The sequence below is a fragment of the Mustela nivalis genome (assembly GCF_964662115.1).
Source record: "Mustela nivalis genome assembly, contig: HAP1_SCAFFOLD_143, whole genome shotgun sequence".
Classification (NCBI taxonomy): domain Eukaryota; kingdom Metazoa; phylum Chordata; class Mammalia; order Carnivora; family Mustelidae; genus Mustela; species Mustela nivalis.
In genome coordinates this window covers 1,299,823-1,444,001 of record NW_028136478.1, presented here as the reverse complement: position 1 = coordinate 1,444,001, position 144,179 = coordinate 1,299,823, and positions in this window count along the sequence as shown.

Below are 144,179 nucleotides of genomic sequence, written 5' to 3'. Positions count from 1 at the left end.
ATTTAACAAACTAAAAGCTTTCTGAACCCAGTCCTTTCAGGTTTTCTGTGGAGGCTTCATGACATAGTCATGACTGACTAAATCATTGTCATTTGCTGATCTAATCTCCAGCTCCTCTTCCCTCCCCAAATAATCCTGAATTGGGAGGAAGGGGAGGCATGTTGGGCAAAAAGTTATAAAGGCTTTCACCAAGTGGTTGGTCCTTCAGGCAAACAGCCCTTGCCTTGAGTGAGGTCTGAAGGTCACTTCATTAACATAACAAAACACACCTCTCTCACCCTTATCACAGGAAATTCCAAGAGTTTTAGGAGCTGTGAGTCAGTAGCCATGGTTGAAAACCAAATATTCAGATGACCAAAATATATTTCTTGTAAACCACTATATTACCCTACATGCTTAAGTATTTAATTAGGTGATCTTTTAAACTAATATTTTTCTAAGAGTCTAAACTGTTCTGTCAGTAATCTGGATTGGGGAGTGATGTGTTGCCAAATTTCTGTCCTTTCAGTCCAGGAAGTCAAAGAGAAACAACAGGAGAGCCCCTTAGGGCAGAAAGTTCAAAGTAACAATGTTGACTACTACTCCCTTTTCTTGATTTTTTTTAAAACAAGCAAAGCATCTCTTCAGAGTTGCAGTTTAAAGCCAAGAACATGCGGAATTGGGAGAAAAAAATAGTTAAATTTGGAGACTTGCAGAGGTAGAATCAGAGTAGTGAAAGCCATTACAGTAACGGAACTAACTGAGGTCAGTCTTTGGTGAATCACAGAAACAGGTGGAGTTGTCAAACAAAGGAATCTTTGTTTACAACATACAAGGAGATCACAGGGAATAAGTTCCAAAGCCTTGACTGTTTGAACAGGAGAGAGATTTTTATTTAGTATTTAAGATGAATACTCAGAAGGGAGAGTTTTATTATCCCGTGTATGGTTGGTCATAAGGTTGTGGATGCATGCACATCCACATATGTATTTGTGCAATATGTATTGCATGTTCACCTGAATGAAGCTTGTATTCCACCGAGGGCAGAAACTTCAACGTTAGAATAAAGCAGAGGTAACTGTTGGACAAGGGAAAGGGACTCTGCAGGCTTCAAGAGCAGATATAAACTAGATGGGGTCTTGGACTCATTTTCTGGGACAAGGAATGCAAGGCCTTGATTACTTTTGAAATAGCACTAGGAGTTTTACCACTGTTTTATTGTCTCAATAGCTTAGGCTATTTCCTGGTCTGGTGGTGACTGTTAGTTTTCCCATTGCCTTGTTCCCTCAAAATCCTTAACTAGTGAGGTTTTTGCATTTCTTTGTAAGAGCCTCCCAGGAAATTTTGGAAGAAGTGTGCTTGGGCAAGTACACAGGTGGGGTATAGATCATTGAAAATAGCTGGGGACAAAAAATGACTTTTCTTATGTCAGGAAAACTATATCTCATCTTTAATTTTCTGGGAACCTCTAACTCTTTCTGCTGATGTTACCAGCAGGCATCTGAGATATTACTGATTATTCTCTTGAACCTAAGGAAAAGGAAATGTAGAAAGCAAATGACAAAACTTTAAAATCTATCCTGCAACTCATAATTCACTGCAGCCACCTCTCTGTCTTTCCCTTTCTCTTTTTCTCTCTTTCTATTTCTCTCTCACTTTCTCTCTCACATACGCACAACACACGCAAATCAACTTAAAACAATTTTTAGTTTTCCCTATTCCATTTTAATATACTTGAGGCATGATCATTTTCTTAGTAAATACAAGAAAAAAAATCTAGGATTCCATCATTCTGTGTGATTAAAGTATTGAGGAATTTACTTCCAATAGCACTTATAAAAACATATTTTATTTAAGAAATATTATATAATCAGGTGCCTGCATTTTTCTTATTCTCCAACTAGTGTTATTTGGCAATTAATATTTTGTCAATCAATATTCCCCTATATCTGAATGTGTGGGCAGTGAGAGATGAGTTAGAGGCAAGGATGGTGAACACTCCCAACAACTGCAGACTACATATATCTTAAGCCATGATTTTCTTTGCAAAGGTCAACATTGATAATGTTCTAGTCATACCTCCGTGTACCAGGAAAGAAGTAGCATATTTCTTGAAAGACACAGCTATCAAAGCTCCATTGAGAAACCGTAAAGATGGAGAAGGGATTTGCAAATTATATATCTGATAATGGACATCTATTCTGATTATTAAAAAATGAATAAAAATAAAAAACCTTACTAATAACCAAACTGAGTATCCAATTTTACATGTGAAGGAAATAATGGAAGAGACATGTCACCAAAAGGATATGGATGGCTTATAAGCACATGACAAATTTCTCAACATTTAGACATTAAAGAAATACAAATTAAAATCATAATGAGACATGCTTACATATCTATTAGAATGGCTAAAATTATAAAGGCTAATTGTACTTCGTCTGAGCTAGATTGAGAAGCAACAAATAATCTAAACTGTTGTTGGCATATATCATGATACAACCACTTTGGAAAATAGTCTGAACATTTTTTTAAATGCAAAATATGTTGCAGTTACACAAATAGCCATTTTACTTCTAGGCATTAAACCAAGAGAAACAAACCCTATGTTCATACAAGGACTTGTATATGAATTTCATAGCAGCTTTATTTTTAAGAATTGAAAACAATGGAAATGTTTATCAATGTCCATCAATAGAGCAAAGACAAATTATGATCTATTCATTAAAGAGATTACTATTCGGGGCGCCTGGGTGGCTCAGTGGGTTAAGCTGCTGCCTTAGGCTCAGGTCATGATCTCAGGGTCCTGGGATTGAGTCCGCATTGGACTCTCTGCTCAGCAGGGAGCCTGCTTCCTCCTCTCTCTCTCTCTGCCTGCCTCTCTGCCTACTTGTGATCTCTCTCTGTCAAATAAATAAATAAAATCTTTAAAAAAAAAAGAGAGATTACTATTCAACATCAAAATGAACTATTTACAGTTGGAGATTCTCAAAATAATGATGCTGAGAAAAGAAAAGCCAGGCAACGAATAATATATACTGTGTGATTCCATGACTATAAAAAATCTAGAAAATACAAATTTATATATAGTCACAGTCACCAAATATATTGGTGAGATTTTAGTGCCTTCTTCTGTGCTCCCATAGCTTCCTACACTTGGATCTACGAGCATTTGTTACACCATGTGAAAATATAAACTCTTTTTCTTTATTCTGTCTTACTACAATAAGAATCCTTGAAATTTTATGGACATTTGAACTCTCAGTTATTAGCAGAAATTCTATCACACAGTAAGTTTCCAAATATAAAAGCCAGAGTTTTACAATGACTTCTAAGCTTTTACATGATCTAGCCATTCATTTAACCTCTGTGACCTCTTTCCCTGCTACTCTTCAGTCACTCACAGTGGCCTCCTTGCTATTCCTCAGATATGCCAGGCATGATCCAACCTTATGGCCTTCAAGATAGCCAATTCCTTTGTCTGGAGTGACCTTATTGCTGATAGTTCTGGGCAAATTCATCACCTTTCCATACCTTTGTTCAATTGTCAGCTTCATTGTAACTACCCTGATCTTCCTATTAAAAATTTTCACTCCCCATCCCCTGCCTAGCAACCTTGATTTTTCTCACCCTGATCGAATTTTTCTTTTTCCCCATTATACTCATCAATTTTGAATGCACTATGCAATTTTTATTAAGGTTTATAGCTTTTAATTGTCTCACCCATGAAAATAAAAGTTCTACAAAGCCAAGTATTTCATTTACCAGTGTAGTCTGAAGTAATATCTGCCATATAATAGGTTCAATAGACAATTGGTAAATTTCAGAATAAATTAATGTTGAGAGTATACTGAATTTCATAAGTCATTTCAATAATTTTTTTCCAAAATATAAACTATGTAAAACATACCTTAAATTTACTTTCAAAATATTTTATAGCATATAATGGACAATATACATAAGCCTTAAAGAAACAATCATATAAATAACCATTTCATACCTACTTAAAAACTGCATAATACCGCACTCCTAGATCCTCTCTGAACGTTCTAAATTAACCCTTCAAAGGAAATACATTTTTAAAAATAACAGATTTTTTGTCAAATAATTTAATAAAATAAAAGTTTCATTCATCTATGTAGATCATAATAAATGTTTTTAATAAGCATGAAATTATAACTCTGAAGTGTGCTAAAATGAAACCACCTGTGAAGGGTGAGAGAACAAAAATAAACATCATTTTTCCAAATAAGAGGAATTTATTACTTTTGAATCCAAGCATGTGGATTTGTTCAAACTGGCAATAAAGGAATATGGAAACACAAACCATAGAAAGTCATATTTTAGATTTCTAAAAGACTTCGAAGTGAAGAGTATACATTTTTTAAATGCTACATAATGCTACATAATGACAAGATGACAGGTTGTGACAAATAGCATTTTAAAAGCTCTACTCATAATGGAACGGAAGGTGTCATTTCCCTATAATTTTATATATATATCATTAATTTACTATATCTGGATACAACATATTAACAAACAGATTTTCATCAAAGACGAAATCATTTTTAATGGAACATAATAATTTGAACCTACATGTATTAATCATTTTTTTCGATCTAACATTTATAGTCTCGCTAAACATTTTATCAGTTGTCGACAAAATTAAAAAAAAATAGGATAAAAAGTCGTGTTTGGAAAAGTAGATTTTTTTTCAAATTTGCATTTAAATGAAAATATTTGCTGATATTTTTAAAACTTTAAATGTAATTTTATATATATCTGACCTATCAGATGATATAAAATTTTTGGAGAAAATATGACATATTTTTTGATCTTGGTTGAAGGTATTAATAAAGAGCAACTGTTTGTATTATTTGTATTGTGATATCTTAGTTAATAAACATGAATAACTGGTATAAAATATGTTTTTTAAAAAATTTTATTTATTTACTTGACAGAGATCACAGGAAGGCGGAGAGGCAGCCAGAGAGAGAGGAATGGAAGCAGGCTCCCTGCTGAGAAGAGAGCCCACTGTGGCACTCAATCCCAGGAACCTGGAATCATGACCTGAGCCGAAGGCAGAGATTTTATCCCACTGAGCCACCCAGGCGCCCTAAAATATGTTTTTTTTTATATATATAGAATTATAGTTCTTGCCAAAATATGGAACTAGCTGGAACTGAATGCCTCCTTCAAAGTCAGCTCTGGAGAAATTATGCAAGTGTAATATGGAACTATTTCAGATATTAACCAAAAACAAAGAAATGATGATAAATTCCTTAAAAGACTCAAAGTTGCTCTTGACTGGTATGTTTCAAGCTCTATTCCTGGTTTGAAGACAGGTTTTAACAGGCCTGTCACTGTAGAAATCAGCTGGATGTTTAGAGGCTATCAGAACTGTACAAAAACCTTGAAGGGGTAAAGACTTGAAAATTCTTTAGAGAGATTAGCTCCCTAAGGCATTATTCCTCCACACGTTTTCCTCCAATCAATTAAGACTGATGGATGAGGGGCACCTGAGTGGCTCTCTCATCACGTGGGTGGTGGGTTAAGCCTCTGCCTTCATCTCAAGTCATAGTCTCTGGGTCCTGGGATCCAGCCCCACATCGGGCTCTGCTCAAAAGGAAGCCTGCTTCCCTCCCTGCTTGCCTGCCTCTCTGCTTACTTGTGATCTCTCTCTCTCTCTCTTTATCTCTCTCTGTGTCCAATAAATAAATAAAATCTTTAAAAAAAAGGCTGATGAATGATAAATTATGAAAACTGCTCCCTCCAAATGATGCTTTTTCATAAGGATTTAAGAATTTAAAATTGTAAGAATTTAAAATTGAAACTTGATCGTAGGATTTATCTTATAGAATAACATCAAGTGAAGGCAGTTATTATTAGTTTTGAAGTATTTGTGATTCTGAATTCTTGGCCTCATTAGTAAATTTATTTTTAAATTCTCCCATGGAGTGGTGATTGGCCTTCAGTCTTTCATTGATGTACATCATTGGGTCAAATGAGATGTGTGTGCCCAGAACTATATATAATCTTCTTTGTATTTCGCTGGAGATGGCATTTCTGAGTTTTGTTCAATTGAATTTGGACAGATGTTTTAATAGTCACTTCTAGAGTTGGACCTGGAGAATATCCTTTTTTTCTCTTCCCGATTCTCTGAAAAACCCTGACTAATTCACATTATCACAGTGATATCACAATTCAAGTTTTTCCAAACACTATAGCTGCAAAATAGAAGGAAGCTACTCAGAATGTAATACTATTGTGAATGATTGAGAAAGAAAACATTATTATAATTAAGCTACCAGGTTTCAATGTATTTTATTGTTGCTTAGAAAATCCTAGCATACCCAGACTTTACAGAGATTTGATGATCCGAAGAGGAGCTGAACTCATGGACCAAAATAACTATGCATATAAAAAGTACAATTACTTACCTAAAAAAGATGATGTGGTTAACTTTATATGGCAATCCAAGTGTTATTGGAACAGGAATTAAAAAAATAGCTTAGGGGCGCCTAGGTGGCGCAGTGGATTAAGCCGCTGCCTTCTGTTCAGGTCATGATCTCAGGGTTCTGGAATCAAGCCCCACATCGAGCTTTCTGCTCAGCAGGTAGCCTGCTTCCCTTCCTCTCTCTCTGCTCGCCTCTCTGCCTACTTGTGATCTCTCACTGTCAAATAAATAAGTAAAATATTTTTAAAAATAGCTTAAAAGTATATGATAAAATAATGATATACATATACAAAGAAAAGATACTATACTGTGAATATAAATTAAGTGAAAATTGTTGAAATAAAGAATACAATAAATGGAGCCTAAGATGAATATAGCTGTAAAATCAATAAATGAGTTGGGAAAAACAAACAAACAAACAAACAAATTAATGGCTTCTGCCCAAATGCAGCAGAAAAGAAAAAAATAAAGAAAATATATAAATAAGTACTGAGATAAATTTTGGAGAATTAAAGAAAGATAAAAATTACCAGAGTTAAAATGATGCCAAACATGAGAAATCAGAAACAAAACAAAATCCACACACACACACCAAACCACTCATATACATTATGATGAGTTTTACGAATATCAAAAACATAGAAGAGCATAAATGATGCCCAAGAGAAGAACAGATCACCTAAAATGTACAAGAATAATACTGACAGCAGAATTCTCAATAGTAATAGCATATAAAGGAGACAGCTGGGGGTTTGTATAGATGGAAAAGATATTTGAAACTAGATATTATACATCAAGCCAAATTATTGATTAAATTTGAGAGTACAGTAAAAATACAATGAAGCATGTTAGGTCTTAGAACATTTATCACACAGAGACACACATTTTAGAAAACTACCTTGGAGGACAGCTCAATTTAGATAGAGAAAACAGAATTATGTACTCAAAGGCACATTTTGAAGGAAGGATTGAATATAGTCTGCACTGCAAATATTCTTTAATCGTATGTTCTGAATTTCCTAAATTTAAGAAGTATTTGTTCAAATATTTATCTTTAAATAAACCCTAGGAGACTTTTTCTTGGATTCTGGAAAATCAGTCCATTTGGATACAAATCTTTTTGTCACTGATGGAAATTTTGATATCCCTTAACAGTGGAATGCCTAATGTATTGTTACAGCAATTGTCATTTGTCAATACATGGGTGATGTGTGTGTGTTGTGTGTGTTTATTATTATTTTTGATGGTTTTACTCTTCTATGAGATTTTTAAGTAGACATAATTTTAATAAATTATGATTTGTTGAAATTTATCTGAGGTTATATATAATAAAATGAAATTTATGTGAACTAAAGAAGTGCGTCTCCATTTTTTTGTTTTAAGAGTAGACTGGTCTTTAAAAATTGTCCAAAGAAGTACATTATATTCATTATTAAATTTGATGATATACAATAAAGTATTTATGGGCATATGGAACCATATCAAATTCTACTATTAATTCATATTAATAATTACCATAAGAGGAAAAAGGGAGATTTTTCAAAATGAAAATTAGCGTATTTTTTAGAATATGATATAGTGTTATTCACTGAACAGAGGGAACAAATGTCAAAGTTTAACACAGTTTACAGAATGTTTTAACATAAATTGAAATTTAAATCTGACCCAATTTCACAGTTTTAAGTAAAATGGTAGCACTTATAGTTGGGGATGCCCAGCTTGCTCAGGGCGGAACACCACCCCTTCACAGAAGCTGGGCAGCGGGGGATACCTCGCTTGCTCATGGCGGAATGCAGCCCCCTCACAGAAGCTGCGCTGGCTGGAAGCCCAGCCGGCCCAGGGCGGAATGCCGCCTGCTTCAGGAAAGCGGAGCACCCGGGAACGACAGGTTAGCTCAGGGTGGAATGAAAACCGCCTGCCTCCCTTATCCGCCATAGAGCCTTTCTCTTCCCAGAAGTGCCTGTTGCTAGTTAGAAGAGTTCTTTCAATGTGCTTGTTTAACTATAAACTTTATCCTCCTTCTTGCTTGTCAGCAAGATGGGATTAACATTTGACCTTCCTCAATCCTTCTATTGGCTATTGTTTTCTATCCAATAAAAGTGAGACTGTCGAGTTGCTCTTGGCAGACGTCCTTTTCGACTGTTGTCCCCTGCTCCCAGTCTTTTCCAGCTGACTGGTTCGTGCCTAATTCTTCTCTCGTCGCCATCTGGAAGCGGCACCCAAGCTTTCTTGGGCTTCCTGTTTTTGGTGTTCTGTTCCACTCATCTCTGCCACCGCCCCCAGGTCCTCAAAATGGTTTTCTATGGTATCTTCCAGAAAACTTCTGATGTCCTCTTTAGTATGTAGGCTACATCAGTAGGGAATAGCGTTAAAACCTCTTCTGTTCCATGTGGATATTCACGTCGTTGAGCACCGCTTGGTCAAAGTCTGCCCTTTTCTGTTGGTCTGTTTTCTCTGGTCACTTCAGGAGTCCTTTTGTAAGAAATCCTATCCCATCAGATGCTCCTCTCACTCTCTTTCTCCCTTACTCTTGCTCTGGCTTCTTTCTTCAGATTTGCCGGGGAATGACGAGTCCTTTTCATTCCTATGAAGATAGAAGAATTGGCTAATCCACAGGCACCATTTTTAGTGATATACAAGTGTATATATAATAACTGATATGGAGATGTACATGTGCACCTACGTATATATTCTATAATCTATAAAGTATGGAGGTTGGATTAAGTCTGAAGTCTCTCATACAGCTTGATAACCTGTGACTCTTTGATCAATAACTTCCATTTTCCCACAGGTCAGAGAAATGGGAAAAAATGCACATATGAACATATGTAGCACGTTAAAAAATGATCACAAATCCTATGACTCCCATTTCCCTTTGATTCACATGGGCTATGTGACTGTGTTAAACAGTGAAATAAACGTGTCAGTTTCAGGCCCAAGTCCAAAAGGAACCCCTCTCTTGGAACATTTGCTATTGGAGCACTGAGTGGACAGGAAATAAGTCCAACAACCTTGTTACAAAGACTGCACGGAAGTGGAGGGCCATCTGAGCCTCATCTCCCAACTGTACCCATCAAAGTGACAGGCATGTGCATAATGTCATCCTGAATCCTCTAGACCAAGCAGCCCCCTGCTGAAGGCCACCACCCACTGACCTCAGTTAATGCCGTATTAAGCATAAAAATTGCCCCATGAGATCCTGCCCCAATTTCTGACCCCCAAAACATATGTAATATGACAAAAGGGTTGTTTTAAGCCCCCAAATTTTGAAGTCATTACATAACTAATTGGGTAACATGGCAAATACGTATCCAAACTAATGGAAATCAAGGAATATGTTTAAAGGCACCAAGTTATCTTAAAAAGTTCTCTGAACACACAGAAAAACAGAAAGAGACCCATAACTACAGAGAACAAATTGATCGTTTCCAAAGAGGAGGCAGCGGGTGGACAGGCAAAATGCGTGAAATACAGTGGGAGATAACAGGCTTCCAGTTACAAAATTAATAAGTTGCAGGACGAAAGGCACAGCATAGGGAATATGGTTGGTGGTACATTACGGGGATCACAGCATAACATACAGACTTGTCAAATCTTGTTGTTTTATATCTGAAACGAATGCAACATTGCGGGTCAGCTATAATTCAATTAAAAAATCAAAGGAAGTTTAAAAAAATTAAAAGTGAGCTCTGTTATCCAAATAGGACATACGAGATGGATTTCCCATCATACCATAAATTGAAAACGACTTCTCTTGATAGAACAATGCTTTCCTTAGTCTTAGTCCCTACTCCCTCCACAAAAACAAAACAAAACAAAACAAAACAACAAAAAACAAAAAAACAACTACTTTTGAAAAACATCTTGGTATTTTGAAAATTATAACTGCAGTGAGTGATGAGAGTGAAAACAAACTGATAATCCACGTTTCCTCATTTCTTATCCCTTTTATGAAGATGAACAGTAAAATCATAGTGTAAGAATTAACCAGAGAGAGGTCCATTTTCCACTCACTATAATCAAGCTGGAATTCTCAACTATTATTTAGATTAGTTGATTCTGGTGGCAAATGCAAATATGGTTTCACTTCTTGGGCACATGAGGAAGATTTGGTTGGTGAAACAGACATACCAGGTTGGCCCAGGCCTGCACTGCTAGGGTTCAGAAAATTGCAAGATACAACCTGACACTTAAAACTTCCCATCAACAACTACCGCTGCCCCCCCAACATCTTGTTTCTTCCCACAGACAGCTCATACTGAGACCTGTCCACTGTCAGCGTCAAGCTAAAGGGGGATGCCCACAAACTAGGTGGGAAATGAGAGGATGCAACTGCAGCTCTCTGGGGATGCCTAAGGCCACTGAATGCCCCGTCATGATTCTCCAGCACAGATGGGGGCAGCCTGCACCACATGGGTGGAGCTCGAGGACACAGAAAGTACTGGAGTGGCAGTCAACAAACAAATGTGTTTGTGTAATATATAAACCCCCATAGGGTTGTCAATTGGTGGGATTCACTTTTTCTAACTGTTCACCCCATGACATACAACTTCAGGAAACCCAGAGCCCATGGATTATTGTTGAAGGGCACATTCGGACTCAATCAAAGTGTAACTAAGCGTAATCATACAAATAAATACAAATATCATTAAAAAATCAATACCACCTCAAACTTTCTTTTTCATTCCCAAATGAGCTTTTATGGATTTTAATATCAATTAATGTGCTTATAGAACTGGTAAAAAAAAACAGTCAATGATGAAATTTTAAAATTACCACTCTGCTTTCCCTTATTTCTGTTGATGTACTTTTTATCTCACACAAAAATGAATTACTAAGGAATAAATCATACTTCACTGAACACGTTTTAGCTGAAATGATGCACCAAGATGTACAGCTTTGGTCAGGCTTATACTGTTGTTGTCAACATAGTATATGGGGTGTAAGAGCTACTGTCTTTTCCTTCTCCCATGAATATTAGTCCTAACAGATTCTTCACGTGGAAAGAAAACTTAGTCTAGAAGATACACTAATTCCTCTCCTCCCTGGTGAAAAATACTGTTAGAGGTATTAGTTTTAGATAGAGAAGCAAGTTCACTTTGGAAAAAAGCAGACACACACAAAACCCTCCAACATGACCTTTAATACAGTGATAAGGATGAAAGTGTAAACTTCATTTGGAAACAGCACTCAAAATACTGTTTTGAAGGGCCTTTACAACAGCGGTATACTCTTTGAAAAGATTTTTCAGATCAACTGATTGAATCATATTTAATTTACCTAGGGACAATTAGATAAAATTTAAAATTCCAAACAAAAACTTTTAGGACACAAATAAAATTATATGTGCTTTTATTCCTGCAACTATCTCCAAAATCTAATATTCAATGGTTTAAATTGCTGCATTTCTCATTTGCAATGCAGATGAAGAGAGGAACACAGCAGATACATGTGAGATGAGGTGTGAGGCATAAAAGGGAGCACAGGAGGCAACTGACCAGCTGAATAGCGACTGCCCCAAAGATGACCATATCCTGAGCCCAAGAAGCTCTGAGTACTTTACCTTACCTGGCAAATGGGATTTAGCAAGCATGATTAAATTAAGGTGTGAGGGGGGAGAGATTATCCTGGATTACCTCGGTGGTCCCAATGTAATCATGAGGATCCATAAGGAGACAGGAGTATCAGAATCAGAAGGCAATGTGAAGTTGGAAACAGAGGGATAAAAGGTGGTGCAATGAAGGGCCACAAGTCAGGGAATGCAGGCAGCTTTAGAAGCAGGACAAGGCAAGAAAGTGGATTCTCCTCTAGAGCCTCCAGAAGGAACACAGGCTGCTAACACCCCGATTTTACCACACTGAGACTGATTTTTGAACTTCTGACCTCCAGAACTGCAAGATAATCAATTTGTGTTGTTTCAAGCCACTGAGAATTTGTCATTTGCTACAGTGGCACTAAAAACTACTAGAAGAACTCACTGAGACATATTGAGTCTGTACAATGGCAGGGACCATTTCTAGGTAGGAATATCTTCAGGGTGTGGTAGTACTGGATCTGGAGAGTTGACTGCCAGCATCCTTCTTCCCTCCCCCTCCCTGAACCCCAGTGCACTGTGTGCCTCCTCCACTGCAGCACAGGTGACTCACAGTAAGCTGGCCCCATCCACACTACAGGGAAGGGGTCTGTCATGGAAGACAGTCATGTTCCTCCTGGGCCATTCACACAGCCAGCTGCACGACAGTCAGTGCCTTGTTACTGTTCTATGAGAGACAGTAACCTAGGTTGTCCCACACACACAAACGGGAAGGGCTTTACAGAAATATCTGGGTTGTCTCTGAATGTGAACAAGAAAAGCAGTGCCCCCACTGCGGGCAGCCATCACACAGTCAGCAGGGGGTGGAAGACAAACTGGCCAGAGGGAAAGGGCACAGTATGGAAAAATGGAGAAAATCATGGAGACAGTGTGAATAAAACACATTCTCTGCAAGCACTGCCATGAGCTGCTTCTTCATGAGATTGAAGGTTTTTTTTTTTTTTTTTTTTTTAATCTTTAAGACAGTTTGAGTTAGGATGAGACAACCATCCAAACTGATTCAGGAGGTCAGACTTTACGGAAACTAAGAAATCCAGATAATAAAAGTAGATGACTCACATGTGTGAAAAGTTTCCTTTCCCACTAAGGGCGGGGGGAAAACTAGAACCTTGAATTTGTGGCTATTCCATTATTCTTGCTATTTTTCATCACTCAAATGTATTTTTCAAGAATGAGGAAATTATTCTCAATAAATACAGTGATGGTTCCCTGAAAATTTGTAACCAAGTAGGGAACAGTCAGAGTCTCTAAACAGATTGTTTTGAATTGACTTAACAATCACACAAAATAGACTGTAAAATTTATCAAAGAGTGGGGCTGAGTTTCTTATATATGATTTCATGCAAATTTTTGTCTACCTGATGATTTTTAGTTTTTGTCTACAGGGTGAGTGAATAAAGGTGTCTCAGCATGGTCCAGAACTAATGGTGTTCCCTGGCTCACTATGAAATCCAGGGTCATTTCTGTTTCCTTTTCCATGAACTTCTCCTTCCTCTCATTTGGTCTGTTTTTCAATAGGACTGTTTGTCTTCTTCTCAATTTGTAGGCACGTCAGAGACATGAACTCCTTGAACAGCTGATGTTACAGATGCTTTTCACAGCCTGTTGCCCACATGCAGCTTTACTCTTTTTTGATATACAAATCTTTTTCAAATTTTTAAAATAAAGAGGCATGTCATTTCTTCTATGGTCTGTGGGTCTTATCTCTACCTAAGGTAGTCTACCACTTCCCAAATTTTTACATGCCCCTAGATTGTCTCCAAATTCTTTATCATTTTGTTTGTAGAGTTAGAACTTAAACCAATTTACAAGGTTAATCAACCTGAAATCTCCTTACATATGTGATAGGAAGCAAGAGTTCTAAGAAAGAGAGTTCTTTCAGCTCTGGGGGATAGAGCTTAAAGTCAATATTCAATGATAATCTGTCTCATTTTCTAGAAGGAACTGGTGGTTTCTGTTTGGAACTCTGACAATTTTTTCTTAGTCCCTTAAAGTCAAATAGGTTTACGTCTGTTTTGGTTTGAGTCTGTTCAGCTAATTCTCCCTGGGACTTGAAGGCTTTATGAACTGAAGGCATGACTGTTTTTCAGCTCAAGTAAATGCTGCATTAGTTCAGTTATAACTTCTGTTATTTTCTCCTTTTGTCCTCAGGGAACTTGCAAGGTAGATTTGGACCTGACCTCAGATCTTACTTATTCGTTTCTCATTTCCATCTCTTTGAAATTTTCCTCAGTGTTCTGGGATATTCCTTTGGAAAATCAATTTTGTGGGGCACCTGGGTGGCTCAGTGGGTTAAGCCACTGCCTTCAGCTCAGGTCATGATCTCAGGGTCCTGGGATCGAGTCCTGCATTGGGCTCACTGCTCGGTGGGAAGCCTGCTTCCTCCTCTCTCTCTGCTTGCCTTTCTGCCTACTTGGGATCTCTCTCTGCCAAATAAATAAAATCTTTAAAAAAATCAATTTTGTTCTCAGCAGTGATCATTACTGTTTACAGGGTTCCTATTACATGTTACAACTAGTGAATTTAAGTTTCAAATCTTTCTTGTATTTTTATGTTTTAAAAGATTTATAAAATTTATTTGACACAGAGAGACAGAGAGTAAGTGAGCACAGACAGGGAGAGTGGCAGAGGGAAAGGGAGAGGGAGAAGCAGACTCCTCACTTAGCAGGGACTCCCCACCCCCCACCACTGCGTTTGATCTCTGGCAGACATTTAACCAACTGAGCCATCCACGCACCCCAAAGCTCCCTTTCAAAATCTTCAGTAAGTATTTTGCTGCTCTTTACTGTAACTGTATCCCCCTCAGACTTCTTGACAATAAGTTTGTCTAGCTCTGTAGTCAGTTCTTAATCAATGAGGACACGTGCTCTGGACCTCAGTTTGGTGCTCCTCCACCAAGATGCTACCTGCCACTCAGGTGTGTGAACTCTTGCAGCTCAGGCCTAGTCACACTTTTGGGAACTCTGGGGCATCAGCGAAGCTACTCTAAGGGGACCATGCTTTGTGCATAAAAGCAGTCCCCTGCCATGAAGCAGCCCCTCTCAAACCTCCCCAAGTTGTCCTTCCTTACACAGCACAAAGTTTCTAAGAAACTCAACCTGCTGGGAAAGCCCATTTCTCTATGACCAAGGACCACAAGAGAGGGAAGGTATACCATGGGCCCCACACAGAAAGAGGTCTCCACTGAAAGCCTTCTAAAGAGAGTCTGCCTTTTCTTCCAGGCATTCTATCATGGCACCTCAAAATCCTGAGATCTCTTCCACTGCTCCCTCTGAGATGCCAAGAGGCACTTGGCAGTCAAATAGGTCCTTCCCACAGCCCACCTACATGATTATTGAGGGCCTGCCTGGTGCTGGGGATGGGTGAAGGCAACACAGGCCCCTGGTCTTATGCTCTGATGTCACTGGCTCTTGAGCAAAGAAAGGAAAATGAGAGGGTCCAGGAGACTGCACACAACATCATGTTTTCAGAACATCTCCCTGGCCCCCAAGATCACCTTGTCATGGCAATGTCAGCAGGGCATGGCAAGTGCTATCTCAGAAGTCCCTCTGACGCCTCAGCAACAGAGAGAGAGCCCACCCATAAACATAATCCCTAGAACCAGCATCCTTTAGGAACCAAAACCCCTATGAGTCAATTACTTTGGTATGTGTTAGTGTATTTTTACCTATGTAAAATATAAGAAAAAGAGGAATGACATACCTGTATGATTTGGGGCAGTACAGCAACTCGATTTTGAGTGTTTTGGATTATAGCTAGATACTTTTTTCCAAAAAGAAATTTATAATCCATTTAATAAAAACAATGTGAATTGCCATGTATGGAATTTTTATACTATAAATGTTTTCATTGTCTTGAGTTGTAGTAATGTACATACACTGGCGCTGGTCTCAAATGGGGGATGTCTGGAAGGAAACAGAATACATGATTAGGGGAGTGAGTGTAAGCCACCACCCTAAACAGTTCAATTTCTCACAAACATATACGTCAGCTCTATATTTGATTGGATGAATATCAACTAAAACTTTAAAATTAAAGTACCAGAAATTATTAGGGATGACATTTTTTGGTAGACTTGTTTCTTTTTTTTTTTTTTTTAAAGATTTTATTTATTTATTTGACAGAGAGAAATCACAAGTAGATGGAGAGGCAGGCAGAGAGAGAGAGGGAAGCAGGCTCTCCGCTGAGCAGAGAGCCCGATGCGGGACTCGATCCCAGGACTCTGAGATCATGACCTGAGCCGAAGGCAGCGGCTTAACCCACTGAGCCACCCAGGCGCCCGGTAGACTTGTTTCTGATTCTGCCTTGTGACCTGACAAAGGTGGGATGGTGACTCCTGTTACTGCTTGCTTATTATAGCTATGGCATACAGCGGTGGAAGTACTAAGTACTAAGCCACTAGAAAATTTGAGAAAGGATAAGCAATTCTAATAGTAAGGATATTTTCACATACATTATAACTAATTTAATATTTTAGGACTGAAACAAATCTAGAAGAATGTACAGACATTCTTCATCATTTCAGGTACTTTAACATCCAATACTACCCTAATCCAATCCATGGGACTTTAGTTTTATAGCCTTTTCCTTGTCGATGAATCTGAAGAATAGAATCAGTATAAACTACTTTATGTCTGAAAAAATTCATCTTTGAATTTTGACTTGACCAGCTCCACAGAATTAATAACAAGTCCCTTTCTTGGTGCAGCCACATTGGGAAACAGTGTGGAAATTCCTCAAAAAAATTAAAATGGAGCTGCCCTATGACCCTGCAACTGCACTCGGTATATACCAAGAAGATACAGATGTAGTGAAAAGAAGGGCCATCTGTACACCAATGTTCATAGCAGCAATGGCCAAAGTCACTAAAGTGTGGAAATAACCAAGATGCCCTTCAATGGATGAATGGATAAAGATGTGGTCCATATACAATATGGATTATTATGCCTCCATCAGAAAGAATGAATACCCAACTTTTGTATCAACATGAACTGGTCTGGAAGAGATTATGCTGAGTGAAATAAGTCAAGCAGAGTCAATTATCATATGGTTTCTTACTTCTGGAGCATAAGGAATAACACAGACGACATTGGGAGATGGAGGGGAGAAGTGAGTTGAGGGAAATTGGTGGGGGAGACAAACCATGAGAGACTGTGGACTCTGAGAAGCAAACTGAGGGCTTTAGAAGGGAGGCAGGTAGGGGGTTGGGTGAGCCTGGTGATGGGTATTATGGAGGGCACATATTGCATGAAGCACTGGGTGTGGTGCATAAACAATGAATTCTGGAACACTGAAAAGAAATAGAATAATAAAAAAAAGTCCCTTTCTCCTTTAAATTTCATAATCAATACAAAAAGTTACATGGTATTGGACTTGAGCTACTACTTGCTGTATGTCCAGCTCTCTTACATTCTTTTTTTTTTTTTTATTTTCAGCATAACAGTATTCATTGTTTTTGTACCACACCCAGTGCTCCATGCAATCCATGCCCTCTATATTACCCACCACCTGGTACCCCGACCTCCCACCTTTTATATACCTGGAGGCACTTGCATGAGGCAGACAAGTTCTCAATAAAGAACTTTAATTCAATATATTAAAGTATACTATGTTTTCCACAGTGAATATAGACTATTTATCAAATCAGAATCAAGTTCTGAAAAAAATACCCATATACAGATAGCTAACAAATACACAGCCCGGTACCTCTAAAGGTTAGTACTTCTACATATTTCAAAAGGCATCAAGTTTTTGCTGCTTTCCCCTGATCCAAGCATGCACATTTGTGTGTATGTAAGTAAACACCCAAAGACAACTGAATTAGTAGTCCACATTCACCACATGGATTAATGCCTGTTGTGATCTCTTTCCCTCCCAAATTGTTTCTGATTATTCACTTTAACTAATTTTGCCTGCTTTCCAATAATAGGGAGAAGAAAATTTGCTTCCCCACCCCAGCACCAATCAAAGGGATACTTATGTCCTGTGAGCCTTCATTTTTCATAGGGGAAAACAAACAAACAAACAAACAAAAACCCAAAAAACCCTGAGCAGTGAAACTAGAAATTCCCTCATGTTTCCTTCCTTTCTGGAGCTTACTGCCCTTAGGTTGCACAGTTGCCCAAATATTGGCCCCTCCATAAGAAGCTGTAAGTAGCACGTAGTGGATGAAAGATCCAGGATATAAGGAAGGGCTACTCTGGGCAGTTGCATGGCCTGGGATGGTCTGCCTCACCACTGGGCAAGGTCTGGGGCCTGGGGTCACCGTACCTCAACACCGTTAAGAGAAGACTTCAACGAGAATGTTTATTTCAACATCTTTGCATGAGAAAATAAACACTGCCTTCAATAAACAGTTTCAATTAAAAATTAAAATTTTAAAACTTAATTTTAAATATAATTATACCAAGAAGAATCATGACACATGTTGAATTATTTTAGGAGCCACAGTCTTCCTGAGGTACAAATAAATAGTTTGTACAAATAGGTAAAATCATTTATTAGGAAACTTTAAACCTCTTACAATAAAGTTACCATTAAATATAAGAATAAAGTGACTATTTTGCTTAAAAATAAACAAAGGTCACTTTGAAAGAGAATGGCAGCTTCCCTGTGGACATCCTCTATACCCAGCCCAATCAGTACTTACCAAGTACAAGTTTGTAGATTTTGCTAACATGGTAAATGATGGAAATAAATGAGGAAGACAATATTTTCAAAACAGTGTAAAAAGAACTTTAAAACAAGTATCTTGATTCTCCTTATTCTTCCACTCTAATTTGTAGCCTTTGGATAATATGTGGGAAAGAACATATATACATTTAAATTTTAACTTAAATGTCTACTGAAATAAAATGCTATCTTATTAAAATTCCTATCCGAAATTTAAAAAAAAGTCATGGTGACAAATAATGTTGACAATCCTGTAATGTAATCCTATCTTAAAACTCAAATTATGCTAAGAATGAATATTTCAAAACTAAATGGTTCACTTTGTTAAAAATATTCTTACTGAGTATTAAAAAAATCACCCAATGGTATCATGTTTTTAAACTCATTCTACTCATCATGCCTGTATTTTATCCTACCAGTTCTCTCTAATGACAGCATTCTTTCTTGTCTGCTCTCCTCTCTCATTTCCTTTCACCAGCACCAAAAACACAAAGACTCCAAAGTCCTGAGAGCAGACTGGAGTATCCCTTTGCCTTCTAGAAGCTGTGCATTTTGACCCTACTGGTCCATTCCACCTGCCCAATAGGCAAGATTGCCCAATAGGACAGTGCAGTCAGGAAGGGAGGCAAGGATAGAATCTTGAGGGATAGCAGAGAGAAAGAATCACCTTAAGAAAACTGGAAAGAATTCCTATCTTACATTGAGGTCTTCCATCCATTTTGAGTTTAATATTTTGTTCTAATAACACAACTCTGGGTGGGCTCCGAGATGGCTCCTCAGTGGGGACACATCACCAGGAAGACCACACCATGATTAGAATTTAGAATCTTCGGCACCCCCACCCCAACCCCTACATTCCCCCAGAGAGGGGAGGGGGCTAAAAGCAGAGCACATCTATGTAAGGAATCCTCCATAAAAATCCTCATAGCAGGGACGCCTGGGTGGCTCAGTTGGTTAAGCAGCTGCCTTCGGCTCAGGTCATGATCCCAGCGTCCTGGGATCGAGTCCCACATCGGGCTCCTTGCTCAGCAGGGAGCCTGCTTCTCCCTCTGCCTCTGCCTGCCATTCTGTCTGCCTGTGCTCGCTCTCTCCCCCTCTCTCTCTTTGATAAATAAATAAAATCTTTTTTAAAAAATCCTCATAGCAGGGGTTTCAGGAAACTTCCAGGTAAGTCAACATATCCAGGTACCAGGAGGGGGATAAAACCCAGCTCCACAGGAATAGACATTCCTGTGCTTGGGACCCTCCCAGACTGTGCCCTTTGTGTCTCTGCATCTGACTGTTCATCTGTATCCTTTATCATATCTTTCATAAATTGCAAATGAAAACAAATGTTTCCCAGAGTTCTGCGAGCCACTCAGTTGAACCAGAGGAGGAGTTGAAGGAACCTCTGATTTGTAGCCAAGTTGTAGAGAAGTTGTGGGTAACCTGGGCTCCTCCTACTTATGACTGGCACCTGAATGTGATGGAACAGTCTCACGGGACTGAGCCCTTAACCTGTGGGATCAGATGCCATATCAAGGCAGACAGTGTCAAAGCTGAGTAAAACTACAGGACACCCAGCTGGTGTTGCAGAGTTGCCTGGTGAGGGAAAAATCCACAGCCTCAGCCACAGTGTTAGAAGTAAAGTGTTCTGTGTGAATATGGTAATATAAAAGCAGATGGGAGAACTGAAATGTTTGCTTGACATACACTCTCACACAAAATATTATGTATGCCAGGTCTTTGCTGATGTGATATAGCACATATTCAAGTTCTAGTGAAATATCATAAAGAGTCAACTCAAAAAACAAACAAACAAACAAACAAACAAGCAAACATACAAAATATGGATGAGCTGGGAGAAAATAAGCAATGTTTCCTCTTTCCTATCAAGAGAAAGACCATTCCTGAATTATCCAAGATTTTGCTTTTACCTGAATAACCATACAGTTCAATAGTACTTGAAGGAAAAAGCATGTTTGGTCCTCAGCGATCCTTTCCCCTGATATGGCCGGCAAGAGTGGAGTGATTCTTGTGGATATATCTTTGCTCCAGAGTGGGGAAAAAAAGGAGTTCTTTCACCAACGTTCAAAGGGTTTTTAAAAAATGGCCTTCATTAAAATACATCTGCCCCTCCTTTGGAACCTGCTCACGCTACACTCCAGGCCAGCGAGCATCAAGGGGTTGGAAATACGGTACAAACTCCCATGAAGCCACCTCTCCCTCTAAACTATTCTTCTCTCTGCCAAATTCTGCTTCGGTCAGCCTAAGGATCAAATACCTGTCTTTGGGCAATAAAGTGATGTGCATTAATCAATCATTGGCCCTAACTGGCAAGTTCCTTAAAAACTCATGGGACACAGATGGTTGCCATGACTTTCCCAGGAAGCAGCTACTGTCTTTCCATGAATGCGGCATGAAAATACAGGGCTGGGTGAGCAGATGAATGTCCACTCGTGAAACAATCATGCTGAGGACAATAAACAGTAGTTTTGGATGGCAGATTTAAATTTCATTCACAGCCAAGAAAACACTCCAGATACATGATGTGTCTCCACTTCCTGTTGTTCCCAACATCTGAGTCCTCCCTTCCATTCCTGTTTCCACCACTTCAGTAAATGTCTCCCATCCTCATTGCATATAAAAAAGGCTCTGATTCTTTCTATTCTAATGTCTGTAAGACATTACTGTGAACAAGAGCAGGGGATAATTCCTCCTCCAAACCCATCTACGAAATAAAGGGTTCTATTCAGGATCCTGACAAGCTGAGGAATCCCTCAAGAGAACTTCCAGAGTCATTTCAACCTGTAAGGCTGGCTAAAATGTTCCTCACCATCCGCCACACCAGGGCTAGGACTGATGAGTGTCTCCACCATGCAGGTCCCTCTGGATGACATGATCACTGGGAAACCAGGCACGAGGCAAGCAAAAATCAGCACCTGCTCTTCTGCAAAGTTTGTCTGAAGTGCTTGAAGCCACAGAAGAAACAGATTGACTCCTTCAGATCTTACCTAAAAACAAAATTAAAGGTGACAAAATTAAACACATGTTTATGCAGAGATGCACTGCAATGCAGATTCAGTTCTGAGAAAGAAAAACTAGAAGTTAAAGGTACCGTTAAACTCCTGCACCAAGTTCTTAGTGACAAGAAATCAGGCGTGCTGCAAGAAGCCCAAGGGTGAAGAGTTGGGGTCTGGAGCCACAGTGCCTGGTTCCAATGCAGGCTCTGCTTTTTGCTTTTTGCTTGCTTAGCTGTGGCCAGTGGAGAACCACCAAACTTCTCCCTTTGCATCAGTCTCTACCTCTGAAAAATAAGGATGATAAAAGAATTTACCACAAAGTGTTTGCACAGGGATAAGTGACTTACAACAGTGCCTGTATCATCAACTGTCATTTAATCACAAAAATAATGCAAAGACAATCATCCTCCAAATTTACAGTGTGCTTTGAATAGGGTTTTTTCTATAATATGCTTATGTATCATGGAAATTTCTTGAAAAATCTCCGAGCTTAATAAGACCTTAAAGACCTGGCTCAGTTATTTAACCTTGAAGCCCATATATTAGGCATTTCTACACCAGCCCTCCTTTTTTTTTTTTTTTTTTTTTTTTGCCTGTGCAGGTAGCTACCTTGAGGGCTGCCGCCAAATCATCACTTCCACAAAGAACCATTCAGAAATTTCTGGAACTCATATCATTGCTGGACTTCTGGCATAAGTCCATTGTTCCTGGTGGATGCTTCCAGTAGTAGAAAATGGAACATGCTCAATGAGGGCAGGGGGTTGTGTTTGACTTGCCCACTGCCATATCTCCAGCACCTAGAAAGGTGCCTGAAACACATAGCTGGCATCCAGTAAACGTGTGCAATAAATGAGTGAACTAGACAAAAATAGATATGCACTGGTAGATGTGGCCTGTGGAGTACAGCTTCAAAAGCGGGAGAGTATTGAGAGTCCTACATGGCAGGTTGCATGGCACTGAGTTAAAGAAAATGGGTCCTACAATCAGACCAAAGGTTAAACCTCGAAAGTTGTGCGATCTTGGACAAGTCACCTACAAGAACAAAGACCCCTGTCTTCTATTGATAACAGCTGGGAAGAGAGAATCCATTTCAGAACAAAAGGGGACACAGGACGGCTGTGTACGACACTTATATTGTGGTCAAGATGGCAGTGTAAATTCACTTCATGGGGTCCCACACCATCATCCCTCACTACCATTTGAAATACATGGTAATAAGAGATGAAATATATATATATATTTTTTTCAGTGTAACAGTATTCGTTGTTTTTGCACCACACCCAGTGCTCCATGCAATCCGTGCCCTCTCTAATACCCACCACCTGGTTCCCCCAACCTCCCACCCCCTACCCCTTCAAAACCCTCAGATTATTTTTCAGAGTCCATAGTCTGTCATGGTTCACCTCCCCTTCCAGTTTCCCTCCACTCCCTTCTCTCCATCTTCCCTTGTCCACCATGCTATTTGTAATGCTCCACAAATAAGTGAAACCATATGATAATTGACTCTCTCTGCTGTACTTTTTTCACTCAGCATAATCTCTTCCTGGAAGAGATTATATATATATTTTTTTTTAAAAGATTTATTTACTTACTTATTTATTTGACAGAGAGAGATCAAAAGTAGGCAGAGAGGCAGAGAGAGAGAGGAGGAGGAAGAGGGCTCCCTGCTGATGCAGGACTCAATCCCAGGACCCTGAGATCATAACCTGAGCTGAAGAAACAGGCTTAACCCACCCACTTAGCCACCCAGGTGCCCCTAGATTAAACACATATATTTTTTAAAGATTTTATTTATTTATTTGGCAGACAGAGATCACAAATAGGCAGAGAGGCAGGCAGAGAGAGAGGAAGGGAAGCAGGCTCCCTGCTGAACAGAGAGCCTGATGTGGGGCTCAATCCCAGGACCCTGGGATCATGCCTTCAAGCCGAGCCGAAGGCAGAGGCTTTAACCCACTGAGACACCCAGGCACCCCTAGATTAAATATATTTTTTTTTAAGAAAAGAGAAAAGTTAGCAAGTGAACCTCGGTAAAAAACAAAACAAAACAAACAAAACCCAAAACTGACAAACATCTCCATGAAGCAGCAACCGCAGAAATTCTCAGTGATGCACAGATGTGTAGCGACAGGAAAAGATGTCTGGAGGCTGACTTCAAGGAGGACAAGTCGCTCCCACTGGAGATAAAGGCAGACAGAAAGGCCTGCTCGCTTGCTGCCTGAAGCCACAACTTCAACTGGGCTGCGGACTTGATTGCACACCACTTGCTTCACCAGAACACTGTGAGGTTTCCAGTAGCTCATTACATCTAAACACTACTGCCTCCTTTAACAAGGTTTCCCTTCCAGATTGCCCCTGACTTACAGGGATAGGCAGTAGGTGTCCCTCCACGTGCTCCTTCCAAATTCTCTCCTCTCTCTGCTTTCTTCTGATCCACTTTTTATTTATGGGCTAGCTTTACAGGATATCCCTTCTGTGATTAAACAGGTCTTAATAATTCTACCTTTTGTAAAGGAAGCCTTCCCCAATTATTTAGATGTTGATAAATATTTACCTCTGAATCTCCATAAATCATCACTTTATATGGCACCAACATGTAGAAAATAAGAATGAAGTTACCCAATTTTCAGAATGAACCATACAAATGACAACCTACCATCTAAAGCCAGAGACAGAAAGCGAACATCTGCATAAACTAAAGTAATGCGGGTTCCTTATTCATTCATATTTATTATGCAAAATGGAAGTTTTAGGAAGATTAGAATAATGCATACTTGTTCTATTATATAGGCAACTAATCCTCTGTAGATGGTAATGTATCCATAACTCCATCTCCAATCTAGAATTTCTGAACACGAGGAGAGGGTATTAAAATCTCCTCTGTGGGAGGCAGAGCATTACAGTGTCTGGCTCTGGCCTTCCTGCTGCAGGATGAGACTTGCAATTAGTGATGGCAAATGGAATTCACAAAACATTTCTGGGCTTTAGAAGACATCGGAAAACTAGCAAAGGACTTAGAAAATGGTAGGAAAGGAAGCAGGAAGAGGGAGGTGGCAGAAACAAGTGAGCCAAAACCTGATCTGTAAGCAACAAGCTCAAGAGAAACAAATCAGGGTGCCAGAGAACAAATGCCATTTTCACTGCAGGATCTCTACAGGCCTGTGCCCTCCAGACCCCGTTCCCACCACACGGTAAGTTGGGGGAACTGATCCTGAGATTTCCTTAATAAACCAGGACCCTCAAATGGAACCAAAGTGATCCCAACCAAGAACACTCCCAGCCTCCTGGCAAAGGAAAGACAAACCCTCCAGGAAAAAACAGACAGACAAACAAACAAACAAACAAAAAAAAACCACCAAAAAACAGAATTAAAAGAGATTACATATATGTTCCAATAAATCTGGTCTCAAAATCCCTTCACAGAGCATGCAAGAAATGAGGCCACTGTGAGAGACAGAAGACTGAGGGAAAATGAAGACTTTAGACACTGGAATGATCAGATACAGAATAGAAAATATTACATGTTAATTGTTTAAGAACACAAAAGAGGTTTAAAAATAAAGAAGGATCAAGAGCCTATCAAAAGCAACAGGCCAAGTGTGAACATGGAACTGAAGGAAGTTAAACAGGGACCAAAAATCACTGAGACGTAAAACACAACAGAAAACACACCAGAATGGTGGGGCAGTAGATGAGCCCCGAATGAAGGACTTCACAACACTGCACCAAGAAGTGAAGACATTCCCCAGAATGCAACACAAGGAGGCAGGAGAAGAGGATGAACGCCAGCTTGAGAGACACGAACAACAGACGGGAGGTTTAAATAAGAATCCTGGGAAGTACAGCAGAAGGACAGAGTCAAAATTTCAGAAGAAAACAGCTGAGGATATTACAGAAATGATAAATCCAGAAATACAGGAAATGCACAGATACCAAGCAAGATGAGAAATCTTCAATTAAACATTTTGTGGTAAAGCTATAGAACACCAAAAACTAAGAAAAGGTTTTAAGGAAAAGGCATTTAAAGGAATGAACAGGGTGGAAACAGGGTTTAAAGCTGCTACAGTGGTAAGGAGATGCTAGTAAAATGGTACCTGTAAAGGGTGACAGGAGTATTTTTACTGCCACTACTGCTAATACTGTGTCTAATGCACATAACAACTGAAGACTGCGAAGGTTAAGCTGGAGAAGAAAAAAATTAAACGAATTATGACCCTCAAAAGAAGGATCATGTCGGGGCGCTTGGGTGGTTCAGTGGGTTAAGCCTCTGCCCTCAGCTCAGGTCATGATCCCAGGGTCCTGGGATCGAGCCCCGCATCGGGCTTTCTGCTCTGCAGGGAGCCTGCTTTCTCCTCTCTCTGCCTGCCTCTCTGCCTACTTGTGATCTCTGTCTGTCAAATAAATAAATAAAATCTTTTTAAAAAAAAAAGAAGGATCATGCCAATGAATTTCACAACTCTGGTGATCACTTTAAAAGCATCTCTTCTTTTTATCATAGCATTTGTATCATGTCCAGGATGAGATATTACAACACACATGATAGAATATTTTAAAACAATAGTCCATTTTGCTCAAACTCCATGTTGAAAGCAAACGACTCTGTCAAACACTTTGAAGAAGGTAAAAGTAGTGGAACCATGTTTTGTCAAGAAAGCCCAGGGAGAAAAGCAGGTAGTAAAACCAAGTAGCAGTATCAAGGAAGGGCAGCCTCAGGAAGAAAATGAACACCGTTTTCTTCTGCTTTGTTCTCTTTTTTGTTTTCTTGTTGTTGGTATCTTTTTTTTTTTTTTTGGTCTTTCCCAGAAATCACTTCATATATATACATTTATCTGTTCAACTTCAGTGAAAGTTGGGAGGAAAAGGGCCAGAACTTTTGAATGGTTGTCTTCAGCTGAGTGCTTATTTTCTTCCTTCAGTTTCTCTGGGGTTTCCCACTATTCTTCAATAAACATGTGTTGCTTTCTGGCAGGGTAAAGCCAAATGCATTTTTAAAAGAAGTAATGGCAGGTCATCCGTCCATCCAGATCAGGAGAGAGCCCATACCAGAAAAGGCAGAGAGGGTAGTAGACTCCCCTCTGTGAGTTCCTGCCCTCTTGGTCTTTCCTCAGCCCTTGCTCTCTGCTATGTCTCTCCAGTCACACCCCAAACCCAGAGAAACAAAAGGACTCTTCAAAACTTAAACCCTGTGAGAAGGGCCACGCGGAGGCAAGGAGAGCCCTGTAAGACTCTGAGCCATGTGGTCTGTATCTGAGACTGCACATCTCCTTGAGCCACGTTCCATTCCCTCCATGCCTAATGTTGGCCTTGTGTTCTACAGAAGCAGTCAGGGCATCCATACACTCCTCTCTGTGTGCTTTTCTGTATACCTGATCCCATCTCAACCCACAACATCCAGCAGCATGCACCATCTGTCATCTCCCTTCAGTCAACCTGCAAATAGGTAAACACAGCCTGTAAAACCCACCCTTGTCCAAGCTATGTCTGGAGTTATGATCGTCTGTGTCTTTACCATCAAACTTTCTAAAAGGCTATTCTTGTGTGTGACCTCCATGGTCTCACGCCCAGGCACTCTATCTCTATGTCTGGCTTAGGACTCCACTACTCACCTCCCATTTTCTTTCAGTACTCAGTGACAACCTCCTCGATCTACCCCCACCCCCTAATCAAGCTGCTTTGCAACTTTTCACATCATCGAACATTGCTGACATTTCATTCCTTGAAATCTCTCTTCTCTAGACATCTGTGCAAAAATGCCTTCCTGGCATCAAAGCCATGTCCCTCCCCTTCCATCCACTACTCCTTTATTCTTCCCCTTTATCTGCCCAAGAAAAGAAGGAATTACCCTAAATCCTTAACTGTCACTCTCTCTACAAGAAATATATCCCTTGGCAACAGCATGATTGCATCTCTCTTCCCCCAAGCACCCATTCCTACATTTTGACTGTCCAACCAGAACCTACACCTGCACGTCCAACAGACACCTCAACTCAGATTGCCTAAAGCTGCACTCCTCCTCTTACCTCCTGCACCTGGCTCCCTTCCTGAGTTGCCATGACTGTTGTGGCAGTTGACACATCAGACTCAACATTCTGAAAGCACAGAGGCACCCCTAAGCCTACTGCAGCATTTTTTTTTCCATAGCCGAGATATGGAAGCAGCCCAAGTGTCCAGCAACAGAAGACAAAGTGGTACATACACACAATGGTATATTACTCAGCCATCAAAAAGGATGAGATCCTGATATTTACAACAGTATGGATGTACCTAGAGGGTATTGTGCTAAGCAAAATAAGTCAGACAGAGAAAAACAAATACTGTATCTCCAGGGATGAATCCTTAAAAAATGCCCTACATATTCAAGTTTTAAGGCAGGACCAGAAGCAACAGTTTTAGCATATATCAGCACGATATAAAATAAAATCTTAAAAAAAAAAGGAAATAATAGGACAACAGCAATTAGGGTAAAAAGACTTAACAACTGTCTTGCTCAACATCACCAGCACCACACCAGCTACATGTCTGACCCCCAGACCAGCATAGCAGGTGTGAGGACAGGTCCAAGCAGAGAAAGTGTTACTTGTCACATTTTTTGAAAAATGATAAACAGAAGGGATGCCTGGGTGACTAGGCTGGTTGAGCGGCCAACTCTTGATCTCAGCTCGGATCTTGATCTCACGGTGGTGAGTTTGAGTTCCACACTGGGCTCTGCACTGGGTGTGGAGCCTGCTTTAAACTAAACTAAACTAAACTAAACTAAAATAACACCTCTGTCAAAAGTACGTGAATTCACAACTTACATGTAAGTCAAGTTCTACTTGTTCTAAGACAGCATGAAAACCAAGATGTCGTTAGCGAGACAGGAAGCAAGATAAATTGTGTATTCCATGTGCCGTGAGATGACTCCAACTGCATCCAAGTCAGCCATGGCCCTCCACACATCTGCAAGAGAGGGTATATTATCCACTTTAGCACAGAGGAAACCAAGGCTCAGAGAGGTTAAAAAAAAAAAAAGAGTCCAAGATCATAGCATCATTTAGCAGCATAGCCAGAATGTATAGGAATTACCTCAAAACAGGCCACACTAGTGGAAGAATACCTTAGTGTGGAGTTATGAAAACCCAGGTAGAACGCTGCCTCAGAAAGGCAGATAATCAATAAAGGAAAAATAAAGAGGCGCCTGGGTGGCTCAGTCGGTTAAGCATCTGCATTGGGCTCAGGTCATAAATAATCCTGGGATCTTGCCCTATGTCAGACTTCCTGCTCAGCAGGGAGTCTGCTTCTCCCTCTGCCTCTGCTCCCCATTCATTCTCATAAACAAACAAATCAATAAAATCTTACCCCAAAAAAAGAAAAAAATAAAGATTATAAGCTTACAATAAAGATATGAATGATGAGTCAAAGCTTTCAGTGACACACCCACACCTGCCTACAGTTCTCTGGCTAAAACATGGGTGGAATTGATGGGGTTAGAAGAACAGGAGGCACATAGGCCCGGACAGCACAGCCCCAGCAGATGCAGAATCCTGGTGTAGGTTTAGCTAGCTTTCATTGTCCTTTAAAATGTCAAAGCTAAAGAAATCTGGTAGGGTTATTGAAGTCTGATCCTGGGGGATGCCTGGTTGGCTCAGTCTGTTAGGCAGCAGCCTAACATGACTCAGGTCATGATCACAGGGTCCTGGGATCAAGTCCGACATCAGACCCCTTACCCAACCAGAAGCCTGCCTCTCCCTCTGCCTGTTGCTCCCCCTGCTTGTGCTCTCTCACTGACAAATAAATAATCTTTAAAAAGAAAGAAGAAAGAAAAAAAAAGAAAAGAAAAATAAAATCTGATCCACAGTATAGAACAACACAAAGGATGGTACTTTCTTGGGCTGATTTCTCTTTGTTTGATTTTAAGTAGGTTCCACAGCCAGCACGGACACTAGTGCAGGGTTTGATCTCAGGACCCTAAGACCATGAACTGAGCCAAAGGCAGACAATCGATTAAGCCACCCAGGCACCCCACTTTCTTGGGTTCTAATGGGACTTTTCCTAGGTTCTAATCCTAGCTGTACTGGCTGCCAGGGGGAATGAAGTCCAGCACCACAAGAAAAGCATCCCAAGGCAGCAGTCCTCTGCAGAAGATTTGCTGGTGGCTGCCATCATCAAAGAGTCAGTGGGTGAAGTTGTTGAAGCACAGTGGGAACAATGATAGCCACTGCCTTTTGGGTGTCACTGAATCATCCTACTCATCTTCAGGAAGCCTGGCCCTTCTCCAGTCAACGCAGCAAAAGCAAACTTGTTAGAAGAACAGGGGAGGGGGTCATCTCCCTCCCTCCCAGAAACTGAAGCAACCAGCCAAACAGTGCAGCACTGGAGTAAAAATAAAAATATGAAGGAATGTGGCTGCACCTGGGTAGCTCAGTCTGTTAAGCATCTGCCTTTGGGTCAGGTCCTGATCTCAGAGACCTGGGATCTGAGACCCACATCAGGCTCCATGCTCAGTGAGGAGTCTCCCTTTCCTTCTCCCTCTGCCCCCGCTCCTAGCTCATTCTCTCTCTCTCTCAAATAAATAAAATCTTTAAAATAAGAAATTTAAAAATGAAGGAATGAATCAAAATGCAGAATTCAGAAACAGAACTACAGATATAAAAACTACATATAAAAACCTGAAATATGACCCGGTGAGTGAGGAAGGATTATTAAATCACGATACTGTATGAATTGATTGCCAATTTTTTCTTAGAACATAGAGCACACTGCACTACACGAAAACGAAAACACAAAATTAGGATTGAATACAAAAACAAAATTATCAGTGTTATTCCATCAAGTGTTTCTCTAACCTACTGATCAAAACCTCAGTTCATCCTCCAAAAGAATCTGGGCACCACCTCAGCACACATGAACACATTTTCAGGCCACAGTTCACACTGCTCCAGTCCTCACTCTAAGTCCTGAGCCCTGGGCTCCTCCAGGCAAAGCCACCACCAACTAGGCCCCTGCCCTAGAAATCCCCAAACCCAACCACTTCACAACAGGGAGACTCAGGGAGATTCAAATGGGCAGAAACGTGGGACTTTGACTTTTTTTTTTTTTAATTAAAAGAAAAATACAGCAAGAAACATTTCTAGCACAAAGTGAAGAGCTAATCTTTCACAATGTCGAGAGTATTAGAATTATCAATACACCATCAGTAGTTTGAGAGGTCAAACAGGCCAAAAGCTGGAAACACAAGAGGAAATGCTCACAGCAAACAGACCTGAAAGCCAAGGCCTGGACCGGCTGACATGGCCTGCCGCTTACCACAGCGAGAAAGTGTAACTTTCCTGGGCCTCAACTTCCCTCCTGGCCAGCAGGAAAGTGGCAACACCACAAAATTCATATCTGGTCAGGGATTACGTGAAAGGAGAATGCTCAGTGAGAGCCCCGCCACACTGCCCGTCCAGCCACAGTCTGCGCCCAGTGAATGGGAATTTCCTCTACTGCAGCCACACGAAGAGCTGAAGGATCTGCACAGGATGCCTGTTTATTTACCAGTCACAAAACCACGTTCTGCCATAAACAGAGAGGGCAAGAGACCCCAAGAGATGGGAATATCCCTCACCCTTGCCTGGACCAGGCTTTCAAGACAAGTTGGAAAGCCCACAGCAGCTCTGCCACTGACTCTGAATGAGCCTTTGGAAGACAACACCATCCCAAACAACAGTTTAATTTACTTCTCTTTAAAAAGCAGTGAGACAAGGTCTTGGCCACATCTTCATAAATTAACAGCTTAGGAGGCTAAACCCCAATGATTTAGTTATGTCCCCAGCAGGCACACCTCCACTCGTGGGCAGCTTCAGGGAGAAAGGGTGCCTCCCCATCCATGAGGACACCCTCTGACATTCATCTGAAGATGCTTCCTACCCATGGGCATTTACTCCCTGGAACCCCCCCCCCCCCCATCTAAGTTCCTCTCTGGACGCTGCACGAGGCAACTTCCTCACACCCCCATCACCACTGCTGACACCGCAGCTACCCCCGAGCCTTCAAGCAGGGTGCACCTGTCTTTGCTGCCAAGCGTCCCATCAGCCCAGCTCCATCACTGATTTCTGTACCCATAATTAATTAACTTATGCATGTATGTATTTATTTATTTTTACAGCTTCATTTATTTTAGGGAGAGATAGACAGAGAGAGAGAGATACAGAGAGAGCACACACACACAAATACAGGGAGATAGAACCTCCAGCAGATTCTACACTGAGAGCAGAGCACACCTCAGGGCTCAATCCCACCACCCTGAGATCATGACCTTAGCTGAAACCAAGAGTTGGATGCCTCAACGACGGAGCCACCAGGCACCCCTCTGTACCCTTAATCTTAAGAAAAGACAGACACCGCTTCTTTCTGTCAGCCACGGCCTCATAAGCCATCTGTCACACAGCCAAAGTTTCCAGAGGGTAGGACCAGGTCTGCAACACCAGTGATGCCAGAGTATCTCCATAAAACTACAATCTAGTGAGTACCAGGCTCTGCTCTAAGCTCCTAATATGGCCTTCTATTTTGTACCCCTCACAGACCTACATGCTAGGTATTATCCACAGTGCAGAGGAGGACACTGAGGTCCATGGCTTACCCAAGCAATCTACTTTTATGTGGCAGCAGCAGGGGCCTGAACCCAAGTCTGTGACTCCAAGGCCCCTCCGTCAACTCTGTTACTCATGCAGCCCCAACACAGTCATCAAATACCTCCCTAAACCCTCATCCCTCCTGTGAAAAAGCATGGTCTTCTGCCATTTCCCAGATGGGAAGAAAGCCGGCGTGAGCCAGATATAGTGACCTGCCCATAATGGTACAGGCGATGTCCCCTCTGTTCTCCCCCCAACACCCATGTCATTCTGCACGAGGCCCCATGGGGTCCTTCATGCTTCCAGTGGAAAACTCTGGTGAGACCACCAGTCTCCTGGCAGGCCTTCAACTTGACCCTGGAGGACAGGACCAGTTAGGAGAAAGCGGCTAGTTAAGCCTCTGAAATGGGGTCCTACCACCCAGGAAAAGCCCCTTATCTCCAGGGCATCGCCCGTGTGAATTAGCTGGATTTGTAGAGGGCTCCACAAGCACCAGCCTTGCTGAGTCACTTTCTCTAAGGTGGTGGCTGAGACAAAAAGGACCCAGGAAAGAAAGGCATAGGCTGTTGTGGAACTGCAGTGCCTTGGCATCAACAATTAATGTGAGCAGCTGCCTCTGCTCACCAGATCTGCATTTTATGTGGGGCACACTGTTCAAAGTTTACACCCCCCATCTCTGTAACCTTCACGACAACCCCTGGAGCTCCCTGCACCATCATTACCACCTCACAGACAAGGAGACAAGGCATGAGGGGTGTGTAGAATGATGCAGCTCTGTGCTGGGGCCAACCGGGGGAGGACTCCCACAGGCTTGCTCTTCCCACTGCTGCAGAAGCAGCTGAAAACAACGAGTTTTTCAGTTTGCATTATGTAGAGTGGAAAAGTCAACCATAAAGGTCATTCAATTTTTAAATGGGTTATTCCTCAGGATAAAAACAGTTCCAAAAAATAATTTCCGAGAAGTTCAACATATTCCTCCTTCCAGGTGCCTGGAATGTGATGGAATGTTGTTAAAATAAGATCTGGCCCATCAGTATGCCAGACAGAAACTGGAAGTAAGCTGTTGCAGATCCCCAAAGGCTCCGTCACAACCCTAAGGAGAAGACATATAACTTTCACTGTCCCAAAGTGGTTATGTTTAAAAAAAAAAAAAAAAGGCACAGGTGGAACATTTTAAATTACAGACTTTCAATGCAGGGGCAGTGGGGGCGGGGGGGGTGTCCCCCAACTTCCCCCAAATGTTTCAGCTATATATAGTGACTTACCAAAGTGACTCATCACAAGTACCTACAAGGCGACTGACCGGCAACTGACCGATGAGGAAGGTATTCGGACTGCTTAACAAAACCAACACAACTTAGAATTTTCATGATTAAGAAGAGAAAACCATTTATTAAACACTCGCCAGGCACCAAACCCGCTAGGCACTGTCACACGCTCTACTCATCACAAGGCTGCCAAACTCAGTGCAGAAACTGAGGCTGAGTAAGTCACCTAAGATCATGCAGCACCAGAAACTGGATTCCAACCAGTTCTGACATCATAGCCCACCCCAGCTTGTTGCAATGCTTCAGAACCTAAGCTTTGTGATGATCAATAAACTGCATGCTTAACAATGTTTACACATCTCTGTTAGAATTCAGGGAAAGGTTTATAAAAATGACATACACAAGGGGAAAAAATAATACAGTTTCTGGAGGCAGGCTTCCCAGGGTTCAAATCTTGGCTCCTCCACTTGCAAGCTGTGTGACCTTGGACTCCTTTAGCTCCCCTGTGCCCATATTTCCATGCATTAAAATGGTAGCCATAACAGACCCTATCTCCTAAGGCAAATAAAGCATTTTGGTGTTGTTGTTCTTGTTTTAAGATTTTATTATTTATTTGACAGAGAGAGAGAGACAGGGTGAGAGGGAACACACACAGGGGGAGTGTGAAAGGGAGAAGCAGGCTTCCCACTGAGCAGGAAGCCTGGTGAGGATTAGATCCCTGCACCCTGGGAGCATAACCTCAGCTGAACAACTGAGCCACCCAGGTGCCCACAAATAAAACATTGAGAATCATTCCTGGCATGAGTTAAACCTCAGAAGGTGTGGGCTAGTGTTACTTCTTGCTGGCCACTAGATAGAGTCAGCAGCCTCAGGCCCACTGTTTTAGCAACTCATTTGCATAAACAAAGCCCAGGCTCAGCCACTTTGTGCTTGCCCTATGATTTCTTCCTGTCACTAACATCTCTCCTCACTCCTGCTCTGTGGCACTAAGCTCTGGGCCTCAACTTCCCATCTGTCAAATGAGGTGAGGAGCCCAGCTGATCTATCTGAGGTCCTTCCAGCTGGGCAACCTAGGGTTCTTGGTAACTCAGGGCCCAGAAATTCAGAACCATCCTAACACAAACATTACCAGATGACACTCACTCAATTTCCTCAAATCTTCTCTTCCGTGTTATGTATAAATGCTTATTTTCATGGCAAATCTTCTCCAAGATCCCAGAGCTCCACGAGCACCCAGAATAGGCTGGGCAGGCATCCCCAGTGCTGAGGCTGGGGACATGATGGTCAGAAGCTCTGACCTCCAGGGGAGATGGATTCCAAATCAAGCTGCTCTGATAAGCAGGTCTTCCCTGTTAGAGAGGATTTCAACAGAGCACAGTTAAGAGGAAGTGCAGGTAAGAAACTCAGAACTTGGCCCACCGGACAGAGGGCAGTAGGACAGTGGGCCGGAGGAGTGACAGAGGGATTGAGAGGAATGCCACGATCAACAGAGGCCAGCCAAGGCAGCACTGATGCTCAATGTGAGAAGGTGGGCTGGGGATACACTGTGAAAATGGCTTCAAAGGCAGGAAGCAAGCCCAGCTCAGCACAAAGCAAAGTCCTGAGCAGGAACCTTCTGGGACCAGGTTGGACACTAAGGTGAGCTGAAAATGGCTGTGGCACCCAGTGCAGTCTGAATCTCACCCATGCCCCTCACAGGCTGGGTGACCCCGGACCAGTTATGCTATGTCCTTTAATGTTTCCTAAAGGGTATATTCACTCCATAACCCTGAGCCATGTTCTCATTTCGGTGAGTGTGGGAGGCCGCAATAAGGCTTGAGACGAGAACCAAACCAGACCCTGACTTGTGCCTCCTTTAAAGTCCAAATAACCTAACAAAAGGTTTAGGACGGGAAAAGTTCAGTAGCACTGGGCAAGAGTCTGTGCTATGTGTTGTGCGCTCGCCTACGTGACTTCCCACACGCTTACTAAACAAATGAGAACAATTCGGTTGGGCTAAAAAGTTCGTTGCTGGTCCTTGCTGCCTTAGTACAACCCATAATTTACTTTCAGGTTTGCTGTATTTGTACTGGCATCAGCCATTTGGCGTCATGAGGAACCATAGTTGCTTAACTAAACACAGATGTAATGTCACTATATATATGGCCTTAAGGCTTTGAATAAACTTAGCACTGTTGGACATCCTCCTCAGTGCTCCTCCTGTCCCCCATCTCTCTGCTTCTCGAGTTCTTTTCTTCATCCTCTTACCCTCATGTTCCTGGTTGATTTGTTGCGCCGGCCACGACAGGTGAGGATCTGATGGTGCCCACTATCTACAGAGATCCAATATATACAACTAGGACAGCCTGGAGGGGGGTGGGCAACCCAGGCTGGACAGGGAGTTAAGAAGGAGTCAGGAAGGGCGCCTGGGTGGCTCAGTGGGTTAAGCCGCTGCCTTCGGCTCAGGTCATGATCTCAGGGTCCTGGGATCGAGTCCCGCATCAGGCTCTCTGCTCAGCAGCGAGCCTGCTTCCTCCTCTCTCTCTCTCCGCCTGCCTCTCTGCCTACTTGTGATCTCTCTCTGTCAAATAAATAAAATAAAATAAAAAATCTTAAAAAAAAAAAAAAGGAGTCAGGAAGAAGTCATTCCCACACTTGAGGCATGGGTTGGTACTGACCAGAGACACTGGGCAAGAGACAGTGTCCTAGGACTGCTGTAAGACTAGCCGGGTCCAGGCAAAGCGCCTAACAGTGTGTAGATGTAACCCATCTGTAAAAGGTGGATGGGGGGTGGTGGTTGCAGCTGGTTGAGCATCTGACTCTTTGTTTTGGCACAGGTCCATTCACCTGGCCCATTCACCTGTGCCTGCATGTGTTCTGTGGTGTGCTCTTTATCTCTCTCTCTCAAATAAATAAATCAAAAAAAAAAAAAAAAAAAGGAAGTCAGGAAGGATCAGGAGACCTGCTGTTAAGGTCCCAAAGACTCCACCCTCCTCAACTAGCCTCCGGAAATAAAGTAAGTGGATGCCCAGGAGCCTCCTGGACACAAAACTTTCCAAAGCAAAGCTTTCAATTTCATACTGGAGAAAAGGTTGCTGTGCAAATTAAAGACAAAAAAGCCAGCCATGGTGGGGTGGGTTTGGACAGGGTTGGTCCTGTAGGGCTCTGGCCACTAAATGCCCACTGCCCAAGCCAGGAGCCTGGAGTCTGTGCAGCCAGTGCTTCCTGAGGCTTCCACATCATAGCCTCACTCTGAAGTTTCCTCCTGGAAGCTCCTTACCCAGGGAGGCCACCTGTCAGCACCCCCTCACACACACCCCAGCTTCTGCCCCTCCATCCAGCTGGAGTGAAGGATCCCCAAGCCTGCTCTCTCTGGTCTCTCCTGCACAGAGAGGAGTATGTGCCCTGGAAAGGAGGGTCCCTGAGGATACCTGAGTCCTTGGCCCAAAGACAGCTGGCTTGAGAATGTGGGGTTTCGGTGCTCTAGGCACAGCAGTTCCTAGAGGAAACAGGGTAGGGAGCTCCAAGGTGGAGGGGAGTCCCGGGAGTCTGGGATCACAGATGCCAGTGGCCCCCAAGTGGAAGGGTTTCAGTAACTCCAGAGGTGAGAGGGGCCAGGGGTCATGCCTGGAGGTGGACAAGGACCACCAACAAGGGGTAGGGGGCCGGAGATGGAAGTGATCCCAGGGTGGTTGCAGGCCCAAAGTAGAGGTGTGGGGGTGGGGGTGGGGGAAAGGGGTCCATGGGCCAGAAAAAACTGGTATCCTGGGGCTCCTGGGTAAAAGGCACTTGAGGTGGAGGGGGCCCAGTGGGGCCCAGGCTGCGCGGGCTGAGCCAGCGCCTCTCAGGCTGGGGAGCCCGGCGATTCTGAGGGACAAAATTTTCCATCAAGTTCTGGAAAAGAAGCCTGTCAGCACAGGCGTCTCTCCGGGGTCCAGACGAGCCCAGTGGTGCTGGGCCCCTTGATGTCAGTAGGGCCCCACGGGTTCCCTGGATACCGAGAAGTGGAGCGAGGGCTGTGGGGCAAGGGCTATGGGGCGTAGGAGCACCAGGCCGCCAGGAGCTTGTCCGCCAGGCCCCCCTCCCACTCCCTTGGACGAAGCAGCAGGTGGCAGCGGGCAGCAGGGCCCCAGTCTCCCTCTCTGCCTAGCGCCCCTATCCCTCCCCAGCCCCTCAGTACCTGAGTCAGCGGGGCACCGATGCACTCCCCTGCGCCTTGCCCAGCCAGCCCAGAACCCCTGCCTTCCCGGGAGGCGCTACTTGCGCAGTGAGTTTGCTGGGCCCACAGAAGGCGGTGGGCGGGGCAGGCAGGTGCGGGCAAGCTGTGGCGGGTGGGGGGCGGCAAACAGCAGTGCAGGCCTCTCTGCAGGCCCGCGCGCCCTCGCCCAGCCTCCTGTTCTGTCCTGTCCGGTGAGGGGGCTGGCTGCGCCCCCTGCTGTTTCCCGCTGCTCTTCTGCTGACTCCAGGACCCCAGGCCCTGCCCAGTCCTGGCTTCCCTGCCGCTCCCTGCCGCTGCTTGAGCTCCAGGCTAGGCCCGCTGCTGCTCCTGGGTGGCCGAGCTGCGGCCCCGGTGCGGTGTGGCTGGCCCTTTTCTCTCCCCAGGGCACAGTGGAGCCACGAGGGAAGGCCTGAGGGGATCTTCCGTCTGCTCAGTGCCAGTGGACACTCTCCAGGGGCCTCTCTACCTGGTGGGCTCCACCCATGACCATCTTGGAACCCCTGGAATCCCCTTCAGAGACCAGGTGAAGCCCTCCTTGGGGAATCCAGGCTCCTGGGACCAAGGCGAGTTGATCTTGTGTACTGCTGTGTTTGTTCCCTGGCCTGGCATGGATTGACAGTTGCTGAATTGATCTATTCTGGGGTCATCAAAGGCAGAGCAAAGAGTTCAGGGCTGGGATCCCCAGGCCTGGGGTCCACACAGGCTTGGAGCCCTCTTGGCTGTCCCTGACAGAATGACCAAAGAGGAACCCTCAGAAACATGGATCTGCCTTGAACTGGCAGAGCATTCAGGGACAGGAAGGGGAATGTCTCCTTCGCAGAGTATCTGGAAGCCTGAAGTGGAAGATGGATTTGTCTGAGCCATGGTCATTAGTGTTGGGCCAAGAAACCCCTGGCTTGCTTCTCCTACCTGCATCCTAGGTCTAAAAGGGTGTCTGGGTGGCTCCCTCAGTGCAGCATCTGTCCAGGGTCCTGGGATCCAGCCCTGCATCTGGCTCCCTGCTCAGTGCAGATCCTGCTTCTCTTTCATCCTCTCCCTCTACTTGTGCTGTCAAATAAAATAAAAAAAAAAAGTTAAGAGGGGGGACAAAATGGCGTGGAATTAGAAGGCGTCTTTTCAACTTGTACCCCAAAATGAGCTGATTACCTACCAATCACCCATGAACTCCAATCACCCATGAAATCAGCCTGAGATCAAAATTATACATGTGTGGATCTCTACACGGGGAGAAGAAGCCAGTGGGCAGGTAAAGCGGAGTGGGAACTGTGAACTGATATCAGAAGATAAACAAAAGGGGGAGGGAGCTACCAGAGGCAAACAGTTGGAAAGTAATACCCCAATACAAGCGAGAGTGCCCTGCTTCTGGGGACCAGCATTAACTCGGAGACTGGTTGAAAGCACTCCAAAAGAGCAAAGCATCTCTGGGGAAATTGTGGGAATCGGGGCGGCTAGGGACAAGGGCTTAAGTCCCTGGTCCCAGGACAGCCTCCCTTGGCACTGAGTCAGAGAGAGTGCGGCAGAGAAACCAGCTCTTGGTCCCTAAGCTGCCAGTGCAAGGAGAATGCATGGGGTCCGCTTCCTGTGAGGGAATGGGAGCCACACCAGGTGGCAGAATGCAAGAGTCCTGCTATAGAGCCTGAGATACTCCCCTGAAAGAGGTATAAAGGCCCAGCCGGTGCCCTTTGATAAACGCCCTTGTTTCAGAGCCTGCATCAAACTCTCGCCCCAGAGAGGTGCGCGAAGGCCCAGCCTGGTGCTCTCGGACCTGTGCCTCATTCTCAGAGCCTGAGACCCGCGCGCGAACCTCTGCCTTCCCTGAAATTGGTGCATGTAAGGTGGGCGCTCTTAGATCCAGAAAGACCGGGCACTCCCAGCCCGGGCCAGCGGGAAAATCTCAGTGTGCGATTGCTGCTTGGAACCTCTCTAGTGGTCTAGAGGTGCCCAAAGCTGCTGCTGCCGTGCTTTTGGGTACAAGCAAAAGATCCTCCATCCCCAGGGACAGCGACTTGGAACCTGCTCTGCCAGCGGCCAAGGGGGAACTTATTTGGGCTCTGCAGCCAGACTGAGGCTTCTCTCTGAGAGGGAGATCAGGGTGCAGTTTGTTTTCCTCTAAAACTACAAAAACCATCAAAAGCGGTCAAAGTGAGAAAAAAAACGTGAACAAACAAAAAACCGCCAGAGAACAAAAGCCTGAAAAAAAAAAAAAAGTTTCCTCAGAGCCCACCCCCTTAAGGGGGGCGGTAGGTCTTAAGTCAGGGAACATCATTGACTGAAAACCCACATGGCAGGCCCCTTCCCCAGAAAACAAACCAAGAAAGAAAAAAAAAAAAAAAGAGAGAGAGAGAGAGAGAGAGAGAAAAAGTACTACAAGAGAACTACCACTACTACATAGGAAACTTTTATCTTTCATTCATTCCCACTATTCTGGTCCTTTTTTTTTTTTTTTTTTATATATAGGTAATTTTTTTAACCCCAGCAGGATGGTGGAAGGGGTACATGGCTGAGTGCCTCCCGGGTCTGACCCTGTGTGACGCCACCCGGTGCCTGCAGCTGCCCTCTGGAAGGTGTTGCTTTAGTGGCAGAGCCGGAGGGCACCAAGCATGTGTGTGTCTCCAAAGTCCTGGGCACCACATCACAATGCCTTCCTGAGAAGCAGAATCAAGGACAGTTGCTGATCTTCATTCCTTCCTACCAAAGGTATCTCATACACCATAATTGGAAGTTGGAGCCGGGGGGCGCCTGGGTGGCTCAGTTGGTTAAGTGTCTTTCTTCAGCTCAGGTCATGATCCCAGGCTCCTGGGAAGGAGTCCCACACATTTGCCTCCCTGCTCAGCTCCCCTGAGCCTGCTTCTCCTTCTCCCTCTGCCATTTCCCCAACTTGTGCTTTCTGGCTCTCTGTGTGTCAAATAAGTGAATAAAATCTTTTTAAAAAGTTTGGGCCAGGGGGCGCCTGGGTGGCTCAGTGGGTTAAGCCGCTGCCTTCAGCTCAGGTCATGATCTCAGGGTCCTGGGATCGAGTCCCGCATCGGGCTCTCTGCTCGGGAGGGAGCCTGCTTCCCTCTCTCTCTCTCTCTCTCTCTGACTGCCTCTCCATCTACTTGTGATTTTTCTCTGTCAAATAAATAAATAAAATCTTAAAAAAAAAAAAAAAAAGTTTGGGCCAGGGATGCCTGGGTGGCTCAGTTGGTTAAGCCGCTGCCTTCGGCTCGGGTCATGATTCCAAGGTCCTGGGATCGAGTTCCACATCGGGCTCCTTGCTCGGCGGAAAGCCTGCTTCTCTCGCTGCCTCTGCCTGCCTCTCTGCCTGCTTGTGTGTACTCTCTCTCTCTATCTCTGGCAAATAAATAAAATCTTTAAAAAAAAAAAGTGTGGGCCATACTCTTTAGCCATTCTACTTTCCCTGGGGTAATTTGCCACCTCCCTGAATTTACCTGCATCTTTCCCAAAATCTACTTATCTTCCTGCCTTCGTGACCATAATGAGTCTATAAATTTTCAATAGTGTGAACTTACACTTGCTAATATTTGCATAACATGCACTTCTTTCGATCTCAAAGAAAAGCTTCACACCACAATGGTCTCTAATCTCCAATTAGGTTCTGTTCTGGGATCCCACTGGAATTCTATGCGCCTGTCCCCTAAGATCCCATAAATTGTGGTCCAGTTTCCCACCCAGCCAAGGAAAGCACATGGGAAATCTTGCTGAAGTATGAGTAAGAGCCAACGAAAGGGAACATATTTATCTGCCTCGAATGCTGGGACCTGAGGAAAGCAAGTTTCATTACAGACAAATCAGGAAGGAGGTGCAGATTGCTTTTTATGTCACTCTGGAGTGGAGGTCTGCTCACTCACAGAAGCTCAAAATCTTCACAAAGGACAATGCCCCCCACCCCCAAAGTCAGCTGGGGATTCTCAGGAAAACTTTAATTGAAAGTATTACGGATTCTCCAACTTCCCAAAATGCAGGAGGAACATCTACAAGCAAGACTGTCACCACTTTTAGGCAATTACACTTATTTACCTTTTTTCTTCCTAGAAAATCATCCTCTCTCCCAATCCATGATCTTCTTTTTGTAACAGTTTCCTAAAGAAGGAAACAGGTGTCCTCCCATTCCAGTTCCATCCAAAATAATAAAATAAAAATCTTTAAAATTTAAAAAAAATTGTGATTTGTTGAGACAGAGCACATATGCAGAGGGACAAGCAGACTCTCCCACTGAGCAGGAAGCCCGATTTGGGGCTCGATCCCAGGACCCTGAGACCATGACCTGAACGAAGGCAGATGCTTAACCAACTGAGGCACCCAGGAAGCCCCAAAATAATTCAATTTTTAATCACTTTGCCATAGACACTTTTGGGTGGCTTTGAAACACCAGAATCTCATTGACTTATCAGTGTCCTCTTCACCATCTCAGAAAAGGACTGGGTGCCTCTCAGAGGCCTCTCTCCCCTCCTGACCCAGGTCCCAGCCAAAGGTCCTTCACATTAGAGTATGAGGAACTGAGCGGGATGGGGTGTGGAAGCACCCTGGGGTGGGGGGCTCTGGGGCCCTCCCACTCCCAACTTCAAAGACAGCGCCTGCTTTCCCCTGCCTCATATAGGTACCCTGGGTTTGCCCTCTTTAAGGTTCCTGGTTGCTGCAAAGGTCTGAAAATCTCCTAAGTAGCACAAAAGCCATCATGTGCATTTTGGCCACACGGGACAGAGGGAGTTTAAAGGAAGAAAGATAAAGCTCCCCAGAATGAGCCAGCAGCTCTGGGCTTCCCCGCACATCTTTCCTGACCTTCAGAACCCTGGGAAGGAGCCCCTTGGTGCAAAGTCACAGGGGGAGCCCACGCACAGCCCAGGCCTCCTGCTCCAGGTCCTCTCCAGCCATAAACTGACCCCCTAGCCCCTTCCAAACCGTCTACAGCCTCAAACCACTGACGTGCGGTTCAGCACCCAACTCCAGAGCGCAGGATGCACGTGGCTTCCCAGCACCCTTCCGTGTCCGCTCCCAAAATCACCATGGGAATGTCGCAGCAAGGAGACAGGGAATCGATTTTTATCCTCTGGGTTGTCTTCCATCGTAGCCCCTCAGGAGTCCCCACGCAGCAATGCCGCGTGGGCCCTACTGCTCTGAATCCACTTCCCTGGAGGAATCCGCTTTTCTTCAGCATCTGTGTCTGCAAACCCGGCTCCTCTAACACCCCCCACCAAACGTACCAAGAACCAACGGGGGAAGAAGTTCATTTCTGGCCGACAAGCCTTTACTCCCTGAGAGCTGTGGCTGATGCAGGAGCAGTTTTTCTCCAAATGGTGATTTCGATACCAGGTCGTTTTGCCTGCCAGCCCCCAACATCCCTGACGTGTGGCTCCCAAGGGCCTCCCCGCGGCCAGGCCTGAGAGTGGAGCCCACCCTTGGGCTCATTTTCCACCGCGCTGAATCCAGGCAGCGGCCCTGTCTCACGACAAAGGGTGCTGAGCAATGAGGTGCCGCCACAAGGAAGAGAGGCAGCAGGTCAGACAGATCTGGAGAATGACACTGGCCTTCAAGGGCCCCTCACAAGGGAAATACCATTAAGTAGCAGATCTGAACAGATATACTGTGTTCCACATTCACGCCGTAAGGATGGGGTTTCCTCGAGCCCTAATCAAAGGAACTCTTTCACCTGAGATCACTTGACCAATCGGTGACTCAGTTTCCTTATACTAAAAATGAGGATAACAATACATCACAAGATTGTTTTGAGGAGCACACACGTTACAAAGTGTTTAGAGGCACCTGGGTGGCTCAGTGGGTAAGCATCTGACTTCAGCTTAGGTCATGATCTCATGGTCCTGGGAGAGGGCCGTGTCAGGCTCCTTGCTCAGCGAGGAGTCTGCATGTCCCTCTCCCTCCCTCTTCACTTCCTGCCCTCTCTCTCTCTCTCTCAAATATATAAATAAAATCTTTAAAAAAAACCGAAGTTCTTAGAACACGATATGCACATAGTACAGGACACACAAGCACTTGTTAAACAGATAAAAGGGTACAAGAGGCTGGCTTCCCTTCAGATTTCTAATAGGCTCCTGTCTGGGGGTCTCTAGCTCTTAGGAAGTGGGGAGGCCTCAGAAGCCCAAGATTGTAGAGTTCCTCCGAGGCCAAGTTCAGTTTTCTATGCAGGACAGAAAACCTGTAAAACACATCCCAGACTTGCTTCGCTGCCTTCCTAGTAGGGAATCCGTTCCCTCAAGAGTGGTCCAACCTCTCTTCCACTATTTGGGATGTAGAAAACGTTTAGACATTTCTCCATTGGTGCTCATTCCATCCTCATTTTTAACAATCTAGCTGTGTGTTCATCTGGTCTTCTGTTAGTTCCTTTATTCAACAAACATAGAGGACTCACCGTGTCCTAACTGTGACCAAGACATCCAGCATCTCATCCCACAAAGGAAACATATCAGCAAATGTGGCAGCAAAGAGGGATGGGGTAAGGCAGTGACATCTGAATCAAGATCAAACTAACAAGCAGAGCCTGCCATGAAGAACATTCCAGGTATGGGCCCCATAGGCATGAAGGCGGAAATGAATAGATTATGTGCAGACAGCAGGACAGGGGACTAAGGGGACACTGGAAAGGAAGGCTGTGGAGCAGCTGTCGGCATTGGAGGCCTTGCGAAGGACTCTGGAATTCCCTTTGGTTTCAGCCAGAAGCTACATGGAAGGTTTAAGCAGGGAATCATCAGATTAGCTTATATTTGTAAAAGATCGCTCCTCTTCCACAGAAGACATGGGGATGGGGTGGGGGTGTCCACGAGCCTAGAAGCTGGAAATGGAAGCAGATGAAGTTTCCAATATCCTGGCCAAGGAGTGAGTCTGTCGCAGTGAGAGTGTCAAGATTTGCAGTTCTAAACTTTTTAGTAAAGTGGCTTATTAAACACAGAGCTAACTATTGCCCGGGGTTCCTACTTTTGTAATAAGTTTTTTCTGAAACTCAAAAAGGGGAGAGGGGCTCTCTGCACCACGTGCCAGTCAGGGCGGAACATCATCGTGACATTACAGGGTGTTTTCAGAGCCTGTTATGCTTTTAGTACGACATCCCTCCCACCCCGAGACAACACCGTGCCTCTTTCCGCCAACAGAAGTTGAGTTTTTCCCTTTCCCTCTTCCTTCTTTCGAGGGCAGAGCTCAGGGCTTCTCCAGAGATTCCATCCTAAGTTCATAGATCTCACCGAGCCGACCACATTCCCCTCCCTGTGGGTGCCAGGAAACGCCAGAAACATCTGTATCTGCACCTGAACATGGGACCTTGGATCCCAGCTACAGTTTCTTGTGCTGTGGTAACAAGGACATCATGTCGCGTTTCAGGACATTTTCGTATATAAGGCCTCGGGTCGGGATGCTCAGGGTAGGAAAAGGGTGGGTTCGCCCCTGGGCAGAGTGGCATACCTTCTCTCTCCTCCTGGCCTTTGCCCGAGTTGGAGATGCCCTGTTCCTTCCTCTTCACCTGAGTAATCATTATCTCTGCTTCCAGAAGCAGCTCAGGGGGCCACCTCCTCCCCAACCCCGCTGGACCAGGTGACCCTCCCCAGAATTCCATATAAATCCCTGTTAACGTTGATCCCACTGCTTCCCAGAGGCTCTTTCTCCTTGTCTTTACTTTGTCTCTCCTGCTGGACCCCAGGAGACAGGTCTCACTCATCATTTTATCCCAGCAGGGTTCAGTATGTTGCTGAATTAACACATGGCATGCCCCGCACATCGCTGGCAGCTGGATGAACTGGAACACAGTGTGGCAGCATGTACTGAAGCAGGGGTTCTCAGAGCACCAGGGGATTCAGTCTGTGAACCATCTGCCTTCGGCTCAGGTCATGATCCTAAGGTCCTGGGATCCAGGCCTGCACCGGGATCCCTACTCAACAGGGAGTTGGCTTCTCCCTCTCCCTCTGCTTCTCCCCTCCCTCTCAAATAAATACATAAAATGTTTTCAAAAAATAAATTTTAAAATAAATTTGAAAAAAATTAAGCAGTTGTTCTCAGCTGCAGGTGATTTGGCTCCCCAGGGGACATATGGCAATGCCTGGAGAAACGTTTGGTTGATGTAATTGGAGGAAAGGGCGCCACTGGGCATTTGGTGGGGAGAGGCCAAATTGGAGGTGGCCAACATCTGGCCATGCACAAGACAGGCCTCAGCAAAACATCACCCATTCCACGAGGTCGACAGGGGAGACCCGCATCTAATCTAGGACCTGGAAAACCTTTTCCTAGCTTTACATGATATCAAGGGAAATGTATCTGTCCATCAAAACCACAAGAATGTCTAAAGCAGCTTATCCTCGGAAGCCCCAAACTGGATGCCATGTAAAAGACCATTAACAGGAGAACGGATAACCAACTACAGTACCTACGTGATGAAAGACAATAGACGATAACGAAATTTAAGATGCCACATACGCGACAACAAGAAGGAATCCACAGATGTCCTGAGGAACCGAACCACCAGAGCAAGGTAACAGGCAAACTTGATCGCTGGTGATGGAAGAGAAGCAGGGGGCAGGGAGTGACTGACTGGGAAGGAGCAGGAGGGAACCTCTGGTGTGCTCAGAATGTTCCTGATCCTCATCTGGATAGTAGTTACACACAGCGTGCCGCATGCTAGGACTCATGTGCTGTGTGTGTGTATTACACCTCAGCAAGCTTTACCAAAGGCAACAGTCCTCCAAGAGCCCCGGCGGGCAGGATTCACACACTGGAGCAGGTCCTCCAAGCATGACTTTCTAAGGATTTCGGTGCACAGCCGGCAGGAGCATTGTAGATATGTTTATGGAGACCTATTTCACCACAGACACCAAAAACCTTACAGTGGGTCCTTGATTCAATTCTGCTTTGGTCATTTTCTGCTAAGGATTGTGCTACAGATGTGCACACAGACTTAGGTTTCAAGAATATTTATCACAGCAGAACAAATACAAGAGGGAGGCAGCAACAACACGGACCCAGAGGAAACTGTGTGATACCGCGGACTCATTAAAATCGACATTTAAAAATGTAAATGGAAAACGACTACAATATATTAATTACAATTAAAGAGCAGGTCACCCAACAAGCTGACACCTAAGATATATGAAGAATATACTCAATATGATTAACTATGATTAGCTAAGGTCATGAGGGGTTATGGGATTTCTTAAAATTTTATCATTTTCCCCTAAAATGTACATATATTACTTATTAATAAGAAAAAATACACAATCACACTTCTTAAAAATAAAGGTGAGTTTTCAACTCTAAAACTGAGTACCAGGGGCGCCTGGGTGGTTCAGTGGGTTAAAGCCTCTGCCTTCGGCTCAGGTCATGATCTCAGGGTCCTGGGATCGAGCCCCGCATCGGGCTCTCTGCTCAGCAGGGAGTCTGCTTCCTCGTCCCTCTCTCTGCCTGCCTCTCTGCCTACTTGTGATCTCTATCTGTCAAATAAAATAAATAAAATCTTTAAATAAATAAAATAAAACTGAGTACCAGACCCCACACAACTCCCAGATTCCTCATGGATTCAGAGCCCTGCTGCCTGCAGAAGCGCTCTATCGACGCTCATCACAGTGGCTGAGACAGATTAAATAAAGAGATAACATTGCAGATTTCCTGTCTCTTATCCGACTGTGCAGATTGGTTACACAAATCCAAATCCATACATGCATTAGATCTCACTGAACTGCATACACCCTGAGAAAAAGACCCTGTAAAGCAATTCCCTGTAAAAATACAAAAGTATTTCTGACAGCAAAAGTTTTCAGATGCTGTAAAGAAAAAAAAACTAAAAAGGCACAACCTTCCCTGATTAATCAAGTCTCCCTCGAGAGAAGGCTACCACTTCCCCAGGTAATCTCATCGCCTCAGACGAAACCATGTTTCTCTGTGAAGTGGAGGTGATCGCAGCTCTCTCGGAGTACTCGCAAAGGTTTGGCGTGATTATGAAACGAAACGCTATGACCGGGGCCCGCTGGTTGTGGTCACCGTCATGCCCACAGCCTGAACACCACCTCCCTCCAGGAAGCTCCCTTCTCTGAATTCTGTGTGGTAGGGGCACGTGGCTGACTATTAGGGAGCACTGCATAAGGCGTACCCTGTCGCTTGCCCAGACGCCCAGCTCCTCCCGGAGCCACCGAATGCCATACAGAGCTAAAGCTGGGAGCAGTGGCTCACCGTGGACACCAATGATGAGGGCTCAGGTACCTCAGCTCACAAACCCATTACAAGCATATACATTTAACTCTAGCTTTAAGATGTTTCTCCTCTTACTTCTCAGTCAAAAAAGACTTTAAGCCGAGTAAACCAACAACAAACCCTAAGATAAAACATTTAACCGTGTTAATTTCCTAAGGTCTACGGTCGTCTTCAGCTTCTCAAGGTCACACCTCCCTGCTGAATGATTACCGAGGGTTGCTGACAGGGTACACAGAAAAAAAAAAAAAAACTCTTAGGATGTCCAGCCTCTAAGAGAAAAAGCAAACAGCTCAGAATGCAGCCAGCCACGGCAAAGGAACCACCGACAAAGCCAAACACAGAGGAGCCCCTGAGCATCTGGGAATCTGCCTGTTCCTTTGCCTCCTCAGAGGAAACGAGTCACAAGACTGCTCAGAATGGGAAATGAGAAGGGCAGAAGCCCAGAAACCAGCGCGTCCTGAATTTCGTGCTGCTTCCAAGGAGTGAGCCCGCCTGCTGTGCTGCTGTGTCAGTTATTTACACAGTGGGCAGGTGAGGCTGACAGCTTGAAGGGGTTATTTTAGAGGGAGAGCTGTAAGACTGATCAGGAGAAGGTTCTGGACCCTGGGGTCCCAGCACGCATCTCCAGCTTCCAAGCTGACCCTCCCTTCAGACAGGGTTTAAGAGGCAGCAGGGCAAGCATGGTCTTTGTATTTAAATCACCTCAAGGGGGCCCATATCTCCAGGCACAACCAGAAGCCAGGGAGGAGAGGGAAGGGGGAGAGGGAGAGGGTACCTCCACTCCTATCTGCTGGCTGCACTTCTGGAGCGCCTGATCCAGGAAGCTAAATGTGTGGACAGAACAGAAGGAAGAATCTGGGAAGACTGGAAGACTAGAAGAGCTGTTCGTGGACTAGTCTCAACCTGAACCACAGAAACACCTCTGCCTCCCTGCCCTCCTCCCCTCGGCTGGGCACCAGGTGCCTCCCTACTGCACTCCAGATGCAGATCCAAGCTCAGGGGTGCCCAGTGCCGATGCCTCTCTCCGGCGCAGGGACTCTAGGGCATCAGCGGGACTCCTAGACAGCACCTGTGATCTCTAATTTAAAACCAAAACCAAAATCCCCAACCAGCCCAATCCAGCACAAGCAATACATATTTATGTGTAAGACACCTATGCACACATACACATTCACTTATCTACACACACACACACACACACACGCTTTTGCAGCAGAAGGCAGGCATGAAACCTGTTCCCTAAGTCCTTTGCTTTCCTCATCTGCTTCTAGCAGCAACAGCCATTTCTGCTACAGATTTTCCTATTCGAGGGTTGATCACAGATCCAAATGCCACCATCCTGTTTGCCACCCTTTCCTACCCCACCGGCCCGCTGACGTCTGTCAGTGAACCAGGGAACAAAGATGGAAGACAGGCCCAAGCTGCCTTCCTAAAGTGGGGTTATATTTGACACTTTAATAAACCTCAGAGCCTGAGCCTCTCTGCTCTCAGACTGGCCAGGGTGCAGCTCTCACTCTTACCAAACCCGTCCATCTCTCCTCCCCCCACCGCGGGGCACAAGGGTTTTCTCTGCACGGCATCTATTTCCAGGCCCCATAAATCATATCCCATTGTTCCAGGCCATCTGAACTCATGCTTAATAAACCATCCACCTCACCCTTCCGCCACCACCCCGAATTTCCCACAGGGAAAGACTGTTTCAAGAAGAAAAGGAAATTCTTCATTAGGGCTGGATTTTAAAAGCAAGCTTCCACAAAAAACCAGAAAACAAAATTGGGTATAAATACCATCCAATAACCACTAAATGTCTTTGGTTAAAGCACCTGCCTGCCTGTGATTCTCAGGTCCAGATGTGAGCTCAGTGCACATCCAAAGGAAGCAGAATTTGAACCTGATGCTAAATGACAAATGATCCTGAACTTCATGACCATTTAAGTGCCACAGTGGCTAGACTAAATTGCTCTGATGCAGAATTTCTCCCAAGTATAGGTTACTGAGAAACAGAATATTGCTTGAAAATGTATTTAGGTGCGCTCATCCTTCTCAGACCAACACTCATGGGCTCTTAGTCATAACCAGGCTTAAGCTAACACGATTCCCCTATTTTCCCCAGAGAGGGAGGGAAACAAGAGGACATGTCTCTCATGTTCCAAGATCAAAAACTGGATCACAGCACTCACAGCATCAAGTCTGCCAAACCAGAGCTCTGGGTACGTACAATTCTTAAAGAGCTAATTGAATGGAAAACAGCCATCTGGGGCTGGAAACCCTTATGACATTCTGGGAAATGTATGGGCTTTAAAAGGATTATGCAGGGTGATGGGACTTTCAAAATTCCCAAACTCTGAACTGAAGCCTAAATGAGAATATGTTAAATTCACCCATTCCAAAACACAGCACAGTTGACTCGGACCCTAGAGCCCAGCTGTAGCTCAGGGTGTCCACACTGCAGCCTGTCTGTGGGAGGTCTGCAGACCACTCCCTGCTGAGAGAGTCCAGCCAACCCAATCAGCCTACCAGCAGGCTGTGGCACAAGGTCCAGATCCTAGCCCAGGCACCAGCCAGGGTTCCCTTTGGCCTGCCCTCTTATGGTTGAACAACAATCATGGAGAGCCACAGGGAGAGCGGCATTGGGTCCAGTATGGCCACTCCCTGGTCCTCCACAACACTGGTTGCACACTCTTCAACACAAGAAAATGGTGTGCAGAAACAAGGGCCTGCCACAGTAGGCTGTCGAGCAAGGAACAGAAAGCATCAGGGGACAGGTGGGACTGCTGGCTGGTCTCCACCTCTCCCAGAGGGCAGAGGCCACAGAGCTTCTGCAGGCTAAGCAGAGACGTGTCAGAATTACCTTCCCAAAAAGTAGGCAGTAAAGGAGGATTTCAAGCAGCCACAACCACCAGCAGGCCTGCGACCTCCAGATATCAGGGGCTTGACCATGACCGTGTCGGTAAGCAGAACACACAAGTGCCTTCTGGAGCGAGAGAAGACAGCTTAACGCTGATAACTGGTCCTCTCACTCTTCTCTGCTCTCAGCAAGTGATCCTGAAAGGGATGGACAAAGTTGGTCAGATTCACTGGAGAAAACACGAGCCAGTGAAGACGTCCCGGCTCGCACTAGGCCTCCCTCCAAAGGCTGGCTGCCCCACCCCTGGCACCTGGGTAACGCTGCTCTGGGGCCATCCACACAAAACGATTTACGTAGTACCCCCCACCCGCAACAAACACACACAGACACAGACACACACACACACAGACACACACACACACACACACAAGCTGCATCGGGCTTTAGAAACCTAACTCAAACGCACCCCTAACAACAACCCCACAGGTGTGACTGGGTTGGACACTCCCAGCAAGGGAGGAAAGGCCCTCCCCTTGGGTCCTTGCCAGCGGCAGGGTGCCACCTGGGCCTCCGCCTCATCCTCTCCATCCGCGAAGAAGTCGGAGCGGCCCCCACCAACCACCACCACGCAACCAGATTCTCGCACTTCAAATCCCCGCTGCCAGGGCCCCATCTGTGTGCTGACCGAAAAGCCGCCCTCAAGCAGCCGGCCCGCGGAGCATCCGGAGTTCTCCCAGCCCCGCGCTCACGCCTCCCCAGGCAGCCCCCGCACCCGCAGGCCGCGCCTTACCGCCAGTGTCCACGAAGCGCGGGGGCGGGCGGTCCCGCAGCGTAGCACTCCAACCCGCGCTGGCCTCGTCCTCGTCGGACTCCTGCCCTTCCGGGGCATCGGGAGGCAGCAGGGGGCCGGGGCGCTTGTGTTTGGCGTCCGAGGAGGCGGCGGAGGAGGAGCGCGAGGCGGCGGAAGTGGAGCGCGAGGCGGCAGACGTGCTGTAGAAGGCGTTCCCGCCGCTGTCCGGGCCGGACTCGCGGAACACGTCGTCCCAGATGTGCAGGCTCTCGTGGCGCGCGAGGGCCGCCTCCAGCAGCGCCGGCGCCCTCCTCCGCGCGCTCCCGCCGACCTGGGCCCTGGCCCCGGCCGCCGCCCGCGCGCCCGCCCCCCAGAGCGCCTCCCAGCCGCACGCGCTGGGCACCGGGCCCGCGCCGCGGCCCGCCGACCCCCACCAGCGCAGCCCGCAGCACAGCGCCTGCCGCCCCACGCCCGGCCGGCCCGCCATCTTGGCCGCCTCGGGCCCAGCGCCCTCGGAAGCGCCCTCGGAGCTCGGGCGCCGCAGGCTGCAGGCCGCGGAGGGACGCAGGGCGCGAGGGCGGGAGGCAGGGGCTGCGGCCGGGCCCAGGTGCCGCCGCTACCGCCGCCGCTGCGTCTCCTCCGCACCCGCTGCGTCCCCGCGCGCCCTCCCGCCGCACCCCGCGCTCCCTGGCCGACCTTCCCGGGCTTGAGCCGCCAGAGACGGCCCCGCCTCCTCGCACATCCGGCCGCCCGCCGGCCAATGGGGAGCAGGCCGGGGCGGGGCCCGCGCGGGGCACGCCCCACACCCCTCGGCCGAGCGGGGCAAGGAGAGCAGGTGCGGCGCCGGTGGCGGCAGGGGGGATGGCGGCCGGTGGCTTCCTCGCCTGCGGGTCGTGTGGCCCGGGACGGCCACCCGCAGGCCCCGCGCGGCCCCGCAGGGGGAAGGGAGGAACCGAGTGGGTGTCGGGTGTTGGGGGGGACGCAGCCGGTCTTCCCGCCGCCCCAGCCGGCTCACGGAGCGTGAAGCCCGCGCTCTCGGTCCCCTTCCGCAGTCGGCACCGGCGGCGGCGGGGAGCTGTCCGCCCCGGTGGTTCTGAACCAGGCGTTGCGGAAATTCCAGGTAGGCGCCGGGCCTGAGGGTCACGATTCCCGTGGCTGCTGTGGCTGCTGCTGCTTCGGTGCTCCACAGCCGGCTGTACCTTGAGCTCTTGCAAGCACAAGGGCTATCTGGCTTCCGGGAGCCTTGCTCTAATAAGGAGCCCTCCTCGCTGGTTCATTCCTGGGGTCAGGTGGTGACTCAGTCTCGCTTCAATACCCCTGTAATTTGAGGGGGTCAACATCCAATCTTAGTCATTCCTTCCGTCTTTGACCTTTGACATCCTTAAACTCAAAATATTCATTCACATGACATTGCTTTGTATATGAATTGGCTGATATACGTGAAATGGTTTGCAAAGCATTTCAAATCCGTTGGAAGAATTGTGTCACAGAAAAGAACTGGTTTCCAGCACTTCTCTATACTGTGTTAACCAGGGAAAGATTCTGAAGAGAGTTCATACAGGTAATCAGACTTAAAAAGGTCATTGACACATAGATTAAAGACGAAAAGTAAGATTGCGTAGCTCAAGTTCAAATTCTGCAATTAGGAATTCTGTAATACTCCTGTAAAATTTAATGACATATATTTTAAAAAATAATTGAAAGGGATCAAAACACTGAAATACATAGGCAAGAACTCCTTCTCTTCTCCAGGCAGCCAATGAAAAAGTCAGCAGCTAAAGTGAGTATTTTAAAAACATTAGCTAGCTTTGCTACCCAGAGGAAGCAGGAAGTAGAGCAGTAACAGTTACAAGGATGGAATCAGTCTTCCATTGTGCCAAATCTGCATTTGTGTGGTGCTAATCCCAAAGAAACCTTGGAGTATTTGTGCTTATGAGCTCTCAAGTGCTTGTAGCTCACAGAGCATGCAACACTGGGAGAGGATTATATGGTCACAAAAGAAACAGACTGGGAAATCAAATTGTTATCCAAACCCTGGCCCAACAAAAATGAGATGGCTATGTCCATTTAGAATCAAGGGTTTAGCAACCAAGTGCTACTTTGTTTAAACAAATGTTTCCGACCAAGAACAGTAAAAATACTTCAGCCTTTAAAAACAGGTGGCTGATTCTCCTTGTGAAAGGAGGGGAGGAAAGGGAAGAAAACAACTGGAAAACAAAAACCAAAAAACTTTCCCATCTGCTTGGCAACCTCCTACTCGATGCAATGATTATGGTTCTACATCATTAAGTTTTACAAGTAATGTTTTCTGGGAGGATAATTATAGAACCAGCATTATACTGAGATCTTTTAACTTTGAGTCATTTAAACACATCTTCCAAATAATACAACTTTGTAATATAATTAATTTTAAATTTAATATTGAGCTTTTGGTTCATAGTCTGCACAAAAGGCTCCAGGGTAGTAAGAACAACCCATTTCTGTAGTAGATTCCTTAGGCTTTGTTAAGCCAGAGAGGTTCATGCTCTTGTGAAACTGGGGATAATAGCCATATTTCATTGAGTCTTGGCCTCCTTTCCTGGTATAGTTTAATAAGAAACAAAAAATGCTACCATTCAAACTATGATACAATGTTTTCTTTTCATTAATATTTTAATTTAAATGTATTCAAAAAGCTCTTTGGTAAGTATTTAGACAGATTTTTATTACATATGGCCTTAATGCATACATAAAATAAAAGTTAAAATTTTTGGTTAACGTTTTTCCAAACCTCACATTAAGAATCTCACTACTTTTATTTACTTTCTAACTGAGAGATTTCAGTGCCCAGATTTTTCTCACAATATGTTCCTCTGAGCCACCCAGAGCTTTTGTCATGCTGCACTTAAAAAATTATTATTAGACATATAGCTGACATTCAATGTTAAATTAGTTTCAGGTGTACAACATAGTAATTTCACAATTCTATACATTACTCAGTGATCACCACAGTAAGTATATCATCACGTCACCATATAAACTTATTATAATATCATTGGCTGTATTCCCAATGCTGTACTTTTCATCTCCAGATAAGAACAAGAAATTATTTTATTTATTTTATAACAGGAAATTTGTACCTCTTAATCCCCTTCACCTATTTCACCCATCCCCCATCCACCTTCCCTCCCATAACCACCAGTTTGTTCTTTGTATTTAAGAGTCTATTTCTGTTTTATTTTTTTGTCTGTTCACTTGTTTCTTTTTTTATATTCCATATAGACGTGAAATTACAGGGGCCCCTGGGTGGCTTAGTGGGTTAAAGCCTCTGCCTTTGGCTCAGGTCATGATACCATGTTCCTGGAATCGAGCCCCGAGTCGGGCTCTCTGCTCGGTGGGGACCCTGCTTCACCTGCCTCTCTGCCTGTCTCTCTGCCTACTTGTGATCTCTCTCTCTTTCAAATAAATAAATAAAATCTTAAAAAGAAAAAAAAAAGGAAGTTAAATCATATGGTATTTGCCTTTCTCGGTCTGACTTATTTCTCTTAACCTAATACCTTCTAGATCCAGCCATATTGTCACAAATAGCAAGATCTCATTCTTTTTTATAGCTGGATAATATTCCATTATATATCTATATACACCATATCTTTACCCATTCATCTACTGATAAACACCTGAACTGCTTCCATATACTGGCTATTATAAATAGTGCTGCAGAAAACCTAGGAGGGCATATATCTTTTTGAATCAAGTGTTTTTATTTCCTTTGGGTAAATATCAAGTACTAGAATTACTAAAGCATATGGTAAATCTATTTTTAATTTTTTGAGGAACCTCCATACTGTTTTCCACAGTTGTTGCACCAATTTACATTCCCACTAAAAATGTACAGAGGTTCCTTTTTCTCCACATCCTGGCCAACACTTGTTCTTTCTTGTCTTTTTAATACTAGCCATTCTGACAAGTATAAGGTGATAGATCTCCCTGTGGTTTTGATTTTATTTTCCTGATGATGAGTGATATTGAGCATCTTTTCACATGTCTATTGGGTGTCTGTATGTATTTTTTGGAAAAATGTCTATTAAGTCCTCTGCCCATTTTTCAATTGGATTATATGTTGGGGTTTGGGTTTTTTGGGGGTTTGGTGTGTGTGTGTGTGTGTGTGTGTGTGTTCTTTACATATTTTGGTTATTAATTCTTTATTTTATTTATCATTCACCACTGTCTTCTCCCATTCTGTAGGTTCCCTTTTGGTTTTGTTGCGGGTTTCCCTTACTGTGCAAAAGCTTTTTATTTTGTTGTAGTCTTAATAATTTATTTTTGTTCTTGTTTCCCTTGCCTAAGCAGACATACCCACAAATAATGTTGCTAAAACCAATCTCCAAGTGATTACTGCTTATTGTCTTTTAGGAGTTTTATGGTTTCAGGGCTCTCATTTATTCATTTAATTTTTTTTTTTTTAAGTAAGCTTTACACTGAATGTGGGACCTAAACTCACAGCCTCAAGAATAAGAGTCACATGCTGTAAAGGCTGAGCAAGACAGGCACACCTCACACTTCACATTTAGATCTTTGATCCATTTTGAGTTTCTTTACGTGTATGGTAAAAGAATGTGGTCTAGTTTCATTCTTTTGCAAATGGCTCTCCAGTTTTCCCAACACTGTTTTTGAGGAGACTTTCTTCTGTTACATATACTTGCCTCCTTTGTCAAAGATTAATTGACCATATAATTGTGGATTTATTTCTGGGCTCTCTATCCTGTTTCCGTTGATTTATGCGTATATTTTCTCCCAGTACCCTACTGTTTTGATTACTATAACGTTGTAGTATATCTTGAAATCCAAGAAACTGATACCTCCAGCTTTGTTTTCCTTTCTCAAGATTGTTTTGCATGCTACACTTCTTATAAAAGTATTCTGAGGTCATCCATTCTGCTTGGTTTGATGCTGGTAGGGTTTCTCTTTTTCTTTTTTCTTTTTTTTTTTCCTTATCTGAGATTTTCATATAATAACCAGTTTATTTTCTTTCTTTAAATGGTCCTCAAAAGGCCTGTGGCTTGGCATGCCAAGGGATGTAGATGATCAGTTGTGCCCTAGGAGCAGTAACCACATGGCACAGGGTTAAGCTGTGGTAACTTTATAGGGACTTCCACCTGCTCAGCCCCAACTATAAGACAATTCCTGACATTGGAGATGTGAAAGAAAATGGGAGGGGAGGGGCATCTTAAAATCCATAAAATATGGCATATTGTCTCCTGTTTGTACTTTTACAATTTCTGATTTTGCAAATGGCCAAGCTGCCGCAGGGAACAAAAATGAGGTCCTAAGGTGGCAGAGACTGACCTGGCCAGCCCTGTACTGCACAGGCTATGCGTTACTGGATCAGTATGAATGGAGAAAGCAGGGCTGAGTCAGGGAAGCTGCTGCTTCTCCCTACATTGCCTTCATCACTCACAGGGAGGGGGCCCAAAGCCAAGGAGGACCTCCTGGAACTGAGACAGGGGAGGGGAAAAGAAAGCTGAACGATGCCACAGCTGCTGAACCATGACCAAAATATGGGGGAGAAGGCTGGAGGCAAATGTGCATGGTACACCGTGACATTTGGAGTCCTAGGTGACATAGAAGCTTAAGGATCCAACCTTGCTCAAACTGATTTTACATGATGATTTTATCTACTAATCAACCCAGAGATGCAGAGGCTGAAATAGGGCAATACTATAGAAAATGCTTGAGAGAAATCTCTCTTATGATTGAGATAACCTGATATTTCCATTGATTCATTCATTCATTCATTCATTCATTCGTTCAACAATTATGTACTGAGTATTATGTATCAAATCCTCTTCTGAACACAGAATAAATAAGGAAAAAACCCCACAAATACCATTTTTATAGCACATGCATTCAAATAGAAGAGAGAGAACAGACAGTAAATAAATAAATATATAATATGTCAGCTGTTGATAAGAAGTCAAAAGTAGAGAGGGACAGAAACTATGTTGATTGTGATGGTGCTGGTGCTGGCTGTGTGTGCAGTTAGGGGAGATTACTCTGATAAGAAGACATTGGCAGATCCTTGAGTGGATTCAGAGAACAAGACGGGTACATTTAAGAAGAGGAAACAAGTGCAACGCCCCAAGAAAGGCACGCACTTGCTGTACTCTGTTAAACACTAAGGAGGCTGGTGAGCGGAGGCAGAGACAGCTGAGTGAAGAGGTAGGAGATGAATTGAGAAGGAAGTTGAGTGTTAAATTTTGTAAGACTGAATTTTGTATTGAGTGAAATGGGGAGCCATTGGAGATCTTAGAGCAGAGAAATAACAAGGTCTGACTTTTGTCTTAAACGGATTGCTTTAACTGCTGAGTGGAAAATAAACTAGAACAGAGCAAAGATGGAATCCAGAAGACCAGATAGGAGACTATTACAATAACTCATAGAAGACGGTGTTTTGGACCACAGTGGGAGTAACTGAAATGTGGAGAACTGGTCAGATTTAGAATATATTTTGAAGATAGAATCCACAGTTTCTACCAAAGAATTAAACGTGGGCAGTGAAAGAAAGAGATGAATCAAGAATGACTCTACAGTTTCCTGTTTGAGCTATTGCAAGACCAGCAGAGCTCGAGAAGAATAAGAGCTTGGTTTTGAACATGTTGGGTTTAACTCATCTAGGTAGATCTGGAAAGCAGGCAGTGGAAGAAAGCTCAAAATCCAGGTCTGGACTGGAGGTGGAGATGTGGAGTCATCAGGAGATAGATGGTAGAAGAGGGACAGTCACCAAGGACTCAGTGTAGACAGAGGAGAAGTCTGAGGTTGAGTCCTGGAGCACATTCATACTCAGAGATCAGGGAAATGAGAAGAAATCCCAAGTGGAGGGGCATGTCCTCACTCAGAAGGGATTGGAGTAAGGGTTCCACCCAGGTAAACCTAGTGGGATTCTGTGGGTCTTCTTTCCTTACCGATTTTTCTTTTCAAGATTTATTTGAGAGAGAGAGAGAGAGAGAGAGAGCAGGAGCACACACATGCAGGGGGAAGAGACAGAAGGAGAGGGAGAGAATCTCAATCAGATTCCCCGCTGAGCATGGAGCCTGACATGGGGCTCGACTCCATAACCCTGAGCTCATGACCTGAGCCAAGATTCACACGCTTAACCACTTAGCAACCTAGACACCCACCCAGTTTGTTTTTCATTCTTTTTTAAAAATATTTTATTCATTTATTTATTTGACACAGAGAGAAAGAGAGAGAGAGAGATCACAAGTAGGCAGAGAGGCAGGCAGAGGGAGAGGGAGAAGCAGGTTTCCTGCTGAGCAGAGAGCCTGATGAGAGAGCCCGAGACCCTGAGACCAGGATCTGAGCTGAAGCCACCCAGGTGCCCTCAATTTACTTTTCTCAGTGAAGTCATCAGAATGGTCGGTCATCAGCTGTATCTGATGGAAGGTGTTCAATTCTCACTCTGAACAAAATGGCTGTACATTAGAATCACTGGGAGAATTTTAAAAGCACACTTATATCCAGACCCTAATTGGATATTAATCTAATTGGTTCTACACCAATTAGATCAGGTCCTTTGGAGGTGGGCACTCCTGTGTTTTAAAGTCTTCCAGGTGATTCAAAAGTGTGGCCAGTGTTGAGAAGCCCTGGCTTAAGGTTGGAGTAAAGAAGATGTGAAATAGTCAAAATATTTCACGAGAAGAATGGAGATTCTGTCGGTCAGAGAAACATACTTGGATTTGTGGCTGAGAATTTAATGTGAAAGGGGCGCCTGGTAGGCTCAGTGGGTTAAGCCGCTGCCTTCGGCTCAGGTCATGATCTCAGGGTCCTGGGATCGAGTCCCACATTGGGCTCTCTGCTCAGCAGGGGGCCTGATTCCCTTCCTCTTTTTGTGATCTCTTCCCTTCCTCTCTCCTACTGTGATCTCTCTCTGTCAAATAAATAAATAAAATCTTAAAAAAAAAAAAAGAATTTAATGTGAAAGCTTCCAGCATTGTTGCTTTTCTCACCAACCACCTTCAGCTGCCAGGGGCCGACATAGGGTGGAAAGAAGGTTGGGTTTTTACCAGGGTGGGGTTTTATCAGGTATGTATGATGTATGATGGAGGTGAGAGTATGGGACAGGGATTATAGTTATGGGAGCAGACTCTGTGCCAGCTGCGGAGGCCTGTGAGAATTTGGGGTAAGGATCAAGAACCACAGAAAATGAAATAGGGGGATGCTTGGGTGGCTCAGTTGGTTAAGCAGCTGCCTTCGGCTCAGGCCATGATCCCAGCGTCCTGGGATCAAGTCCCACCTCAGGCTCCTTGCTCGGCAGGGAGCCTGCTTCTCCCTCAGTCTCTGCCTGCCACTCTGTCTGCCTGTGCTCGCTCTTGCTCCCTCACTCTCTCTGACAAAGAAATAAAATCTTAAAAAAAAAAAAGATTCTCTTCAAAAAAAGAAAATGAAATAGGTAAATGGATTCTTCTGAGTGACTTAGATAATTAATACTTCTTGAAATAATTTAGTGCAGCCAGACCCCTGCAAAGCAGCACAAACAACTCTGATGAGTGCTTCAATCTACCACTTCTTCCCAGGGCTTCAATCAATTGCTTTCAACAAGTGAACATTGAGATATTTAGAGCAAAGGAAAAAAGATTTTATTTATTTATTTGACAGAGACACAATGAGATAGGGAATACAAGCAGTGGGAGAGGGAGAAGCAGGTTTTTCCTCTGAGAAGGGAGCCCGATGCGGGGCTGGATTCTCAGGCCCCTGGGATCATGACCTGAGCCAAAGAGCAGATGCTTAACAATTGAGCTACCCAGGCTCCCCTGGAAGTTAGCTTTTTACATTCTTGGAAAATGGGATTTTGTACATTTATGTCCTTTTTCTGTCCCCTTGTGGATATTTTCCCTCTTGAAGCACACCCAACCCCTGCTCCACAGTTGTCCAGTAAAAGAAAGGGATCTGAGTGCCATCCCCAAAGTTCACTTGCGTTTAAAGGAGAAACAATCCTGGGAAGCTGTTTTACACAAAAGAGTAGATTGCTCAGTTGTAGAAACTCAGCTATTATAAGAAAACGGGAGAGATATTCGTTACTAGAAGGGGGACTTGCTCAGCGTTTCTAAATTCACATTGGTAGATTGTTGAACTGTTGTAGGCTGAGTGTTAAAATCACATCTTTCCCTCCGTTTTCTTACAGAGACAATGATGGTTCTTCCAAGATTGTCTGTGAAAGGCTAGGCACCTGCAAAACCACACATTTGACCTGAGCCATCACCCAAGTAGAATGTAATCCGCTCTCAGATCATAGGAGAAAAAAGAGAGAGAGAGAATCCCAAGAAGAAACACTCACGTCAGGATTTTCATCAAATTTAGTGCACGTCTCACCATTTATCTTCATTTGCGGTAATTTTTTAAATAAACACTAATGTCGAATTGCCCTGCGTTACAACGAGCAACTCAATTATCAGAAAATCACGAGTCTCCAACGTTTGTTCTAATTACTAAAGCAGAAGAGTGGACAGAGTTTAGAAAATTTTCAACAAGGCTTAAACAAGAGAGATTTTCCACTTTTTTCTAATCAGGTCAACATAGATACCACTTTCCCTACAACCTTGTAGGCAGTTGGTATTTTTCAGAGATATCATTTGGTTCTTTATAGAAGGCTTAAAGTTGGAGGTCCATAAAAACGATAATCAACTTTTGTGTGTGCCTTCTATAGGCCAGGAACTGTGCTAAATGAACAGTATCTAATTTAATCCTTCTAACAAGCCCTTTGAAGTCAATACTACTGACTATTCTCACTCCAAGGGGGGGGGGGCAAAGCAGATGCTTCGAGAGTTGAACTCAGTTTTCCTAGTTCATACAGCTCGTATATGATGGAATCAGGACTTGAGCTCAGTCTAATGCCAGGTTGGACCCTCAGTGGCAGCTACTTTTTGACCGTCACCTGCTTCCCTCCCCCACCCCCGCCCCCATCTCATTCCCATTTAGGGATAATCAGCCATACCTAAATGACAGTGGCCAGGCAGGAAGGGTGGCTACTGGGTTTAATTATTTATATCCAGGGGGAAGAGCCGCCTCGCCCCATACATTCTGCTTCAGCTCTTGCCCTTCCAGGGGAGTAGCCATCCTTCAAACCATCAGTGTTAATGGCTGGTGAGGGATGAATTAGGCGGCAGGGGTCACACACAGTTTACTAGTCATGCATATTTCTTTCAGAATACCTAAGTACAATTCCCTTGAAGATGAGAAGAAATGATGGGAGGGATGTTAAAAGGGACTCCCAGAAATATTTCTGGACCAGTCATGATCACTAGCCCTTATGATACTCTTGGAGTCATTTTACTGGTTCTTGAAATGAGTGCACTTGCCCTAGGATGGCTTGGCCCCTCCCAGTAATCAGAAGCTCCCAGGATGGGTCAAAGATTACTTTATTTGCTATAATTCTGCAAGTTGAATGTATCTCTCAGCCATTTCCTGTGAATGCTATTATGGGGCAGGCACAGGGGGATGACTATGGGACAGAAACATATCAGGTGAGAGGGATCCTATGCTTTTGTATGAAGGAGAAGCCCATTCTCCTTGGTGATGGGAGTTTTCCTTCTGCTCTGACTCCTGCCCAGCCGGGATCAGTGGGGAGCCTCCTCCTTTGGGCGACAGGTCTCTTTCTTTCTAAATCTTCTTTTTTTGGGACAAAAAGCAAGACTACCCTTCTTTTCATCTTTCAGCTTTTTCATCCTGGCCAACGACACTCAAACACCCTCGCCCCCAATTTGGGCTGCTAGACTATACCAAGAGGCCACATACTGGATATATTACCTCAGGCCCAGTGTTTGGACTTCACTGAACCTTAATTGTAACATCTGAGAAGGGTTGGGGAGGCGGATGTTGTGAGGATTCATTAAGACAATGTTAAATTTTTATCACGAATTCAAGAAAGATCTCTTGTTAGGAATGTGTTCAATCTTACCAGGATAGAGGGCAAAATAGCATTTTACATATATTTTTTTAATAAAGTATTTCTTTTTTAAAAAATTATTTATTTGACAGAGAGACAGAGCAGGAATACAAGCAGGGCAGTGGGAGAGGGAGAAGAAGTCTTCCTGTTGAGCAGGGAGCCCAATGTGGGCCTCCATCCCAAGACCCTAAGATTATGATCTGAGTGGAAAAACGACGCTTTAAGGACTGAGCCACCCAGGTTCCCTGCAAAACAGCATTTTTTTAAAAGATTTTATTTATTAATTTGACCGACAGAGATCACAAGTAGGCAGAGAAGCAGGCAGAGAGAGAGGGAGAAGCAGGCTCCCCGCTGAGCAGAGAGCCCAATGAGGGGCTCCATCCCAGGACCCTGGGATCATGACCTGAGCTGAAGGCAGAGGCTTTAACCCACCGAGCCACCAGGCACCCCGGAAAACAGCCTTTTAAACAATATTTTTATTTTTATTTTATACATATATATGTAAACAGAGAATTGAATGTATACATATAAATATAACTTGTAAACACATTTGATATATATTTATGTTTATCCTAGGATGCAACACTGCCCTCCTGAGCAGCGCAAGAGGGTGGGTTTTTACAAAGAATCACCAAACAGCTTGACCCAACTGAACGGCCTGCCTTGCGCTGCTGCTTAAGAGAAAGCCTTGAGTTGGTTAAGGTTTGACAAATACTGAGAAAAACCAGTCAATTAATATGTTAAAAACACTACCCAACCACAGTATGAACCATTTAGACATATGGCTTTAATTTTGACTTTAGTCTCCAAAGCCTAGGGGTCCCTGGGGAAAGGGGGCAGAGGGAGAGAAAGGACCAGCTTCTCTGTGGGCCAGGTTTCTGGGGTTGCTCCCAGCCCTGCCCCCAGAGGGAATGCCCCCACCCAGGGCTTTGCTCCCAGAAGGGCCCCCCCCAGAAAGCCCCTTCCCAAATGGCCCTGACCTTTGGCCACACCCTCAGAGGTCTCATTATCCACCCCCAACCCCCTCACACCCCCCTACCCTGCCAAGCACCGCCCTCAGAAGGGTTCTAAGGTGAAGTCAGTGTGCTTCTCTCTCAATGTCTAGGAATTACTCAGTTTTATTTTTGACTTTGTGTTTTTTGAGCGAAGTGGGTGGTGTAAGGACCTACTTTATATTTTTATATCTTAGCCAGAGGCTTCCATTGAGGTTACACAATAACCTTGTTGTTTAACCCTTAAGCTGTCCCTGCTCCCCTTCTCCCAGGGGACTTACTTAAAAACAAGTCCCGGAAATCAACCTCAGGTAACAAAGCCCAAATACAAGGGTGGGTCAGGCCAGGTAAGACATCTGATCAGTGGAGGGCTGCATACTGTCTCCCTAGCTACCAAGGAGTATGGGTCCCGCCCTTTGTGAGTCTTTTGGGCGAAAATCCTAACCAAGGTGATAGGCTAGGTCAAATATCTACTAAAAGGTAAGTTGTAATTCAATTGGTCACCTAGCATCACTGTGCAGCTTTCTCTGTGTGTTACAATTTCATTGGCCACCTGTGCATGACCAGGCCCAACCGCATGGCCTATGTCCTTAAAAGCTAGTCTGTAAAGGAGAGAGGGGTTGACTTCTCTGTAAGAAAAGCGGCCCTGGCTGGTCAGTTTGATTCTTGATGCTTGGTGCAAAATAAAGCTTTGTTTGACCTTCGCTTTGTATCAGTCTCGCTCTTTTAATCATGGACCCATTATTGGGGCATAACAGGTGGGATAGTGGAGCACGTACATAGTGGAGGGGACAGCCCACTGTGGGTATCCACCATTCCTTGCCTGTACTGCTCATTTGCATGTACTGCTCGCCCTGCCCGGTGAGCACAGCATGGAAATGGACACCTCGTGAGTGGTGGTCAACGAGACTCACTGACCACGTGATGTCTATGACCGAGTCAACCAGAGCTCGCCTTCCCTACAGACCAGAGCTTGCTCTGAGCACCGGCAGGAGGCGGTGGCCTCTTGTGAGCAGCCCAGAACCCTGTCTTGTCCTTTCTCACTCATGTCACCTCCCTGTGTTAGCCAAGCCTTGGAAGTGGTGACTTAGGAGGGAAGGGAAAGAAAGGCAGCCCCTGGCTCCTGATCCTGTCAAGTTCCGTACTCATCAGGAAGCCGAGGGCAGCAGGGTTGGTGGAACAGGTGTGAGTCCCCAGGTGAGGTAAAGATGGCAGAGCTGGTCTTGTGCAGGATTTCTACGGTTCTGATAAGAAGAGGGCACGTGGGTGTGCCCCAGCTGTGGAATCCCTGCGTGAATTATTTAACACTGACATTGCACCCTGCGAAGATGAATGGCATAAATCATGCCCATAATCACATTATAAAATTTTTATTTGCTTGGAATGACATTAAATGCAAATAGAAAACAGCAGCCATGCCCCTTCAGAAGACAGATGGTGGAGGAAATGAGCTTTCTATTTTAGTACCTTTAACAAACACTTCCTCCCTGTTTTTGCCCAAAGGGCCCTATATCTTCATTTTGCATGGGGCTTGTAAATTATGTAGCCAGCCCTGGGGACAGCTGTGCAGTGTCTCAATGACCCAGTGCAGGGAATGGCAGGAGCCTCCCTCCTTGATACAGTAGTATTACACAAGCCCCTGAAGCTGAAACAGAACTTCAGGATAAAGTCTGGTGGGGAGGTCCTCAAATTTCTGAGTCATGGGCTGTCGTAAACAAAATAACAGCCGGGTGGCTTAGGCAACATACAATTTATTTTCTCATGGTTCTGGGCGCTGGAAGTCCAAGATCAAGGTGGCAGTAGGGTTCGATTCTTCAAACGTCTCTCCTTGGCTTGCAGATAGCTGTGTTCTCCACTCTGTCTTCAAACGATTGTCCTTCAGTCTGTACTGTCTGTGTCCTAATTTCTTCTTCCTGTAAGCACACCAGTCCTGTTGGCTTGGTGCCCACCCCCAGTGAGCTCGTTTTCCCTTTATCACCTCTTTAAAAATCCTGTCTCTGAATACTGCCACATTCTGAGATGCTGGGTGTTAGGACGTCAACGTAGGAATCTGGGGGCATCCAACTAAGCCCATAACAATAGTCAAAACTGGATCCGAAACTGAAATTTAGACACATTTTAAAATGCTAAAAGTGTATATATATAATTTTTGTGGTAGGCCTGAGATGGTTGGTAGGCTGAGATGTATTTGTAACCTTTGAGGGAAACATCCTTTGGAATGATCAAAGAGCGCTTCTATGTAATTCCATACATCCACAATTAAACCCCAGAGCTTTTTAATTTGGAATTTGGCTGTTTTGTGCTTGGTGGTAACCAAAACCAGCCTAGGGCTTTTCTTTTGTTTTGGCAGAAAAGTAGGAGGCAGAGGACTTGAGCATTTAGACATCTTGCTGCTCTTTGGTTTAATCATACTCTACTGAGTTGCCCGAAACTAATTAAGCTCTTGGCTCTGTAGAGGAGAGATGATGTTCCTTACATTTCATTGGCCACAATGTTCCTTTTTTAAATTGTTGTTAACATTTGTGTTATTTTTCAGTATAAGAGACAAGCTTTACCTTAGTTTGGGCTGATGTAACAAGAGCACCATAAACTAGGTGCTTTAAAGACATACTTATTTCTCTCAGTTCTGGAAGCTGGGAAGTCTACGATCAAGACCCTGGAAGATTCCGTGTCTGTTCAAGTGCCCACTTCCTGGGTCACAGATGACCATCTTCTCCCTATAACCTCCAAGGTGGAGGAGGCGAGGGATCTCTGTGGGGTCTCTCTTATGGAGACACTAATCTCGCCCATGAGGACTCCACCCTCATGACCTAAACATCTCCCAAGGACCCCATCTCCTAGTTATGTCCCTTTGGACATTGAGTTTTCAACTTATGAATCCTGGAGGGATACACTGTCTACAGTGAGCTTCGTCAAACATCTTTTATGTTCAAGGCACTGTTTTTTGGCAAAATTAATCATTTCCTACACATCCTTTGAAGCAAGAGTATTTCTGCACTTTGCCTTCCTTTAGAACCTTTCTCTAGAGAGGATCCTAAAAAGTTCAGAAAAGATGCAGAAGAAACCTGCTGGTTAGCTCGTTTTTCACAGTAGAGCAGAATTCATTTTGAAGTAGGTTAATCTTAGAAATCCAGGCGAAGACACTTCGCTTGAAAATCATCTCAAATGATCAGTTTGTTTTGTTAGTAGGAGTAATAGTAACTATAAGATCAATAGAACAACTTTTTGTTCTACTGTGGGCCTACTGTGTGCTGGGTACCTCGGATCACCTGAGTCGAACCATCTCGTGATCCTTTCAACAGCCCACTGAGGGTCACACTGTCTTCTCCTCCACGTTATGGATGAGCCTTAAGTCTGGGCCAGAAATGACACAACTTTCCCAAAGCCATATTGCTACTGAGGGGCCAGCTGGGATCTACGCCCACTCTGGTGCCAGAGCCTGTGATTGCAAACGTGGGCTGCACTAGCTGTTCAGAACAAAGGACTGTTCATGGAGGTGACACAGCTAACCCGTGAGACCCACCACCCTTTTCCCTAAGGTCATCCCGGTACAGCCTGCAGTGATGGCCCGAGTTAAGCATTTGAACTTGGTGCTGCAGAGGGCGTGTTTTAGGGACAAGATTGGTGTTAAGGGGGTCTAATGAAGCCCAGAGGGAATGGAAGGAAACAGGACTTGGGGAAATATCTGGGTCCCTGGAGCAGTGATCTCCTTTTATTACTGTGAACCTCTCTTTCACAAAAATAAATACATACATACATACATACATACATACATACATACATACAAAAAATATTTGCGGACATAGCACAAATTTAAGCAAATTTTTGATAAATTATAAACTCTACTACTCTACTAAATTATTATAAAAGGCATGCAAAAGCTAAACAGTTAAATGGATGACATGAAATATGAATAAAACTTATAATATTTTCTTCCAGCCCCTTACTGGACTATTTGTCAAACTCCCTTTGGAGAAGACTTTTTAAAGATTTGTTTATTTATTTATTGAGAGAGAGAGAGACAACACGTGTGTGCACATGTGAGTAGGGGGGGTGGGGCAAAGGGAAAAGGAGAGAAGCAGACTCCCCATTGAGCACAGAGGCCTCACTAAGGGCTCAATCCCATGATCCTGAGATCATGACTTGAGCCAAAATTTTGAGTCAGACATTTAATCAACTGAGACACCCAGGTGCCCTGGAGAAGACTTTTTAAGAAACAGATAGGACACTGGATTTATAACAATAATTCCTAGAATTAATCTTTATTTATTTTTTTTAAAGATTTTATTTATTTATTTGACAGAGAGAAATCACAAGTAGACAGAGAGGCAGGCAGTGAGAGAGAGAGGGAAGCAGGCCCCCTGCTGAGCAGAGAGCCCGATGCGGGACTCGATCCCAGGACCCTGAGATCATGACCTGAGCCGAAGGCAGCGGCTTAACCCACTGAGCCACCCAGGCGCCCCTAGAATTAATCTTTAAAAGTGGGAAGATAGAAATGGTTTTTTAAATTTTTTTTAAAGATTTTCTTTATTTATTCATAAGAGATGGGAGGCAGAGACAGAAGCAGGCTTCTCGCAGAGCAGGAAGTCCAGAGTGGGACTTGATCCCAGGACCTGGGATCATGACCCTAGCTGGAGATAGACGTTGGAGATACTGATAAACCAAACTTTAGGGAAAAATACTGAACTTTACTGGGAAGATGAAGCAGAACAACAGCATATGGCAGCAACATGAGTTTTAGATAGTTGTTGGTCACCCAGAAGGCTTAAGGTGGAGAGAAAAACAAAAGGCTGTAGTGACCCAAAATTGTCCGAGTTGTGACCCAGGAACTTCCGGGTGACATAAAGATTTGTTTATTTATTACACGGACAGCGCCATGTGGGGACAGAGCGAGGGGGAATGAGAATTCCATACAAACGTGTGAGTGGCTCTTCTCCCATCTCCAGGGGGGAAGGAAGAGATTGGGTTTACTCCAGTAAGCATGGTGATGAGTTGGTGAGGTAGGTTGACTAGATGTCTGGACACCTGAAAAAGCCAGCTAAGGGGGCTTCCTGGCCATTTTGTCAGTGTCTTATTGAAAGCTTGTCATGTGCAAGACTTTCTTTTAACAGGTTGCCAGGTGAATTGATGTACAAATCAGACTACTGGCCGCCATGTGTCATTGCTCAGGTGGTCCATGACACAGTGCCCTGCCACTAAGGGGATGCACTTAGCATTACAGACATCGTTCTGTCTTTGTTATTTTGAAATTTAGAAAATATCTTATTAATTTGTTCACCCCAAAGAGGCAATTTATTGCTTACTATGACAGTCTTTTGGTAGAGGACACAAAACTGCTTTCTTTGTTATGAAAATCAATGTGTTACACCAATTTTCTGAAAGATAGAAATGAATTGCCTTCTTCCAGCTGGGTCAGGACATAAGTGTACCCTATGTACTGGTTTTTCAATAGATTCCATTTACAGATTGTACATGTCTCTCAATACAGAAGACATTTGCTCACATTTATGTGTAGAACATTCCCGAACCTGGTCCAGGTTGCGGATGAAACCGTCACTCTGACTGGCAAGGCATAACGAAGAAGAGTTTTCCTGTAAACAATATGTGGTCATGGAAGGAATCAGCACTGCAATTCGTGGCTGATTCCAAAGGCTCTAAGAGGTGGTAGATGCACAGGCAAAGTGGTGACTTTTGCAGAGGAAGCAGGCTGGGGAGAGATAGCAAAACAGAAGTTTGAGAGGGCCCTAAAATCCCCTCCTGTGGGATTATTGGCCATTGAGCTTGAGAAAGGCTATGGTGAAAACTTGAAAGAGCATCAGATCAAACCCTTGGCCACTGGAGGTTGAAACTGACTTGAGCAGCACTATCTCTATTCTTGACCCAAGGCCACAGGATGACAAGCTTTGCTTTTTCAATGTGGTCTCAAGTCTCTATACTGCCCTATAAAGAAAATAATACAAATAAATGCTGAGAGTGTAAAGTGTAAGCAGAGCTCCCCTTGGCCATTTCCTAAGTTTTGTCCACTCCGAAGTGAGTATCACTTTGGTGAGTGCATTGCAGGAAATGGCCTTAATGATCAATGGCAGACCTCCACTCCAGAGTGACATAAAAAGCAATCTGCACCTCCTTCCTGATTTGTCTGTAATGAAACTTGCTTTCCTCAGGTCCCAGCATTCGATGCAGATAAATATGTTCCCTTTCGTTGGCTCTTACTCATACTTCAGCAAGATTTCCCATGTGCTTTCCTTGGCTGGCTGGGAAACTGGACGACAATTTATGGGATCTTAGGGGACAGGCGCGTAGAATTCCAGTGGGATCCCGGAACAGAACCTAATTGGAGATTAGAGACCATTGCGGTGCAAAGCTTTTCTTTGAGATCGAAAGAGGTGCATGTTATGCAAATATTAGCAAGTGTAAGTTCACACTGTCTATTGAAAATTTATAGACTCATTATAGTCAAGAAGGCTGGAAGATAAATAGATTTTGGGAAAGATTCAGGTAAATTCAGGGAGGTGGCAAATTACCCCAGGGAAAGTAGAATGGCTAAAGAGTATGGCCCAAACTTTTTAAAAAAATTTTATTCACTTATTTGACACACAGAGAGCCAGAAAGCACAAGTGGGGGGAATGGCAGAGGGAGAAGGGGAAGCAGGCTCCCCGCTGAGCAGGGAGGCAAATGTGTGGGACTCGATCCCAGGACCCTGGGATCATGACCTGAGCTGAAGGCAGACACTTAACCGACTGAGCCACCCAGGCACCCCCTGGCTCCAACTTCCAAAGATGGTGTATGAGATACCTTTGGTGGGAAGGAATGAAGATCAGCAACTGTCCTTGATTCTGCTTCTCAGGAAGGCATTGTGATGTGGTGTCCAGGACTTTGGAGACAGACACATGCTTGGTGCCCTCTGGCTCTGCCGCAAAAGCAACACCTTCTAGAGGGCAGCTGCAGGCACTGGGTGGCGTCACACAGGGTCAGACCCAGGAGGCACTCAGCCACGTACCCATTCCACCATCCTGCTGGGTTTGGAAGAGCGCTATCTAAGTCTCTGCTGCTGAAGGACCATCCAGAGTGACATGTCCCATGGGGCATGCCGGCATTCCTTTACCCCTTCAGGTTGTTGGCAGCAAGGCTGGAAATTTTTTTAATTGCCTGGGAATATGATAGCAAACAGCTCCAAAAAGGAGTTTCAGAACGCAGACTTCATACTATGTTTTGAGTACATTTCATTCATTTGGCAGGTACTGACAGGGTGCTTAAGTGCCAGGGGCTGCTGCATTAGAAACGGACTTGAGAAGTTAACAGGAGGGGGCTCCAGCCCTCAACCAGCACAAAGTTGATCAATGGATGCATGTGACAGACAGAGCACTGTGACGGGGAGTACTAGGTGCTGTCATAAGAAGGGTATGCCTGGAGTTAAAGGAATACTCGGGGGGAGCCAGCACCAACACTCGGGGAGAGCTGTGGGAAATATGATGGATGCAGATGGCTCCAGGGGAAACCAGAGAACTGCTCAGATCCCTGCTTCTTAACAGCTCCAAGTGCCCGCCGCTTCAGAGTGGGGGCTGGGCGAGCAGGGAGCTGGGGTGGGCGCAGCGATGCCTAAGTTCCGACCTCAAGCCCCTGCGCTGTTTCACCTGTCCCTTTAGGAGTACAATGACATAGGATGTCACCAACGGAGGATCTACCCCTGCATCCTGGTACTGGGAAAGCACGCGAGGGCTGCGGAGCTGAAAGCAAGAGTTGGTAGTTCCAGTAATGTGTGCAGGGTTTTAAAAAACTATATATCGGAAAATATCCGGTCTTATTTGCATGTGTTTGTATCATGCACAATTTTTAACTGCAATCCTCCTTTTACCTTCTTCCCTTTTGTTAAGACTCTCCTCTCCTCACCGCTGCCTTTTTCCCTATAATACCTGTTGACAGCCTGGTGCTCATCCATGAGCTCATTCGCCTCTATCCACGCACGCATGGGGCTCTGTCACTGTTTAACAAATATGGGCTCATTTTATCTACCTCTTGATCTAGTGCTTCCCAGTTAATAATCCCTCCTGCATAACGTCCTTCTGTTTTTATCTTCATTTTTATAAAGAATGGTTGCTCACCTTTTATCAGGTGCCTTTATTTTTTTATCAAATGCATTTATTGCTATGGTCTTAAGAGTTTTTTCACAGTTAATTTAGTGATGAGGTAAATCTTATTGATTTTCTGGTCTTGAGCTCCCTTTATTTTCCTGGAATGAATCCAAGTTGGTCTCAGGATATAGTCCTTTGATAGATGCCTGACTTCTGTTATTTGCTAACATTAGTTCAGTTTCTGTTAACTAATCTGTCCTAAGCCAGATTTGTTAATAGCTTCCCCGTTCCTCCCTCTCAGGTTTGGGTATTAAAATTGTGCTCAGCTTCATCACGTGAATTGACTTATTATTGTTTAATTGCCTGTTGCCATTTAACAGTAGAATGACAGTTATCCAGCTGCAAACCTGTCTGATCTTGGAACTCATCTTCTTAATTTTCCATTCTTGAATCATTTGGATGATTTTGTTTTCCTAGGAAATCATCGTTTCTTCTAGGTTATCAAATTGATTAGTATAAAGTGCCTTGCAGTTTAGTGATTCTTTTATATTATGCATTTGCTTTTATATCTCTGTTCCCAATCCTTATCTGTTTTGCAACTCTCTCCCTCTCTCTGTCCCCTCCTCCCTGAAACCCCCCTTTCCCCATTCCCCTTCCCTCTCCCCACCTCCTCCCACACCCCATCTTCCCCCTCTCTTATCCTTAATAGGGCATGTGAAGTTTTTTTTTTATTATTATTATTTCATTAGTCTTTCATAGAAACAACTTTGAGTTTATTTGCCCCTGATATTTTTTATTAGTTTAAAAATTTATCTTTATTATAATTACTTCCTTTCTTTGGATTGAGCTGCCCTTTTCTGATGGGTTTAAATGAGTACTTTCTTTTATTTAAAAAAATGTTTGAAATTGAAGACATTTGACACTAAAGTCTCCTTAGAGTATAACTTCTGGTGTCTTCTGTAAGTTTTGGTATGAAATAGTCTCCTTTCCATTGCTTTCAAGATTTTCTTCAGTTGTCTTATGATTTCTTCTTTGACTGAAGACTGTATTTCTTAACTTGTATGTAGTTTCAATTTTTTGTTACCAGGTTATCTAATTCTGATTCTACCGGATTGTGATCAAAGAACTGTTCTTTAAATCTTTAATTTGGAAGGCTTGTAAAGGTTTGCTTTGTTGCCTAGTATGCAATTAATCTTTACAAATATGGCTTTCCTTAGGTGTAAGAAAGAAATGTTTTCCGAGGGAAATAAGGATGTCTATTTTCTTTTTTTTTTTTAAGATTTTATTTATTTATTTGACAGACAGAGATCACAAGTAGGCAGAGAGGCAGGCAGAGAGTGAGAGAGAGGAGGAAGCAGGCTCCCCGCGGAGCAGAGAGACCTATGTGGGGCTCGATCCTAGGACCCTGGGATCATGACCTGAGCCGAAGGCAGAGGCTTTAACCCACTGAGCCACCCAGGCGCCCCAGGATGTCTATTTTCTGTGTGTCCTTGTTTTTCCCTCCTTCTAGTAGATACTCCCATTTGAAAAGCTAAAATTTTACCTTGTTATTGCATTTTTAGAGTCTTCAGGTATTATGTTGTTAGATGTATACCTGCTTATACCTTTTACATCTTCTTTCCAAACTCTGCCTTTAAAAATGTCCCTCTTCATCTTAGTACCTATAACTTTATTTTTTTTTTAAAGATTTTATTTATTTATTTGACAGACAGAGATTACAGGCAGGCAGAGAGGCAGGCAGAGAGAGAGGAGGAAGCAGGCTCCCTGCTGAGCAGAGAGCCCGATTCGGGGCTCGATCCCAGGACGCTGAGATCATGACCTGAGCCGAAGGCAGCGGCTTAACCCACTTAGCCACCCAGGCGTCCCAGTACCTATAACTTTAGACCCAACTTGTCTGCGATGAATTTTGCCATTCCGGCTTTCTCTTTTGCATGGTATCTCCTCACCTGATACATTCTCAATCCCTTTTGCATTTTAAGTATGTTTCTTGAACAGCGTGGATCTGTAACCTCCTGATAGGCGCTTTAATAGAAAAAGTCAGTCTGTACACATTTAAATTAATGATAAACAGTCATAATTTTATTCCTCCCATCTTATTTTGTTTTTATTTTCCCCATTTTTGATGTTTTTAATCAAGTTCATTCTTTTTGTACTTGATAAATAGAGAAGTTCTTTGCATTTTTCGATGACAGCTTAATTGAGATATAATTCACAGGCCATACCACTCACCATCTAATGTGGACAATTTAATGGCTTTCACTATATTTAACTATACTATACTGAACTACCTACACATTTTCATCATCCTCAAAAGAAAACTTTAGCCATCACCACCAGTCTTAGGCAACCGCTAATCTACTTTCGGTCTCTGTAGATTTAGCTATTCTGGAAATTCCATATAAATCAAATTATGCAATACGTGGTCTTCTGTGACTGACTTCTCTCAATCAGCAGAATGTTTTCAAGGCTCCTCTGTGTCGTGGCACATATCAAAATTCTATTCCTTTTCAAGGCTGAATAATATTCCACAGGCTGGATGGATCACATTTTATTTATCTCTTCATCAGTTGATGAACATCAGGGTTGTTCTCACCTTTTCGCTATTACGAATAAACCCTAAACCTTCATGCACAAGTTTTTGTGTGGGCATAGTTTTTTTCTTGGCTCTATACACAGGAGTGATATTGGTGTGTCATATGGCAACTCTGTGTTCTGCATTTTGAGGAGCTACTAAACCATTTCTAATGTGGCTGTGCCATTTTCCAAGCCCACCAGCAATTTACAGGTTCCAGCTCTTCACATCCTTCCAACACCTGCTTTTGGGGTTTTTGATAGTAGCCATCCACGTGGGTGGGAGGTGGTATCTCACCATGGTTTTGATTTGCATTTCCCGAATGATTAGTGATGTTGAGCATATTTACACGTGCTTATTGTCCCATATATTTTATATATACCTTATATGTATCTTTAAATATATATTATATATTTCATATTTTATTTATATTTAAATACATATTTAAGAATGTAAATATATTTACATAAATATGTTTATATAAATAAATGATCATGTAAAATATATTTATATATACATTTATATATTAATGTATACATTTGAATATTAGAGAAATGTATATTCAAGTTCTTTGCTCATTTTTTAAGAGATTTTATTTATTTATTTCAGAGAGATTTATTGAGAGAGATCACAAGCAGGCAGAGAGGCAGGCAGAGAGAGAGGAAGAAGCAGGCTCCCTGTTGAGCAGAAAGCACGGGGCTCGATCCCAGGACTCTGAGTTCAAGACCTGAGCGGAAGGCAGCAGCTTAACCCGCTGAGCCACCCAGGCGCCCCTCTTTGCTCATTTCTTAACTTGGTTGTCTTTTTATTTGAGTTGTAAGAATTCTTGGGTGCCTGGGTGGCTGAGTGGGTTAAGCCGCTGCCTTCGGCTCGGGTCATGATCTCAGGGTCCTGGGATCGAGGCCCGCATCGGGCTCTCTGCTCAGCAGGGAGCCTGCTTCCCTCTCTCTCTCTCTGCCTGCCTCTCCATCTACTTGTGATTTCTCTCTTTCAAATAAATATAAAAAAAAATCTAAAAAAAAAAAAAGAATTCTTCACACAGTCTGAATGCATGTTCCTTATATATGACCTGCAAATATTTTCTCCCATTTAGTGGCTTGTCTTTTGACTTTGTCAATGGGGTCCTTGGAAGCACAAAACTGGGATATTTTGGTTGAGTCGCATTTATTTGTTTATTATTTTTTTTTAAGTTGCTTGTACTTTGGTGTTTGGCTGAGGAGCCGTTGTTAGATTCAAGACCACTAACATTTACCTTTGTGTTTTCTTCTGAAAACTTTCTCATTTTACTTTATTTTTATTTTTTAAAAGATTTTATTTATTTGAGAAAGAGACAATGAGAGAGAGCATGAGCGAGGAGAAGGTCAGAGGGAGAAGCAAGCTCTGTGGAGCTTGGAGCCTGATGCAGGACTCAATCCGGGATCCTCGGGATCATGACCTGAGCAGAAGGCAGCCGTCCAACCAACTGAGCTACCCAGGCATCTCGAACTTTATCATTTTAATGCTTACACTTATGTCGTTGATGCATTTGGGGTTATTTTCTCTGTATGGTGTTAGGCAGGACTCCTGTTTCATTATTTGCATGTGGCTGCTTGGGAGTAAAATACTGTTCTTACCCCCATTGAATTGTTTGGGAGTCTTGTCAAACATTAGTTGACTGTAATTTATTTTCCTTTTTTTTTTCCCCATTGAGGCATTTCACGTGCCATGTATATTATATTTCTAGGAAAAAGGAATCCCAGGATTTTCCCTCCTGCCTGGATTCTTCCTTCTTCATGGTGCATGATGCCAGAAGAATTTTTCCATGCAGTGAAACCAAACTGAGGGGATGGAAATATTCTGCCACTTTTCTAGATCTTTCAGTTATACAAGTCTAGGGCTGGTCATGCCACACTTGTTTAACTTGCCCGTGAGGTTCACAGCAGTTTTCTCAGCTCTGTGGTCATCAATAATTTCAAATTTGCCAATGTACTCATGCTTCGTCATCACAGTGAGGAAATGGGACGATGACTTTGGTGCAGGGCCTCCTAAGAACCTGACCTTCGCCCCCCCTTTCAGCAGTGTTAATGTTCTTGAGGGCATCTGTGGGACATTTGTTCACACTGTTACTGCGGCACGGAAAGATGGCAGAAAAAGCTTTTTTCCCTTTTATTAATATTTGGTCTTGTTCTCCTTCCCTTTCTCATAACCGAATGCGTATTTCCCCTTCGTCATTTGAAAACTGCATACTGTTCTCCAGCTGTTTTCCCCAGACGAGACCTTGTGTATCAAGAATCCTTATTTCACGGTTATTATACACAATCTTAAAGATTTATGACTGTCCGCTTATTTTACACATGCATACACACGAAGCACTAAATACGGACTTTATCTGAATGGCTAAATGTTGGCCAAGACAGAAGCCAGTTGTAGTGGGAACTGATAGGATAAAGATATAGTCTGAAGTTTTTGTTCTTTAAAAAAAGCCTTCATGGGGCGCCTGGGTGGCTCAGTGGGTTAAGCCGCTGCCTTCGGCTCAGGTCATGATCTCAGGGTCCTGGGATCAAGTCCCTTGTCGGGCTCTTTGCTCAGCAGGGAGCCTGCTTCCTCCTCTCTCTCTCTGCCTGCCTCTCTGCCTACTTGTGATCTCTCTGTCAAATAAATAGGTAAAATCTTAAAAAAAAAAAAAGCCTTCAGGGGGCGCCTGGGTGGCTCAGTGGGCTAAAGCCTCTTGCCTTCAGCCCAGGTCATGATCCCAGGGTCCTGGGATCAAGTCCTGCATCGGATTCTCTGTTCAGTGGGGAGCCTGCTTCCCCCTCTCTGCCTGCCTCTCTGCCTACTTGTGATCTCTGTCTTTCAAATAAATAAAATCTTAAAAAAAAAAGGCCTTCATATTTTATTAAAAATTTTAGGTGTCCGAATTCAAAAGGTTAACAATATAGTACAATAATAATAATAATAATATATCATCTAATAATAAAATAATAATAATTTCTCCTGCATAGTCACTGCTGCACACTAGTAAAATGAGATGTTTCTTTTCTCTTCTTTTTTAAAGATTTTATTTATTTTATTTATTTGACAGGCAGAGATTACAAGTAGGCAGAGAGGCAGGCAGAGAGAGAAGGAGGGAAGTGGGCTCCCCGCTGAGCAAAGAACCCGACGTGGGGCTTGATCCCAGCCAAAGGCAGAAGCTTAAACCACCCAGGCGCCCCGAGATGTTTATTTTCATTTGGGATTATGGAGGGGCAAGGTGTTTTTGGCTCTCCTGCTGAAGTAGGGACTCAGTCAATATTGTCTCCACCTTTTTCCCTAATAGTAGCTCTGGAAGATGAAGACGTCCCTCCATCTCCCAGACATGAGGGTTTGACCAGGACATGGGATGTTATAAGCTCATTGACAGTCTCATGAACTAAGCCCTGGTTTATTGGTCACAGTCGTTCTCCAAGTATTTTCAGGAATAAACTTCAGGTGTTGCCCTTACTCTAATTTTTCTTTCTGAGATTTCTGACTGCAATCGCTACTTCCTGCAGTCACTCAAGGAGAAACGAGGCATGTGGCAGCGCAACAGTGTGTTTTTCTTTCAAGATGACAGAATCACTCTTGATTTCTGTACGCATCTCGGATTTTCATATCGGAACATGGATTTTGGTGTCTACCCTGAGGAGATAATACATATGGTGTGAGCTACACATGTATTCTCATGACACGTCACCTGGGTTACCCAGAACTTTCTGGGCCCGGCAGAAAGGCAGAAACCCAGGTGAATTCCTCATTGTTCCAGCAGGCTGTCAGCCCTCAAAGGCCTTCTGGATGTGTTTGTGCATCGCAGTGTCTGCTGTGTAAGATACAGAAAGAGCACAGTAGTTCAGGGGGAAAATATTTAGGAACACATTTTCCAGGAGGAACCAGGATTCAGTTTGGGTGACTCTTGACCATTTTTCATCTTCTGACGACTGAAAGTGGTAGTTAATCTACAGTCATGGTTTTAACATGCATTTCAAATGTAATGTGAGTTTCTATCAACATAAAACTATAAGAACTGCCTTCCTAAAGGGCATTCATGTAAGGCCCGTTATTTTCCAGCTTGATTAATGAAAACAAAATTTTTCTGTAATGCTTTCTTCCTACTCTGTATTAGTTTTCAGGACTGGATTGAAAGTGATTTATTGTGGATAGGGTTATATCTGCTCGTGGAATTTTTTTCTGTTCCTGGGTTTTTAAAGGTGGCAGAGTTGACTTTCTGATTTTAATTCATCTTCACTAGATGAAGAATTCACAAATAGGACTTTTTCTTGAAATAACCATAGCCTAGGGGCGCTTGGGTGGCTCAGGTTATGATCTCAGGGTCCTGGGATTGAGTTCCACATCGGGCTCCCTGCTCAGTGGGGAGCCTGCTTCACTCTTTGCCTCCCCCTCTGCTTATGCTTTCTCTAATAAGTAAATAAATAAATAACCTAAAAAAAAAGAAGTTGTATTTGACTGGAGCTTCATGTGGAGTGACAGATCAACAGAAAGACAAATGAATAAGAGACAGGAAGCAATGAAGGAAAACACAGAGGTGCACAGTATAGACAGATGTTCCTCAGCTTATGACGGCCTCGGCTTCTAATAAACCCATTGTTCAGCTGGAAATCTCTTTAGTTGAAAATGCATGGAAAACACCTAAGCGACTGAACATCAGAGCTTAGCCCCGCCAAACTTAAATGTCTTGAGAACACTTACAGTATTGCACAGTTGGGCAAAATCCTCTAACACAAAGCCTATTTCACAATAAAGTGTCTGGTATCTCATGTAACTTACTGAACACTGCACTGAAAGCCAGAACAGGACGGTTCAAGTGTGTTGGTTTTTGACCCTCGTGATCACGTGGTTTGCCTGGGGGCTGTGCTCACTGGCTCTGCCCAGCATTACAAAAGAGGACCCTACTGTAGATCGCCAGCCTGGGAAAAGATCCAAACTAAATGCATATCACTTCTGCACTATTATAAAAAGTCAAAAAACCATAAACTGAACCAAGGTGAAGTCAGGGATCTTCTGTACCAGGTGTGTTAGGGAAGGTCAAGTGCTCCTGTCTGGCCAGGAACCATAGTGGTATGGGGGAAAGTTCCACAGTAGAAAGTTCTACAGTGGAGAACCACTAGGACTCAAGCACCAACGGTCACAGGTTACACCAGGAAGACTGGATGCTCTTCTGTGGGCGATGAGAAGCCACGAGCGACTCAGGAAGGCTGAAGAGCTCTGGGCAGGTGGGACAGCTGAGGGCTGCAATGAAGAGGGACAGGTGGAGCTGGGAGACCAGGTGGGGAGAGCCCGCTACCCTCGAACAAAAGGCAACAAAGGTCTGGACTGGGATGATGGAGATGGTGGAAGGTAATGGGATATTCATGAAACAGAACTGGAAAGCCATGGAAATGAAATAAGAGAGGGAGGGAAAACCGTTCATGACTTTAATTGCCATCAGTATAAAACATGTTGAATTAAAATGAATTGGTATTTCTAGACCGATGATGACATCACAATAATGGAAGGAAACCAATTTTGATTTTGAGCCTGGTTAAGGAGACAGTATAGACAAGAGAAAAGCAGAGGCTCTGGAGTCACACAAATGTCACCATTGAGATACGTCCCCACTCTTCATTCCCTTCCCTGTAAACCCAGGCAAGTGACACCTGCCTCACAGCACTGGTAACAAATAGGGAAGAGCACACGTTCCCACGTTCCCGGGTCAGACAGGACAGCCAGGGATCAGCGGCACATGAGGAGGTGACAGGTGGTCACTAAACTGAGCTCAGGTGCATACACAGCATTTTACGTCACCTTGAGATGGCTCCTCTTGTGACCTCTCGAAGAAGGTGGCAGTGGTGAGGAACGAACTCCAGGAACTTATTAGCATACATGATCTTCAGGCCGTCTGGATGAGACTCAACGATCTGCTCTACAATCACCTAGCAGAAGGAAGAGCGTTTTATTTTTATTTATTTATTTGTTTGTTTGTTTGTGTTTTTGTTTGTTTTTAAAGCACCTAAAAGAGAAGTATGAACTATACACTACAGAGAAAAGAATCGTGTAAACCTTAAAAATGCACTTCGTCCTTCCTCCTCCCCACTCAGTATGCTTTCTAAACAGGAGGTAAGTAACATTGGCATGAAAATCTAGGTCCTGGGATTTGGGAATACTGCTCCAACCCTGGGGGACACAGAGGCTGAGGGACAGAGACTGGCCTGAAGCTAAAACATCACACACACTCATCTGCTTCCCTTCTGAGCTTAAAAGCAAAATACTGTATCTGCAGACAACAGCTCTGTATCATCTTCACCCTGGCCTTATCCTCTACCGTCTCCAGAACAGGGAAAGGGCTGAGATGGAAAGTGATGGAAGAAAACACATCTTATTTTGCTTTAGTATTTAATTTTTTTTGGTGAGGCTGAGTTGCAGGAGGTGAATGACAAGCATACAAACTTAAAATACAAACGTGGCCACAGTTCATTTAATGACATGGAAACGTAAAGTACTTCCCCAATTTAGCATATTAGATTCAGTTCAATGAAAAGGGCATAAATTAAATAACTAAAATATTTTCATTTAGTGACAAAGAATAATGTGATCTTTTTCACCCCCACAGAGAGAGCTATGAACTATAATAGGATACATACAAAGAACTGACAGATCATTTACTTTTAGTAGTCTTAATGAAGCTGAGAAGATTACTGAAATTAATCCTTCAATTTCATTTCTATCACTGGGATACTGTCTCGTTTTAAAACTGGAAGCCTTTCATCCTGAAGTCATGGTGGGTAGCTTTATACTTACCAGACAGAAAGAACACTCGCACTGGCAGGTGACTGGAAGAAAGCCCTCAAACGCTGAGACTGGCTTCATGACTTCTGTCCGCTTGAACTAGATGAAACCGACGCTCTCTAAGTTGGAAGCTGCTGATTGCTGGCGGCCTCACATGGTGCAGCCCATACTCCGGCCGCTCAGAGGCAGGATACACTGACTCCCTGTATTTTACTGTATCCTTATAGGTCAAGAACACTGGGTAACCAAGTTCTGGACTTAAGGTACTACCCGGCTAACTCGCCCTTCAAAGCCCTTTATCTTTGAATATTCCCTCCCTCCCACCTTCCTAGCCTGGCAAACTCCCCCATGGTCTTCAAGACTTAGGCCACATCAATTCTGTGAAGACGCTTCCCCTCACAGACTTTCCCTGCGCACAGAGCTGTCTTCCAGCTCCTCCAGTGGGCACGGGTGCCTTGGTGGGGTCACGCTTTTCGGCAACTTCATTAACGTATAACTTATGGAAATGGAAATTGACCTGAAAATATTCTGATCCGTACCTTCTTCCTAGGCAAGTCCCTCACCCCTACTAAATTAAGATGATCCCTGAGTTATGGCATCACTGTAAGAGACCAGAGCGCATGCCTGATTCCTGCCATGCTGATGGGCACCAAGCGGGACCAACCTTTTCTTACAACCAGAAGATCAGGAACTAAGAGCATCTTCAAGGAAGAGCCCTGAGCTCTCTCGCACCCAGTCAAGAAACAAAGCCAGATTAGATGCTCTGTGTTTGTGGAATGAGGTGCATGGGGGCACAAACCTCATCCATGTATGGTTTCACCAGTACTTGACCGACTAACGCCTCTGCATCCCGTGTCTTGTCAATTGTAGCGTAAGTCTGGAGGCAGTGCCGTATGATGTCCACATTGGAAGTCTGAAGCCCTTCTAGCAGCAGGCCTCCCAGGGACTGCTGCAGCATGGCCGTAATGTGGGCTATACGCTGCAAGAACAGAGAAACCAGGAAAGAAGGTTCAGGTACCACAGTTTCTAAAAGCTCAAATATATGTGTATAATTTATATACATATGTGTTATATATATAAAGCGAGCCTCTAATTCTACCAGAATATATGTAAGATTAAAATCCCAACATTTCCTAGAGAATAACAATGAATCTCTTCTCCCCATGATTGCTTTCTTTCTTTTTTTTTTAAAGGTTTTTATTTATTTATTTGTTGAGAGAGAGCACAAGCACACAAGGAGACACAGGCAGAAAGAGAAGCAGGCTTCCTGCCAAGCAAGGAGCCCAAGGTGGGACTCAATCCCAGGACCCTGGGATCATGACCTAAGCCAGAGGCAGTGGCTTAACTGACTGAGCCACTGAGGCGTCCCCTCCCTATGATTTCTTTGAAAGTAAGTCGGCTTCATCAAAGTGAAGTTCAGACAATTACGGAATGACAAAAAGTTATTTGCCTCTTAAGCTACGGAGTAAATCTGACAAACGTGCATTTAAACCCAGTCAAGGGCTTTGGATAAATGAACTCTGACTACATCATATGATGTGTCAAGTTACATGAAATTCAGAATTAATTTTACTTGCATAGTTTGGAGACTACGCTTGTGTCTTTACACAAAATCTATCTAGTGTGACATAATGGAAGCAGGGTCCCAAGCAGGAGACACTGAAAAAAAAAGAATTCAAAGCTAGCTTCAAAATCCTGTAGAGTAGCAATTATCAGGGGCAATGCTAGGTCAAACCAAAATCATCCAGGAAATTCGCAAACAGCAAATTGAAAATCGAAACCAACACTTGCTGGTCTTACTTTGTCCAGAAGAGGCATGCCTTTGCTCTGAACAGCATGAAAGTGTAACTGGTTAAATTCTGTGGCAATTCTCTCCAAAATCTGTCTAGTCCAGAGAGGGCTAGTAGAGACAATTAGAGAAATGTAATTCCCAAAGTTAAAAACCTGCCACCCCCACCGCCCCACATGCCTTACAGCGCTCAGGCACCTGCACCTGAACGCCATCAATTTTCATGACAAACTGTCTGTGCAGCAGGCCCCAGTGCAAGGGGTGAGGAGCGGGGAGGTCGTAGAAGCCACCGACGCAGCCTGGCCCGGGCCACAGGGCCCAGGCAAGGGGATGGAGCTATTTTAGGTCAGTGTGGGTACAACTGCATGATTCCTCCACGTTCCTCGGGCTCTCCCATTTGTGCCCTTCTTCTCCCTTCTTCTCCCATTCTCTAACCCCCTCCTCTCTCTTGCCCTGTCCTACCGTTCATACCCGAAGCCCCCTCTTCTTCTCTGCCTGCCTCATTCTCCCTCCCAAGTACCTCCACAGTACCAACTACTGCTGTCTCCTCAATCAGCTAAAACTGACCGCCTAGCAGCAACCTGGGAAATCGCTCAGAGCAGCGGACTCCAAGTTTAAATTTACCCAACGGCAGAAAGAGCAAGCTCGGTGCTCCGGGAGCTGGTGAGAAATCACTCACAGTGCATCTGCCATCAAGTGGACTGGATACACTTCCCTCTTGCCCCCCACATTAGAAAGCGTCAACCCCATTCAAAAGGAAGTCGAACAGTGAAAGAAAAAAAAAACACACAACAAAGGCCCCAAAGCCCCTGCTGGGCTCTATGAGGCATCCCACATCTGAGGATGGGCAGTCATGTAGTAAGGAAACACACTGTAAGAAAACCCAAAATCGCTGGAAACCTGCCATGGTGTGCCCCATCCCAGAGCATCAGAACTGGTGTGGAGGGAAGGCAAGTGCTTGGCACGACCAATGCAGAAGCCTAATCCCAACCTTTACTGACTGATCCCATGTGCATTTCCTATTTATCCTTTTCTCGGCATTTCTGGGCCTGGCAGAGCATGATGGATTTACTGTGCACTGACGCTGCTCTGGCTTTCCTGACTCTAGAGCTCAGAGCTGCTCTTCTGGAGAAAAAAGTCCTCCAAGGTAATTCTGAGCAAGAAAGTGCACAATGTCTGTTTATCAAGGACAGTGTTGCAAAGGGACAGGATTGTAGACACAGAGCTCACTGAGGTGTTTCTATCCGATGAGCACAGCAGCAACAGCAAAGACGGGAAGAACACTGGAGGGCCAGCTCCCCAGGGGCCGAACGTGGACATGGCTGGAGGGGCTGCAGGCGCTGCCAAGGGCCGCAGTGAAGCAGAGCCGCTGGAGACACACGGGCTGCAGAAGGGCCGCGTGCAGACTGTCTGCTAAGTGTGGACGAACGGGGCAGAAGCACGAGTGCAACGGGCTAGAGACACAAGCACAGTGGAGGCTGACCACTTAGTTGAATGCCTTGATGTGAAAGGGGACAGAGACCTAGGACCAGAGAATCGCTTCCTTTGGGATGTGTCCGTTCTTAATCTCCATCATGAGACATGCGGAGCATATGGTCTCTCAAGTTCCTTCCAAATCTAAAACCTTAATTCCTAAAATTTAGAAACCTAACTCCGCCTGCAAGGGGAGGGACTGTTAGCGTCACACAACAGAGCACTCAGGGCACCAGGCGACCTTGACGCAGGCAGCCCAGCTGGTATGTGTAGGACCAGCCCCGGCTACTCCCACTGCACCACTGTGCATCTCACAGTGCTGACAGGACCTAACTACTCATTTTCTGAGTCACTCATCTACCCTGGATGATTGAAAATTCACACCAGGAAGGGAACAAGACAATCACAGTGTAACAAAGAGAGCCATCATCTTTTTCCTATTTCATAAGTTTTTCCTTTCCTGTTTGTAAATTTCAACTGGATATGTCCTATACTGTTTCATAATAATATAATGCTGGTGCAAAATACATCAATGGTAATACTCTGGGTATGTCTAGGAAAAAAAATGAGATGGAGAAAAACCAAGATGAATGGTAGGTATGCCTTAAAGTTCAACCGGACTTTGCTAGTCCTCAGGGAAGGTGATTCCAAATATACTTTTACACTGCAAGCATAATGACGTGTTGGAACTGTGGTCTATAACCAAAGCGTTTATAGGAACGTGTTATAGATTTTACCATTTCATGCTCTCCACTCTCCTGGAGCTACATTCTAGCCACAAACCTGGATTTTCTTCTTGTTCAGAAATGAATTCTAACTAAGCCGTCCCCGCCTAATTAGATTGGATGTGAAGTATTAATTTATGTGCTACTTAGTTAAAAAAAAATGTTTACCTGCTTGCTTCTAGTGCAGAGGTTTCTTTCGAACTTTGTGAATTTAAGATTTTTTCAATCTTTTCCACTGATCAAATAACTTGTATAAGCCTCAACACACACATCTATAAAAATAAAAATTAAGCAAACAAAAAACGTCACCATCTTTACTCTTAATCATCTTTATTTCCCATGCTAAATGCAGGAAAATATAAGACCAAAAGTTAACTTCAAATATATAGGGCATGCTATATTTTGAATATTTCTATGAAACACAGAATTCTCAAGAATGCAAGTCTTAGTTCTAGAATAAGCATACTTCCATATTCTATTGCAAGTTTATAGAGGAAAAAAAAAAACCCTAGACTTTGCTTTCTCATATTCTATACTCTTATTTCTTTTTTTCCCCATCCTGAATCTTTCTATGGGCATTTCTTTCCTATTTTCTTAAAAAAGATTTGTTTATTTGAGAGAGAGTGAGACTGCATGTGCGCGTGCAGGGGAGGGGCAGAGGGAGAGAGAGAATCTCGAGCAGACATCCTGCTGAGCACAGAGCTCAATGCGGGGCTCAATCTCATGATCCCGAGATCATGACCTGAGCCAAAATCAAGAGTCGGACGTTTAACCAACTGAGCCACCAGGCGCCCCTCCATTTGTTTTCTTATGGCCCTTTATTCATGTTTTAACTTTGGCTTCCGATTGTACTGGCCCTCTCAGTTTACATGTGCATATACCTATATGCCCAAGCACCAAATCATTAAAGACCTTTTACACTACAAATATTATCAAAGAGGTTGAGGGACATTATGAAAACTTTCATCCTTAAAGAACAAAAAAATACAAAGTCATCCATTCAATAAATAATAATAATAATGAACACCCCTGGGAGCTCGATATTCATTCCGACGGGGGGTGGGGGGGCACGAGAAAATAAAGCAAGAAATACACCCTGCTCTCACAAAGCTTACTGTTTTGTCTGGAAGCGCACGACAAGCATTCTTTGGACAAAAGCTGTGAGGAGATCCAGAGGCGAATTAAACAGAAGGTCCCTCAAACAGGCTTCTCCCCACTGAGATTTTAACAAATATGCTAATAATACACATAGAAAACATTGTACAGAGCAGCAGGCGAGAGTCAGAAGCCCAGACTCCCAATGCCCGCTGTGCCCCTACATCGTTATGCTCATGAATAATATCGGGGACACTTGGAACTGGAGATAGCACTAAGGGGCACACTCCCGGGGTGAGCCCTCAGATGTACAGAGCCATTGCCTGTCTCACACACCTGAAACTAAGCCAACACCGCATGCTAACTACTGGGAATTGAAAAAATTAAAGTGAACACCAGAACATAAAGAACACAGGATCAGAAAATAACAGCAAACCTATGGCAGAATCCTGAGTTTGCTTTGGAAAGCCCACTTCTCCCCTAGTCTCTAATATAGGCCTATTTTCTTTACAGGGCCGCTGACAATTTATACAGTCATTAACTGTCAAGCGCTGCACTGACAACAGTTATCACTGTTTCTTGTTCTGGAAAAAGTGGGTGATATTGAGATCGTGTGGGTACCTCTGAAATTCTGTCTTCTTATTTCAGGTAGATAACGTGACATAATGCATAAAATGCACATGCGTGAGAGCTTTGAAAAAAAGCTAAATTTAAAAAAAAAAAGAAAAAAAGCTGAATAGTGCTGACAAGTTCGCGGAGACAAGAGGAGAGGGCTTCAACTGGCATGCAGCATAAGAAATCTACTGGAGGGTACCTTTTTCTTCCTTATGTCCTCTTGTTTACACATTCGTTCATCTACTGCCTGAATTCCTTCACTGACTGATGACCTGAGACTCTTTAAAAGAATAATAAAGAAAATGTATTACAGACATTGTTTTGTCACATTATCAATTTCCTACATCTCATTCAATTCCACAGAAATTAATACCTGTGCAACAGTACTATGCAGATATTGACAAAAAAAAAAAAAAACATGATATACCAGACACAGTTACTGTTGAGGGTACTCATGACCTGGGGGCATAATGACACGAAGGCAGGGTCGCATGGCTAGAAGAAGAATGACATATACAGTGCAAGTTATGGGGATGAGGGGGCTTAGAATGGAGAACAGATAATATGAAGCAAAGTACAGGAGAGTCTGGAAATGCGACGGGGCTCGAATCGGACTCTGAAAGCCATGTGTACACAGCTGCCGAGGTGGGGAGGGGATGGGGAGCAGATGTAAGTGCACACACACTCAGGGGCTGGGTCAGACAGGCACACAGCCATGTGCACTGCAGGCTTCCTTCTGGAGAGAAGCAGAAATAGGAATGGAGGGCCAACTTCACTGAGATGAAGTCTTTAGATTCTGCATATTTTGGAGAACGAAAGAATGTCAAAGCACTGATGCATGATGATGAAATGTGGGTATGGAAATACCAGGAATCAAGAATGAAGAACAGAAGACCAGAAAAAGGCAGAGCACAGAGGTAGAGAAACATGTCCAGAAGCTAATGAATAAAGAGATAATTAGGAATTAGGGCCAAAACAAAGGTTAACAGAAACAACTAGAATGAAGTAGGCAGATCACAAAAATTCCACAGGAAGGTGAATTAATTCACTCCATCAACATTATGAAACACCTCCTGGACGTCAGTATTGTGGCAGCCTACAGGGATGCAATGAAGACAGATATAGTCGTATCCCTCAGTGATCTGAGAATCTCACAGAACAGCTTCAGAGTTGGGACCAGAAAGGCAGGTCAGGCCTGTGGCTGAGCAGGACCAAAGTGGCCATAAAAACAGGCCATGGAAAAGGGAGGGTATATGGTGATGGCAGGGGGTGAGGTGGGACGGGAGCCTGTGTGAGTAGAGCAAATCTGCCTCCAGGGAGGGGGTTCGAGAGAAGAGTGGGAGGCCAAAGGAAGGCTAGGCTTGGGAAACAACACCACTATGAGGCCCCGGGAGGAAGAGGCACACCAAGGAGGCAGTGGGAGAGCCCCACAGCGGCTGGTGTGGAATCCAACAGCGGACCATGAAAATCCCTTCCATTCCAAGGAAAAGTATCTTTAACAAGATTTTGTAAAATTCAAATGAGACATAAACCATGGAAAGTATTGGCTACCTCAAGGCACAACTCAAGATTTTTACCTGTTTCACGAACTCTTTCCTGCCTGCCCCTCCCCTAGGCTTCTCAGCACTGATATTTCCATTATTTCGCATTTTTCTTGGTTCTAACCATGTACTGTGTCTTCCCTTAAATTATGTTCTCTTTATATTCTCTCTAGGATGCAGGCACTGTCTTAGGGGAGGGACGCAAGAGGCCACTCAAGCTAGAGGAGACACACAAGGAAGGATGGTGTTGTTTTGACAAGTTTACGACAGGGCATCAGAATGGACAGAGGCCGTAAGTCAGGGCACCAGACACAGACGGGGGGGGCCCGGAGGGGAGACAAGGCAGCACAGTTTTCTGTTAGAAGTGATGCCACAACTGCCCCTCCACTGTTCACCCAGGTGGAGTTCCTATTCCCAATGGCTTAGAGGTGGGGAGTCCCATTCCCACAACAGAGATTTTTCTGAGAGAACATGCAAATGTAACATTTATTAAGTATTACATTTTATTTATATTATCCTTCAGTTCCATTAGGGATTACACAGTTTTTGTAGATCAGCCCAGGAACCTAACCACACGTAGCTTACATGCGGTGGGGGGGGGGGGATCTTTACAAGATTAGAAACTGTTAAAATACAAGTCATTCGTAAGTTAGAAACCACTTACATATGACCAAAGTGGCATTAATAAGTTGAATTTGGAAATATGCTTCCTCTCCCCTGACATTTTAAGGTTGTCTACTCTGAGAATAGGTCTTCTTCAATTCGAACATGTTTTTTTAGGTTTTTAGCATATGCAAAAACAAAATCATTTACAACACTTCTGAAGGTGAATATTATAATCATGAACCGTTAAAATACAACCAAACTAACAGATAAAAAGAGTTCTTAGAGAAAAGCCGACGAGGACAAGAGGCGTCAGAGCAGACTGTTTTCATTAATTGGGGACTTACCAGAACTTCTTCCTGCTTCCCCCCTCTCTCTCTGCCTCCCTCTCTACCTACTTGAGATCTGTCTGTCAAATGGGTAAATAAGATCTTTAAAAAAAGAATTACTAGATGTGAAATACATCGAGGGTATGGGAAGGAAAATGATTTCACCTGATCGACTAGGAAGTGGTTGAAGCCTGAATTAAAGTGCTACAAAAAGAGTAAAGACCTGGGAAATATATGGGATAAAAATTCCTAGAAAACCAGCAATAATAACTGGCTGCTCTTTATTGATCCAGATCCTGCGGTAGGCAAAGAAGACCTGGTTTTAGCCAGAGGATGATCTCCGTTTGTCTTCATGATCTGGCATTTCCTACAAGCCAGGTTGGTGCTCGGCACTAGAGCTACAAATGATGGGGCCCTCATTGTCCCTTTTCTCTTCTCAGGGGGACAACGGGCATGTCCATGGTGCAGTGTGACAGGCTTTACCACAGGGAGATAATAGACTGCCAAGGGTAGGTGGGAGCTGGGAAAAGCCACTTAGGAACAGATTTTCAGGGGAGGTGATAGACAAAGCAAAGCGAAGAATGAGGATGAGTGTTTCAAGTTTCAAAGGGCCAGGAGGCAGCACAGTGCATTCGGGAAACTACAGCAAGTTCATGACAACCGACAGCTGATCTGGCAGCATCACCTGGGGATGGAGGCTGAGCCCCGGGGTTAACACTGGGGGTGAGAGGGTTTGTATACTATGGCAAGGAGGTGAGGTACTACACTGTTTGGGCACAGGGAGCTAACGGAGGATTTCAAATATCAGAATCGTAACCATAATAGAGTATTTAATTGCATCCTAGCTTTCATCAAGGGTAAGATGCACTGTAGTTTATGTTCGACTAAGAAAGTGAAATGCTGTCAGTTAAACTAGGATATGTCATCAAGTGCAAGGTGAGTGCCACCTTAACAGATATTAAAATGGGGTGGGGGGGACAAATCTTAGAACAAGTCAATTGTGGTAGTAAAATAATTAAGAAAGATCCAACACTTGGATCAACTAAAGAAGTGATTATTGCTTACCATGTGCCCCAAAGTATATTAAGTACTAGAACAAGAGACGTGCTCATCTTGATGCCCCGCAGCTGTTAGACCCAAGGTACAGAGGGCAGTAGCCAATGACCAACAGGCCCCAAGTGCCATGTGCAGACTCTAAGAGCAACTGCCTTTGAAAGAGGAAACGATTGAGAGTGGGCTTTCTGAGGTAGAGAATTACTAGCTGGGAAAGTAGGACAATTGACACAGAATCAGAATTCATGCCCTACATGACAGAGTTGGTGAAACTTCCCTTCTCAGAGATCTTGAGGCTCCTCAGAAACGAATTTTTCATTTTGGACAGATCATTCAGGATAAATATGATCTGTTTGAGTTCCTGGTTCTCTCATTAGGACTGTTTCTTAGGCTTCACTGGCACAAGAAAAGGATTTTGATAATCCAGGTAAATCCTGACAAAAGCAAAGCACGGGATCTATGAAAATCTAACCACTCAGAGGAGAACAACAGATAAAGGGCCAGGCCGACCTGACCCTGCAGGATAGGTAAGGTTAGTCTGGCAACAGGGGTAGAGGGGAAGTGCCCATCTCCTGCTAGAAGAGCTAGAGAAGACCCTTTCCAGAGAGACCACCAGGAGAGGAGAGCAGTAGGTGCTGATGATGAAGAATATTTTAATCAGCAGAGAATGTCAAAATGACAAAGTTCCACGATCAGAGTAAACATATGGGATAAAAAATAAAAAATAAAGAAAAAAGATTTCTTTGAAAGGACTTTTTTATTAAAGGAATTTAATCAAAAGTCCTTTTAAAGAGACAGTTGGCTGTTTAAACCAATAGTACAACTCACTGAGAGAATCGCCGCATTATTTATTGGGGTAGAAAGGACCTGGAATGTAGAAAGACCTATTCTGCAGAGGAAAAAATAGAATCATAACAGGTCTCATGCCTTGCACAGCCAGTGGCTAGAATCCCTGCCTCATGAGACCCTGTGCTAGAAGGCCGCTAGAACCATCTCAACTATGTTAGTCTTTCTTGGAAGCCAACAAGTGTTTGCCCAGTTAAGAACACGGTAACAATCAGTCACGTTATGTTATAATGATTGTCGATATCTTTAAAAGCCTTGTCAAGTTCCTTTTTGAGTAACCTTCACCCACCTTTAGAGAAATTTATATGTGGTTCACCTCTTTGAAATACCTCATTGTTGTTCCACATTTACCGTAGCCGAAAAACAAAAACAAAACAAAAAAAAAACTTTTTATTAACAGAGTGTTCAGAAGGGGCGCCACTGTAAACAATGAGAGTTTTCGCTGCCGGGACAATTTTGTTTCAGAAACAGCTGAAAGCATTCAGGTCAGACAGAGCCAAGAGCTGGAGGGATTTTTAAAATGACAAAAACCGAACCAAATCTAACCAAAACAAAAATCAAAACCAATGGCCAAGATTTCAAGTTTGCTACTAAAGTTATGACATTCTCCTAAGACATGCGAGTGACTTGATCACTTTATTTATATATTTATATTTGAAGAAGAAGGAACTATTTGATGCAGCAAATCCACGTTGGTTAAAAATTACCAGATATGGGGGCTCCTTGGTGGCTCAGTGGTTTAGGCCTCTGCCTTCGGCTCAGGTCATGATTTCAGGGTCCTGTGTTGGAGCCCCACATTGTGCTCTCTGCTCAGCGGAAAGCCTGCTTCCCCCCTCTCTCTCTGCCTCCCTCTCTACCTACTTGAGATCTGTCTGTCAAATGGGTAAATAAGATCTTTAAAAAAAGAATTACTAGATGTGAAATACATCGAGGGTATGGGAAGGAAAATGATTTCACCTGATCTGACTAGGAAGTGGTTGACGCCTGAATTAAAGTGCTACAAAAAGAGTAAAGACCTGGGAAATATATGGGGTAAAAATTCCTAGAAAACCAGCAATAATAACTGGCTGCTCTTTATTGATCCAGATCCTGCGGTAGGCAAGAAGAGCTGGTTTTAGCCAGAGGATGATCTCCGTTTGTCTTCATGATCTGGCATTTCCTACAAGCCAGGCATGGTGCTCGGCACTAGAGCTGCAAATGATGGGGGCCCTCATTGTCCCTTTTCTCTTCTCAGGGGGACAACGGGCATGTCCATGGTGCAGTGTGACAGGCTTTACCACAGGGAGATAATAGACTGCCAAGGGTAGGTGGGAGCTGGGAAAAGCCACTTAGGAACAGATTTTCAGGGGAGGTGATAGACAAAGCAAAGCGAAGAATGAGGATGAGTGTTTCAAGTTTCAAAGGGCCAGGAGGCAGCACAGTGCATTCGGGAAACTACAGCAAGTTCATGACAACCGACAGCTGATCTGGCAGCATCACCTGGGGATGGAGGCTGAGCCCCGGGGTTAACACTGGGGGTGAGAGGGTTTGTATACTATGGCAAGGAGGTGAGGTACTACACTGTTTGGGCACAGGGAGCTAACGGAGGATTTCAAATATCAGAATCGTAACCATAATAGAGTATTTAATTGCATCCTAGCTTTCATCAAGGGTAAGATGCACTGTAGTTTATGTTCGACTAAGAAAGTGAAATGCTGTCAGTTAAACTAGGATATGTCATCAAGTGCAAGGTGAGTGCCACCTTAACAGATATTAAAATGGGGTGGGGGGGACAAATCTTAGAACAAGTCAATTGTGGTAGTAAAATAATTAAGAAAGATCCAACACTTGGATCAACTAAAGAAGTGATTATTGCTTACCATGTGCCCCAAAGTATATTAAGTACTAGAACAAGAGACGTGCTCATCTTGATGCCCCGCAGCTGTTAGACCCAAGGTACAGAGGGCAGTAGCCAATGACCAACAGGCCCCAAGTGCCATGTGCAGACTCTAAGAGCAACTGCCTTTGAAAGAGGAAACGATTGAGAGTGGGCTTTCTGAGGTAGAGAATTACTAGCTGGGAAAGTAGGACAATTGACACAGAATCAGAATTCATGCCCTACATGACAGAGTTGGTGAAACTTCCCTTCTCAGAGATCTTGAGGCTCCTCAGAAACGAATTTTTCATTTTGGACAGATCATTCAGGATAAATATGATCTGTTTGAGTTCCTGGTTCTCTCATTAGGACTGTTTCTTAGGCTTCACTGGCACAAGAAAAGGATTTTGATAATCCAGGTAAATCCTGACAAAAGCAAAGCACGGGATCTATGAAAATCTAACCACTCAGAGGAGAACAACAGATAAAGGGCCAGGCCGACCTGACCCTGCAGGATAGGTAAGGTTAGTCTGGCAACAGGGGTAGAGGGGAAGTGCCCATCTCCTGCTAGAAGAGCTAGAGAAGACCCTTTCCAGAGAGACCACCAGGAGAGGAGAGCAGTAGGTGCTGATGATGAAGAATATTTTAATCAGCAGAGAATGTCAAAATGACAAAGTTCCACGATCAGAGTAAACATATGGGATAAAAAATAAAAAATAAAGAAAAAAGATTTCTTTGAAAGGACTTTTTTATTAAAGGAATTTAATCAAAAGTCCTTTTAAAGAGACAGTTGGCTGTTTAAACCAATAGTACAACTCACTGAGAGAATCGCCGCATTATTTATTGGGGTAGAAAGGACCTGGAATGTAGAAAGACCTATTCTGCAGAGGAAAAAATAGAATCATAACAGGTCTCATGCCTTGCACAGCCAGTGGCTAGAATCCCTGCCTCATGAGACCCTGTGCTAGAAGGCCGCTAGAACCATCTCAACTATGTTAGTCTTTCTTGGAAGCCAACAAGTGTTTGCCCAGTTAAGAACACGGTAACAATCAGTCACGTTATGTTATAATGATTGTCGATATCTTTAAAAGCCTTGTCAAGTTCCTTTTTGAGTAACCTTCACCCACCTTTAGAGAAATTTATATGTGGTTCACCTCTTTGAAATACCTCATTGTTGTTCCACATTTACCGTAGCCGAAAAACAAAAACAAAACAAAAAAAAAACTTTTTATTAACAGAGTGTTCAGAAGGGGCGCCACTGTAAACAATGAGAGTTTTCGCTGCCGGGACAATTTTGTTTCAGAAACAGCTGAAAGCATTCAGGTCAGACAGAGCCAAGAGCTGGAGGGATTTTTAAAATGACAAAAACCGAACCAAATCTAACCAAAACAAAAATCAAAACCAATGGCCAAGATTTCAAGTTTGCTACTAAAGTTATGACATTCTCCTAAGACATGCGAGTGACTTGATCACTTTATTTATATATTTATATTTGAAGAAGAAGGAACTATTTGATGCAGCAAATCCACGTTGGTTAAAAATTACCAGATATGGGGGCTCCTTGGTGGCTCAGTGGTTTAGGCCTCTGCCTTCGGCTCAGGTCATGATTTCAGGGTCCTGTGTTGGAGCCCCACATTGTGCTCTCTGCTCAGCGGAAAGCCTGCTTCCCCCCTCTCTCTCTGCCTCCCTCTCTACCTACTTGAGATCTGTCTGTCAAATGGGTAAATAAGATCTTTAAAAAAAGAATTACTAGATGTGAAATACATCGAGGGTATGGGAAGGAAAATGATTTCACCTGATCTGACTAGGAAGTGGTTGACGCCTGAATTAAAGTGCTACAAAAAGAGTAAAGACCTGGGAAATATATGGGGTAAAAATTCCTAGAAAACCAGCAATAATAACTGGCTGCTCTTTATTGATCCAGATCCTGCGGTAGGCAAGAAGAGCTGGTTTTAGCCAGAGGATGATCTCCGTTTGTCTTCATGATCTGGCATTTCCTACAAGCCAGGCATGGTGCTCGGCACTAGAGCTGCAAATGATGGGGGCCCTCATTGTCCCTTTTCTCTTCTCAGGGGGACAACGGGCATGTCCATGGTGCAGTGTGACAGGCTTTACCACAGGGAGATAATAGACTGCCAAGGGTAGGTGGGAGCTGGGAAAAGCCACTTAGGAACAGATTTTCAGGGGAGGTGATAGACAAAGCAAAGCGAAGAATGAGGATGAGTGTTTCAAGTTTCAAAGGGCCAGGAGGCAGCACAGTGCATTCGGGAAACTACAGCAAGTTCATGACAACCGACAGCTAATCTGGCAGCATCACCTGGGGATGGAGGCTGAGCCCCGGGGTTAACACTGGGGGTGAGAGGGTTTGTATACTATGGCAAGGAGGTGAGGTACTACACTGTTTGGGCACAGGGAGCTAACGGAGGATTTCAAATATCAGAATCGTAACCATAATAGAGTATTTAATTGCATCCTAGCTTTCATCAAGGGTAAGATGCACTGTAGTTTATGTTCGACTAAGAAAGTGAAATGCTGTCAGTTAAACTAGGATATGTCATCAAGTGCAAGGTGAGTGCCACCTTAACAGATATTAAAATGGGGGGGGGGGACAAATCTTAGAACAAGTCAATTGTGGTAGTAAAATAATTAAGAAAGATCCAACACTTGGATCAACTAAAGAAGTGATTATTGCTTACCATGTGCCCCAAAGTATATTAAGTACTAGAACAAGAGACGTGCTCATCTTGATGCCCCGCAGCTGTTAGACCCAAGGTACAGAGGGCAGTAGCCAATGACCAACAGGCCCCAAGTGCCATGTGCAGACTCTAAGAGCAACTGCCTTTGAAAGAGGAAACGATTGAGAGTGGGCTTTCTGAGGTAGAGAATTACTAGCTGGGAAAGTAGGACAATTGACACAGAATCAGAATTCATGCCCTACATGACAGAGTTGGTGAAACTTCCCTTCTCAGAGATCTTGAGGCTCCTCAGAAACGAATTTTTCATTTTGGACAGATCATTCAGGATAAATATGATCTGTTTGAGTTCCTGGTTCTCTCATTAGGACTGTTTCTTAGGCTTCACTGGCACAAGAAAAGGATTTTGATAATCCAGGTAAATCCTGACAAAAGCAAAGCACGGGATCTATGAAAATCTAACCACTCAGAGGAGAACAACAGATAAAGGGCCAGGCCGACCTGACCCTGCAGGATAGGTAAGGTTAGTCTGGCAACAGGGGTAGAGGGGAAGTGCCCATCTCCTGCTAGAAGAGCTAGAGAAGACCCTTTCCAGAGAGACCACCAGGAGAGGAGAGCAGTAGGTGCTGATGATGAAGAATATTTTAATCAGCAGAGAATGTCAAATGACAAAGTCCCACGTTCAGAGTAAACATATGGGATAAAAAATAAAAAATAAAGAAAAAAGATTTCTTTGAAAGGACTTTTTTATTAAAGGAATTTAATCAAAAGTCCTTTTAAAGAGACAGTTGGCTGTTTAAACCAATAGTACAACTCACTGAGAGAATCGCCGCATTATTTATTGGGGTAGAAAGGACCTGGAATGTAGAAAGACCTATTCTGCAGAGGAAAAAATAGAATCATAACAGGTCTCATGCCTTGCACAGCCAGTGGCTAGAATCCCTGCCTCATGAGACCCTGTGCTAGAAGGCCGCTAGAACCATCTCAACTATGTTAGTCTTTCTTGGAAGCCAACAAGTGTTTGCCCAGTTAAGAACACGGTAACAATCAGTCACGTTATGTTATAATGATTGTCGATATCTTTAAAAGCCTTGTCAAGTTCCTTTTTGAGTAACCTTCACCCACCTTTAGAGAAATTTATATGTGGTTCACCTCTTTGAAATACCTCATTGTTGTTCCACATTTACCGTAGCCGAAAAACAAAAACAAAACAAAAAAAAAACTTTTTATTAACAGAGTGTTCAGAAGGGGCGCCACTGTAAACAATGAGAGTTTTCGCTGCCGGGACAATTTTGTTTCAGAAACAGCTGAAAGCATTCAGGTCAGACAGAGCCAAGAGCTGGAGGGATTTTTAAAATGACAAAAACCGAACCAAATCTAACCAAAACAAAAATCAAAACCAATGGCCAAGATTTCAAGTTTGCTACTAAAGTTATGACATTCTCCTAAGACATGCGAGTGACTTGATCACTTTATTTATATATTTATATTTGAAGAAGAAGGAACTATTTGATGCAGCAAATCCACGTTGGTTAAAAATTACCAGATATGGGGGCTCCTTGGTGGCTCAGTGGTTTAGGCCTCTGCCTTCGGCTCAGGTCATGATTTCAGGGTCCTGTGTTGGAGCCCCACATTGTGCTCTCTGCTTAGCGGAAAGCCTGCTTCCCCCCTCTCTCTCTGCCTCCCTCTCTACCTACTTGAGATCTGTCTGTCAAATGGGTAAATAAGATCTTTAAAAAAAGAATTACTAGATGTGAAATACATCGAGGGTATGGGAAGGAAAATGATTTCACCTGATCTGACTAGGAAGTGGTTGACGCCTGAATTAAAGTGCTACAAAAAGAGTAAAGACCTGGGAAATATATGGGGTAAAAATTCCTAGAAAACCAGCAATAATAACTGGCTGCTCTTTATTGATCCAGATCCTGCGGTAGGCAAGAAGAGCTGGTTTTAGCCAGAGGATGATCTCCGTTTGTCTTCATGATCTGGCATTTCCTACAAGCCAGGCATGGTGCTCGGCACTAGAGCTGCAAATGATGGGGGCCCTCATTGTCCCTTTTCTCTTCTCAGGGGGACAACGGGCATGTCCATGGTGCAGTGTGACAGGCTTTACCACAGGGAGATAATAGACTGCCAAGGGTAGGTGGGAGCTGGGAAAAGCCACTTAGGAACAGATTTTCAGGGGAGGTGATAGACAAAGCAAAGCGAAGAATGACGATGAGTGTTTCAAGTTTCAAAGGGCCAGGAGGCAGCACAGTGCATTCGGGAAACTACAGCAAGTTCATGACAACCGACAGCTGATCTGGCAGCATCACCTGGGGATGGAGGCTGAGCCCAGGGTTAACACTGGGGGTGAGAGGGTTTGTATACTATGGCAAAGAGGTGAGGTACTACACTGTGTGGGCACAGGGAGCTAACGGAGGATTTCAAATATCAGAATCGTAACCATAATAGAGTATTTAATTGCATCCTAGCTTTCATCAAGGGTAAGATGAACTGTAGTTTATGTTCGACTAAGAAAGTGAAATGCTGTCAGTTAAACTAGGATATGTCATCAAGTGCAAGGTGAGTGCCACCTTAACAGATATTAAAATGGGGGGGGGACAAATCTTAGAACAAGTCAATTGTGGTAGTAAAATAATTAAGAAAGATCCAACACTTGGATCAACTAAAGAAGTGATTATTGCTTACCATGTGCCCCAAAGTATATTAAGTACTAGAACAAGAGACGTGCTCATCTTGATGCCCCGCAGCTGTTAGACCCAAGGTACAGAGGGCAGTAGCCAATGACCAACAGGCCCCAAGTGCCATGTGCAGACTCTAAGAGCAACTGCCTTTGAAAGAGGAAACGATTGAGAGTGGGCTTTCTGAGGTAGAGAATTACTAGCTGGGAAAGTAGGACAATTGACACAGAATCAGAATTCATGTCCTACATGACAGAGTTGGTGAAACTTCCCTTCTCAGAGATCTTGAGGCTCCTCAGAAACGAATTTTTCATTTTGGACAGATCATTCAGGATAAATGTGATCTGTTTGAGTTCCTGGTTCTCTCATCCGGACTGTTTCTTAGGCTTCACTGGCACAAGAAAAGGATTTTGATAATCCAGGTAAATCCTGACAAAAGCAAAGCACGGGATCTATGAAAATCTAACCACTCAGAGGAGAACAACAGATAAAGGGCCAGGCCGACCTGACCCTGCAGGATAGGTAAGGTTAGTCTGGCAACAGGGGTAGAGGGGAAGTGCCCATCTCCTGCTAGAAGAGCTAGAGAAGACCCTTTCCAGAGAGACCACCAGGAGAGGAGAGCAGTAGGTGCTGATGATGAAGAATATTTTAATCAGCAGAGAATGTCAAAATGACAAAGTTCCACGATCAGAGTAAACATATGGGATAAAAAATAAAAAATAAAGAAAAAAGATTTCTTTGAAAGGACTTTTTTATTAAAGGAATTTAATCAAAAGTCCTTTTAAAGAGACAGTTGGCTGTTTAAACCAATAGTACAACTCACTGAGAGAATCGCCGCATTATTTATTGGGGTAGAAAGGACCTGGAATGTAGAAAGACCTATTCTGCAGAGGAAAAAATAGAATCACTAACAGGTCTCATGCCTTGCACAGCCAGTGGCTAGAATCCCTGCCTCATGAGACCCTGTGCTAGAAGGCCGCTAGAACCATCTCAACTATGTTAGTCTTTCTTGGAAGCCAACAAGTGTTTGCCCAGTTAAGAGCACGGTAACAATCAGTCACGTTATGTTATAATGATTGTCGATATCTTTAAAAGCCTTGTCAAGTTCCTTTTTGAGTAACCTTCACCCACCTTTAGAGAAATTTATATGTGGTTCACCTCTTTGAAATACCTCATTGTTGTTCCACATTTACCATAGCCGAAAAACAAAAACAAAAACAAAAAAAAAAAACTTTTTATTAACAGAGTGTTCAGAAGGGGCGCCACTGTAAACAATGAGAGTTTTCACAGCCGGGACAATTTTGTTTCAGAAACAGCTGAAAGCAATCAGGTCAGACACAGCCAAGGGCTGGAGGGATTTTTAAAATGACAAAAACCGAACCAAATCTAACCAAAACAAAAATCAAAACCAATGGCCAAGATTTCAAGTTTGCTACTAAAGGTATGACATTCTCCTAAGACATCGAGTGACTTGATCACTTTATTTATATATTTATATTTGAAGAAGAAGGAATTATTTGATGCAGCAAATCCACGTTGGTTAAAAATTACCAGATATGGGGGCTCCTGGGTGGCTCAGTGGTTTAGGCCTCTGCCTTCGGCTCAGGTCATGATTTCAGTGTCCTGGGATGGAGCCCCACATCGTGCTCTCTGCTCAGCGGAAAGCCTGCTTCCACCCTCTCTCTCTGCCTCCCTCTCTACCTACTTGAGATCTGTCTGTCAAATGGGTAAATAAGATCTTTAAAAAAAGAATTACTAGATGTGAAATACATCGAGGGTATGGGATGGAAAATGATTTCACCTGATCTGACTAGGAAGTGGTTGAAGCTTGATTTAAAGAGCTATAAAAAGAGTAAAGACCTGGGAAATATATGGGGTAAAAATCCATAGAAAACCAGCAATAATAACTGGCTGCTCTTTATTGATCCAGATCCTGCGGTAGGCAAAGAAGACCTGGTTTTAGCCAGAGGATGATCTCCGTTTGTCTTCATGATCTGGCATTTCCTACAAGCCAGGCATGGTGCTCGGCACTAGAGCTGCAAATGATGGGGGCCCTCATTGTCCCTTTTCTCTTCTCAGGGGACAACGGGCATGTCCATGGTGCAGTGTGACAGGCTTTACCACAGGGAGATAATAGACTGCCAAGGGTAGGTGGGAGCTGGGAAAAGCCACTTAGGAACAGATTTTCAGGGGAGGTGATAGACAAAGCAAAGCGAAGAATGAGGATGAGTGTTTCAAGTTTCAAAGGGCCAGGAGGCAGCACAGTGCATTCGGGAAACTACAGCAAGTTCATGACAACCGACAGCTGATCTGGCAGCATCACCTGGGGATGGAGGCTGAGCCCCGGGGTTAACACTGGGGGTGAGAGGGTTTGTATACTATGGCGAGCAGGTGAGGTACTACACTGTGGGGACACAGGGAGCCCCCGGAGGATTTCAAATATCAGAATCGTAACCATAATAGAGTATTTAATTGCATCCTAGCTTTCATCAAGGGTAAGATGCACTGTAGTTTATGTTCGACTAAGAAAGTGAAATGCTGTCAGTTAAACTAGGATATGTCATCAAGTGCAAGGTGAGTGCCACCTTAACAGATATTAAAATGGGGGGGGACAAATCTTAGAACAAGTAAATTGTGGTAGTAAAATAATTAAGAAAGATCCAACACTTGGATCAACTAAAGAAGTGATTATTGCTTACCATGTGCCCCAAAGTATATTAAGTACTAGAACAAGAGACGTGCTCATCTTGATGCCCCGCAGCTGTTAGACCCAAGGTACAGAGGGCAGTAGCCAATGACCAACAGGCCCCAAGTGCCATGTGCAGACTCTAAGAGCAACTGCCTTTGAAAGAGGAAACGATTGAGAGTGGGCTTTCTGAGGTAGAGAATTACTAGCTGGGAAAGTAGGACAATTGACACAGAATCAGAATTCATGCCCTACATGACAGAGTTGGTGAAACTTCCCTTCTCAGAGATCTTGAGGCTCCTCAGAAACGAATTTTTCATTTTGGACAGATCATTCAGGATAAATATGATCTGTTTGAGTTCCTGGTTCTCTCATTAGGACTGTTTCTTAGGCTTCACTGGCACAAGAAAAGGATTTTGATAATCCAGGTAAATCCTGACAAAAGCAAAGCACGGGATCTATGAAAATCTAACCACTCAGAGGAGAACAACAGATAAAGGGCCAGGCCGACCTGACCCTGCAGGATAGGTAAGGTTAGTCTGGCAACAGGGGTAGAGGGGAAGTGCCCATCTCCTGCTAGAAGAGCTAGAGAAGACCCTTTCCAGAGAGACCACCAGGAGAGGAGAGCAGTAGGTGCTGATGATGAAGAATATTTTAATCAGCAGAGAAGGTCAAAATGACAAAGTTCCACGATCAGAGTAAACATATGGGATAAAAAATAAAAAATAAAGAAAAAAGATTTCTTTGAAAGGACTTTTTTATTAAAGGAATTTAATCAAAAGTCCTTTTAAAGAGACAGTTGGCTATTTCAACAAATAGTACAACTCACTGAGAGAATCGCCGCATTATTTATTGGGGTAGAAAGGACCTGGAATGTAGAAAGACCTATTCTGCAGAGGAAAAAATAGAATCATAACAGGCCTCATGCCTTGCACAGCCAGTGGCTAGAATCCCTGCCTCATGAGACCCTGTGCTAGAAGGCCCCTAGAACCATCTCAACTATGTTAGTCTTTCTTGGAAGCCAACAAGTGTTTGCCCAGTTAAGAGCACGGTAACAATCAGTCACGTTATGTTATAATGATTGTCGATATCTTTAAAAGCCTTGTCAAGTTCCTTTTTGAGTAACCTTAACCTAAACTTAGAGAAATTTATCTGAGGTTCACCTCTTTGAAATACCTCATTGTTGTTCCACATTTACCATAGCCGAAAAAAAAAACAAAAACAAAAAAAAACCCTTTTTATTAACAGAGTGTTCAGAAGGGGCGCCACTGTAAACAATGAGAGTTTTCGCTGCCGGGACAATTTTGTTTCAGAAACAGCTGAAAGCATTCAGGTCAGACAGAGCCAAGAGCTGGAGGGATTTTTAAAATGACAAAAACCGAACCAAATCTAACCAAAACAAAAATCAAAACCAATGGCCAAGATTTCAAGGTTGCTACTAAAGGTATGACATTCTCCTAAGACATGCGAGTGACTTGATCACTTTATTTATATATTTATATTTGAAGAAGAAGGAATTATTTGATGCAGCAAATCCACGTTGGTTAAAAATTACCAGATATGGGGGCTCCTGGATGGCTCAGTGGTTTAGGCCTCTGCCTTCGGCTCAGGTCATGATTTCAGGGTCTTGGGATGGAGCCCCACATCGTGCTCTCTGCTCAGCGGAAAGCCTGCTTCCCCCATCTCTCTCTGCCTCCCTCTCTACCTACTTGAGATCTGTCTGTCAAATGGGTAAATAAGATCTTTAAAAAAAGAATTACTAGATGTGAAATACATCGAGGGTATGGGAAGGAAAATGATTTCACCTGATCTGACTAGGAAGTGGTTGAAGCTTGAATTAAAGTGCTATAAAAAGAGTAAAGACCTGGGAAATATATGGGGTAAAAATCCCTAGAAAACCAGCAATAATAACTGGCTGCTCTTTATTGATCCAGATCCTGAGGTAGGCAAAGAAGAGCTGGTTTTAGCCAGAGGATGATCTCCGTTTGTCTTCATGATCTGGCATTTCCTACAAGCCAGGCATGGTGCTCGGCACTAGAGCTGCAAATGCTGGGGGCCCTCATTGTCCCTTTTCTCTTCTCAGGGGGACAACGGGCATGTCCATGGTGCAGTGTGACAGGCTTTACAACAGGGAGATAATAGACTGCCAAGGGTAGGTGGGAGCTGGGAAAAGCCACTTAGGAACAGATTTTCAGGGGAGGTGATAGACAAAGCAAAGCGAAGAATGAGGATGAGTGTTTCAAGTTTCAAAGGGCCAGGAGGCAGCACAGTGCATTCGGGAAACTACAGCAAGTTCATGACAACCGACAGCTGATCTGGCAGCATCACCTGGGGATGGAGGCTGAGCCCCGGGGTTAACACTGGGGGTGAGAGGGTATGTATACTATGGCGAGCAGGTGAGGTACTACACTGTGGGGACACAGGGAGCCCCCGGAGGATTTCAAATATCAGAATAGTAACCATAATAGAGTATTTAATTGCATCCTAGCTTTCATCAAGGGTAAGATGCACTGTAGTTTATGTTCGACTAAGAAAGTGAAATGCTGGCAGTTAAACTAGGATATGTCATCAAGTGCAAGGTGAGTGCCACCTTAACAGATATTAAAATGGGGGGGGACAAATCTTAGAACAAGTAAATTGTGGTAGTAAAATAATTAAGAAAGATCCAACACTTGGATCAACTAAAGAAGTGATTATTGCTTACCATGTGCCCCAAAGTATATTAAGTACTAGAACAAGAGACGTGCTCATCTTGATGCCCCGCAGCTGTTAGACCCAAGGTACAGAGGGCAGTAGCCAATGACCAACAGGCCCCAAGTGCCATGTGCAGACTCTAAGAGCAACTGCCTTTGAAAGAGGAAACGATTGAGAGTGGGCTTTCTGAGGTAGAGAATTACTAGCTGGGAAAGTAGGACAATTGACACAGAATCAGAATTCATGCCCTACATGACAGAGTTGGTGAAACTTCCCTTCTCAGAGATCTTGAGGCTCCTCAGAAACGAATTTTTCATTTTGGACAGATCATTCAGGATAAATATGATCTGTTTGAGTTCCTGGTTCTCTCATCCGGACTGTTTCTTAGGCTTCACTGGCACAAGAAAAGGATTTTGATAATCCAGGTAAATCCTGACAAAAGCAAAGCATGGGATCTATGAAAATCTAACCACTCAGAGGAGAACAACAGATAAAAGGGCCAGGCCGACCTGACCCTGCAGGATAGGTAAGGTTAGTCTGGCAACAGGGGTAGAGGGGAAGTGCCCATCTCCTGCTAGAAGAGCTAGAGAAGACCCTTTCCAGAGAGACCACCAGGAGAGGAGAGCAGTAGGTGCAGATGATGAAGTATATTTTAATCAGCAGAGAATGTCAAAATGACAAAGTTCCACGATCAGAGTAAACATATGGGATAAAAAATAAAAAATAAAGAAAAAAGATTTCTTTGAAAGGACTTTTTTATTAAAGGAATTTAATCAAAAGTCCTTTTAAAGAGACAGTTGGCTGTTTAAACCAATAGTACAACTCACTGAGAGAATCGCCGCATTATTTATTGGGGTAGAAAGGACCTGGAATGTAGAAAGACCTATTCTGCAGAGGAAAAAATAGAATCACTAACAGGCCTCATGCCTTGCACAGCCAGTGGCTAGAATCCCTGCCTCATGAGACCCTGTGCTAGAAGGCCGCTAGAACCATCTCAACTATGTTAGTCTTTCTTGGAAGCCAACAAGTGTTTGCCCAGTTAAGAGCACGGTAACAATCTGTCACGTTATGTTATAATGATTGTCGATATCTTTAAAAGCCTTGTCAAGTTCCTTTTTGAGTAACCTTCACCCACCTTTAGAGAAATTTATATGTGGTTCACCTCTTTGAAATACCTCATTGTTGGTCCACATTTACCATAGCGGAAAAACAAAAAAAAAAAACAAAAAAAACTTTTTATTAACAGAGTGTTCAGAAGGGGCGCCACTGTAAACAATGAGAGTTTTCACTGCCGGGACAATTTTGTTTCAGAAACAGCTGAAAGCAATCAGGTCAGACAGAGCCAAGGGCTGGAGGGATTTTTAAAATGACAAAAACCGAACCAAATCTAACCAAAACAAAAATCAAAACCAATGGCCAAGATTTCAAGTTTGCTACTAAAGATATGACATTCTCCTAAGACATGCGAGTGACTTGATCACTTTATTTATATATTTATATTTGAAGAAGAAGGAACTATTTTCATGCAGCAAATCCACGTTGGTTAAAAATTACCAGATATGGGGGCTCCTGGATGGCTCAGTGGTTTAGGCCTCTGCCTTCGGCTCAGGTCAAGATTTCAGGGTCCTGGGATGGAGCCCCACATCGTGCTCTCTGCTCAGCGGGGAGCCTGCTTCCCCCCTCTCTCTCTGCCTCCCTCTCTACCTACTTGAGATCTGTCTGTCAAATGGGTAAATAAGATCTTTAAAAAAAGAATTACTAGATGTGAAATACATCGAGGGTATAGGAAGGAAAATGATTTCACCTGATCTGACTAGGAAGTGGTTGAAGCCTGAATTAAAGTGCTACAAAAAGAGTAAAGACCTGGGAAATATATGCGGTAAAAATCCCTAGAAAACCAGCAATAATAACTGGCTGCTTTTTATTGATCCAGATCCTGCGGTAGGCAAAGAAGAGCTGGTTTTAGCCAGAGGATGATCTCCGTTTGTCTTCATGATCTGGCATTTCCTACAAGCCAGGCATGGTGCTCGGCACTAGAGCTGCAAATGCTGGGGGCCCTCATTGTCCCTTTTCTCTTCTCAGGGGGACAACGGGCATGTCCATGGTGCAGAGTGACAGGCTTTACCACAGGGAGATAATAGACTGCCAAGGGTAGGTGGGAGCTGGGAAATGCCACTTAGGAACAGATTTTCAGGGGAGGTGATAGACAAGGGCGAAGCGAAGAATGAGGATGAGTGTGTCAAGTTTCAAAGTGCCAGGAGGCAGCACAGTGCATTCGGGAAACTACAGCAAGTTCATGACAACTGACAGCTGATCTGGCAGCATCACCTGGGGATGGAGGCTGAGCCCCGGGGTTAACACTGGGGGTGAGAGGGTTTGTATACTATGGCGAGCAGGTGAGGTACTACACTGTGTGGGCACAGGGAGCCCCCGGAGGATTTCAAATATCAGAATAGTAACCATAATAGAGTATTTAATTGCATCCTAGCTTTCATCAAGGGTAAGATGCACTGTAGTTTATGTTCGACTAAGAAAGTGAAATGCTGTCAGTTAAACTAGGATATGTCATCAAGTGCAAGGTGAGTGCCACCTTAACAGATATTAAAATGGGGGGGGGACAAATCTTAGAACAAGTAAATTGTGGTAGTATAATAATTAAGAAAGATCCAACACTTGGATCAACTAAAGAAGTGATTATTGCTTACCATGTGCCCCAAAGTATATTAAGTACTAGAACAAGAGACGTGCTCATCTTGATGCCCCGCAGCTGTTAGACCCAAGGTACAGAGGGCAGTAGCCAATGACCAACAGGCCCCAAGTGCCATGTGCAGACTCTAAGAGCAACTGCCTTTGAAAGAGGAAACGATTGAGAGTGGGCTTTCTGAGGTAGAGAATTACTAGCTGGGAAAGTAGGACAATTGACACAGAATCAGAATTCATGCCCTACATGACAGAGTTGGTGAAACTTCCCTTCTCAGAGATCTTGAGGCTCCTCAGAAACGAATTTTTCATTTTGGACAGATCATTCAGGATAAATATGATCTGTTTGAGTTCCTGGTTCTCTCATTAGGACTGTTTCTTAGGCTTCACTGGCACAAGAAAAGGATTTTGATAATCCAGGTAAATCCTGACAAAAGCAAAGCACGGGATCTATGAAAATCTAACCACTCAGAGGAGAACAACAGATAAAAGGGCCAGGCCGACCTGACCCTGCAGGATAGGTAAGGTTAGTCTGGCAACAGGGGTAGAGGGGAAGTGCCCATCTCCTGCTAGAAGAGCTAGAGAAGACCCTTTCCAGAGAGACCACCAGGAGAGGAGAGCAGTAGGTGCTGATGATGAAGAATATTTTAATCAGCAGAGAATGTCAAAATGACAAAGTTCCACGATCAGAGTAAACATATGGGATAAAAAATAAAAAATAAAGAAAAAAGATTTCTTTGAAAGGACTTTTTTATTAAAGGAATTTAATCAAAAGTCCTTTTAAAGAGACAGTTGGCTGTTTAAACCAATAGTACAACTCACTGAGAGAATCGCCGCATTATTTATTGGGGTAGAAAGGACCTGGAATGTAGAAAGACCTATTCTGCAGAGGAAAAAATAGAATCACTAACAGGCCTCATGCCTTGCACAGCCAGTGGCTAGAATCCCTGCCTCATGAGACCCTGTGCTAGAAGGCCGCTAGAACCATCTCAACTATGTTAGTCTTTCTTGGAAGCCAACAAGTGTTTGCCCAGTTAAGAGCACGGTAACAATCTGTCACGTTATGTTATAATGATTGTCGATATCTTTAAAAGCCTTGTCAAGTTCCTTTTTGAGTAACCTTCACCCACCTTTAGAGAAATTTATATGTGGTTCACCTCTTTGAAATACCTCATTGTTGGTCCACATTTACCATAGCGGAAAAACAATAACAAAAACAAAAAAAAACTTTTTATTAACAGAGTGTTCAGAAGGGGCGCCACTGTAAACAATGAGAATTTTCACTGCCGGGACAATTTTGTTTCAGAAACAGCTGAAAGCAATCAGGTCAGACAGAGCCAAGGGCTGGAGGGATTTTTAAAATGACAAAAACCGAACCAAATCTAACCAAAACAAAAATCAAAACCAATGGCCAAGATTACAAGTTTGCTACTAAAGGTATGACATTCTCCTAAGACATGCGAGTGACTTGATCACTTTATTTATATATTTATATTTGAAGAAGGAGGAATTATTTGATGCAGCAAATCCACGTTGGTTAAAAATTACCAGATATGGGGGCTCCTGGATGGCTCAGTGGTTTAGGCCTCTGCCTTCGGCTCAGGTCTTGATTTCAGGGTCCTGGGATGGAGCCCCACATCGTGCTCTCTGCTCAGCTGGGAGCCTGCTTCCCCTCTCTCTCTCTGCCTCCCTCTCTACCTACTTGAGATCTGTCTGTCAAATGGGTAAATAAGATCTTTAAAAAAAGAATTACTAGATGTGAAATACATCGAGGGTATAGGAAGGAAAATGATTTCACCTGATCTGACTGGAAGTGGTTGAAGCCTGAATTAAAGTGCTACAAAAAGAGTAAAGACCTGGGAAATATATGGGGTAAAAATCCCTAGAAAACCAGCAATAATAACTGGCTGCTCTTTATTGATCAGGATCATACGGTAGGCAAAGAAGAGCTGGTTTTAGCCAGAGGATGATCTCCGTTTGTCTTCATGATCTGGCATTTCCTACAAGCCAGGCATGGTGCTCGGCACTAGAGCTGCAAATGATGGGGGCCCTCATTGTCCCTTTTCTCTTCTCAGGGGGACAACGGGCATGTCCATGGTGCAGTGTGACAGGCTTTACCACAGGGAGATAATAGACTGCCAAGGGTAGGTGGGAGCTGGGAAAAGCCACTTAGGAACAGATTTTCAGGGGATGTGATAGACAAAGCAAAGCGAAGAATGAGGATGAGTGTTTCAAGTTTCAAAGTGCCAGGAGGCAGCACAGTGCATTCGGGAAACTACAGCAAGTTCAAGACAACCGACAGCTGATCTGGCAGCATCACCTGGGGATGGAGGCTGAGCCCCGGGGTTAACACTGGGGGTGAGAGGGTTTGTATACTATGGCGAGCAGGTGAAGTACTACACTGTGGGGGCACAGGGAGCCCCCGGAGGATTTCAAATATCAGAATAGTAACCATAATAGAGTATTTAATTGCATCCTAGCTTTCATCAAGGGTAAGATGCACTGTAGTTTATGTTCGACTAAGAAAGTGAAATGCTGTCAGTTAAACTAGGATATGTCATCAAGTGCAAGGTGCGTGCCACCTTAACAGATATTAAAATGGGGGGGGGGGACAAATCTTAGAACAAGTAAATTGTGGTAGTAAAATAATTAAGAAAGATCCAACACTTGGATCAACTAAAGAAGTGATTATTGCTTACCATGTGCCCCAAAGTATATTAAGTACTAGAACAAGAGACGTGCTCATCTTGATGCCCCGCAGCTGTTAGACCCAAGGTACAGAGGGCAGTAGCCAATGACCAACAGGCCCCACGTGCCATGTGCAGACTCTAAGAGCAACTGCCTTTGAAAGAGGAAACGATTGGGAGTGGGCTTTCTGAGGTAGAGAATTACTAGCTGGGAAAGTAGGACAATTGACACAGAATCAGAATTCATGCCCTACATGACAGAGTTGGTGAAACTTCCCTTCTCAGAGATCTTGAGGCTCCTCAGAAACGAATTTTTCATTTTGGACAGATCATTCAGGATAAATATGATCTGTTTGAGTTCCTGGTTCTCTCATTAGGACTGTTTCTTAGGCTTCACTGGCACAAGAAAAGGATTTTGATAATCCAGGTAAATCCTGACAAAAGCAAAGCACGGGATCTATGAAAATCTAACCACTCAGAGGAGAACAACAGATAAAAGGGCCAGGCCGACCTGACCCTGCAGGATAGGTAAGGTTAGTCTGGCAACAGGGGTAGAGGGGAAGTGCCCATTTCCTGCTAGAAGAGCTAGAGAAGACCCTTTCCAGAGAGACCACCAGGAGAGGAGAGCAGTAGGTGCTGATGATGAAGTATATTTTAATCAGCAGAGAATGTCAAAATGACAAAGTTCCACGATCAGAGTAAACATATGGGATAAAAAATAAAAAATAAAGAAAAAAGATTTCTTTGAAAGGACTTTTTTATTAAAGGAATTTAATCAAAAGTCCTTTTAAAGAGACAGTTGGCTGTTTAAACCAATAGTACAACTCACTGAGAGAATCGCCGCATTATTTATTGGGGTAGAAAGGACCTGGAATGTAGAAAGACCTATTCTGCAGAGGAAAAAATAGAATCACTAACAGGCCTCATGCCTTGCACAGCCAGTGGCTAGAATCCCTGCCTCATGAGACCCTGTGCTAGAAGGCCGCTAGAACCATCACAACTATGTTAGTCTTTCTTGGAAGCCAACAAGTGTTTGCCCAGTTAAGAGCACGGTAACAATCTGTCACGTTATGTTATAATGATTGTCGATATCTTTAAAAGCCTTGTCAAGTTCCTTTTTGAGTAACCTTCACCCACCTTTAGAGAAATTTATATGTGGTTCACCTCTTTGAAATACCTCATTGTTGGTCCACATTTACCATAGCAGAAAAACAAAAACAAAAACAAAAAAAAAAACCTTTTTATTAACAGAGTGTTCAGAAGGGGTGCCACTGTAAACAATGAGAGTTTTCGCTGCCGGGACAATTTTGTTTCAGAAACAGCTGAAAGCATTCAGGTCAGAGAGAGCCAAGAGCTGGAGGGATTTTTAAAATGACAAAAACCGAACCAAATCTAACCATAACAAAAATCAAAACCAATGGTCAAGATTACATGGTTGCTACTAAAGGTATGACATTCTCCTAAGACATGCGAGTGACTTGATCACTTTATTTATATATTTATATTTGAAGAAGAAGGAACTATTTGATGCAGCAAATCCACGTTGGTTAAAAATTACTAGATATGGGGGCTCCTGGGTGGCTCAGTGGTTTAGGCCTCTGCCTTCGGCTCAGGTCAAGATTTCAGGGTCCTGGGATGGAGCCCCACATCGTGCTCTCTGCTCAGCGGGGAGCCTGCTTCCCCCCTCTCTCTCTGCCTCCCTCTCTACCTACTTGAGATCTGTCTGTCAAATGGGTAAATAAGATCTTTAAAAAAAGAATTACTAGATGTGAAATACATCGAGGGTATAGGAAGGAAAATGATTTCACCTGATCTGACTAGGAAGTGGTTGAAGCCTGAATTAAAGTGCTACAAAAAGAGTAAAGACCTGGGAAATATATGCGGTAAAAATCCCTAGAAAACCAGCAATAATAACTGGCTGCTCTTTATTGATCCAGATCCTGCGGTAGGCAAAGAAGAGCTGGTTTTAGCCAGAGGATGATCTCCGTTTGTCTTCATGATCTGGCATTTCCTACAAGCCAGGCATGGTGCTCGGCACTAGAGCTGCAAATGATGGGGGCCCTCATTGTCCCTTTTCTCTTCTCAGGGGGACAACGGGCATGTCCATGGTGCAGAGTGACAGGCTTTACCACAGGGAGATAATAGACTGCCAAGGGTAGGTGGGAGCTGGGAAATGCCACTTAGGAACAGATTTTCAGGGGAGGTGATAGACAAGGGCGAAGCGAAGAATGAGGATGAGTGTGTCAAGTTTCAAAGTGCCAGGAGGCAGCACAGTGCATTCGGGAAACTACAGCAAGTTCATGACAACCGACAGCTGATCTGGCAGCATCACCTGGGGATGGAGGCTGAGCCCCGTGGTTAACACTGGGGGTGAGAGGGTTTGTATACTATGGCGAGCAGGTGAGGTACTACACTGTGTGGGCACAGGGAGCCCCCGGAGGATTTCAAATATCAGAATAGTAACCATAATAGAGTATTTAATTGCATCCTAGCTTTCATCAAGGGTAAGATGCACTGTAGTTTATGTTCGACTAAGAAAGTGAAATGCTGTCAGTTAAACTAGGATATGTCATCAAGTGCAAGGTGAGTGCCACCTTAACAGATATTAAAATGGGGGGGGGACAAATCTTAGAACAAGTAAATTGTGGTAGTATAATAATTAAGAAAGATCCAACACTTGGATCAACTAAAGAAGTGATTATTGCTTACCATGTGCCCCAAAGTATATTAAGTACTAGAACAAGAGACGTGCTCATCTTGATGCCCCGCAGCTGTTAGACCCAAGGTATAGAGGGCAGTAGCCAATGACCAACAGGCCCCAAGTGCCATGTGCAGACTCTAAGAGCAACTGCCTTTGAAAGAGGAAACGATTGAGAGTGGGCTTTCTGAGGTAGAGAATTACTAGCTGGGAAAGTAGGACAATTGACACAGAATCAGAATTCATGCCCTACATGACAGAGTTGGTGAAACTTCCCTTCTCAGAGATCTTGAGGCTCCTCAGAAACGAATTTTTCATTTTGGACAGATCATTCAGGATAAATATGATCTGTTTGAGTTCCTGGTTCTCTCATTAGGACTGTTTCTTAGGCTTCACTGGCACAAGAAAAGGATTTTGATAATCCAGGTAAATCCTGACAAAAGCAAAGCACGGGATCTATGAAAATCTAACCACTCAGAGGAGAACAACAGATAAAAGGGCCAGGCCGACCTGACCCTGCAGGATAGGTAAGGTTAGTCTGGCAACAGGGGTAGAGGGGAAGTGCCCATCTCCTGCTAGAAGAGCTAGAGAAGACCCTTTCCAGAGAGACCACCAGGAGAGGAGAGCAGTAGGTGCTGATGATGAAGTATATTTTAATCAGCAGAGAATGTCAAAATGACAAAGTTCCACGATCAGAGTAAACATATGGGATAAAAAATAAAAAATAAAGAAAAAAGATTTCTTTGAAAGGACTTTTTTATTAAAGGAATTTAATCAAAAGTCCTTTTAAAGAGACAGTTGGCTGTTTAAACCAATAGTACAACTCACTGAGAGAATCGCCGCATTATTTATTGGGGTAGAAAGGACCTGGAATGTAGAAAGACCTATTCTGCAGAGGAAAAAATAGAATCACTAACAGGCCTCATGCCTTGCACAGCCAGTGGCTAGAATCCCTGCCTCATGAGACCCTGTGCTAGAAGGCCGCTAGAACCATCTCAACTATGTTAGTCTTTCTTGGAAGCCAACAAGTGTTTGCCCAGTTAAGAGCACGGTAACAATCTGTCACGTTATGTTATAATGATTGTCGATATCTTTAAAAGCCTTGTCAAGTTCCTTTTTGAGTAACCTTCACCCACCTTTAGAGAAATTTATATGTGGTTCACCTCTTTGAAATACCTCATTGTTGTTCCACATTTACCATAGCGGAAAAACAAAAACAAAAACAAAAAAAACTTTTTATTAACAGAGTGTTCAGAAGGGGCGCCACTGTAAACAATGAGAGTTTTCACTGCCGGGACAATTTTGTTTCAGAAACAGCTGAAAGCAATCAGGTCAGACAGAGCCAAGGGCTGGAGGGATTTTTAAAATGACAAAAACCGAACCAAATCTAACCAAAACAAAAATCAAAACCAATGGCCAAGATTACAAGTTTGCTACTAAAGGTATGACATTCTCCTAAGACATGCGAGTGACTTGATCACTTTATTTATATATTTAAATTTGAAGAAGGAGGAATTATTTGATGCAGCAAATCCACGTTGGTTAAAAATTACCAGATATGGGGGCTCCTGGGTGGCTCAGTGGTTTAGGCCTCTGCCTTCGGCTCAGGTCTTGATTTCAGGGTCCTGGGATGGAGCCCCACATCGTGCTCTCTGCTCAGCTGGGAGCCTGCTTCCCCCCTCTCTCTCTGCCTCCCTCTCTACCTACTTGAGATCTGTCTGTCAAATGGGTAAATAAGATCTTTAAAAAAAGAATTACTAGATGTGAAATACATCGAGGGTATAGGAAGGAAAATGATTTCACCTGATCTGACTGGAAGTGGTTGAAGCCTGAATTAAAGTGCTACAAAAAGAGTAAAGACCTGGGAAATATATGGGGTAAAAATCCCTAGAAAACCAGCAATAATAACTGGCTGCTCTTTATTGATCAGGATCATACGGTAGGCAAAGAAGAGCTGGTTTTAGCCAGAGGATGATCTCCGTTTGTCTTCATGATCTGGCATTTCCTACAAGCCAGGCATGGTGCTCGGCACTAGAGCTGCAAATGATGGGGGCCCTCATTGTCCCTTTTCTCTTCTCAGGGGGACAACGGGCATGTCCATGGTGCAGTGTGACAGGCTTTACCACAGGGAGATAATAGACTGCCAAGGGTAGGTGGGAGCTGGGAAAAGCCACTTAGGAACAGATTTTCAGGGGATGTGATAGACAAAGCAAAGCGAAGAATGAGGATGAGTGTGTCAAGTTTCAAAGTGCCAGGAGGCAGCACAGTGCATTCGGGAAACTACAGCAAGTTCATGACAACCGACAGCTGATCTGGCAGCATCACCTGGGGATGGAGGCTGAGCCCCGGGGTTAACACTGGGGGTGAGAGGGTTTGTATACTATGGCGAGCAGGTGAGGTACTACACTGTGGGGGCACAGGGAGCCCCCGGAGGATTTCAAATATCAGAATAGTAACCATAATAGAGTATTTAATTGCATCCTAGCTTTCATCAAGGGTAAGATGCACTGTAGTTTATGTTCGACTAAGAAAGTGAAATGCTGTCAGTTAAACTAGGATATGTCATCAAGTGCAAGGTGAGTGCCACCTTAACAGATATTAAAATGGGGGGGGGGACAAATCTTAGAACAAGTAAATTGTGGTAGTAAAATAATTAAGAAAGATCCAACACTTGGATCAACTAAAGAAGTGATTATTGCTTACCATGTGCCCCAAAGTATATTAAGTACTAGAACAAGAGACGTGCTCATCTTGATGCCCCGCAGCTGTTAGACCCAAGGTACAGAGGGCAGTAGCCAATGACCAACAGGCCCCAAGTGCCATGTGCAGACTCTAAGAGCAACTGCCTTTGAAAGAGGAAACGATTGAGAGTGGGCTTTCTGAGGTAGAGAATTACTAGCTGGGAAAGTAGGACAATTGACACAGAATCAGAATTCATGCCCTACATGACAGAGTTGGTGAAACTTCCCTTCTCAGAGATCTTGAGGCTCCTCAGAAACGAATTTTTCATTTTGGACAGATCATTCAGGATAAATATGATCTGTTTGAGTTCCTGGTTCTCTCATTAGGACTGTTTCTTAGGCTTCACTGGCACAAGAAAAGGATTTTGATAATCCAGGTAAATCCTGACAAAAGCAAAGCACGGGATCTATGAAAATCTAACCACTCAGAGGAGAACAACAGATAAAAGGGCCAGGCCGACCTGACCCTGCAGGATAGGTAAGGTTAGTCTGGCAACAGGGGTAGAGGGGAAGTGCCCATCTCCTGCTAGAAGAGCTAGAGAAGACCCTTTCCAGAGAGACCACCAGGAGAGGAGAGCAGTAGGTGCTGATGATGAAGTATATTTTAATCAGCAGAGAATGTCAAAATGACAAAGTTCCACGATCAGAGTAAACATATGGGATAAAAAATAAAAAATAAAGAAAAAAGATTTCTTTGAAAGGACTTTTTTATTAAAGGAATTTAATCAAAAGTCCTTTTAAAGAGACAGTTGGCTGTTTAAACCAATAGTACAACTCACTGAGAGAATCGCCGCATTATTTATTGGGGTAGAAAGGACCTGGAATGTAGAAAGACCTATTCTGCAGAGGAAAAAATAGAATCACTAACAGGCCTCATGCCTTGCACAGCCAGTGGCTAGAATCCCTGCCTCATGAGACCCTGTGCTAGAAGGCCGCTAGAACCATCTCAACTATGTTAGTCTTTCTTGGAAGCCAACAAGTGTTTGCCCAGTTAAGAGCACGGTAACAATCTGTCACGTTATGTTATAATGATTGTCGATATCTTTAAAAGCCTTGTCAAGTTCCTTTTTGAGTAACCTTCACCCACCTTTAGAGAAATTTATATGTGGTTCACCTCTTTGAAATACCTCATTGTTGTTCCACATTTACCATAGCAGAAAAACAAAAACAAAAACAAAAAAAAAAACCTTTTTATTAACAGAGTGTTCAGAAGGGGCGCCACTGTAAACAATGAGAGTTTTCGCTGCCGGGACAATTTTGTTTCAGAAACAGCTGAAAGCATTCAGGTCAGAGAGAGCCAAGGGCTGGAGGGATTTTTAAAATGACAAAAACCGAACCAAATCTAACCAAAACAAAAATCAAAACCAATGGCCAAGATTACAAGTTTGCTACTAAAGGTATGACATTCTCCTAAGACATGCGAGTGACTTGATCACTTTATTTATATATTTATATTTGAAGAAGGAGGAATTATTTGATGCAGCAAATCCACGTTGGTTAAAAATTACCAGATATGGGGGCTCCTGGGTGGCTCAGTGGTTTAGGCCTCTGCCTTCGGCTCAGGTCTTGATTTCAGGGTCCTGGGATGGAGCCCCACATCGTGCTCTCTGCTCAGCTGGGAGCCTGCTTCCCCCCTCTCTCTCTGCCTCCCTCTCTACCTACTTGAGATCTGTCTGTCAAATGGGTAAATAAGATCTTTAAAAAAAGAATTACTAGATGAGAAATACATCGAGGGTATAGGAAGGAAAATGATTTCACCTGATCTGACTGGAAGTGGTTGAAGCCTGAATTAAAGTGCTACAAAAAGAGTAAAGACCTGGGAAATATATGGGGTAAAAATCCCTAGAAAACCAGCAATAATAACTGGCTGCTCTTTATTGATCAGGATCATGCGGTAGGCAAAGAAGAGCTGGTTTTAGCCAGAGGATGATCTCCGTTTGTCTTCATGATCTGGCATTTCCTACAATCCAGGCATGGTGCTCGGCACTAGAGCTGCAAATGATGGGGGCCCTCATTGTCCCTTTTCTCTTCTCAGGGGGACAACGGGCATGTCCATGGTGCAGTGTGACAGGCTTTACCACAGGGAGATAATAGACTGCCAAGGGTAGGTGGGAGCTGGGAAAAGCCACTTAGGAACAGATTTTCAGGGGATGTGATAGACAAAGCAAAGCGAAGAATGAGGATGAGTGTGTCAAGTTTCAAAGTGCCAGGAGGCAGCACAGTGCATTCGGGAAACTACAGCAAGTTCATGACAACCGACAGCTGATCTGGCAGCATCACCTGGGGATGGAGGCTGAGCCCCGGGGTTAACACTGGGGGTGAGAGGGTTTGTATACTATGGCGAGCAGGTGAGGTACTACACTCTGGGGGCACAGGGAGCCCCCGGAGGATTTCAAATATCAGAATAGTAACCATAATAGAGTATTTAATTGCATCCTAGCTTTCATCAAGGGTAAGATGCACTGTAGTTTATGTTCGACTAAGAAAGTGAAATGCTGTCAGTTAAACTAGGATATGTCATCAAGTGCAAGGTGAGTGCCACCTTAACAGATATTAAAATGGGGGGGGGACAAATCTTAGAACAAGTAAATTGTGGTAGTAAAATAATTAAGAAAGATCCAACACTTGGATCAACTAAAGAAGTGATTATTGCTTACCATGTGCCCCAAAGTATATTAAGTACTAGAACAAGAGACGTGCTCATCTTGATGCCCCGCAGCTGTTAGACCCAAGGTACAGAGGGCAGTAGCCAATGACCAACAGGCCCCAAGTGCCATGTGCAGACTCTAAGAGCAACTGCCTTTGAAAGAGGAAACGATTGAGAGTGGGCTTTCTGAGGTAGAGAATTACTAGCTGGGAAAGTAGGACAATTGACACAGAATCAGAATTCATGCCCTACATGACAGAGTTGGTGAAACTTCCCTTCTCAGAGATCTTGAGGCTCCTCAGAAACGAATTTTTCATTTTGGACAGATCATTCAGGATAAATATGATCTGTTTGAGTTCCTGGTTCTCTCATTAGGACTGTTTCTTAGGCTTCACTGGCACAAGAAAAGGATTTTGATAATCCAGGTAAATCCTGACAAAAGCAAAGCACGGGATCTATGAAAATCTAACCACTCAGAGGAGAACAACAGATAAAGGGCCAGGCCGACCTGACCCTGCAGGATAGGTAAGGTTAGTCTGGCAACAGGGGTAGAGGGGAAGTGCCCATCTCCTGCTAGAAGAGCTAGAGAAGACCCTTTCCAGAGAGACCACCAGGAGAGGAGAGCAGTAGGTGCTGATGATGAAGAATATTTTAATCAGCAGAGAAGGTCAAAATGACAAAGTTCCACGATCAGAGTAAACATATGGGATAAAAAATAAAAAATAAAGAAAAAAGATTTCTTTGAAAGGACTTTTTTATTAAAGGAATTTAATCAAAAGTCCTTTTAAAGAGACAGTTGGCTGTTTAAACCAATAGTACAACTCACTGAGAGAATCGCCGCATTATTTATTGGGGTAGAAAGGACCTGGAATGTAGAAAGACCTATTCTGCAGAGGAAAAAATAGAATCACTAACAGGCCTCATGCCTTGCACAGCCAGTGGCTAGAATCCCTGCCTCATGAGACCCTGTGCTAGAAGGCCGCTAGAACCATCTCAACTATGTTAGTCTTTCTTGGAAGCCAACAAGTGTTTGCCCAGTTAAGAGCACGGTAACAATCTGTCACGTTATGTTATAATGATTGTCGATATCTTTAAAAGCCTTGTCAAGTTCCTTTTTGAGTAACCTTCACCCACCTTTAGAGAAATTTATATGTGGTTCACCTCTTTGAAATACCTCATTGTTGGTCCACATTTACCATAGCCGAAAAAAAAAAAAACAAAAACAAAAAAAAACTTTTTATTAACAGAGTGTTCAGAAGGGGCGCCACTGTAAACAATGAGAGTTTTCACTGCCGGGACAATTTTGTTTCAGAAACAGCTGAAAGCAATCAGGTCAGAGAGAGCCAAGGGCTGGAGGGATTTTTAAAATGACAAAAACCGAACCAAATCTAACCAAAACAAAAATCAAAACCAATGGCCAAGATTTCAAGTTTGCTACTAAAGGTATGACATTCTCCTAAGACATGTGAGTGACTTGATCACTTTATTTATATATTTATATTTGAAGAAGAAGGAATTATTTGATGCAGCAAATCCACGTTGGTTAAAAATTACCAGATATGGGGGCTCCTGGATGGCTCAGTGGTTTAGGCCTCTGCCTTCGGCTCAGGTCATGATTTCAGGGTCCTGGGATGGAGCCCCACATCGTGCTCTCTGCTCAGCGGAAAGCCTGCTTCCCCCCTCTCTCTCTGCCTCCCTCTCTACCTACTTGAGATCTGTCTGTCAAATGGGTAAATAAGATCTTTAAAAAAAGAATTACTAGATGTGAAATACATCGAGGGTATGGGAAGGAAAATGATTTCACCTGATCTGACTAGGAAGTGGTTGAAGCTTGAATTAAAGTGCTATAAAAAGAGTAAAGACCTGGGAAATATATGGGGTAAAAATCCCTAGAAAACCAGCAATAATAACTGGCTGCTCTTTATTGATCCAGATCCTGAGGTAGGCAAGAAGAGCTGGTTTTAGCCAGAGGATGATCTCCGTTTGTCTTCATGATCTGGCATTTCCTACAAGCCAGGCATGGTGCTCGGCACTAGAACTGCAAATGATGGGGGCCCTCATTGTCCCTTTTCTCTTCTCAGGGGGACAACGGGCATGTCCATGGTGCAGTGTGACAGGCTTTACCACAGGGAGATAATAGACTGCCAAGGGTAGTTGGGAGCTGGGAAAAGCCACTTAGGAACAGATTTTCAGGGGATGTGATAGACAAAGCAAAGCGAAGAATGAGGATGAGTGTGTCAAGTTTCAAAGTGCCAGGAGGCAGCACAGTGCATTCGGGAAACTACAGCAAGTTCATGACAACCGACAGCTGATCTGGCAGCATCACCTGGGGATGGAGGCTGAGCCCCGGGGTTAACACTGGGGGTGAGAGGGTTTGTATACTATGGCAAGGAGGTGAGGTACTACACTGTGTGGGCCCAGGGAGCTAACGGAGGATTTCAAATATCAGAATCGTAACCATAATAGAGTATTTAATTGCATCCTAGCTTTCATCAAGGGTAAGATGCACTGTAGTTTATGTTCGACTAAGAAAGTGAAATGCTGTCAGTTAAACTAGGATATGTCATCAAGTGCAAGGTGAGTGCCACCTTAACAGATATTAAAATGGGGGGGGGGACAAATCTTAGAACAAGTAAATTGTGGTAGTAAAATAATTAAGAAAGATCCAACACTTGGATCAACTAAAGAAGTGATTATTGCTTACCATGTGCCCCAAAGTATATTAAGTACTAGAACAAGAGACGTGCTCATCTTGATGCCCCACAGCTGTTAGACCCAAGGTACAGAGGGCAGTAGCCAATGACCAACAGGCCCCAAGTGCCATGTGCAGACTCTAAGAGCAACTGCCTTTGAAAGAGGAAACGATTGAGAGTGGGCTTTCTGAGGTAGAGAATTACTAGCTGGGAAAGTAGGACAATTGACACAGAATCAGAATTCATGCCCTACATGACAGAGTTGGTGAAACTTCCCTTCTCAGAGATCTTGAGGCTCCTCAGAAACGAATTTTTCATTTTGGACAGATCATTCAGGATAAATATGATCTGTTTGAGTTCCTGGTTCTCTCATCCGGACTGTTTCTTAGGCTTCACTGGCACAAGAAAAGGATTTTGATAATCCAGGTAAATCCTGACAAAAGCAAAGCACGGGATCTATGAAAATCTAACCACTCAGAGGAGAACAACAGATAAAGGGCCAGGCCGACCTGACCCTGCAGGATAGGTAAGGTTAGTCTGGCAACAGGGGTAGAGGGGAAGTGCCCATCTCCTGCTAGAAGAGCTAGAGAAGACCCTTTCCAGAGAGACCACCAGGAGAGGAGAGCAGTAGGTGCTGATGATGAAGAATATTTTAATCAGCAGAGAATGTCAAATGACAAAGTCCCACGTTCAGAGTAAACATATGGGATAAAAAATAAAAAATAAAGAAAAAAGATTTCTTTGAAAGGACTTTTTTATTAAAGGAATTTAATCAAAAGTCCTTTTAAAGAGACAGTTGGCTGTTTAAACCAATAGTACAACTCACTGAGAGAATCGCCGCATTATTTATTGGGGTAGAAAGGACCTGGAATGTAGAAAGACCTATTCTGCAGAGGAAAAAATAGAATCACTAACAGGCCTCATGCCTTGCACAGCCAGTGGCTAGAATCCCTGCCTCATGAGACCCTGTGCTAGAAGGCCGCTAGAACCATCTCAACTATGTTAGTCTTTCTTGGAAGCCAACAAGTGTTTGCCCAGTTAAGAGCACGGTAACAATCTGTCACGTTATGTTATAATGATTGTCGATATCTTTAAAAGCCTTGTCAAGTTCCTTTTTGAGTAACCTTCACCCACCTTTAGAGAAATTTATATGTGGTTCACCTCTTTGAAATACCTCATTGTTGTTCCACATTTACCAGGGCGGAAAAACAAAAACAAAAACAAAAAAAACTTTTTATTAACAGAGTGTTCAGAAGGGGCGCCACTGTAAACAATGAGAGTTTTCACTGCCGGGACAATTTTGTTTCAGAAACAGCTGAAAGCAATCAGGTTAGACAGAGCCAAGGGCTGGAGGAATTTTTAAAATGACAAAAACCGAACCAAAACTAACCAATACAAAAATCAAAACCAATGGCCAAGATTTCAATTTTGCTACTAAAGGTATGACATTCTCCTAAGACATGCGAGTGACTTGATCACTTTATTTATATATTTATATTTGAAGAAGAAGGAACTATTTTGATGCAGCAAATCCACGTTGGTTAAAAATTACCAGATATGGGGGCTCCTGGATGGCTCAGTGGTTTAGACCTCTGCCTTCGGCTCAGGTCATGATTTCAGGGTCCTGGGATGGAGCCCCACATCGTGCTCTCTGCTCAGCGGAAAGCCTGCTTCCCCCCTCTCTCTCTGCCTCCCTCTCTACCTACTTGAGATCTGTCTGTCAAATGGGTAAATAAGATCTTTAAAAAAAGAATTACTAGATGTGAAATACATCGAGGGTATGGGAAGGAAAATGATTTCACCTGATCTGACTAGGAAGTGGTTGAAGCTTGAATTAAAGTGCTATAAAAAGAGTAAAGACCTGGGAAATATATGGGGTAAAAATCCCTAGAAAACCAGCAATAATAACTGGCTGCTCTTTATTGATCCAGATCATGAGGTAGGCAAAGAAGAGCTGGTTTTAGCCAGGGGATGATCTCCGTTTGTCTTCATGATCTGGCATTTCCTACAAGCCAGGCATGGTGCTCGGCACTAGAGCTGCAAATGATGGGGGCCCTCATTGTCCCTTTTCTCTTCTCAGGGGGACAACGGGCATGTCCATGGTACAGTGTGACAGGCTTTACCACAGGGAGATAATAGACTGCCAAGGGTAGGTGGGAGCTGGGAAAAGCCACTTAGGAACAGATTTTCAGGGGAGGTGATAGACAAAGCAAAGCGAAGAATGAGGATGAGTGTGTCAAGTTTCAAAGTGCCAGGAGGCAGCACAGTGCATTCGGGAAACTACAGCAAGTTCATGACAACCGACAGCTGATCTGGCAGCATCACCTGGGGATGGAGGCTGAGCCCCGGGGTTAACACTGGGGGTGAGAGGGTTTGTATATTATGGCAAGGAGGTGAGGTACTACACTGTGTGGGCACAGGGAGCTAACGGAGGATTTCAAATATCAGAATCGTAACCATAATAGAGTATTTAATTGCATCCTAGCTTTCATCAAGGGTAAGATGCACTGTAGTTTATGTTCGACTAAGAAAGTGAAATGCTGTCAGTTAAACTAGGATATGTCATCAAGTGCAAGGTGAGTGCCACCTTAACAGATATTAAAATGGGGGGGGGACAAATCTTAGAACAAGTAAATTGTGGTAGTAAAATAATTAAGAAAGATCCAACACTTGGATCAACTAAAGAAGTGATTATTGCTTACCATGTGCCCCAAAGTATATTAAGTACTAGAACAAGAGACGTGCTCATCTTGATGCCCCACAGCTGTTAGACCCAAGGTACAGAGGGCAGTAGCCAATGACCAACAGGCCCCAAGTGCCATGTGCAGAGTCTAAGAGCAACTTCCTTTGAAAGTGGAAACGATTGAGAGTGGGCTTTCTGAGGTAGAGAATTACTAGCTGGGAAAGTAGGACAATTGACACAGAATCAGAATTCATGCCCTACATGACAGAGTTGGTGAAACTTCCCTTCTCACAGATCTTGAGGCTCCTCAGAAACGAATTTTTCATTTTGGACAGATCATTCAGGATAAATATGATCTGTTTGAGTTCCTGGTTCTCTCATCCGGACTGTTTCTTAGGCTTCACTGGCACAAGAAAAGGATTTTGATAATCCAGGTAAATCCTGACAAAAGCAAAGCACGGGATCTATGAAAATCTAACCACTCAGAGGAGAACAACAGATAAAAGGGCCAGGCCGACCTGACCCTGCAGGATAGGTAAGTTTAGTCTGGCAACAGGGGTAGAGGGGAAGTGCCCATCTCCTGCTAGAAGAGCTAGAGAAGACCCTTTCCAGAGAGACCACCAGGAGAGGAGAGCAGTAGGTGCTGATGATGAAGTATATTTTAATCAGCAGAGAATGTCAAAATGACAAAGTTCCACGATCAGAGTAAACATATGGGATAAAAAATAAAAAATAAAGAAAAAAGATTTCTTTGAAAGGACTTTTTTATTAAAGGAATTTAATCAAAAGTCCTTTTAAAGAGACAGTTGGCTGTTTAAACCAATAGTACAACTCACTGAGAGAATCGCCGCATTATTTATTGGGGTAGAAAGGACCTGGAATGTAGAAAGACCTATTCTGCAGAGGAAAAAATAGAATCACTAACAGGCCTCATGCCTTGCACAGCCAGTGGCTAGAATCCCTGCCTCATGAGACCCTGTGCTAGAAGGCCGCTAGAACCATCTCAACTATGTTAGTCTTTCTTGGAAGCCAACAAGTGTTTGCCCAGTTAAGAGCACGGTAACAATCTGTCACGTTATGTTATAATGATTGTCGATATCTTTAAAAGCCTTGTCAAGTTCCTTTTTGAGTAACCTTCACCCACACTTAGAGAAATTTATCTGTGGTTCACCTCTTTGAAATACCTCATTGTTGTTCCACATTTACCATAGCAGAAAAACAAAAACAAAAACAAAAAAAAAACCTTTTTATTAACAGAGTGTTCAGAAGGGGCGCCACTGTAAACAATGAGAGTTTTCGCTGCCGGGAAAATTTTGTTTCAGAAACAGCTGAAAGCATTCAGGTCAGACAGAGCCAAGGGCTGGAGGGATTTTTAAAATGACAAAAACCGAACCAAATCTAACCAAAACAAAAATCAATACCAATGGCCAAGATTACAAGGTTGCTAATAAAGGTATGACATTCTCCTAAGACATGCGAGTGACTTGATCACTTTATTTATATATTTATATTTGAAGAAGAAGGAACTATTTGATGCAGCAAATCCACGTTGGTTAAAAATTACCAGATATTGGGGCTCCTGGGTGGCTCAGTGGTTTAGGCCTCTGCCTTCGGCTCAGGTCATGATTTCAGGGTCCTGGGATGGAGTCCCACATCGTGCTCTCTGCTCAGCGGGGAGCCTGCTTCCCCCCTCTCTCTCTGCCTCCCTCTCTACCTACTTGAGATCTGTCTGTCAATTGGGTAAATAAGATCTTTAAAAAAAGAATTACTAGATGTGAAATACATCGAGGGTATAGGAAGGAAAATGATTTCACCTGATCTGACTAGGAAGTGGTTGAAGCCTGAATTAAAGTGCTACAAAAAGAGTAAAGACCTGGGAAATATATGCGGTAAAAATCCCTAGAAAACCAGCAATAATAACTGGCTGCTCTTTATTGATCCAGATCCTGCGGTAGGCAAAGAAGAGCTGGTTTTAGCCAGAGGATGATCTCCGTTTGTCTTCATGATCTGGCATTTCCTACAAGCCAGGCATGGTGCTCGGCACTAGAGCTGCAAATGCTGGGGGCCCTCATTGTCCCTTTTCTCTTCTCAGGGGGACAACGGGCATTTCCATGGTGCAGTGTGACAGGCTTTCCCACAGGGAGATAATAGACTGCCAAGGGTAGGTGGGAGCTGGGAAATGCCACTTAGGAACAGATTTTCAGGGGAGGTGATAGACAAGGGCGAAGCGAAGAATGAGGATGAGTGTGTCAAGTTTCAAAGTGCCAGGAGGCAGCACAGTGCATTCGGGAAACTACAGCAAGTTCATGACAACCGACAGCTGATCAGGCAGCATCACCTGGGGATGGAGGCTGAGCCCCGGGGTTAACACTGGGGGTGAGAGGGTTTGTATACTATGGTGAGCAGGTGAGGTACGACACTGTGGGGGCACAGGGAGACCCCGGAGGATTTCAAATATCAGAATAGTAACCATAATAGAGTATTTAATTGCATCCTAGCTTTCATCAAGGGTAAGATGCACTGTAGTTTATGTTCGACTAAGAAAGTGAAATGCTGTCAGTTAAACTAGGATATGTCATCAAGTGCAAGGTGAGTGCCACCTTAACAGATATTAAAATGGGGGGGGGCAAATCTTAGAACAAGTAAATTGTGGTAGTAAAATAATTAAGAAAGATCCAACACTTGGATCAACTAAAGAAGTGATTATTGCTTACCATGTGCCCCAAAGTATATTAAGTACTAGAACAAGAGACGTGCTCATCTTGATGCCCCGCAGCTGTTAGACCCAAGGTACAGAGGGCAGTTACCAATGACCAACAGGCCCCAAGTGCCATGTGCAGACTCTAAGAGCAACTGCCTTTGAAAGAGGAAACGATTGAGAGTGGGCTTTCTGAGGTAGAGAATTACTAGCTGGGAAAGTAGGACAATTGACACAGAATCAGAATTCATGCCCTACATGACAGAGTTGGTGAAACTTCCCTTCTCACAGATCTTGAGGCTCCTCAGAAACGAATTTTTCATTTTGGACAGATCATTCAGGATAAATATGATCTGTTTGAGTTCCTGGTTCTCTCATCCGGACTGTTTCTTAGGCTTCACTGGCACAAGAATAGGATTTTGATAATCCAGGTAAATCCTGACAAAAGCAAAGCACGGGATCTATGAAAATCTAACCACTCAGAGGAGAACAACAGATAAAGGGCCAGGCCGACCTGACCCTGCAGGATAGGTAAGGCTGGTCTGGCAACAGGGGTAGAGGGGAAGTGCCCATCACCTGCTAGAAGAGCTAGAGAAGACCACTTTCAGAGAGACCACCAGGAGAGGAGAGCAGTAGGTGCTGATGATGAAGAATATTTTAATCAGCAGAGAATGTCAAAATGACAAAGTTCCACGATCAGAGTAAACATATGGGATAAAAAATAAAAAATAAAGAAAAAAGATTTCTTTGAAAGGACTTTTTTATTAAAGGAATTTAATCAAAAGTCCTTTTAAAGAAACAGTTGGCTATTTAAACCAATAGTACAACTCACTGAGAGAATCGCCGCATTATTTATTGGGGTAGAAAGGACCTGGAATGTAGAAAGACCTATTCTGCAGAGGAAAAAATAGAATCACTAACAGGCCTCATGCCTTGCACAGCCAGTGGCTAGAATCTCTGCCTCATGAGACCCTGTGCTAGAAGGCCGCTAGAACCATCTCAACTATGTTAGTCTTTCTTGGAAGCCAACAAGTGTTTGCCCAGTTAAGAGCACGGTAACAATCAGTCACGTTATGTTATAATGATTGTCGATATCTTTAAAAGCCTTGTCAAGTTCCTTTTTGAGTAACCCTCACCCCACCCTTAGAGAAATTTATCTGTGGTTCACCTCTTTGAAGTACCTCATTGTTGTTCCACATTTACCATAGCCGAAAAACAAACAAACAAACAAAAAAAGCTTTTTATTAACAAAGTGTTCAGAAGGGGGCGCCACTGTAAACAATGAGAGTTTTCGCTGCCGGGACAATTTTGTTGCAGAAACAGCTGAAAGCAATCAGGTCAGACAGAGCCAAGGGCTGGAGGGATTTTTAAAATGACAAAAACCGAACCTAATCTAACCAAAACAAAAATCAAAACCAATGGCCAAGATTTCAAGTTGGCTACTAAAGGTATGACATTCTCCTAAGACATGCGAGTGACTTGATCACTTTATTTATATATTTATATTTGAAGATGAAGGAACTATTTGATGCAGCAAATCCACGTTGGTTAAAAATTACCAGATATGGGGGCTCCTGGGTGGCTCAGTGGTTTAGGCCTCTGCCTTCGGCTCAGGTTATGATTTCAGGGTCCTGGGATGGAGCCCCACATCGGGCTCTCTGCTCAGCGGGGAGCTTGCTTCCCCCCTCTCTCTCTGCCTCCCTCTCTACATACTTGTGATCTGTCTGTCAAATGGGTAAATAGGATCTTTAAAAAAAGAATTACTAGATGTGAAATACATCGAGTGTATGGGAAGGAAAATGATTTCACCTGATCTGACTAGGAAGTGGTTGAAGCCTGAATTGAAGTGCTACAAAACGAGTAAAGACCTGGGAAATATATGGGGTAAGAATCCCTAGAAAAACAGCAATAATAACTGACTGCTCTTTATTGATCCATATCCTGCGGTAGGCAAAGAAGTGCTGGTTTTAGCCAGAGGATGATCTCCGTTTGTCTTCATGATCTGGCATTTCCTGCAAGCCAGGCATGGGGCTCTGCACTAGAGCTGCAAATGCTGGCGGCCCTCATTGTCCCTTTTCTCTTTTCAGGGAGACAATGGGCATGTCCATAATGCAGTGTGACAGGCTTTACCACAGGGAGAGAAAAGACTGCCAAGGGTAGGTGGGAGCTGGGAAAAGCCACTTAGGAACAGATTTTCAGTGGAGGTGATAGACAAGGGCAAAGCGAAGAATGAGGATGAGTGTGTCAAGTTTCAAAGTGCCAGGAGGCAGCACAGTGCATTCGGGAAACTACAGCAAGTTCAAAGCAACCGACAGCTGATCTGGCAGCATCACCTGGGGATGGAGGCTGAGCCCCGGGTTTAACACTGGGGGTGAGATGGTTTGTATACACTGGCGAGGAGGTGAGGTACTACACTGTGTGGGCACAGGGAGCTACCGGAGGATTTCAAATATCAGAATCGTAACCATAATAGAGTATTTAATTGCATCCTAGCTTTTATCCAGTGTAAGATGCACTTTAGTTTATGTTCGACTAAGATAGAGAAATGCTGTCTGTTAAAATAGGATATGTCATCAAGTACAAGGTGAGTGCCACCTTAAGAGATATTAAAATGGGGGGGCAGACAAATCTTAAAACAAGTAAATTGTGGTAGTAGAATAATTAAGAAAGATCCAACACTTGGATCAACTAAAGAAGTGATTATTGCTTACCATGTGCCCGAAACTATATTAAGTCCTAGAACAAGAGACGTGCTCATCTTGATGCCCCGCAGCTGTTAGACCCAAGGTACAGAGGGCAGTAGCCAATGACCAGCAGGCCCCAAGTGCCTTGTGCAGAGTCTAAGAGCAACTGCCTTTGAAAGGGGAAACGGTTGAGAGTGTGCTTTGAGAGGTAGAGAATTACTAGCTGGGAAAGTAGTAAAATTGACACAGAATCGGAATTGATGCCCTACATGACAGAGTTGGTGAAACTTCCATTCTCAGAGATCTTGAGGCACCTCAGAAATGAATTTTTCATTTTGGACAGAACATTCAGGATAAATATGATCTGTTTGAGTTCCTGGTTCTCTCATTAGGACTGTTTCTTGGGCTTCACTGGCAGAAGAAAAGGCTTTTGATAATCCAGGGTAAATCCTGACAAAAGCAAAGCACGGTTTCTATGAAAAACTAACCACTCAGAGGAGAGCAACAGATAAAGGGCCAGGCCGACCTGACCCTGCAGGATAGGTAAGGTTAGTCTGGCAACAGTGGTAGAGGGGAAGTTCCCCTTTAGGTTGGCATGGACAAAGCCCTCAATCAACTTTCTGTGCCTTTGCGACAGTTATGAGAAGTTCTGGTAAGTCCCCAATTAATGAAAACAGTCTGCTCTGACGCCTGTTGTCCTCGTCGGCTTTTCTCTAAGAATTCTTTTCATCTGTTAGTTTGTTGGTACTGGTGGTTGTATTTTAACGGTTCATGATTATAATATTCACCTTCAGAAGAGTTGTAAATGATTTTGTTTTTGCATATGCTAACAACCTAAAAAAACATGTTCGATTTGAAGAAGACATATTCTCAGAGTAGACAACCTTAAAATGTCAGGGGAGAGGAAACATATTTCCAAATTCAACTTATTAATGCCACTTTGGTAATATGTAAGTGGTTTCTAACTTACGAATGACTTGTATTTTAACAGTTTGTAATCTTGTAAAGTTCCCCCCTCCACCCCATGTAATCTACGTGTGGTTAGGTTCCTGGGCTGATCTACAAAAATTGTGTAATCCCTAATGGAACTGAAGGATAATATAAATAAAATGTAATACTTCATAAATGCTACATTTGAATATTCTCTCAGAAAAATCTCTGTTGTGGGAATGGGACTCCCCACCTCTAAGCCATTGGGAATAGGAATTCCACCTGGTGAACAGTGGAGGGGCAGTTGTGGCATCACTTCTAACAGAAAACTGTGCTGCCCTGTTTCCCCTGCCGCCCCCCCCCCCGTCTGTGTCTGGTGCCCTGACTTACGGCCTCTGTTCATTCTGATGCCCTGTCGTAAACTTGTCATAAACGACACCATCCTTCCTTGTGTGTCTCCTCTAGCTTGAGTGGCCTCTTGCGTCCCTCCCCTAAGACAGTGCCTGCATCCAACAGAGAATATAAGGAGAACTTAATTTAAGGGAAGACACAGTACATGGTTAGAACCAAGAAAAATGCGAAGTAATGGAAATATCAGTGCTGAGAAGTCTAGGGGAGGGGCAGGCAGGAAAGAGTTCGTGAAACAGGTAAAAATCTTGAGTTGTGGGCGCCTGGGTGGCTCAGTGGGTTAAGCCGCTGCCTTCGGCTCAGGTCATGATCTCAGAGTCCTGGGATCTAGTCCCGCATCGGGCTCACTGCTCAGCAGAGAACCTGCTTCCCTCTCTCTCTCTCTCTGCCTGCCTCTCCATCTACTTGTGATTTCTCTCTGTCAAATAAATAAATAAAATCTTTAAAAAAAAAATCTTGAGTTGTGCCTTGAGGTAGCCAATACTTTCCATGGTTTATGTCTCATTTGAATTTTACAAAATCTTGTTAAAGATACTTTTCCTTGGAATGGAAGGGATTTTCATGGTCCACTGTTGGATTCCACACCAGCCGCTGTGGGGCTCTCCCACTGCCTCCTTGGTGTGCCTCTTCCTCCCGGGGCCTCATAGTGGTGTTGTTTCCCAAGCCTAGCCTTCCTTTGGCCTCCCACTCTTCTCTCGAACCCCCTCCCTGGAGGCAGATTTGCTCTACTCACACAGGCTCCCGTCCCACCTCACCCCCTGCCATCACCATATACCCTCCCTTTTCCATGGCCTGTTTTTATGGCCACTTTGGTCCTGCTCAGCCACAGGCCTGACCTGCCTTTCTGGTCCCAACTCTGAAGCTGTTCTGTGAGATTCTCAGATCACTGAGGGATACGATTATATCTGTCTTCATTGCATCCCTGTAGGCTGCCACAATACTGACGTCCAGGAGGTGTTTCATAATGTTGATGGAGTGAATTAATTCACCTTCCTGTGGAATTTTTGTGATCTGCCTACTTCATTCTAGTTGTTTCTGTTAACCTTTGTTTTGGCCCTAATTCCTAATTATCTCTTTATTCATTAGCTTCTGGACATGTTTCTCTACCTCTGTGCTCTGCCTTTTTCTGGTCTTCTGTTCTTCATTCTTGATTCCTGGTATTTCCATACCCACATTTCATCATCATGCATCAGTGCTTTGACATTCTTTCGTTCTCCAAAATATGCAGAATCTAAAGACTTCATCTCAGTGAAGTTGGCCCTCCATTCCTATTTTTGCTTCTCTCCAGAAGGAAGCCTGCAGTGCACATGGCTGTGTGCCTGTCTGACCCAGCCCCTGAGTGTGTGTGCACTTACATCTGCTCCCCATCCCCTCCCCACCTCGGCAGCTGTGTACACATGGCTTTCAGAGTCCGATTCGAGCCCCGTCGCATTTCCAGACTCTCCTGTACTTTGCTTCATATTATCTGTTCTCCATTCTAAGCCCCCTCATCCCCATAACTTTCACTGTATATGTCATTCTTCTTCTAGCCATGCGACCCTGCCTTCGTGTCATTATGCCCCCAGGTCATGAGTACCCTCAACAGTAACTGTGTCTGGTATATCATGTTTTTTTTTTTGTCAATATCTGCATAGTACTGGTGCACAGGTATTAATTTTTGTGGAATTGAATGAGATGTAGGAAATTGATAATGTGACAAAACAATGTCTGTAATACATTTTCTTTATTATTCTTTTAAAGAGTCTCAGGTCATCAGTCAGTGAAGGAATTCGGGCAGTAGATGAACGAATGTGTAACAAGAGGACATAAGGAAGAAAAAGGTACCCTCCAGTAGATTTCTTATGCTGCATGCCAGTTGAAGCCCTCTCCTCTTGTCTCCGTGAACTTGTCAGCACTATTCAGCTTTTTTTCTTTTTTTTTAATTTAGCTTTTTTTTAAAGTTCTCACGCATGTGCATTTTATGCATTATGTCACGTTATCTACCTGAAATAAGAAGACAGAATTTCAGAGGTACCCACACGATCTCAATATCACCCACTTTTTCCAGAACAAGAAACAGTGATAACTGTTGTCGGTGCAGCGCTTGACAGTTAACGACTGTATAAATTGTCAGCAGCCCTGTAAAGAAAATAGGCCTATATTAAAGACTAGGGGAGAAGTGGGCTTTCCAAAGCAAACTCAGGATTCTGCTGTAGGTTTGCTGTTATTTTCTGATCCTGTGTTCTTTATGTTCTGGTGTTCACTTTAATTTTTTCAATTCCCAGTAGTTAGCATGCGGTTTTGGCTTAGTTTCAGGTGTGTGAGACAGGCAACGGCTCTGTACATCTGAGGGCTCACCCCGGGAGTGTGCCCCTTAGTGCTATCTCCAGTTCCAAGTGTCCCCGATATCATTCATGAGCATAACGATGTAGGGGCACAGCGGGCATTGGGAGTCTGGGCTTCTGACTCTCGCCTGCTGCTCTGTACAATGTTTTCTATGTGTATTATTAGCATATTTGTTAAAATCTCAGTGGGGAGAAGCCTGTTTGAGGGACCTTCTGTTTAATTCGCCTCTGGATCTCCTCACAGCTTTTGTCCAAAGAATGCTTGTCGTGCGCTTCCAGACAAAACAGTAAGCTTTGTGAGAGCAGGGTGTATTTCTTGCTTTATTTTCTCGTGCCCCCCCACCCCCCGTCGGAATGAATATCGAGCTCCCAGGGGTGTTCATTATTATTATTATTTATTGAATGGATGACTTTGTATTTTTTTGTTCTTTAAGGATGAGAGTTTTCATAATGTCCCTCAACCTCTTTGATAATATTTGTAGTGTAAAAGGTCTTTAATGATTTGGTGCTTGGGCATATAGGTATATGCACATGTAAACTGAGAGGGCCAGTACAATCGGAAGCCAAAGTTAAAACATGAATAAAGGGCCATAAGAAAACAAATGGAGGGGCGCCTGGTGGCTCAGTTGGTTAAACGTCCGACTCTTGATTTTGGCTCAGGTCATGATCTCAGGATCATGAGATTGAGCCCCGCATTGAGCTCTGTGTTCAGCAGGATGTCTGCTCGAGATTCTCTCTCTCCCTCTGCCCCTCCCCTGCACGCGCACATGCAGTCTCTCTCTCTCTCAAATAAACAAATCTTTTTTAAAAAAATAGGAAAGAAATGCCCATAGAAAGATTCAGGATGGGGAAAAAAAGAAATAAGAGTATAGAATATGAGAAAGCAAAATCTAGGGTTTTTTTTTTTTCCTCTATAAACTTGCAATAGAATATGGAAGTATGCTTATTCTAGAACTAAGATTTGCATTCTTGAGAAGTCTGTGTTTCATAGAAATATTCAAAATATAGCATGCCCTATATATTTGAAGTTAACTTTTGGTCTTATATTTTCCTGCATTTAGCATGGGAAATAAAGATGATTAAGAGTAAAGATGGTGACGTTTTTTGTTTGCTTAATTTTTATTTTTATAGATGTGTGTTTTGAGGCTTATACAAGTTATTTGATCAGTTGAAAAGATTGAAAAAATCTTAAATTCACAAAGTTCGAAAGAAACCTCTGCACTAGAAGCAAGCAGGTAAGCATTTTTTTTTAACTAAGTAGCACATAAATTAATACTTCACATCCAATCTAATTAGGCGGGTACGGCTTAGTTAGAATTTATTTCTGAACAAGAAGAAAATCCAGGTTTGTGGCTAGAATGTAGCTCCAGGAGAGTGGAGAGCATGAAATAGTGAAATCTATAACACGTTCCTATAAACCCTTTGGTTATAGACCACAGTTCCAACACGTCATTATGCTTGCAGTGTAAAAGTATATTTGGAATCACCTTCCCTGAGGACTAGCAAAGTCCGGTTGAACTTTAAGGCATAGCTACCATTCATCTTGGTTTTTCTCCATCTCATTTTTTTTCCTAGACATGCCCAGAGTATTACCATTGATGTATTTTGCACCAGCATTATATTATTATGAAACAGTATAGGACATATCCAGTTGAAATTTACAAACAGGAAAGGAAAAACTTATGAAATAGGAAAAAGATGATGGCTCTCTTTGTTATACTGTGATTGTCTTGTTCCCTTCCTGGTGTGAATTTTCAATCATCCAGGGTAGATGAGTGACTCAGAAAATGAGTAGTTAGGTGCTGTCAGCGCTGTGAGACGCAAAGTGGTGCAGTGGGTGTAGCCGGGGCTGGTCCTACACATACCAGCTGGGCTGCCTGCGTCAAGGTCGCCTGGTGCCCTGAGTGCTCTGTTGTGTGATGCTAACAGTCCCTCCCCTTGCAGGCGGAGTTAGGTTTCTAAATTTTAGGAATTAAGGTTTTAGATTTGGAAGGAACTTGAGAGACCATATGCACCACATGTCTCATGATGGAGATTAAGAACGGACACTTCCCAAATGAAGCGATTCTCTGGTCCTAGGTCTCTGTCCCCTTTCACATCAAGGCATTCAACTAAGTGGTCAGCCTCCACTGTGCTTGTGTCTCTAGCCCGTTGCACTCGTGCTTCTGCCCCGTTCGTCCACACTTAGCAGACAGTCTGCACGCGGCCCTTCTGCAGCCCTTGTGTCTCCAGCGGCTCTGCTTCACTTCGGCCCTTGGCAGTGCCTGCAGCCCCTCCAGCCATGTCCACGTTCGGCCCCTGGGGAGCTGGCCCTCCAGTGTTCTTCCCGTCTTTGCTGTTGCTGCTGTGCTCATCGGATAGAAACACCTCAGTGAGCTCTGTGTCTACAATCCTGTCCCTTTGCAACACTGTCCTTGATAAACAGACATTGTGCGCTTTCTTGCTCAGAATTACCTTGGAGGACTTTTTTCTCCAGAAGAGCAGCTCTGAGCTCTAGAGTCAGGAAACCCAGAGCAGCGTCAGCGCACAGTAAATCCATCATGCTCTGCCAGGCCCAGAAATGTCGAGAAAAGGATAAATAGGAAATGCGCATGGGATCAGTCAGTAGAGGTTAGTATAAGGCTTCGGCACTGTTCGTGCCAAGCGCTTGCCTTCCCTCCACACCAGTTCTGATGCTCTGGGACGGGGCACACCATGGCAGGTCTCCAGAGATTTTGGGTTTTCTTACAGTGTGTTTCCTCACTACCTGACTGCCCATCCTCAGATGTGGGATGCCTCATAGAGCCCAGCATGGGCTTTGGGGCCTTTGTTGTGTGTGTTTTTTTCTTTCACTGTTCGACTTCCTTTTGAATGGGGTTGACGCTTTCTAATGTGGGGGGCAAAGGGAAGTGTATCCAGTCCACTTGATGGCAGATGCACTGTGAGTGATTTCTCACCAGCTCCCGGAGCACCGAGCTTGCTCTTTCTGCCGTTGGGTAAATTTAAACTTGGAGTCTGCTGCTCTGAGCGATTTCCCAGGTTGCTGCTAGGCGGTCAGTTTTAGCTGATTGAGGAGACAGCAGTAGTTGGTACTGGGGAGGTACTTGGAAGGGAGAATGAGGCAGGCAGAGAAGAAGAGGGGGCTTCGGGTATGAACGGTAGGACAGGGCAAGAGAGAGGAGGGGGTTAGAGAATGGGAGAAGAAGGGAGAAGAAGGGCACGAATGGGAGAGCCCGAGGAACGTGGAGGAATCATGCAGTTGTACCCACACTGACCTAAAATAGCTCCATCCCCTTGCCTGGGCCCTGTGGCCCGGGCCAGGCTGCGTCGGTGGCTTCTACGACCTCCCCGCTCCTCACCCCTTGCACTGGGGCCTGCTGCACAGACAGTTTGTCATGAAAATTGATGGCGTTCAGGTGCAGGTGCCTGAGCGCTGTAAGGCATGTGGGGCGGTGGGGGTGGCAGGTTTTTAACTTTGGGAATTACATTTCTCTAATTGTCTCTATTAGCCCTCTCTGGACTAGACAGGTTTTGGAGAGAATTGCCACAGAATTTAACCAGTTACACTTTCATGCTGTTCAGAGCAAAGGCATGCCTCTTCTGGACAAAGTAAGACCAGCAAGTGTTGGTTTCGATTTTCAATTTGCTGTTTGCGAATTTCCTGGATGATTTTGGTTTGACCTAGCATTGCCCCTGATAATTGCTACTCTACAGGATTTTGAAGCTAGCTTTGAATTCTTTTTTTTTCAGTGTCTCCTGCTTGGGACCCTGCTTCCATTATGTCACACTAGATAGATTTTGTGTCAAGACACAAGCGTAGTCTCCAAACTATGCAAGTAAAATTAATTCTGAATTTCATGTAACTTGACACATCATATGATGTAGTCAGAGTTCATTTATCCAAAGCCCTTGACTGGGTTTAAATGCACGTTTGTCAGATTTACTCCGTAGCTTAAGAGGCAAATAACTTTTTGTCATTCCGTAATTGTCTGAACTTCACTTTGATGAAGCCGACTTACTTTCAAAGAAATCATAGGGAGGGGACGCCTCAGTGGCTCAGTCAGTTAAGCCACTGCCTCTGGCTTAGGTCATGATCCGAGGGTCCTGGGATTGAGTCCCACCTTGGGCTCCTTGCTTGGCAGGAAGCCTGCTTCTCTTTCTGCCTGTGTCTCCTTGTGTGCTTGTGCTCTCTCTCAACAAATAAATAAATAAAAACCTTTAAAAAAAAAGAAAGAAAGCAATCATGGGGAGAAGAGATTCATTGTTATTCTCTAGGAAATGTTGGGATTTTAATCTTACATATATTCTGGTAGAATTAGAGGCTCGCTTTATATATATAACACATATGTATATAAATTATACACATATATTTGAGCTTTTAGAAACTGTGGTACCTGGACCTTCTTTCCTGGTCTCTCTGTTCTTGCAGCGTATAGCCCACATTACGGCCATGCTGCAGCCGTCCCTGGGAGGCCTGCTGCTAGAAGGGCTTCAGACTTCCAATGTGGACATCATACGGCACTGCCTCCAGACTTACGCTACAATTGACAAGACACGGGATGCAGAGGCGTTAGTCGGTCAAGTACTGGTGAAATCATACATGGATGAGGTTTGTGCCCCCATGCACCTCATTCCACAAACACAGAGCATCTAATCTGGCTTCGTTTCTTGACTGGGTACGAGAGAGCTCAGGGCTCTTCCTTGAAGATGCTCTTTGTTCCTGCTCTTCTGGTTGTAAGAAAAGGTTGGTCCCGCTTGGTGCCCATCAGCATGGCAGGAATCAGGCATGCGCTCTGGTCTCTTCCAGTGATGCCATAACTCAGGGATCATCTTAATTTAGTAGGGGTGAGGGACTTGCCTAGGAAGAAGGTACGGATCAGAACATTTTCAGGTCAATTTCCATTTCCATAAGTTATACGTTAATGAAGTTGCCGAAAAGCGTGACCCCACCAAGGCGCCCGTGCCCACTGGAGGAGCTGGAAGACAGCTCTGTGCGCAGGGAAAGTCTGTGAGGGGAAGCGTCTTCGCAGAATTGATGTGGCCTAAGTCTTGAAGACCATGGGGGAGTTTGCCAGGCTAGGAAGGTGGGAGGGAGGGAATATTCAAAGATAAAGGGCTTTGAAGGGCGAGTTAGCGGGGTAGTACCTTAAGTCCAGAACTTGGTTACCCAGTGTTCTTGACCTATAAGGATACAGTAAAATACAGGGAGTCAGTGTATCCTGCCTCTGAGCGGCCGGAGTATGGGCTGCACCATGTGAGGCTGCCAGCAATCAGCAGCTTCCAACGTAGAGAGCGTCGGTTTCATCTAGTTCAAGCTGACAGAAGTCATGAAGCCAGTCTCAGCGTTTGAGGGCTTTCTTGCAGTCACCTGCCAGTGCGAGTGTTCTTTCTGTCTGGTAAGTATAAAGCTACCCACCATGACTTCAGGATGAAAGGCTTCCAGTTTTAAAACGAGACAGTATCCCAGTGATAGAAGTGAAATTGAAGGATTAATTTCAGTAATCTTCTCAGCTTCATTAAGACTACTAAAAGTAAATGATCTGTCAGTTCTTTGTATGTATCCTATTATAGTTCATAGCTCTCTCTGTGGGGGTGAAAAAGATCACATTATTCTTTGTCACTAAATGAAAATATTTTAGTTATTTAATTTATGCCCTTTTCATTGAACTGAATCTAATATGCTAAATTAGGGAAGTACTTTACGTTTCCGTGTCATTAAATGAACTGTGGCCACGTTTGTATTTTAAGTTTGCATGATTGTCATTCACCTCCTGCAACTCAGCCTCACCAAAAAAAATTAAATACTAAAGCAAAATAAGATGTGTTTTCTTCCATCACTTTCCATCTCAGCCCTTTCCCTGTTCTGGAGACGGTAGAGGATAAGGCCAGGGTGAAGATGATACAGAGCTGTTGTCTGCAGATACAGTATTTCGCTTTTAAGCTCAGAAGAGAAGCAGATGGGTGTGTGTGATGTTTTAGCTTCAGGCCAGTCTCTGTCCCTCAGCCTCTGTGTCCCCCAGGGTTGGAGCAGTATTCCCAAATCCCGGGACCTAGATTTTCATGCCATTGTTACTTACCTCCTGTTTAGAAAGCATACTGAGTGGGGAGGAGGAAGGACGAAGTGCATTTTTAAGGTTTACACGATTCTTTTCTCTGTAGTGTATAGTTCATACTTCTCTTTTAGGTGCTTTAAAAACAAACAAAAACACAAACAAACAAACAAACAAACAAATAGATAAATAAAAATAAAACGCTCTTCCTTCTGCTAGGTGATTGTAGAGCAGATCGTTGAGTCTCATCCAGACGGCCTGAAGATCATGTATGCTAATAAGCTCCTGGAGTTCGTTCCTCACCACTGCCACCTTCTTCGAGAGGTCACAAGAGGAGCCATCTCAAGGTGACGTAAAATGCTGTGTATGCACCTGAGCTCAGTTTAGTGACCACCTGTCACCTCCTCATGTGCCGCTGATCCCTGGCTGTCCTGTCTGACCCGGGAACGTGGGAACGTGTGCTCTTCCCTATTTGTTACCAGTGCTGTAAGGCAGGTGTCACTTGCCTGGGTTTACAGGGAAGGGAATGAAGAGTGGGGACGAATCTCAATGGTGACATTTGTGTGACTCCAGAGCCTCTGCTTTTCTCTTGTCTATACTGTCTCCTTAACCAGGCTCAAAATCAAAATTGGTTTCCTTCCATTATTGTGATGTCATCATCGGTCTAGAAATACCAATTCATTTTAATTCAACACGTTTTATACTGATGGCAATTAAAGTCATGAACGGTTTTCCCTCCCTCTCTTATTTCATTTCCATGGCTTTCCAGTTCTGCTTCATGAATATCCCATTACCTTCCACCATCTCCGTCATCCCAGTCCAGACCTTTGTTGCCTTTTGTCCGAGGGTAGCGGGCTCTCCCCACCTGGTCTCCCAGTTCCACCTGTCCCTCTTCATTGCAGCCCTCAGCTGTCCCACCTGCCCAGAGCTCTTCAGCCTTCCTGAGTCGCTCGTGGCTTCTCATCGCCCACAGAAGAGCATCCAGTCTTCCTGGCGTAACCTGTGACCGTTGGTGCTTGAGTCCTAGTGGTTCTCTGCTGTAGAACTTTCTACTGTGGAACTTTCCCCCATACCACTATGGTTCCTGGCCAGACAGGAGCACTTGACCTTCCCTAACACACCTGGTACAGAAGATCCCTGACTTCACCTTGGTTCAGTTTATGGTTTTTTGACTTTTTATAATAGTGCAGAAGTGATATGCATTTAGTTTGGATCTTTTCCCAGGCTGGCGATCTACAGTAGGGTCCTCTTTTGTAATGCTGGGCAGGGGCAGCGAGCACAGCCCCCAGGCAAACCACGTGATCACGAGGGTCAGCAACCAACACACTTGAACCGTCCTGTTCTGGCTTTCAGTGCAGTGTTCAGTAAGTTACATGAGATACCAGACACTTTATTGTGAAATAGGCTTTGTGTTAGAGGATTTTGCCCAACTGTGCAATACTGTAAGTGTTCTCAAGACATTTAAGTTTGGCGGGGCTAAGCTCTGATGTTCAGTCACTTAGGTGTTTTCCTTGCATTTTCAACTAAAGAGATTTCCAGCTGAACAATGGGTTTATTAGAAGCTGAGGCCGTCATAAGCCGAGGAACATCTGTCTATACTGTGCACCTCTGTGTTTTCCTTCATTGCTTCCTGTCTCTTATTCCTTTGTCTTTCTGTTGATCTGTCACTCCACATGAAGCTCCAGTCAAATACAAATTCTTTTTTTTTTTAGGTTATTTATTTATTTACTTATTAGAGAAAGCATAAGCAGAGGGGGAGGCAAAGAGTGAAGCAGGCTCCCCACTGAGCAGGGAGCCCGATGTGTAACTCAATCCCAGGACCCTGAGATCATGACCTGAGCCACCCAAGTGCCCCTAGGCTATGGTTATTTCAAGAAAAAGTCCTATTTGTGAATTCTTCATCTAGTGAAGATGAATTAAAATCAGAAAGTCAACTCTGCCACCTTTAAAAACCCAGGAACAGAAAAAAATTCCACGAGCAGTTATAACCCTATCCACAATAAATCACTTTCAATCCAGTTCTGAAAACTAATACAGAGTAGGAAGAAAGCATTACAGAAAATTTTTGTTTTCATTAATCAAGCTGGAAAATAACAGGCCTTACATGAATGCCCTTTAGGAAGACAGTTCTTATAGTTTTATGTTGATAGAAACTCACATTACATTCGAAATGCATGTTAAAACCATGACTGTAGATTAACTACCACTTTCAGTCGTCAGAAGATGAAAAATGGTCAAGAGTCACCCAAACTGAATCCTGGTTCCTCCTGGAAAATGTGTTCCTAAATATTTTCCCCCTGAACTACTGTGCTCTTTCTGTATCTTACACAGCAGACATTGCGATGCACAAACACATCCAGAAGGCCTTTGAGGGCTGACAGCCTGCTGGAACAATGAGGAATTCACCTGGGTTTCTGCCTTTCTGCCGGGCCCAGAAAGTTCTGGGTAACCCAGGTGACGTGTCATGAGAATACATGTGTAGCTCACACCATATGTATTATCTCCTCAGGGTAGACACCAAAATCCATGTTCGTATATGAAAATCCGAGATGCGTACAGAAATCAAGAGTGATTCTGTCATATTGAAAGAAAAACACACTGTTGCGCTGCCACATGCCTCGTTTCTCCTTGAGTGACTGCAGGAAGTAGCGATTGCAGTCAGAAATCTCATAAAGAAAAATTAGAGTAAGGGCAACACCTGAAGTTTATTCCTGAAAATACTTGGAGAATGACTGTGACCAATAAACCAGGGCTTAGTTCATGAGACTATGTCAATGAGCTTATACCATCCCATGTCCTGGTCAAACCCTCATGTCTGGGAGATGGAGGGACGTCTTCATCTTCCAGAGCTACTATTAGGGAAAAAGGTGGAGACAATACTGACTGAGTCCCTACTTCAGCAGGAGAGCCAAAAACACCTTGCCCCTCCATAATCCCAAATGAAAATAAACATCTCGGGGCGCCTGGGTGGTTTAAGCTTCTGCCTTTGGCTGGGATCGAGCCCCACGTCTGGCTCTTTGCTCAGCGGGGAGCCCACTTCCCTCCTTCTCTCTCTGCCTGCCTCTCTGCCTACTTGTGATCTCTGTCTGTCAAATAAATGAAATAAATAAAATCTTTAAAAAAGAAAAGAAAAGAAACATTTCATTTTACTAGTGTGCAGCAGTGACTATGCAGGAGAAATTATTATTATTTTATTATTAGATGATATATTATTATTATTATTATTATTATTATTATTATTATACTATATTGTTAACCTTTTGAATTCGGACACCTAAAATTTTAAATAAAATATGAAGGCCTTTTTTTTTTAAGATTTTATTTATTTGAAAGACAGAGATCACAAGTAGGCAGAGAGGCAGGCAGAGAGGGGGAAGCAGGCTCCCCACTGAACAGAGAATCCGATGCAGGACTTGATCCCAGGACCCTGGGATCATGACCTGAGCCGAAGGCAGCGGATTAACCCACTGAGCCACCCAGGCGCCCCATGAAGGCTTTTTTTAAAGAACAAAAACTTCAGACTATATCTTTATCCTATCAGTTCCCACTACAACTGGCTTCTGTCTTGGCCAACATTTAGCCATTCAGATAAAGTCCGTATTTAGTGCTTCGTGTGTATGCATGTGTAAAATAAGCGGACAGTCATAAATCTTTAAGATTGTGTATAATAACCGTGAAATAAGGATTCTTGATACGCAAGGTCTCGTCTGGGGAAAACAGCTGGAGAACAGTATGCAGTTTTCAAATGACGAAGGGGAAATACGCATTCAGTTATGAGAAAGGGAAGGAGAACAAGACCAAATAATAATAAAAGGGAAAAAAGCTTTTTCTGCCATCTTTCCGTGCCGCAGTAACAGTGTGAACAAATGTCCCACAGATGCCCTCAAGAACATTAACACTGCTGAAAGGAGGGGCGAAGGCCAGGTTCTTAGGAGGCCCTGCACCAAAGTCATCGTCCCGTTTCCTCACTGTGATGACGAAGCATGAGTACATTGGCAAATTTGAAATTATTGATGACCACAGAGCTGGGAAAACTGCTGTGAACCTCACGGGCAAGTTAAAAAAGTGTGGCATGACCAGCCCTAGACTTGTATAACTGAAAGATCTAGAAAAGTGGCAGAATATTTCCATCCCCTCAGTTTGGTTTCACTGCATGGAAAAATTCTTCTGGCATCATGCACGATGAAGAAGGAAGAATCCAGGCAGGAGGGAAAATCCTGGGATTCCTTTTTCCTAGAAATATAATATACATGGCACGTGAAATGCCACAATGGGGAAAAAAAAAAAGGAAAATAAATTACAGTCAACTAATGTTTGACAAGGGTGCCAAACAATTCAATGGGGGTAAGAACAGTATTTTACTCCCAAGCAGCCACATGCAAATAATGAAACAGGAGTCCTGCCTCACACCATACAGAGAAAATAACCCCAAATGCATCAAAGACATAAGTGTAAGCATTAAAATGATAAAGTTCGGGATGCCTGGGTAGCTCAGTTGGTTGGACGGCTGCCTTCTGCTCAGGTCATGATCGCGGAGTTCCCGGATTGAGTCCTGCATCAGGCTCCAAGCTCCACAGGGAGTCTGCTTCTCCCTCTGACCTTCTCCTCGCTCATGCTCTCTCTCATTGTCTCTTTCTCAAATAAATAAAATCTTTTAAAAAATAAAAATAAAGTAAAATGAGAAAGTTTTCAGAAGAAAACACAAAGGTAAATGTTAGTGGTCTTGAATCTAACAACGGCTCCTCAGCCAAACACCAAAGTACAAGCAACTTAAAAAAAATAATAAACAAATAAATGGGACTCAACCAAAATATCCCAGTTTTGTGCTTCCAAGGACCCCATTGACAAAGTCAAAAGACAAGCCACTAAATGGGAGAAAATATTTGCAGGTCATATATAAGGAACATGCATTCAGACTGTGTGAAGAATTCTTACAACTCAAATAAAAAGACAACCAAGTTAAGAAATGAGCAAAGAGGGGCGCCTGGGTGGCTCAGTGGGTTAAGCTGCTGCCTTCCGCTCAGGTCTTGAACTCAGAGTCCTGGGATCGAGCCCCGTGCTTTCTGCTCAGCAGGGAGCCTGCTTCTTCCTCTCTCTCTGCCTGCCTCTCTGCCTGCTTGTGATCTCTCTCAATAAATCTCTCTCAAATAAATAAATAAAATCTCTTAAAAAATGAGCAAAGAACTTGAATATACATTTCTCTAATATTCAAATGTATACATTAATATATAAATGTATATATAAATATATTTTACATGATCATATATTTATATAAACATATTTATGTAAATATATTTACATTCTTAAATATGTATTTAAATATAAATAAAATATGAAATATATAATATATATTTAAAGATACATATAAGGTATATATAAAATATATGGGACAATAAGCACGTGAAAATATGCTCAACATCACTAATCACTCGGGAAATGCAAATCAAAACCATGGTGAGATACCACCTCCCACCCACGTGGATGGCTACTATCAAAAACCCCAAAAGCAGGTGTTGGAAGGATGTGAAGAGCTGGAACCTGTAAATTGCTGGTGGGCTTGGAAAATGGCACAGCCACATTAGAAATGGTTTAGTAGCTCCTCAAAATGCAAAACACAGAGTTGCCATATGACACACCAATATCACTCCTGTGTATAGAGCCAAGAAAAAACTATGCCCACACAAACACTTGTGCATGAAGGTTTAGGGTTTATTCGTAATAGCGAAAAGGTGAGAACAACCCTGATGTTCATCAACTGATGAAGAGATAAATAAAATGTGATCCATCCAGCCTGTGGAATATTATTCAGCCTTGAAAAGGAATAGAATTTTGATATGTGCCACGACACAGAGGAGCCTTGAAAACATTCTGCTGATTGAGAGAAGTCAGTCACAGAAGACCACGTATTGCATAATTTGATTTATATGGAATTTCCAAAATAGCTAAATCTACAGAGACCGAAAGTAGATTAGCGGTTGCCTAAGACTGGTGGTGATGGCTAAAGTTTTCTTTTGAGGATAATGAAAAAGTGTAGGTAGTTCAGTATAGTATAGTTAAATATAGTGAAAGCCATTAAATTGTCCACATTAGATGGTGAGTGGTATGGCCTGTGAATTATATCTCAATTAAGCTGTCATCGAAAAATGCAAAGAACTTCTCTATTTATCAAGTACAAAAAGAATGAACTTGATTAAAAACATCAAAAATGGGGAAAATAAAAACAAAATAAGATGGGAGGAATAAAATTATGACTGTTTATCATTAATTTAAATGTGTACAGACTGACTTTTTCTATTAAAGCACCTATCAGGAGGTTACAAATCCACACTGTTCAAGAAACATACTTAAAATGCAAAAGGGATTGAGAATGTATCAGGTGAGGAGATACCATGCAAAAGAGAAAGCCGGAATGGCAAAATTCATCGCAGACAAGTTGGGTCTAAAGTTATAGGTACTAAGATGAAGAGGGACATTTTTAAAGGCAGAGTTTGGAAAGAAGATGTAAAAGGTATAAGCAGGTATACATCTAACAACATAATACCTGAAGACTCTAAAAATGCAATAACAAGGTAAAATTTTAGCTTTTCAAATGGGAGTATCTACTAGAAGGAGGGAAAAACAAGGACACACAGAAAATAGACATCCTGGGGCGCCTGGGTGGCTC